This window comes from Xyrauchen texanus, chromosome 15 (genome assembly GCF_025860055.1).
Source record: "Xyrauchen texanus isolate HMW12.3.18 chromosome 15, RBS_HiC_50CHRs, whole genome shotgun sequence".
NCBI lineage: Eukaryota > Metazoa > Chordata > Actinopteri > Cypriniformes > Catostomidae > Xyrauchen > Xyrauchen texanus.
The window spans coordinates 39,289,486-39,433,664 of NC_068290.1; the positions used below are offsets into that span (position 1 = coordinate 39,289,486).

Sequence of the window (144,179 nt, forward strand, 5' to 3'; positions counted from 1 at the left end):
TATCACAGAGCATTGAAAATTCAAAATATACTAAATATACAAAGATATATTTAGTGTAAACTAATATTTCTGTGTTTTTTCATCTATGCAGTCTGCTCTGTCATTATAAAGAGCTCATTATTTTACATTACAAGCTATTATGATGTCATCTTACCATAAGTTCTGAGATCAAGCAAAAAAAGGTTTACAATTTCCCTTTTTTAAATATCAATGTAGTGTTTGCTGCATAAAATACATATAAAAAATGATTGAGAAAATAATATTTTATTCCTATTTATTTGATGTGTTGAATTGAACTGTGATACATTTTAATCAATATTTATAGACCAAGCAGAGGATGTTGTCATGGCCAAACTCTCAAACATTTGGTATCTCTGAAAAGCCCAGTGAGTCCTCTGATAATACTCAAAGATTTACCACTGTAGCATGTATAGGGTAAGACAAACTTCAATAATAAATATCCTATACAAATTGAATTGCTGGGCCTCAGGAGGATGATGACCTTTAAAGCACAATTTATAAAAAATTATACATAAAAAAAAAAAGTGCATTTTTCTTTTTAAAGATTTCATTTTATATTTTGTCTAATGCTACTAAAAACAGTTTAATGTAAAAACATTATAATTTTCTGACAGTTGCTTTACAGGGTTAAACTTTTGTAATTAGCTACTGGCTTTAAATTAAGCATTTTTTTAAATACATTACTTGGGAAACATATTCCTAAAAATATATTATTCATTTACAATACATTTAAAACATTATATTCATACTGTATGTATGTCTGTTTGCATTTGTTACAGCTGAAGGGACAGCAACAATGAACAAGGAGGAAACACAGAAATCATTTTAACTAGAAAAACAAAAATGTATCTGTGAAAATTGTACCAGAATGTAATTTAAAAAAAATAAACAAAATAGTAATGTGATTACTTTTCCATGAAGTAATCTGGTTAGTAATATGATTACAATTTCAGATAAGTAGCTATTCATTTGTAGTGGATACATTTTTTGAGTAACTTATCCAACACTGGAAGCAAAGTTTATTTTCAATAGAATTGCTCACCCAAAAAGGAAAACTCTGCTATTATTTACTCACCCGAATATTACTTCCAACCTTTATGACATTCATTCTATGATAGAACAAGTAAATGTTTAAAGTCTACACAGGGTTTATTTGGCATGTAATGAAAGAGAATACAGACTCCAGTCTGTCATGCTTGAAAACAGACAAACAACAACAACAAATGCTATAAAACCACAGTAAAAGTAATCAAGATGACCATGCACATCTGAAGACATTCAACCACTTTGTGTGATAAAAATAACAAAAGCCACTAAGCCATTATTTACTCTTAAATCAAATAAATGTATTAATAAACTATGGTGGCTTTGTTGGTAGCATTACAACTTATTTTAATGTGTTGCAAACCTTCTAAACTATTTTTATCTAACCATTGTGTGGATTGTGTGGATTTAACTAGAAAAGGGTCTTGTGAAGTACCAAGATGGCATCCGGCAGATAAATAGGGGAGACGGCAGTTGGTAGAAACCAGCAATTCTCACACAGCCTGTACGTGTGTGACATCATCCGTTTGCAGAGCATTTATCTGTAGAATGTTGAGTCTTAATCAATCTGAACCCAATTCCAGATTGACAGTCTCCAGAGCTTTCTGCTGCCTGAATCTCACTCCTAAATAAAGAACCACATACTCATGGCTAATGAGTTTGGCGTGATTCCAGAGCTCAAGGGTCAATGGAGAATATACAGTATCAAAGAATCAGAATGTAGTCTGTGTGCTCAAGAAGGGCAGGAGTTTTCACTCTGTTTGTGAATGTGAGTTTAAAAAAAAGTCTGTTTATGTTTGAAGGAGTTGTTTCAGATTTGAAATCATTTGGATTCGGGAAAGTTAACTAAAAATACAAAATCGGTCATTTACTCAACCTCATGTCATTTGAAACCCATCTGTTTGTCCCCCGTCTGTGGCATATATAATGATATATTTCAAATGAGGTCAAAGCTGCTCTTTTCCATACAATAAAAATGCAGGGTGAACACTGGCATTCAAGTTAAGCTGCAATTTAGCTTGGGTAAATGATGTAAATGGTTTCAGTCTTAAAACTCTACATGCCACAAGCTGATAGGTCCTTCGAACATGTAATCTGTAACCCTCCCTTTGTCTAACACAGTGGTTCAAATAAAAAAACAAAAGCAAAACTCAATATATTTATTTTTTGCTTAATTTGCTTGATGCAACTTTGATGCATTGCATAATTTTAACATTTTGTTAATAAATTCAGCAGGCTTACCCATCATGCATAGTGTTATTAAATTGGCACAACATCTCGTTACGACAGGAACAGAAATGACTTTGTCAGTTTGAACCAGTCTGGCCATTCTCTGTTGACCTCTCTCATCAACAAGGCGTATTCTGTCCACAGAACTGCCGCTCACTGGATGTTTTTTGTTTTTGGCACCATTCTGAGTAAATTCTAGAGACTGTTGTGTGTGAAAATCCCAGGAGATCAGCAGTTACAGAAATACTCAAACCAGCCCATCTGGCCCCAACAATCATCCATGTGATTATCTAATCAGCCAATCATGTGGCAGCAGTGCAGTCCATAAAATCACGCAGATACGGGTCAGGAGCTTCGGTTAATGTTCACATCAACCATCAGAATAGGGACAAATGTGATCTCAGTGATTTGGACCGTGGCATGATTGTTGGTGCCAGATGGGCTGGTTTGAGTATTTCTGTAACTGCTGATCTCTATTATCTATTCTGATCAACTATTTTATCTATTCTGTGCTATACTACAGTCTACTGTTGGGAAAAGCAATAAAAGTCACTGAAATAACACTATTGCAAAGAGAGCGTGGGTGTATATGGTGGGTCTGAGTAAGGGGCATGACACGTACTTTGTAAGTAGAAGCACAAAAGAAATTTCATCAGTCCATCTGAGTTGTGTTCACAAGGTTTTGCATTTAGACAATGAGGCAAAATAATTATCATTTGTCCAAGTTTGCTAGGTTAGTGACGTCAAAGATATAAAGATATTCAGAGTTTCGTTTGAAGCATGTAGCAGAAAAAAAAGGATTTCCCTGAGCAGAGCTGCTTATTCTGCTTTGTTTACTTATTTATGTCTGTGAAATTCTCTATAATGTGATTTTCTGAATCTGTACACATTTTCCACTATTTTCCTGTGCATTTTCTGTGCAATCGTTCGTGGAGACTTGCGTGCCATTGTCTGTCTTTTATTATGGTATGATTTATACATACTCATTTGCCAGATGATAACCACAACGTGAACACATTTGCCCAATACAAATGTGCAGTATTCTATGCCCAAGCAATAAAGAGTGAATGGATTTGGAAGACTGAGAGGGCACCAAGGTAAGCAGGACTGCTACTGATTGTTATTGACGTCAAACCTGAATATGTGTAAATAAGATTTGACAGCTGTGGCAGAGGGGAAGATTTACAAAGGAATTGTATGACTCCAGAAGGAATTTGGAATAGCGTGCACAAGGCTACTTGTTTTGGAGCTTGACATCCACTGGTCACTATCTGCTTGCTTTGGGTGGAAATGAGCAGTTTGGATATTCTGCAAAACATTTCCTTCTCCATGTTTCACTGAAGAACGAAAGTCACATATTTGAAACAACATAGAGGTGAGGAAATTATGAATTTTCATTCATGGGTGAACTATTCCTTTGAATTTTTATGTGTAAAATTTGACAGGGATGTATTTCCGTGGCTGAGCCAGCGTCTGTTTTAGGTTCTGTAGCCCTTCACTGAGCAGGGACCACACTGTCTTTATTTGTCTTTATTTATGTGAACGTTGCCCAGAAATATACTGTATTTGCACAGGCCTCTATCGTACAACAGTAACAGTAATCAGCATCTACTGAACTATTTTAACTATAGTTTTAGAAGCATAACAGTAGCTGAATTCAAAACAGTGTCACTTTTACAGTAACAAATGTCTTTGTCCAAAGAGTTGTGGTTTAGTGTGATTAAACACTTTTAGTTTGTATATCACATTGCACAGACAGCTTTACACACACACACACACACACACACACACACACACACACACATATATATATATATATATATACAGTGCATCCGGAAAGTATTCACAGCGCTTCACTTTTTCCACATTTTGTTATGTTACAGCCTTATTCCTAAATTGATTCAATTCGTTATTTTCCTCAAAATTCTACAAATAATACCCCATAATGACAAAGTGAAAGAAGTTTGTTTGAAATCTTTGCAAATTTATTGAAAATGTAAAATAAAAAAAGAAAATCACACGTACATAAGTATTCACAGCCTTTGCCATGACACTCAAAATTGAGCTCAGGTGCATCCTGTTTCCACTGATCATCCTTGAGAAGTTTCTGTAACTTGACTGGAGTCCACCTGTGGTAAATTCAGTTGATTGGACATGATTTGGAAAGGCACACACCTGTCTATATAAGGTCCCACAGTTAACAGTGCATGACAACATGTCAGTGTCATGAAGTCCAAGAATTGTCTGTAGACCTCCGAGACAGGATTGTATCGAGGCACAGATCTGGGGAAGGGTACAGAAAAATTCTGCAGCATTGAAGGTCCCAATGAGCACAATGGCCTCCTTCAATTGTAAATGGAAGAAGTTTGGAACCACCAGGACTCTTCCTTGAACTGGACGCCCCGCCAAACTGAGCGATTGGAGGAGAAGGGCCTTAGTCAGGGAGGTGACCAAGAAGCCGATGGTCACTCTGACAGAGCTCCAGCGTTTCTCTGTGGAGAGAGGAAAACCTTCCAGAAGAACAACCATCTCTGCAGCACTCTATCAATCAGGCCTGTATGGTAGAGTGGCAAGACAGAAGCAACTCAGTAAAAGGCACATGACAGCCCACCTGGAGTTTGCCAAAAGGCACCTGAAGGACTCTCAGACCATGAGAAACAAAATTCTCTGGTCTGATGAAACAAAGATTGAACTCATTGGCCTGAATGGCAAGCATCATGTCTGGAGGAAACCAGGCACCACTCATCACCTGGCCAATACCATCCCTACAGTGAAGCATGGTGGTGGCAGCATCACGCTGTGGGGATGTTTTTCAGCGGCAGAATCTTGGAGACTAGTCAGGATCGAGGGAAAGATGAATGCAGCAATGTACAGAGACATGCTCTGGACCTGACTGGGGCGAAGGATCATCTTCCAACAGGACAACGACCCTAAGCACACAGCCAAGATAACAAAGGGGTGGCTACGGGACAACTCTGTGAATGTTCTTGAGTGGCCCAGACTTGAACCCGATTGAACATCTCTGGAGAGATCTGAAAATGGCTGTGCACCGACACTCCCCATCCAACCTGATGGAGCTTGAGAGGACCTGCAAAGAAGAATGGGAGAAACTGCCCAAAAATGTGCCAAGCTTGTAGCATCATACACAAAAAGACTTGAGGCTGTAATTGGTGCCAAAGCTGCTTTAACAAAGTATTGAGCAAAGGCTGTGAACTTATGTACATGTGATTTTTTTTTTTTTTTCGTTTTTTATTTTTAATACATTTGCAAAGATTTCAAACAAACTTCTTTCATGTTGTCATTATGGGGAATTGTTTGTAGAATTTTGAGGAAAATAATGAATTTAATCAATTTAGGAATAAGGCTGTAACATAACAAAATGTGGAAAAAGTGAAGCGCTGTGAATACTTTCCGGGTGCACTGTATGTGTATATATATATATATGTAATGGTGTGGGGGATGTTTTCTTGGCACACTTTAGGCCCCTTAGTGCCAATTGGGCATCGTTTAAATGTCACGGCCTACCTGAGCATTGTTTCTGACCATGTCCATCCCTTTATGGCCACCATGTACCCATCCTCTGATGGCTACTTCCAGCAGGATAATGCACCATGTCACAAAGCTCGAATCATTTCAAATTGGTTTCTTGAACATGACAATGAGTTCACTGTACTAAAATGGCCCCCACAGTCACCAGATCTCAACCCAATAGAGCATCTTTGGGATGTGGTGGAACGGGAGCTTCTTGCCCTGGATGTGCATCCCACAAATCTCCATCAACTGCATATATCAATATGGGCCAACATTTCTAAAGAATGTTTTCAGCACCTTGTTGAATCAATGCCACGTAGAATTAAGGCAGTTCTGAAGGCGAAAGGGGGTCAAACACAGTATTAGTATGGTGTTCCTAATAATCCTTTAGGTGAGTGTATATATATATATATATATATATATATATATTACTTGGTTACTCGCCAATACTGGGTCTGATACCGTTTTTTTTTTTTCTTTTTCTTTTTTTCATACCAACAGATTATTTAAATATTATCATCAAAATGGTGTTTGTAAGAAATTAAAGTATAACAATTCATTGTCAACATAATTTTGTATTATTTTTTTTTATCAAATTAATTGCTTATATACAGAACCTCAAAGCACAATCCAAAATACAACATTGGAGTTTTATTTTGACAAATAAAGTGCTCCATGAGCATCACAGGTGTGAGATATTGCTTAAATATAATTCAATTACCATATTATCATTAATAGTAGTAGAATTACTGATGCTACTATGAATATTATGTAACTTTACAACAGTGATATATTTCTGTCATAATTTTTCCATTTCAATTGAGTTTATATTTTGACTGAGCTTTTATTTTGAAGTTTTTCTGTGCTGTTTTGACCAAGGAGCTCTAAAGTTTAATAGCAGTTCAGTCCGAAAATGCCGGTCGCTACCTGACTCTAAGAGGGGTTATATAATGCCATTTAATGAAATAAGAATGTGCCTCAAGCTACAAAGTCAAAGTGTATTCCCTGTGTGAGCCAAGGAGCTTTAAAAGGTATGTGCGGTGCAGCCGGTGTCAACACAACACTGTCTCCACACATTCACTAGTGCTCCGCTCACATTTCAAACATACTGCACTTGGAAAGTAAATAAAAGTTCTCAACTTATCATTCAAAAGAAAGCAAACACACACATGCCTTACTTGTCACTTAAATAATTTATTTGCCACTAGAGCACCACAACAGTAATGTGTTATAATACATCGTAGTGGGTCAACAATATCGACATCATCATCATCATCATCATCATAGACAACAATAAAGAGCTCTAGTGTGACAATGCTGGTGTCTCATTCCGCTTCCTGTGTCTCCAGGAAGTCCACTGGCGCTATTACCCTAAAATAAATGTCACCTAAAAGTCCTGGGCATAGGTAAAGGTTGCCATTTTAAACTGATCTAAGACCAGTTTTACCTCTTAAACTAGTTTAGAAAAGGACTAGTTAAAGGGAAACCTCCACCTGGACGCCTCTCATATCATCAGCTCATGTTATGTGGGTGAAGCTTTAACTACAAATAAAAAACAAACAAAATTTACAAATAAACAAAAAAAAGTAGAAATAAAAGAGTCAGTGCAATTCTTCATAACAAAGGATCTCTTTTCCTCCAAGAGAAAACAATGCAAAAAACTTTTTCTTAACAAGTGTTCTGGGTTCAAGTTAAGCTCAAATGTGATCTTGTTTAGCATAATGTTGATTAGCGCAAAACATTTTTTTTAATGATATTAATTGTTAATTAAAAAGGGTTACAGAGAGGCACTTAAAATGGAAGTGAAAGAGTCCATAAACATTTAAATACTCACTGTTTCAAAAGTATAGCCACAAGATGTAAACATTATATGTGTTAACATGATTTAAGTGTTAAAAAATCACTTGCTAACCTTATCTATGTAAAGTAATATCCAAATTGACAACTGCGTTGTCATGATGGTGTAACACCCATAAACCCTGTAATGTGGTAAATGGCGTAACACCAGTAAATCCCTGATTTTATCACAGTAAAATCATGTTAACAAGGATAATGTGTATGTCTTGTGTCTATACTTTTGAAACAATGTGTATTTGAAGTACGGAGTGGTGGTGGCGTAGTGGACTAAAGCACATAACTGGTAATCAGAAGGTCACTGGTTTGATCCCCACAGCCACCACCATTGTGTCCTTGAGCAAGACACTTAACTCCAGGTTGCTCCGGGGGGATTGTCCCTGTAATAATTGCTCTGTAAGTCGCTTTGGATAAAAAGCGTCTGCCAAATGCATAAATGTAAATGTAAAATGTAAATGTATTTCAGTGTTAATGACTGGCCCCATTCACTTCCATTGTAAGTGCCTTAATGTAACCTTGATTATTTTGCTTGCTCTTAAATAAATGAGGGAGAATTCAAAATATATATTTTTTGGTAACCAACATATGCCACAAATGTTGTCCATTGAGCTTAACATGACTGAACCTGAAACATTAATTTAATCAGTATTTTCTGTCTTGTTTTACCAGTAAAATATCTAAACATCCTTCAACTAAGATACATTTACATGAGAAGCAAAACTGTAAAATAATCAGACCTTTTTAGAGAATTCAGTTTTCTTTTTTTAAGAACAAATATTCTTGTTTTAAGCATGAACTCCACACATTTTTTTATTGAATGCATCATCTAGTTTTGTTTTTGCTTATCTTGTTTTAATGATGTTTAGATATTTTTACTAGACACACAAAAAAAAAAACTGATTAAGAATTGTTTTTATTGCAGTGAATATCACAAATTCAGGAAGGCAGTTTGAGATGTGTTACAGAAAGTTTCTCAATGATAAACATACAGCATTTGAAGCTGCTGCAGTGCATTTGTGAATCTGGCCTCATGTTAAACACACAACACACAGGGTTTTACTCGTCCTTCACTTACGCTACCTGTCCATTATATTTTCATTCTTCAAAATCTTCCATTATTATAGTCTATGACCTTAATGACACTTTAGCCCTCTCTCTTCTCATGTCACCTGTCATCACCTCGGTCTCTGTAGCAGCATGATGACATCACTTCATTCTGCTATAGAGCGCAACAGTGACACTTTTTCAGCTGCTTTATATTCAAAAGTATTTTTCTCATTCATTTTCTCCATAGGCATTTCAAGAAACTTTTTCAGTAAAGCGTTCTAATCAATGAATCAAACAAACTAACTCAGAGATCATGAATCGCAACATTACAACATTTGATAAGAAGCAGAATCGTATTTGAAAATAGGAGAAAAAGACAAAGGTATAAGTCTGTGTACGCATCTCATGAAGCACAGCGAATGGCGTAATCGAATAAAAAAATGACAGTACAATACAAAACTATTGTCTTAAAGTCATTGACTGTAAATATAAACATATTTTAAGTTTACTGCAAAATATTCAGATGCATACAAATATACACTGATGAGCAATAACATTATGACCACCTGCCAAATATGCTATCGGTCCTCCACGTGCCGCCAAAACAGCGCCGACCTACTGAGGCATGGCCTCTACAAGACCCCTGAAGTTGTCCTGTGGTATCTGTTACCAAGACATTAGCAGCAGATCCTTCAAGTCTTGTAAGTTGTGAGGTGGAGCTGCTGTGGATTGGACTTGTTGGTCCAGTACATCCCACAGATGCTCAATCGGATTGAGATCTGGGGAATTTGGAGGCCAGGGCAACACCTTGAACTCTTCATCTTGTTCCTCAAATTATTATTATTCTGCTGAAAGAGGCCACTGCCTTCAGAGAATACCATTGCCATGAAGGGGTATACCTGGTCTGCAACAATGTTTGGGTAGGTGGTAAGTGTCAAATTGACGTCTACTTGAATGGCCTGACCCAGGGTTTCCCAGCAGAACATTGCCCAGAGCATCACACTCCCTTCATCAGCTGGTCGTCTTCCCACAGTGCATCCTGGTGCCATCACTTCCCCAGGTAGCAGCGCACGCATACACAACCTTCCACGTGATGTAAAAGAAAATGGGACTTATCAGGCAAGATTTTTTCCACTGCTCCAAGGTCCATTTCTGTCGCTTGTGTGCCCGTTGTAGGTGCTTTAGATGGTGGACAGGGGTCATCATAGGCACTCAGACCAGTCTGCGGCTACACAGCAACATACACAGCAGGAAGTGATGCACAGGGTGTTGAGACACATTCCTCCTGTAACCATCATTAACATTTTCTGTGACTTGTGCCACAGTAGACCAGATGGGATATCCTTCGTTGCCTTCATGCATCGATGAGTCTTGGGCGCCCAACACCCTGTAGCTGGTTTGTGGTATTTCCCTCCTCAGACCACTGTCGGTAGGTACTCAGCACTGCTGACCGGGAGCACCCCATAATCCTTGCTATTTCAGAGATGTTCTGACCCAGTCGTCTGGCGCTAACAATTTGGCCTTCTAATCTATCTAATCTAATTGTTCGCCTTCTAATCTACTCAGACCTTGTTAGGAGATGATCAATGTTATTCACTTCACCTGTGAGTGGTCATAATGTTTCGGTCCATCGGTGTATATGAATTTTGAGAGTGTTGGGAGGCTGACTCGATTACGTCATCAGCGATTCACTCACTGAGGTGGTTGTTACGGAGTTGTTTTGGTGTAGTTCTTGTTTCCATGGAAACAGCAATTTCTCTGATTGCCGAATCTCTCTTATGTACTATGGGTAGTGTAGTTCTTTAACACAGCACCTTTCTTCAGGTCTGTCTGAAAAGGTTTTTACGTTATTGTTATATCAAGTATTTTGTCTATGAAGAAAATGAATGGGAAAATGAAAATGAATATTCCCTGACCGTTGTGTTAAATCCCTGCTAGCACTTTCTCTGTCAGGTCGATACGGGACCCTGATGATCAAATCAAATTCAAGTCAAGAGAACTGTTTGTCAGCGTCTTCTGAACTAACTTTCAGGTATGTGTGCTATCATAACCAGTGCTTCTTCTTGGAACATGCTGGTATTTTTGTGACTGTTTACGAAGTATTTGTGTAAAGAATGAAATAAGCAAATTAAACTCTTCACTCAGACTTCAGAATAAAGCCCAAAGTATACTTCGGTCAGGCGTGAACTCTCAGCATCTGCGAACTGGACACATGACACAAATCTTGTCATCAGCAGAGTGCTCTAGCACTGAACGCAAACAGCCCTATTCTTCTAACCACGCATCTTTGAACGCACAGAATGTGCATGCACCTGAACTTATTTGCACGAATTAGTGAGTCCACAATGCATAACACTCACATTTGAGCCATTGCTGTCACAAAGAAGCGCTAAAAGATGTAATCACCAGTAAACATCAGGACATGAAGTTAAAAACAACAACAGTGGATGTGCAAGTCAAGAGCGCATGTGTGAGAAGGTCTGGAGATACCTGCATTTGCATATTCTTGAGTCTGAACGAAGAGACATCATTATGGGTCTAAACTCATGCAGATAAACAGTCCAGTGTCTCATAGCAGTCGTAGCGCGCATGGAGTATACTTTGACAGGCTTGCGTTCAACTGTAAGAAGACGCTGAGCGTTCGCGTCAAAATCGAAGTACACTTTGGGCTTCAGGCCTGAAACAACATGAACAACATGACTTGCTGGTCTTGAACCTTTTCACTTTACATAAGGTGGCTAGTTCTAGTGTTTCTGAGGCTTGCGTTATCTCCAACACAGCTCCACGATTTTCCATCTTTCTGTTGTGATCTGTCACCTGGGAAGCTGGTCATTACCTCCAGTAATCAATTAATGGGTTAATAACATTAACAAATAGTCAAACATAGAAGATCTGTAGTCTTGAGAGAAACGAAATCAACAACAACAATAACTACAAAAGAACAGAAAGAAGATTTTGTTTTAAATAAATGTTGGAACGAGGGATCTTCTCTTCCGCTTGCTTCACAAATAGACACCTATCACATACTTCCAGTGTTTGCCAAACTCACATCCATAGAGTGATGATCGGGTGATATGACGCATGATGACAGGGCCCGTTTTCCAGCAAATGTACACCCATCCACACACAATCTAGATGGGTGTGTGTTTGCAAGGGTGTGTACTTAAAGGAACTGGCATTAACTCTATTGTACCTTGACGCAAGTTAGTGTGTGTTTGTTTGTGTGAATGCATATTGGTAAACAGGGAGCTGATCAGTTCTAGCTGCACTTGCAGGACTTGACAATCATGTTGGAGAGCTGCTCAATCTTGGGCGTTTTGCCGATGTAGTAGAGTATTGTGAGGGGCTCCAGATCCTGAGACACACAGCATGGAGATGCAGAAGCTTCTGGATTAATAGTGTTATAGAGGCCGAGGATCTGAAAGAGGAGAGAAAATTCAGTCATTAAACTAAAACCATTCAAGACCCTTACAATTTGTTGTTTAAGTTCTGCTGCATATTTTCCATTCATTATTTTGACATGCAAATGAGAAGTTTTCACCTCTTCAACGGTAGTGTTAAACCTGGAGCAATCCTTTGGTGACAATGAAGAGTTTGCAGCAAATTTGAAAGAACTCTAGATTTTTTTAAGGGGATTCATTTGTTGAACTAAATGCTGTAGGCTTTTTCTTTACTTAAAGAAATAGCTCACCCAAAAATGGGTGAAATAAAAGAGTAAACAATGACATCATTTTCATTTATGGGTGAGCTGTTTCTTCCAATGTCTTGCTGTTATATATCACATGTCTTTTATCAACCCTCATTTTTTTCATGTTTTCTACAGGACTTTTCCTAACCTCTATTCCACGAACTAGCAAAAACAACATTTTACAGAAACAATCTTTTTCTCACATTGCTGTGCTGGGTGTCAGCGCTCCACAGATATGGACAGGCTCCTGCGCAAAAGTTCGCGTTATAGCCTTTGGGTTCATGGATCCACCTCCAGCCCAGATCTTTCTTAAAGTCGATGTAGAGAGAGCGTAAACAGCAGTTGTCCTGCACATTCCTGTTGGATGAAGGGAGAAAACGTGGTTTCAACAAATTTTCAACTCAATGGCTTGAAAGCCAGATTGAAAAAAAAAAGAAATCTAGGGATGTTCAACGATTCAAATTTGTAATTGAATTAATGACATGGTATGCTGATTAATTAATCGAGTTAATCGCAATTAATCGCATACATAAATATTTGCAAAGAAAGCCCCTCGTATAACAATAATTCAATATATAATGATTAAATAATTATAAGTAGTTATATTTAAATAATTATGAATACAATTTACATATAAAATAACAATACAAATAATTAAAATGAATTACATTATTTTGGCAAACAAGTGAAGCATTAAAAAATATAATACAAAAAGTGTCTTTAGAATGCAATATATTGTTTATTTCCATATTACTGAACATAAGCCAATCATTGGCCTAAAGTTCACAGCAATCTATTGTGCAATATAATTGAATTCATCAGTAAGTCCAATATTTATTATTAGGGCTTGTCTAAGGACACGTCAATGTACACCTGCGTCAGACTGATGCTTTTGGACTGTCATGGTTGCATTGTGTCATAAACATACCGTTTTTAGGTTGCTGTGTCAAGTTAAAGGGAGTTTGAAACTCACATGTCTTGAGATCCCTGTTTTTGGATTTGTGCTCTGTCAAGCTGTGTTTGTACGCAAGAATGTGTTCTCATCTTATTTTGTCTGCACACTGTAAGTGTGGTTTGTTATCTGTATGAGCTGCACATTGCCTATACAGCAAGATTTGCTTACTGCCCCTGGAGGAAACAGGTGGTACTCCATGCTTGAATTGCTCTAATGGAAGGAATATTCCTTATTACAGTCTATCTATGAATAAGTTCACATTAATAGATCAGATCACTAATGTTGAATGCAACAGTAGGCAACATTTTTATTTGTCCTATTAGTTTCTCATAAGGACACAAGCACACAAGTTAATTTGTAGCAAATGTACAATGTTGTTCCTGCATACAGGGGTGGACTGGCCATAGGGAGAACTGGGACTTAACCTGGTGGGCTGGCCGTGAAAAGTGGCTAAGATGGTAGCCCCTCTACCACTAATTTGATTCTTGGCCCACATGACTCCAGATGCCGAAGTGTCCTTGGGCAAGACACTGAACCCCAAGTTGCTACCAATGGCAGGCTAGCGCCTTGCATGGCAGCTCTGCCACCATTGGTGTATGAATGTGTGTGTGAATGGGTGAATGAATCACAGTGTAAAGCGCTTTGAAAACCGTTAAGTGCAGACCATTTACCATCCAAATTTGTGCTTTTTTTTTTTAAAGAAATGCAGGGACGAGTCGAAATTGTTTTTTGTGGTAATCAACGTTATGCAAAAAATGCAGTCGATTGAGCTTAACTCAGAATGTTCCTTTAATTTAAGAGAAAAATGTAAATTGCAGAAATCACTGTGAAGAACTACACTACCCATAATCCTGAAGAGAGATCCACCAATCAGAGATGTTGCTGTTATGATGGAAACAAAAACCTTGGCAAAAAATCTTAGCCATGACTGCTTATTTCCATAAAGAATTGCAGTTGCTTAACTCTTTATTGAAGAATTGTTTTAAATGCCTTTGGGGAAAATTAATAGAAAATAATCCTCCATAATCATGTCAGCTGACAAAATGGGTGTCACTGTTACGATCTAAATCTCAGGAAGTATGAAATTTGCTAGAATGCGAGTAAGAATGTGATTATGACGGGAATGGCCTGAAGTGGAGAGAATACAGCTTCTTTTTATTAGAAGAAACTTGTGTCACATTAAGTTTTAATTCAACAGTGATAGAGTTCCAGTTCATTGATTAAGTTCAGTCTGCTTTGATATGCGGCCCACCAATTACATAATCCTTTATTAAACTCTGTCTGATTGTAAGGAATGACTGTTGTATATCTATAGAGAGCGCAGAAACGCTGGGTTGTATTAAAGGGGTCGTGACATGAGAAATTGTATTTTCCTTGATATTTTGACATGTACATTGTACTATACAAACCTACTGTATGTTTCAGAACTCAAAACGTCCTCCTCACAGCAAAAAAGAGCATTTGTTGAAACCAAGCTGCCAAAATGACTCGTTCTCTACTTCCTTCAAATGTGATGTCACACAGTGGTTGACATTTGCATCTGACCGCCTCCACAACAACAATAAGGGAACTGCTTTCCCTTATCACTTCCGTAGCCCACCAAGCAGCAATGAGCAGTGAGATGGCAAGGAGAGAGTGCAGATCATTAAAAAGAAAAGAGCCAATCATAACAGTGGGCGTTTACGGTCAAGTCTTAAAGGAAAAGCAGCATCAAAACCAAGCGTTTCCAACAGAGGGTCAGAATGAGGGTGAAAAATTATCATGTTTTACAAATATACGTCTAATATTATAAGTGAACCTTAAGGAACATATTTAAATAATAAAGAAAGGCATGTCATGACCCCGTGATTTTTTACCACGTATCCGGCCCCCCTCAAGCCCAGGCCTGGGACAAAAGGCCCTGTTTCATCTGACTTTGTTTGTTTTATATGTAAGGATTTTAATTGTTATGAACCACGTAATGTCATTTTGTGGAAATGTCGCCACCGTTATGTAATTTTTATACGAGCTCAGGATGCAAATTCCAATTCAGGAAAACACAGAAAAGAGCCAATTCTTAATTTCGGAATGTTGCCCAACCCTCGTGGAAGAAGTCAGTTTAACTGTTAGTGTATGGCTTGTACCTGGAGCAGTAGGCTGCATCCAGTGCTCGTTTCTGTCTGTGGCTCTTGTGCTGGGACTCCAGACGGAACGATGGAAGCAGCATCAACAGCAGATGTGGAGACTGGCCACTGTGTCTGCGCTTCTTAAAAATCTTCAGATCCCCACCATGCACAAAGCTGTCATCTATACCTGTGAACCCCGAAATCAGCCAATAAGAGGATGCAAATGAGAGCACTCCTATGACACCTTCAAGTATTTCTTTATCCAAAGCATAAAGTCAGTTATCACAGAAAATCATATAAACTTGTTCCTCACTTTTGCTTAAATGCTTGAAATTAATGTTGTAGACTAACACAAATTGTACCTATGTATGAATTGATTAACGGCACGTATATAAAGCATTTATCACAGATGGGTCTACAAAATGCCCAGAAAGTGTAAAATTTTCTGAGCATTTTCAAGACAATTCGAGAATAATAGATCATATATTTATTTTGTTATATTTTAATGTTTTATTTTTCAAAATGATAGAGCTAATTTGTTACTTCTAAGCAGAAATTTTATGAGACACAACTGGCTGTCACGTATTTATTTGTATGAATATAGTACTTATTTGTCTTGTAATAAAGCAATTGATATGCTGTGATAATTTATAACAATATAAATATGATTTATGACAGCACAAATATATTTTGTGGCACTATTACATGTCTTGGGTCACTAACGACCCTATACACTTTTGATAATGAAGCAATTAGAAAACTGTATTTTTTCTTTATTGTTACACTATTCCTAAAAAAAGGAGGTGGAATGAGTTCCTTGGTCACTAAAGACACTAGGAAGGCATTTAAAGGTTAAACAGCATCCCAGGACGCACCTCTTGAAGTTGGTTGAGTGAATGGCTACTTCGAAGAAGCTCAAATAATAGACAGTTTTGATTTGTTAAACATTTTCTGGTCATGACATAATTCCCATACTTGCATTTGTATTATTTCACAAATGCAGTTTGACAGTTATGACTTTAATTATGACTTCACTATTATTCTTAAATGTGGAAAATAGTAATAATAAAGAATGAGTAGGCACGTCCAAACTATTGATTGGTAGTGTACTTTTCAAGAACTCCCTAGACTTTCTTTGGATTTCATTTGCAGGGATTCAAGTATTAATTAGATAACATTTATCCTGACAAAAGTAAATATATGAATCAATAAACTCTGAGGAACTTTATGAAGAAACATATTTCCCCCTTTTCTCATACACACACACTCAGAGAAACACCCAAACACACAAACTCACTCGCACCCCCACCCAAAGCCACCTGCAAAGCGTGTCTCCAGCTCTTCACTCTTGTTGGGGATGATGTAATTATTTGATGGCACAAATGTGCAGCAGGGACAGTGCAGACTGATCTTGAATCCATTGTTTCTGTCTGGTGGGAGAAAAACAGTGAGAAATAAGTGCACAACGTAAGGATAGATAATTTCCAGCAGATAAATGAGCTCATTTCTGGAGCTGGCTCGTGATATGACTTAGTTCGACTCAGATAGCCCACTCCCATAGTCCCTCAAGAGTCACACACATAGTCTCCGCTGTCTCTCCAGCATTCATCATATTCTCACTAGTAATGCTCAATATCTCCTGTGCTGATCTCTCTCTCCGGTTGGAGACCTGCTGGACTGGACCTGTAATGAGCTCATGAGCTATGCAGTGCTGTGGATGCTACTATGAAATTGTCCTAGAAGAAAACTGTAAGAGTATATAGCAAATAAATGAATTTGGATAGAAGATCTCAGCTAATTTGGTCTTGGAAGATTCATATTGAGATCTCTGACTTTTGATTGCAGATGTTGGCATCTTAGCAAATCTGAGGACAGTTTGAGACATTGTTGAGATCTCTTCTGAACTCTAGAGGAGACACGTGAGATTACTGGAATCTTTTTCTCTGGAAAATCATCTGAGAAGCAGGAGACTTAATTACAGCTTCATGCCCTGTGACCCAAATTTGGTTTTCGACTACTGAAATGGGTACAATGAAACAAATTTTGTTGTTGCATGCAGCCACATAGAGAAACCCATATCTCTAGGACTCTCTGGGAACCATTTTTTTTTTTGGACACCATTGGCATATCTCCTACAAGGGGATTTGAAGTCAACTGATTTTAGTAATATACCTACCTATCTCTGTGTAAAAAAATATGTTGACACCTTTCTAAGGTTACTTATTTGATTTATTTTACCAGTAGATTTGCTCCAAAATCATAGGTGAAAATGGTCATTAAAAAATTATAGATTACTATTGCCATTACGTGCCATTAAACATTCACAGTGCTGTGGAAAAAGTAATGGATTTAACTGATCGATCCTCCTTTAGCAGTAATAACCTCAACCGAGTGTTTCTGGTAGCTTTGGATTAGACCTGCTCAACATTCAGAAGGAATTTTGGAACATTCTTCCTTACAAAACTGCTTCAGCTCAGCCTTATTCTTAGGATGTCTGTTGTGAATGGCTCTATCGACATCATTCCACAGCATCTCTATTGGGTTAAGATCTGGGCTCTGACTGGGTCACTCCAAAAGCTGGATTTTCTCATTTTTAAGCCATTCTGTAATGGATTTACTTTGATCCTGCTGCATCACCCAACTTCTACTGATTGTCAGCTGGTACACAGCCACCCTGACGTTATCCTGAAGGATATCTTCTTTTTTTTTTTTATTTTCTCACCAATTTGGAATGCCCAATTCTCAATGCGCTCTATGTCCTGATGGCATAGTGACTCACCTCAATACGGGTGGCGGAGGACGAATCTCAGTTGCCTCCGTATCTGAGACCTTCAATCCATGCATTTTATCACTTGGCTTGTTGAGCGCATTACCGCAGAGACATATCGCGTGTGGAGGCTTCACGCCATCCACGAACAGTTCACCACCGAGAGCGAACCACATAGCAACCACGAGGAGGATGCCCCATGTGACTCTACCCTAGCATCCGGGCCAGTTTGGTTGCTTAGGAGTGGACTGGAGTCACTCCAGTCGAATTTGTGAATTCCAGGGGTGGTAATCAGTGTCTTTACTCACTGAGCTACTCAGGACCCCATCCTGAAGGATATCTTGAAAAACTTGGGAATTCATTTTTCTTGAAACCTTAATGTTTTTTCCATGATGGCAAGTGGACCAGGCCCAGAAGAAGCAAAGCAGCCTCAAATCATGATGCTCCCTCCACCATGCTTCACCGTAGGGATGATGTTTTCATGTTGGCATGTGGTGCCCTTTTTATTCCATATGTAGTTATGCGTGTTCATCCCAAACAATTCAACCAAAGTTTCATTAGCTGTCACTCTAGGGTTCTTTTTTTACCACATTGAGCATTCTGTGGTGTGCCCTTTGAGTCATCTTGGCTGGACAGCCACTTTTAGGTATTCACAGTACTAAATCATCTCCATTTATAGACTGTGTAACTGTGGACAGATGAATGTCTAAGCTCTTCGAAATAACTTTGTAACCCTTTCCAGCTTAATGCAAATCAACAATTTCTGATCGTAAGTCTTATGAGATCTCTTTTTTTAACAGGCATGGTCCACGTCAGCAGATGCTTCTTGTGAATAGCAAACTAAAAATGTTTAATGCTTTTTATAAGTCAAAGTAGCTCTAACCCACACTTCCAATCTCGTTTCATTAATTGGATGTCAGATGTGCCAACTCCTGACACTAATTAGCTCTTGTTGACATCATTAGCCTTGGGGTTCACATACTTTTTCCAACCTACACTGTGAAAGTTTGAATGATGTACAAAAAGAATACAATAATTTTTGTGTCATTAGTTAAAGCAGATTGAATTAGTTCATAATTGTAATTAAATTACAAGGGTTTGCAAAAGTTTTCTTGCCACTGTATGGGCTATCCACTTTTCAAATGGCTGAAAATTCCTTTGCTTGTGATGAGTGATGGTGGTATTGTCCAATCAGTCCATTTTATTTACTTCTTTCCAATTGAGCCCTAAAGCCACTGGATTACGATAATTGTTTGCAACAATATTTTTAAGAATGTAATATATTAGTATTTAGCCCTACCAGCTGGAACAAGGTCTTCTAGGTCAAAGTTCTACTAGCTGGTAGCCTACCAGATAAACCATCTACAGGGTGATTGACTGAATCAATGAATGAATTTCCATGACTTTTCCCATAAACTTTCCATTCATTTGTTACTACTGGTTGAGAATAGAAATAAAGAATATAAATTAAATCTTACAACATTTTCCTTGAATTAAGTTTATTTATCTTTGGTTTTGCTTGTTTTAGACATAGAACTATATTTAGTTAGTTTTGTTCGACTTCTCTGAAAACAAGTACAACAAATGTATCTTGCTTCTAAAGTAAATATTGTTTTGTAAATCCTTTTTTGAAGATGTTTAGATATTTTTACTGTAAAACAACTAAAATACTGTGTAAGATAATGACTTTCTGCGGTGTGTATTTTCAGGTCATCACTTTGCATAAGTTTCCAGGCCTGGAAATCTCAATTTGACAATTTCCTGATAATTTGAGGATGTCCATAAGTGTGGGAACTTGATCTTGATAATAATACATTAAATGACCAGCTTGGATGAGCTCTAAAGCAGCAACCACCTGGTTTTAGCAGGAGTTTCCAGCAAAGCTTACACAGAAAAACATGCAAAACACACAAAAACGTTTTCACAAAGTCTGTCTTTCATTCCCACTGCTTTACCTCTGTGTAGCAGCCACTCACTGACGGCCTCCGTCACATCGAAGGACAGCCACTCCCCCTCAGTACTGGTGCGCACCACCTTGCTGTCAATGTAGCGCTGTGTGGGTGACGTGAGGTCTTTATGAACTAAAATCTAAAGAAACAGGAAACACATCAGCACTGGTCACCCACAGACCACAAACACTTTCCTTAATAGAGTGCAATGTTTTTGTTTAGGAGTAATGTTCATTTATTTAAAACTCTCATTCGTTTTCTCCATAGAGAAATAGATTTTTAGCAATAACATATACATCTTTCAACACAGACCTAACACTGAGCGATGAGATTGTTAAGAGATGATATATGCTTCAGTAGTAGCCACAACTCAACGTGATTTCAACGTAATTTTCATTCATCGTGAAAAATTTTATAAAATCCTGATGAGAGATGCACCAATCAGAGAAGTCGCTGTTAATATGGAAACTGAATATGCAACAAAAGTGTTCAGCAGTGGCAGTCCACTCACATGAAGCATTGCAGATTATGTACTGGATTTGGTCTATATATGTATATATTCAAATATTTTGTATATGAAAAATATTAAACGTGGTTTTTGTCCTTATAATTCTTATAATATTATGTCAATAGTTTTATTTTGCCCATGACACATGGACTATTTTTTGTTAGGCTTTTTGAGGTCAGCTTCCCAACCCAACCCCACCGGGACCTGAAGAAATGTCAGATTTTGGGCCAGGTTCAGGTCAGGTTTTTCTAAGTACAAGTTTGGTTCATGTTCATAAGTATTGAAAATTGTTATAGTTATTAATAGTTCAACAACAAGTGGTGAGCCATGTGTGGGAGAGATACGGGCAAGCTGCCGTATAGATTTATATCTGTATGTAGAGTCTAATAACGCATCGCCAATGTACACTTCAGTTTCTCTTGCCTATAAAGCTTGATATAAACTGAATCCGCCCATTTGATGCATGTTTTTTATGGTATGTATACATAAAGTTGTTTCAAAGATTTATACCTGTAAAAATGATGACTAACCAATAATTTTCCTTTTTTGATTTTCTCCCCTTTTCTCCCCAGTTTGGCATGCAGAATTCGCAATGTGCTCTAAGTCCTCGTGGTGGCGTAGTGACTCGCCTTAATCCGGGTGGTGCAGGATGAATCTCAGTTGAGACCATCTCAGACGAATCTCCGCGTCTGAGACCATCAATCTGCGCATCTCATCACGTGGCTTGTTGAGCATGTTAGCGCGTGTGGAGGCTCACACTATTCGTCCCGCGCTCCACCGAGAGCGAACCACATTATAGCAACCACACAGAGGTTAAACCAACTCTACCCACCCTAGCAACTGGGCCAATTGGTTGCTTAGGAAGCATGGCTGAGTCACTCTCCGCACACCAGTCTCTGTAGCACAACAATGGAAATATAACCCAGATTGGTACAGAACGGCATACATCATCTACAGTAACCATTTGGGGCAATGGTAGAAAAGAGGCTATCAAATTGAAGATTTATTAGGTATCCATATGGAGAAAGTGATAGAGAAAATACCTCTGGAACCAATAGCCGATTACTGTTGCACTTTACTGTATATGCCTGCCCCCATTCACCCTGCTTAAAATGGTACCCTCTCTCGTGCCTCAAATAGCAGTTCAAATGATGAGCTCCTCTGCTCTACTACCCCCATCCCTTTCTCCCATTGGAGGCTTCCTGATTGATTAGCCAGGGCTGAGAAATGCTTGGAGAGGCTGTGGTGGCGGAAACAGATGCTGGACAGGGTGCACTGTTATTCCTCTGTCCTTCAGGGCTGTGTGTTTACATTGGACTGTACACCTCTTAATGTATAAAACACTGCTTCAGCTGCAACACTCCAATGGCTCTGCTTCTCTCCACCAGGCCATGGGACGGAGAGGTATAGACAGAGGCCAAGATGAAGATACTAATTGTAAGATTCTTCGAATGGAGCTACAGGGGTCGCTTAACCAGTGAAGGGGCTTTTGGGGTATTTGGTACAAATAAACACAACACAACAAAAAACAGAACTGTTGATATGGAGATAAATCTTACTGCTGAACTGCAATAACACTTGATTGGTTTAACAGCAGAGCTGAATTATAGATATAAACTAAAACAGTGTTAACAAATGTGATAACTTCACCGGGCTGAATTATGGACTGGGAAAGTGGGGCCTTGGACTGCCAGGTGTCTCTAAAGCCTCTTTTGGGGTTCAGCTTCCTTTGCCAAAGTAATGATGGCCCTTAGTATATTCGACTGTTTTCAGCTTTAACTGGTTTTACAATGAGATTTTACTGTTCCAGGCAAAATAGTACTGTGACTAAGCAATAAGGCTCTGTTCCATCTGTTCCGGTTACATATGTTCATTTCCTGTTTGCATTTGAACAATAATTGCTGGTCTGTGTGATAAGAGTGTTCAAAATGATATAGAGAAGCAGATTGAAGTACTATGATTTATTAATGACAACCAAACATTACAAGGTAACATTTCCATTTTTGTTGCTGTTGGTTTTTACGTATGTAAATTATATTAATATCAGATAAAGAACCCAGAAATTCAAAATCATGTCTGGGATGTATTTTGCCATATTCATATTCAGCGGTGAACACTTACCCAATCATTCCACTCAAATTGGGAGTCTATAATCCAAAAATGTAAAACATTTAAAACAGTGGTTCCCAAATGATCAAAGTCTGTGGTGAAAAGATTCTAGTAAAGTTAGTCTTCAAAACATACATGGAGATTATATGAATAGTAAGGTCACATGAGCAATGCAAACATCAGGCAATCATTGTTTATTCTGCACAATCTTTATTAACAAATGTATGTTTTTGTGGTTGTAAAGGGATCAATGGAAAGGAGGAGGCGAGAACCGGCTTTACAATATAAATAATAGTTTTAATGATCAACTTAAACGACAACATAAACACACACGACGGACATGTCTGTAAACGATCTCTCTCTCCCGCATGAACCTCTGCAGTCGACCTTTAACTCTCACGGAGGCATAATTAGCCTAATACGGGACCGGATGCGTAGGATCACTACCCGGCCCCGCCCTCCGCCCTGCCACAGTGATGTATGGCACTGTCATGCTTTTATATTATAGAAGCGTGCACGTTCTTACACTGATTATGCTTAATAAGTCAACAACATCATGTAAACGCATTAAACTGTGTTCCTTTATTTGTGAAAGGTCATAAACGGTGTAAGAATAAACTGATCGACACAGGTAGATTTTTGCCCATTGCCACGATTTCGTGATGCATGTAAACATCTTTAAGGCAGGGGCCTGTGTAGCTCAGCGATTATTGACGGCCGGTTGCTAGGGAGGGTAGAGTCACAAGGGGAAACATCCTAGTGGTCACGATTAGTGGCTCAATGGGGCACGTGGCAAGGATTGCGGAGAGTAGCTTGAGCCTCCACATGCTGCGAGTCTCCGGTGTGTCATGCACAACAGGCCACATGATAAGATGTGCAGATTGACGGTCTCAGAAGCGGAGGCAACTAAGATATGTCCTCCGCCACCTGGATTTGAGGTGAGAAACCGCACCACCACGAGGACCTACTAAAGTAGTGGGAATTGGGCGTTCCAAATTGGGGAGAAAAGGGGATAAAAAGTCATAATAAAAAAACACCTTTAACGCCATTCTTACTGGCTTATCCAATGTGTGCAAGTGTTGTGCATTTGACTCTTCATGGTATGACGTCAAAAGCAGAGAATAGCACCATTTTTTCAAATCTCATGTAAACATGGGTTCCTTAGTTTGTCTGATTTTTTAAATAAGCAGAGTTTTGGAAGTTATCGCCGTATTGGAGTGCATGTAAATGGGCTAATTGTTTGTGTTGTACTTTTTAGACTTTAAGGCAGTTTATATAGAAACTGACTTTAAAAAATAAACCTAACCTAAGAAATAGTCACTGGCAACTATAGCACTGGATTCAATTACATTATAATACAAATTACATTATGTAACCAAAGCTACAAATGGTCAAACTAAAAAATGATCTCTCTTTGTGTTCTCAGTTACATTGCAGTTAGCAAGCTAACTCATTAGCCTGCTAAACTATGCAAGATACTACTTGTATTATTACAAACAATCATAGAATTTTAGGCTCTCATCTAAGCCCTGTTCTCCCTTATATACATATTACATTATTTAACCAAAGCTACAAATGGTCAAATAAAAAATGTCTCTCATTATGTTCTCAGTTACATTGCAGTTAGCCAGCTAACTTATTAGCATGCTAAGCTACGCAAGATACTACTTGTAATTATAGCAAACTTTCAGGCTCTCAGTATAATATATCTTATTGAACAACATCAGTGGCAATTCTGGCTTACTTGGTGCCCTAGGCGAGATTGTTCATAATGTAAGAAAACATTCATAATCATTTAGAGCCTTTAAGGCTGAGTAGCCTGCCGGAGCGCCTTTCTCCTATCGCAATCTTGCAAGCTCTGTGCGGGGTGCTGCCCCATAGAGCGTTGCCACCCTAAGTGTCTGCCTATATCGCCTATGCCAGGATCCGCTACTGAACAACATTGAATAATAGTGTATTATACACTATTTCCTAACATCACAAAAACCTATGAATCATTTAATGTTGTTCAGTTGTCAAAGGGTATACGTTGATTATTTTAGTCATCATTACAGATTTACATATACTAAAGTATATAGTATGTTATAATATTCAGACTAATATCCATATAATAATTAAATTTATTATATTATACTATATTTAGGGGCTCAAGCACCAAACGTGCTGGAACCCTATTGTATTTGTAGTTCTTTTCTTGTTCTGCCCTAAAAGTGTCTGGGCATCAAATTCTTGAAGACACCAAATATAGCAGGATTTGAGTTTTCTGAAAAAACAACTTTTTCAAAGTCCTCCTAGACAGTTGGTCGGATTTGCACAAAATGTTGCATGTATCATTTAGAGACTCTCATGACAAAAAGTAATGAAATATATGTTGAATAAACATATTGTAAAGAAGATATAGCTTGATAAGAGAATTTGGGCCACAACCTAATGTATACATTAACTGGCTGATATCTTTTAAATTATTTGACAAATCAAAATTCCTTTGAAATTTTTGTCATGAGGGTTTCTAGATGATACATGCAAAATTGTGAACAAATTGGACCAACAGTCAAGGGGAAGTCTGAAAAAGTCAAATTGGCAGACATAAATGAAACCAGATATACATGTTGTGTTTTGCTAATCCTTGTAGGTCTGTAAATACCATGTCTACAAAGTAACTAGAGTACAAAGTAATTAAATTACTTTTCCCCTGACAGATCTGTTCTTTTAAATTTGGCAATAATGATTTTTTTCTCCACTTTTCCAAACTGCTTTTTCCCCGATATTTGAAGAACTCTTTAATTATGACTGTTTTTATTTGATAAGCTACAAAGTGAATAATAAAAAACTCACTCTTGCTTGCAAACTTCTTTTAAAGTCTCTGTAACACATTCACCATCTCAGTGTTAGTGTGCTCGTGTTTACTGCACCTGTCAGGACAGACCCTGACACATGAACAGAGAGGAGGGGAGTAAGGTTAAATGGAGAGGCAGGTGGGAGCACAGACCCCGACAGCACTGGGATTTTACTCTGCCCTCGAGACCCTCCGAACTCTAAATCACCAAACAGCATTCCACCTTCACTTCTCTCCACACGCACATAAAACCCTCCTGATCGATGTCCCAGAGCCGTATGGCACCACTAAGATAGATATACTGTACGCACATACGAGCAAAGACGAGGAGAAGAGAGATTAAAAAGTGCAATTTCTCACGCTTTCACACTAGATGTTTTGGTGTGGACACTGAGGTCAGAGTTTGGATGGTTTGGTAGGTGTGAAAGCAGTTTTTTTTAACTCATGTGAACTCTAGTATGATTCTCAATTAATGTGAAATCAATCTGGCCAAACTTGTGGAAGTGAAGCACTGTTGATGACGTTTAATTTGCCTCTTTGCATGCTCCGGGTCACAAGCAAGATTCGGCTGTAGGCACAAATTTTAGGAAAAATAAGTTAATATTGAGTTACTTCAATTTTAGGGGGTATTTACACTTGGTCAATTCATGCATTTTTACTGATCGGATTGCAATCCCATTACACTCAAAAAAACGATCTTTGATGCTTGTTCAGTTTACATAAAGTGAAATAAGCAACACAATTCTAGAATATTCAGTCCCAACTTGATTTCACTGCATTCTATCCATTTCAATTGTTGGACTACATAAATACATTTTGTGGCGTGATGAAGCTGGACAGGGGATTTCCTTTCCCAGCATGCTCTGCATGGGAATCAATAGGGAGAGAAAATTTTAATTTTTGTGTAATTTTATGTGTTTATATGCAAGATGAATATAAAAGGGGACACTTGTTCATGTTTAAAGTTTTGTTATGCTGAGATTTAGAAGAGTTGCTGTTATGTTGGAGTTTTGGGGATTATCATTATTGTGAAGAGTGGAGCTTGAGCTAATGATGAGGACAGGTTGATATTGCACATGAAATTGATCGCTCGCTTCGTTGAGCAAATCTTGTGCAAACCATAGCATAATTACTCAACTACACTGTATAGTGCTTTCAACCAGCATGTGTTTAGCATGCTAACATTCACTTTCACTAGTTAGTACATAAAGAGATAAAAGAGATTTATTTGAGTTACATTGACAAGTCTAATTTTGTTGGGTTTAGCCAATTGAACTACGTTGGTAAGTTTTTGTGTTGAGATTACATAGTAATTTTAAGTTAAGAAAACTCATTTCAAACATTTGGAACCACTGTCCATGATTGAATCAATTCAGCCAAAAAACTATTTTTTAGAGTGTAGGTCTGCATATCACATGTACACTTGGCCACCTAAATGTGTCTTTGCAACCCTGTAAGGACTCATTGGAGAAAGAATTGCCTGTGACTAGACATTTTAGTGTTTACTCATCAGACAAGACATGTAAGTGTAATGCAGCTATTACAAATTGAAAGAAATATACAGTATAGGGTTGCTCCGATAGCCACATTTTGACTTCGGTACGATGCCAGCCCTGGTACCTCAGTATCGATACTAAATCAATACTATAATCAACAAATAAAAAGCCTCAGATTTTTTATGAAATAACACAAATTTAAAATCTATAAAAAATATAGAAATATAAAAAAATTACTAATTTATAAGAACTGCATAAAGTCTTACAGATACAAATGATGTGTTTTCTGTTTTAATTTTTAAATGATTCATGTTAACTGTTTAATTAAATGTCATGTTTAATCAAATTGATATATACAGCTTTGATAAAAAAAAAAAATTGAGTTAAGGTATATCAAGCTTCCCATTAGTGCTGGGATAATCCCATCGTGACTCTCGAGCTGAAATATCCGAGCTGCACCGGAGAAGTTCATTTAAGTGTTAACAACCATTTATACTGTAAACACACTGCATGAAAATGAAGCACCAATAGTGCGTGTTGCATTTGTGTGAGTGTATGCGTACACCCGTTTGTGTGTGTGAAGCAGATGAACAAAATGGCACCTCTTGTCATTCTGTAGCGTGCAGCACATGTGACTGTACATTATCTAATTAAATAACATAATTCTGCTGTTAAATGATCACATTTGAACATATCCAGAGGTTTTTATTTTATTTTCAATATGTCATTGATTTAATCTCAAAACTGCCACATCTCATATTGTTTTCCTAATGAAAGCATACTGTCATATGGTACTGAAATTAGCAACAAGATGATATTGCGCCTTTTACATTTTTTTGGTATTGCGATACTTCGTTAGTAAACCACGCAACCCTAATACAGTATGAGTGCTCCTTTAAATATTTACACATTTATTACATATTTTGTTACATATTTGTTGTTTACATGCATAATTTATAGTATTTACAAGTATTTACATTGACTTTACATTGCTATGTAGAACAAGCGATAAAATGGTACTGTCTCTTTAAGAAAAGCCACATTTCAGCGAGTGTCTCACAGAAGTGTTTCGGCTGAGCGGATTCTTTACCGTATCAGGCTTTATGTGCGATTAAAATATATTTTTCTTTTGACTTTTTTAGGAACAACTGAATAAATGAATGAATGAATGAACGTTACATTTGTATAGTGCTTTTCTGACACTACACTCAAAAGCGCTTTACACAGTTAACAAGGGGTTCTCCTCAACCACCAGCAGTGTGCAGCATACACCTGAATGATGCAACGGCAGCCATAGTGTGCCAGTACACTCACCACACACCAGCTATTGGTGGAGAGGAGATAGTAGAGTGACAGAGCTCACTAGTGATGGGACTATTAGGAGGCCATGATTGAGATGGGCCAATGGGGGGAATATAACCAGGACACCTTTTCAAGAAGTGCCATGTAATTTTTAATGACCATAACTGACTAAAAAGAATTTAACAATATATATAAAAATAGTAAAATAATACATTTTGATCTGCCCACAGTAGAACAATAAAATAGTTCCAAAGAAAGCAAAAAAAGGATCAACCACTGCAGAGGAAAGAAAGTCATATAGATCTGAGCAACATGTGGGTTTATAAATAATGACAGAATTTTCATTTGTGAGAGGACTGACCTGGTAAAGCTCAATGCGCTGTTCAGACACACGAGCCTTTGGGTTCTGCAGTCTGAAAATCCTGAGCTCGGCCTTCACCAGGTTCGAGGCATTCTTCTCCATGGAGCTCACGTCAAACATCAGTCTCCTGAAGTACGGGTTGTAATGGTTTGGAGAGATGACATCTAGAAAACACAGTGGACACCATTACCACCAAGACTGATGTGTGGTGCTCTATGATGGTCCAGCCTGGACAAGCATGGAAATTCATACTGGTCTAAGCTAGTTCTTCCAACAGGGCAAACAACTGAATCACAGGAAAAGACCTGGCCTTGATATAGTGTTAACACTTGTAGTGCTCTTGTAATACAGTCATTAGTTTGGGGTCAAGTAAAACATTCAATACTTGTTGCAGATCCACATTCATAAAAGTGTCTGAAAAAAATGCTTGGCAGTTGTTGAATAAGGGCAAGCCTTTATGTTCTGTTGCAAATCATTTTATGTTTTGTATGTTTAGGGGCACAGAGAGCCTAATGCTGAATGCACAAAAATAATAATAGTACTTTTATTATAATAACAATGTTTTGTCTTGAACAGAATACTTCAGGTTTATTAAAAGTTAAGCTCAATCAACAGCATTTGTGGAATAATGTTTACTAAAAAAAAAAAAAAAAAATGTCTTGTCCCTTTAAAAATCAAGGTTACAGTGAGGCACTTACAATGGAAGTGGATGGGGCCAATTTTTGGAGGATTTAAATGGCAGAAATGTAATGATTATAATTTTATATAAGCATTTACATTAATGCTTCTGTTAAAATGGTCGTATTATTTGAGCTGTAAAATTGTATATAACCGTTTTTATGGTCGTTTTAGGGTATTAGGGATTACTGCATTACATCATTGTGACAACAAAGTTGTGAAACTGGATATAACTTTACACAGAAAAGGTTAGTAAGTGACTTTATCACACTAAAATCATGTTAACATGCATATTGTTTATGTCTTGTGGCAAAACTTATCCAACAGAGAGTATTTTAACAGATTTTGTTTACCGATTGGCCCCATTCACTTCCATTGTATGTGCCACAGCAACCCCGATTTTTGCTTCTTTTTTTTAAAAGAGGAACGAGCCAAATAATTTTTTGTGGTATTCAACTTTATGCCACAAATTCTGTCGATTGAGCTGAACTTGCATTGAACCCGGAATATTCCTTTAAATGCCTTTTTGCTGCTCAAGTTCAATAGGTTTTAAAGATAGTGCTATTACACTCTGAAATACTGAGTGTAACAGCACTGCTTTTAAAAGACGAGATCTGACAGTTCCATGGAGGGAGCGGTCCAAGACATGGAGAAGTGATGTAGTCTCTAAATTGAAAGAGTGATGAAACAACAGAGAGACACCCGTCACGCGAGGGTCAGCTGGGGTCCGATCGTGTTCCATATGGTTCCTGAGTGAGTCCAGTAGCCCAACACTTACAGAGTACTCAAAACCATGTGTGAATGTCATGTGCTTTGACAGGGCCTTGTACACAAACCGTGTGTGCTGAAAACCATGTGCGGAACAGCAAGATGAGAGCGTCACCCCACACAGTAGCTCGACAAATTAACAAAGACAACCAAAGCCAGATGCACAACTGCGTAAGCTAACGTCGGTGGGATATGGTAGCTGGTGGCGTGACACAGCATAAATTACAGCAAAGTGATACCGTTTGACTCATAGCGACATCCTCGGTTTACTCGAAAGCTGTCCACAGTTATGCAGGACTCTGATTAGACAGAACTATTACACACCACAATGCACGTACAACTCCAACCATGTGTAACAAGCGTGCGCTTAGCATGGGCTTCGTATGCTCTATGGTCACGGAGAGAAAACATGTGTGCAGTGGTGTGACAATGTTAGACGTGTATGACGAAGCTTGAAGGACTAAATTGATCGCCTGAGCGCTGCACAGAAGCCGGGGATTAGAGAAGCTTAACATTGTTTAATAAACATATGCAAGCAGGACGTTCCTGAAGAACACATCTAGCAGCTGCAGTGAGTGAAAGAAAGGCTTTGTAGAAGAAATGTTTGTGATAATGACCTGTTTGATTGTGCGTTATCCCTTACGGGTGTGTAGACTAGATGTGAACACAAGTCAAAAGAGCACATGCTTCTATGAATTTCCGGTCCATGTAAGGGTGTTTATTCAACTTCTGCCACTTGTAGCACTGTGAACTTCTAGAAACCAAAGTATGAAACACCACTAAATGTTCCTCATTGAAAAGGGTTCTTTGGTTCAAACATATAACAACCCTCCTTATCAAGCATCATTTTTCACAGCATAGGTTTATTGAGTTGGCTAGAAAATGTAAAGTTTATAGTTGGCTTTAGAGGTATATTCATGAACTTTACAGGACTTTAGCAAAATGTAGTTCAACATTACAGGTTTCGCTGTAGTGAAATGTCTAGCAGGGAGCAGCAAAAGCGTGTGAAATGGTGTCGTAATCAGACAAGGTTTTAAGGTGAATATTAGATGAATGTTTTAACGAGAAAATCGCACTTCCCTAAGGCTAACACTTTAGCCTAAACCTAACCGACAGTGTCCTAAAAGCAAATGAGAGGTAAACAAAACAGACATCCTTACCGTAAAACAATACCTAATCATAACTGATAGTGTTCTAAAAGCATATGCGACATGAAAAGCATTATTTTCTGAAGCAACTATGTCATTTCGTGTCATGATACTTTCGTCTCGGGTGTCAGCTTGCATGCTTGGCTGTGCTCTATTAGGTGAGCTACTTCGTGCATTCTAGGTTTCTGAGTACTTCATAGCGCCAGTGCATAGGCTGGTTTTCAAAACAGCTAAAGAATACAATTCTTTGTCTGACTTTGTAGGTTCTCGCTTTTAAAAGTGTAGAAGAACACGCTAGGCTGTTTAAAAATAACGGTGTCCCATTGTGATGGAAAGTTATCTAAGGGCATCTACACACTGGAGCTAAAATTGGTTGTATTCTTGCTTGATTTCAAATTGGCACATCTCTTTTTCATGCCCTCAAAACACATCATGGACTTTCCAATCCATTAAAAGTTCTATCAGAGCTTTCCTTAGGTTATAGATGCCACAGTGGTTTCCTGTAGATCAATTGGTAAATTGATCTACAGGAACAGCAAAGTCATTCCCAGGGAATAAACACCATATTCTCAAGACACCTTGCAATAATTTGTACGATATGTCAAAATTGTAAGATCTCGTATGACTTGGCTTGTACAAAAAGGTAAGACTTCTATTCCCATAGAGACCAACCAATCAACAAATCTTCCTATTAAAATCACGGTTAGGTTTAACGTTGGGGTTACGCTTAGAAAAACTCGTAAGAACATGATTCATTTGTGTGTTTATATTTTATGGGAGAAAAAGTTTCAAAATTCAATTTTGTACAATTTCACCAACTCATCCCATTATTACGTCTTCCATTGAGACCAGGTTGGAATACACAAAATTAAAACGTTACATCTTGCATGTGTCACCAGTCCTATTCGACGCCGCCAACCCCCCCTCGTGCGGTGATCCCCAGCATTGGAGTCGGATCTGCTAGCAAGGAGGCTGGAAAAATGCCATGGCCTCTAGCTTTGGTCACAAGTGCGTCTCTTAATGAGGAATCACATTTTCCTTGATATTTTGACATATAAGTGGTCATTCTACTATAAAAACATACTGGAAATTCCAGAACTCAAAACGTAATCCCCAATGTAATAAAAGCATTTATTTAAACCATCCTGCCAAAACACCGCATTCTCTACTTCCACAACTTCACTCGTCACTTGGGCCGCTTCCATGGTAGACAGCATCATTGATTATAGTGTCTGGTGTAGACACTGCACAACTATCACATACCATCTGGCTACCGTTCCACTCACCCCTCTAAATCTCACTTCCATCCGGGTCACGGCACCGGTAGTGTCACCAGTCTTACTCATCCCGCCCCCGAGCATGATTCGAACAAGCCATCCCCGCCATGGGAGTCGGACGCGCAAACAAGGAGGCAGTAAAAGTCATGGCCCCTAGCCTCCGTCGCTAGTGCGTCTCTTAAGACCAGAAGAGTGAGGTTTACACACTGCACCGCTATCACGTAACATCTGGCTACCATTACACATGTACTATAAATTGGTTTGGATGAAGGCATCAGCCAAATGCATAAATATAAATGTAATGCTCAATATCTCTGTCTCCAAACGTCAAAAGATGCTAGGCACAGCGTTACGCGCAAAGACCATACACAACGTCTTATCCAATTTTCGTGAAAGTGCTAATTCTAACCGCAATTTTCATGCTAGTGAAAAGCACAAGGGGGCGTAGGTGGGAGTGTTTGCGCTATCTCTGGGTGTTTGAGCACAAACTGTAGGTGTATTGAATGTAGATAAAGTGCAACAAAGTGCTAAATGCCATTTTCCTGAGAAATGGGTTGTTGTACTAAGATGTCTGAGAACCACAGCTATTCTTGGCGCAAAGTCTAAAATCAGTTCCTGCATTTGCAGTTTGGGGATTTCTCCAGCATATGATATCAATGAGCTTTCGATCACTTTTAATACTAGCCATGATGTGTGTTGTAGATCAATATAATTAATAATAATAAAATATGTTTATTTTGTATAGTGCCTTTCCAAAGCTCAAGGACGCTGTACAGAAATTAAACATAAAACATAACAAACACACAAAAAAATATACATTACAAAACGATGAACAATGGGAGAGATGCAAAGCATGTTTCAAGCACCCCATAACACCATCAAGACCGAAGGTGAGACACAAAAGTGCTCACAGGGTGAGAGAAAACTGTCCCAGAGAGACCTATAGAGAACACATGCAATACATACATTGCAGTTCGAAGCAGCACAGCCGACAGCACATGCTCGGTAGTATTTCACCATTAAACACCATAGTACTGGAACGATGGAAGACAAATGCGAGAGAGTTCACACAAAGGACGAACTTATTGTGCAAAAGAAGGTAAGACACAATGGTCCATGTCTATTCGTCTAATGCCCTGCATACAGCTCATTTACAGTGCAAACTTCTTGAATAGGTAGTCTTCATTTATATCAATGTTGCTTGACAGGGAATGGACTTTATAATAGCCGGAGAAAAGCCTCAGAAATAAATTGCACTTGACCCAGCCCATTAGCACTTTGTGCATGCGCCTGCACGAAAATATCAAAACTTCATGGCCATAGCTACTGACTTTGTGTATAGTGCTGTGATAGTCATCTATTTCTCTTTTCTTCCCTCTAGTTCAAGTGTGATCACATTAAAAGAGGAGCACTACCTAAACTAACACTAACACTTGTCTTTATGACCAGCTGTACAGAAGGGCCAAGACTAGCGCACTTCTCTCAATCTTCCTTCATCCATCAACAAAAAAGTTACACTTCCAATGAGTCAGCTTAAAGAGAAGTGTTTGCATGAACTGTCCCTGAGCGTCTTGACTCTATGAATGGCTCTGCTGTGCTGGACACTACACTGGACGCTTTGAGCAGGGTTCACTGAAAACCACACCGTGCTCTTCTGAGTGTACACACAAGAGAAGGCATGCGAGCGAGTGCACACATACAGATAATGATACTTCTAATCTCCACACACCACAGCTTCCTGACACCATTCAATCCGATGGGGAATATGGGCTGACTCAGGAAGCAAACTTTTGATTTACAGAGATTCGGTAGCAGAGACTGCGTAACCGCTGATTTATACAACTTGACATTAAAAATGATTGGCCACATGTGGTGCTGCTGTGGTCTAAACAAACTTCTGCAGCAGAACCAGATAAAACAAAACAGAAATGATGTCACGTGGAGCAGAAAGCAAATGTAACGGGCTAATCGTTGCAGTATGACTACAATATCAAAGCTGTTTATTTAATAATATTTTAATAATCATATTTCATATTATATAACAATAAGTTCCTTGAATCTGATTGGATGAGAGGCGTTACAAGAGTGCTGAATGCTAATGTACTGAGAGAATAAGCCTTCATTCCTGAAACAATTATACACTATTGTACTATTGAGTCACTTAAATAAAATATGTATATATGTTTTGGCACACTTTGACATTCCATGCTGGGAAAAAAATAAATGTCACTTTGTACAACCTTCACATTGCATTACTTCAAAGGGAAAAGGAAGTTTACTCGGAATTGGTGTTCGGCGACGGAACACGAGGACAATTGGTTTTCAGACGTACATGTAGCAGGAGGAGTTTCCGCATGCGCAGTGACACGATTAAGCATTTTCATACGTTTCAGTGTGAACGAGCAACTTTTGGAAACGCTTGAAAATGTTAGTGTGGACTGAGAGCGTTATAAAATGAAAACGCCATTTTCAAATGTATCCGATTAATGTAGACATAGCCTGAGACTGTCAATCCATGCATCTTATCACATGGCTTGTTGAGCACGTGGAGACCTAGCGCGTGTGGAGGCTTCACGCTATTCTCTGCGGCATACACACACCCCACTGAGAGAGAGAACCACATTATAGCGACCACGAGGATGTTAACCAAACTTGACTCTACCCACCCTAGCAACCGGGCCAATTTGGTTGATTAGGAAGCCTGACTGGAGTCACTCTGGATTCGAATTCGTGACTCCAGGTGTGGTAGTCAGAGTTTTTACTCGCTGAGCTACCCAGGCCCCTGCTGCTGCATAGATCTTAAAATAATCTTGGAGAAAATGCGAGGCTACCTCAGATATCTTTTTTTAAAGCTGTTGTGGTTACTTTTTTGGAGCGGTGCGCGTCAGGCTATGGCGTGTTCGGCGCAGAAGTTTAAGTCAGCCTTTAAGCTGCCTTTTCGCCCCCTTGTGGAAGTTGTGATGAACTTTATTATTCACAATTATTTAATAGTCATTTTTTAATCATTTTTAATTTATTAAGAATTTTTATTGTTGTAATTGTTACTAATTTCGCCCCCGTTTTTATAATTACAATGATAATTAACAGCAACAACAGCACCGACAACATCAATAATAATTCAGCAAATATAACTACATATTCATAGAAACCATTTATATATGAAGGTTTTGCATGTGTAGAAATAAATGACTAATGTTCACATTTAATCACACGTTTAATTACAAAAGCCAGTCTGCCAAAATACCAGGAGTTTCGAATAAAGTTTAAAACAAATATCATAAATATTTCTGATCATAACATTGAATGAATACATCACATCCAAACGTGTGTCCGCATGCAGTCTAGTTGCACAAGTTGAAATATTTTTTGCATCCAAAGCTCAAATTGGATCTGAAATTAGATTCTGCATATGCAAAAAAACAACAACTCTCTGTTAGAAATGAATGACTTCTGGTCTATTGTCTCTCACTTGCTGGATGCAGTGAAAAAGTAGCTTTAGAGCATGACTATGAATAACTTTACCCTTTATAAAATGTTTGTAGCTATGTTCTATCTACACAAAAACGTGCCACTTATTAAAAGCTATAATTCTCTCATCATCTACTCACCCTTATGCTGTATCAAGAACTGAAATTTTGTCTGTTTTTCACCGAAAGCAATTGCATGGCTTCAGAAGACATGGATTAAGCCACTCGACTCATATGGATCACTTTTAAGCTGCCTTTATGTCCTTTTTGGAGCTTGAAACAACAAATGGGCTGTATATGAAAAGGAACTATTTTGGATTCTAAATATCTCTTGAATTTCCATTGCTCTCTGCTACCAATAATTTGCTACAAAAAACATAATGTGGTCAGCACAATGTTTATATTCACAGCAAGTGAACCCATAATTGAATGTAGTCTGGCTTGTACTGTAGCAGTAGCAAAATGAAAAAGAATTGGTTTGTGTCTCCTCCATATTAAATGGTGATTTTGTTTATCCAACTATACTATCAGAAGAGACTTGAGGCCCATTTTGGGGTTACGATCCACCAGTTGAAATCCACTGCTGAATGAGAAAGAGTATAAGGTCATTTGACATAAGATTGTGACTATTTTTGCAGAATTAGCACGTACAGCTTGTCGTGGCACATATGACCCGCTAAAATACGACTTTATAGGCAGTTTAAAAGGCAAAACTCACAATATTTAACATCACGCAAGAATAAAATATTTTGCAAAGGCTTTTAATTCCCATTTAAGGATTAATACATAAGGTCTTTGATAACACCTTGTTACCAATCATGCAAAATTAGAATTTGAACCCAGTTGAACCCGATATAAAGCGCACATCAAAAGTTATAGCTTTGATGAATGATTCACATCTTACACACACACACACACACACACACACACACACACACACACACACACACACACACACACACACACACACACACACACACACACACACTTAATACACACTAATAATAACAAAGAGCCTGTTTTATGTTATCGTAAATCACTCGTCCGGTTTGCCATTGCAAACACTTGGATATTAAAGTCAGCAAGTCTTCATGAGTGAGGAGCACTTGTGATGTGCCAGAAAAACTGTACAGCAGCCTGATCTCACAAGAGCTTCCTTCCTGAGAGGAAAGACTTCGCTCTCTCTTCCTGTGAGCACATCACAGAGCCTCACTGTGGCGGACGACCGTCGTTTGGTCACTGAAAATGCTTATCTGTCACTTACACACAGTTCCCAACACATACACTGCAAAGCATTTTCTTAATCAGCATATCTATCTTGTTTCCAGTTTGAAATATCTTTTCCTAATCTGTACAATGTGTGTAACAAACCATTTGTATCATTCTGAAAGCACATGATGCATATTAAATGGCAATAAAATGGTGCTAATACATAACATGAATGCTCTCTTTGTTAAGGGTTTATAAAGGGACTCATAAATGGCTAATAATTCATTTACAAATGCATTATAAATAATTAATATGCAGTTATAACAACATAAAAAGAGTGACTCGTGTAGTACTTGGCGAACAGTGACCTCACATGTAATAAATGCTTAATAACACTTGTTAAACATTAATAACCTATGAAAATGTACCATAATGCAAAGTGGACACACATGGAGAATGTATTAAGTTGTTGTCAGCATTAGAATGCTATGTACATAAAGTTCAGTGTTGTTTAATGGTCATCAGGCTTTATTAAATGATATATGCTGTGAATGAGCATGAAGACATGAAAAGTGTTTTTGTAGAAGACTTTAGGTGACTAGGACTAGGTCAGACTGTCAATACACGTGTCAAGAAGACAATACAGTAATGAATGTACTGTATTTATTAAGCATTTATATCAAGTTAAAATGCTAACTATTTTGCAGGAATAGCATGGCTTTTATTCATGTTTTTGATTTATAATACATTTGTAAATAGCTTATTAGTCATGAATTTACCCCTTTACATTAATATTTCCTTTGTTAAAGGTTTATAAAGTGTTCCCAAAATGGTTAATAATAAAGGGCTGACTTTGAAAATAACCAATAAAAGGTTTTTACTTTGGCGTACATTTTATAGTATTTTTCTGGCAATGTGCACTGTGTGAAATGCTGCACATTTTTGCTCTGGAGAACTGCTTTTAGAGCATTTTTCACCCATCATAAAATATGATTCACATTTGCTCAGTGAGTCAACTTCATTGTAAAATATTTAGAGTCATATAAATTATTTGTATGTTATGAGGAATTGCTAAATTGTGTTTGTTGCCTAGAAGTAACTGTGCAGCAGTGGAATTACTGTGGATATTGTGGATATGAATGCAATGATTGCAGCCACTATAGAGAATATAGCAGTTATCGTATGTCATAGTATGGTTTTCATTTAGATTTTTTTGTATTTACTCTGTAAATGAAGTGAACCTAGAAGCCAATTCTATTATTTCTGTTATTTAACTGTTAGTTTTATTCTGACATTAGCAAAGTATTTCATTAACTTTCCATTGTTGCTTAAAGTTAACCTATTATGCAAAATTCACATTTAAATGGTGATTGTACATAAATGTGAGTCGGCAGTGTGTGTACACAACCACCCTACAATGTTAAAAGTCCACCCACTTATCTTTCTTATATTTCTATTCATCAAAAACAGTGTTTCAAAATGAATGGTTTTCGTTTCTGCTCTAATCTGACGTCACGTTAGAGCAAGCCTCGCCCACGACTGGTGACGGACTCCACCCTATTATCATAGATCCTCCCCTGAGTGATCTACATGCAGTCCGCCATTTTTGTCCACGCTGGAGCAGATACAGTGAGAAGAATAATGTCTCAGCATCATAAGTGTTGTGTTGTTGGCTGTAAAAGTGAACATAAGAGTCTTCATGTACTCCCGGCATCAGAGCCACTGAAGACGCAGTGGAAAAGCTGGACAGGTAATCTGGTTTATTGTTAATTTTCCTGGTGGGCTGATGCATTTTGGGGCTGATCAGGGTCGTACTGGCCATCGGGAGAACCGATCAGGCTGGTGGTTCGGCCACGCAGAAAAGGACAGCGAACGCCCCACCCCCCCCGCTCAACTTTTGGGCCAGCTGCCATTTAAAATCCCGGGGTGATTTCTTTTCGCAGTCCAGCCCTGCCTGAACTCCGGTATTTATGCTTACAGTCATATAGGTTCTGATTTGTTGTTGCTGTAGTAACCGAAGCACAAGCTGTAAAGGCAGAGCCCTCTTCCGGAAAGGGGGCGGGGAGCGGCAGCTCAGTTGCATTTAAAGACACACACACAAAATCAGCATGTTTTTGTGACTGTATAGTTACAGTTTAGTTGCTCTAATACCACAGTTCGAAATATTTTCAAAAGTATCACAAAGTGAAATATGATTTTTGTAAGTCATCAAATACAAATACGTACATCTAATAACTGCTGCTGTAAGACACACATTTCTGAAAACTGATTTTACCTTAAAGGGTTCTCTAATAATTAATCATCGTTTACTTGTCTGTGAGCTTATGTGAATATCTTATGTGATAATGTTATATCTTAGATGTTCAGAACAAAATATGCTACCCAGAAGGAAAAGCATGCAAAACATATCATCAGAAAATAAGTTTGACTATTAATGATCACAATATTAATAATTAATGAATTTATCATCGTAAAGGGGAGGATCTCAGCTTTCTATTGACACCTAGATTGAGCTTCTATTACACTCAGAGGCTAAGATATTCAATGAAACAACAAGGGTGGTGCTTGAACTGAAAATTAGACTGAATGTCTATGGACGAGCACGTCTGTGAGGGTTAAAATGTGTTAGAGCACCACCTACATTTCAGATCTGTGTACTGTGATGGAATGTGATAAAGAAAAACTTATTTTTTTGTTATCACATAGTGGAATAAAATTAGACTTTTCAAAGTGTGGTAGAGTGTGCTGAACCAGAATTACATGTTTACAAAGTTAGGACAACTAAAAAGTGCACAATTTTTTTTTTTTTATCATAAGATTAAAAAAATAACACAATATTAGTCTTTTTTGAGCCTTTTTTTCTTTTATTTGGATTGTTCTCTGAAAAATTAGACCAATTTTTGGCATTTAGTCCACAGTATGTGCACATTTGAGAGTGAACAATTGAGGGCGGCAGCCAAAAAATGCTCCAGATTTTAAGGGGTTTAAAATATACATGTTTGAAAGAAGAAATACTGGTTGCAGAACAATGCAGAACAATTTTATTATTTCTTAAACAAAAACTGTAAAACAATTTTGTTTAAATTATGGTTAATATTTTAAAAACTTTTGTCCACCAAATCAAAGTCAAGTGGTGTAACCAACATGTACAGGTCTCCGTTCTGTTGTCATGTGACAAAAAAATACAATCAAAGAAAAACAGAGAAGACCCTTTTTAGACCCTTCAAGAGTTAATTTATTTATTTTTTTGACATTTTTATAAAACATATTGTTCAGTCCAAAAGGTCAAAACGATTTATGATTTAAGGTAATGTATCTTGTTTTAATGAGGTTTAGATATTTTACAGGAAAACAAGACAAAAATACTGATTAAGAAAATGATAATCTACAGTGTATGATCCAAACCTCAGCTGAACCCTCTCAAATGTGTGCACTCACACGCACATCTGTGAAGACATGACATCATGTTTGTTTTAAAACAGTGTATAAGCTGTTTATCCTATTCAGAATATACATCTTGAAGGCATTAAGTAGTTAAACTGAATCTGGATGCCAGTTCCCGATCTGAATGCGCAGTGTCCTCCGCTCTTCCACTGACCCCAGTCCTACTTCCTGTGTACTGGACTCGGTCCAGGCATTATTGAAACAGATAGATGAGTGTGTCAGTCAGCTCAATAACACGGCTGTCTGTCCTTCAGCCTGGAAATAACTGCTGTTGCTGACCGGATCATCCGGCGCTCCGGCAATCAGACTCAAAACACTGACACATGTGTGTTTGACCGGGAGAGCTATTGTTGTATCAGAATACATATTAACCATGTTCGAAAAAAGAACCATGTATGGGTTTGGAACGACATCATGGTGAGTAAATATGACAGAAGTTTCATTTTTGGGTGAATTTCTTTTTTAATCTGCCGAGTAGGCAAAAGTGGGCTCTCTCGCATTAATATCAAAATACACCCACACGCCTGCTCACAAACACACAGACACTAAGAGTTGCTGTTTATATTATTTTCAAATGTATACGTTTAGTTACCATGGAGACCTATGGCATGACATGTGGCTTCAATAAAATTATGACATTAAGGGGCTTATTTATGAGTATATATTCATTTTCTCAACTTTTACAAGCAGTGAATTACGAGGAAAATATCCAAACGTTTGTTCACATTCAAAAGACTTAATCCTGATTTATGAGTTTGAAAAAAATGGCTAGATGCAACCGTTTGCTACCTCACAGTCAATTTTACCATTTGAAAATGGAAAGTGAGACCAAAGACTGGTAGCAGTGTGCTCACACTCCAGGAAACTATTTGACCTACTTTTGAGCAATTCTCAATTCTGTACGACATGCTCTCGGATTCCCCCGTTTCCTCAGAGGGACGTGGATCTGTCCAGTGAGGGTCAGAGAGAGAGAGAGAGAGAAATTGGGCGAGTGAACGGTGACCAGAGGTGGTGAAGAGGATATTGAACTGTAAGCTGCTGCCACTAAGCAGTAAGAAACTAACTAAGAAACTAATAGTATTTACACTGCCATCTATTCACTAACTAAAGGGATAGTTCACTTACTCAATATCATTTCATTTACCTTAAATTACCTTAAATCCACCCAAGGCAGAATATTAGCCTGTTATCATTCACTAAATGGAAATGTTGGTAATGTTCCATTTTGGGTGCAATGTTCCTTTCACTACATTTTTAAGTATCGTGATTGAAGTAGGTTTTCTGGTACAAGCCCCTTTATTCCAGTAATTAGTTGGCAAAGGCTACTCTCTTTAAAAAAAATAGGCATTTGAAGTCAGATTCATTTTAGCCAATTGGTTCTTTTAGACAAGTGATTTGGCATGACAAAAGCAAATCAATCCCATGATAATCAATGAAGCTGTCTACACTGATAGCGTCGCATCGATGGATGCACATGTTGTCGCAAATCCTGCCAACAAGTCAAATACATGGTTTAGAACGTTTGCTTCGAAATGTCCAGTGTAGCAGCCTCTAACATTACATTACTCTAATAGTAGGTATAAAAAAAGAACTGCTTCAGCTCAGCCTTATTCTTAGGATGTCTGTTGTGAATGATTCTCTTGACGTCATTCCACAGCACTCTATTGGGTTAAGATCTGGGCTCTGACTGGGCCACTCCAAAAGGTGGATTTTCTTGTTTTGAAGCCATTCTGTTGTGGATTTAATTAGATGTTTAAGGTAATTGTCCTGCTGTATCACCCAACATCTACTGAGCTTCAGCTGGCACACAGCCACCCTGATATTATCCTGTATGATATCTTGATAAACTTGGGGATTCATTTTTCCATCAATGATGACAAGCAGTCCAGGCCCCGAAGCAGCAAAGCAGCCCCAAATCATCATGCTCCCTCTACCGTACTTCACCGTTGGGATGATGATTTCACATTGTATGCAGTGCTTTATTTACACTATACATAGTGCTGTATGTTCTTCCCAAGCAATTCCACCTTAGATTCATCAGCCCACAAAACATTTTCCCAGTAGCATTGTGGAGTGTCAAGAAGGTCTTTGGCAAACTTCAAGCGTGTAGCAATGTTTTTTTGTAAAGCAGCGGTTTCCTTTGCAGTGTCCAGCCATGGACACCATGCCTGTTTAATGGTTTCCATATAGTACACTCATGAACACAGATTTTAACCAGTTCCAATGATTCCTTCTTTAGCTGTCACTTTTGGGTCTTTTTTTACCTCATTGAGCATTCTGTGGTGTGCCCTTTGAGTCATCTTTGCTGGACAGCCACTTCTAGGGAGAGTATCCACAGTACTAAATCATCTCCATTTATAGACAATTTGTCTAACTGTAGACAGATGAATGTCTAAGCTCTTCAAGATGACTTTTTAACCCTTTCCAGCTTGATGCAAATCAACAATTCTTGATCGTAAGTCTTCTGAGGTCTCTTTTTTGCGAGACCATACATCAGCAGATGCTTCTTGTGAATAGCAAACTCAAAATGTTTGAGTGCTTTTTATAATTCAAAGTAGCTCTAACCCACACCTCCGATCTCATTTCATTAATTGGATGCCAGGTTTGCCAACTCCTGACTCTAATTAGCTCTTGTTTGCATCAATAGCCTAATGGTTCACATACTTTTTCCAACCTACACTGACTGTTTGAATAATGTATTCAATATGTACAAGAACAAAGGAATAGCATGGTATTCTATTCTATAGGTGGTATTTAGTGTATATTAACTGTTAAATTAGCAGTCACACAATTGACAGCCTCGTTGTTTTTATGCCAGATAACTACTGCTCTGATTGCTAACAAAAACAAAAACAAAACCTATTTTATAATTTGATAGTTGATAGTATATATAAAAATATATTAGATAGATTGAATATTACTGATCCCAACACACATACATTTTATTAGTAGGTAGTGGTGTAGCTACCTATACCCTTTCTACCTACATTTACTACCTACTACCTATTTATTTTCTGTGCAGCACAAAAGGTACCATTTTGAACTTGGTTTTAAAGGTGTGTTTTAATCATGTTAACACAGAGTAGTTTGACAAACATGAGAGATATCTTGTTAAATTTGCCTCAACCATTTGTCTCATGCTACAAACATTTCAGGTTCTTTCTAATCATGTTTATTTTTTCTTTTAAGTTAATATCAATTTATGAATTTGCTAAATGCTCCTTAATATAGCTTATATTTATTTTCTTGAAAAAACAAATTACGCATTCAGTCTTAATCCATTTAGTCCCTTTCTTGAAATCACATCAGGGAAAATAGTTTTAATGTCAAATGAACTCAATGCATTTACTATTTAAAAATGTGTTTTTATAATATTTTACGGAATACCTTTTCTTTAGCAGTTGTAATATAGGCTGTTCACAAAACTGAAATATTTTCAATATCTTCTCCAAATCACATTTTGACATTTTGTTTTTGAAAGAAATGTATGCTTTTGTTCACCAAGGATTACAATAGACATTTATAATGTAACAATAACTATTTGTATTTAAACTAGATTTTAAAAGGTTGTAGACAAATTTTAGGTTGGCTTGAAAAAGTCTGGTCTGAAAGTTTAAGACAGGCAGACAGACAGGTAGAGATAGATGAATGGATGGATGTATGGATGGATGTATGGATGGATGAATGGATAGATGCATGGATGGATGATGGATGCATGGATGCATGGATGGATGCATGGAGGGATGGATGGATGGATGGATGCATGGATGGATAATGGATGCACGATGCATGGATGGATGGATGCATGGATGGATGATGGATGCACGGATGAATGGATGGGTGCATGGAGGGATGGATAGATGCATGGATGGACGATGGATGCACGGATGCATGGATGGGTGCATGGAGGGATGGATGGATGGATGCATGGATGGATGGATAGATGCATGGATGGATAATGGATGCACGATGCATGGATGGATGCATGGAGGGATGGATGGATGGATGGATGGATGGATGGATGCATGGATGGATGCATGGATGGATGGATGCATGGATTGATGGATAGATGCATGGATGGATGGATGCATGGATTGATGGATAGATAGATGCATGGATGGATGCATGGAGGGATGGATGGATGGATGGATGATGGATAGATGCATGGAGGGATGCATGGATGGATGGATGGATAGATGCATGGATCAATGATGGATGCACAGATGCATGGATGGAGGGATGGATGGATGGATGAATGGATGGATGCATGGATTGATGGATAGATGCATGGATGGATGGATGCATGGATTGATGGATAGATAGATGCATGGATGGATGCATGGAGGGATGGATGGAGGGATGGATGGATGGATGGATGATGGATAGATGCATGGAGGGATGGATGGATGGATGCATGGATGGATGCATGGATGGATGAATGGATGGATTAGTGAATTGTGAATTATTTATTCAGTAGCAATAATTGTATTTAAGTAAAGACTTTCAATACTCTTTCCACCACTGGTTATATGTTCTCCTAAACAGATGATGTTTTAAGGTTAATGCTCTATCGAGCATTAGATTAATAAAACCTACCTCCATAACCTAAACGATCATTTCAGAAAAAGCTGATGTATGGTGAAAAATGAGAGATCTGAATCAACCATGTCCTTTTGTGGTGCTTATATGACACTTTCTGCTCACGTGTTGACTCGTGTGCTCTTCAGGACTCGTACCCTGCACCTCTGCATCACAAATTGGAATGCTCTATCAGTAGAGCTACAGCGGAATTTGTTCACACTCAAATAAGCTTGTAAATGTAGTTGGTTATGTAATGCAAACATAAAATAAGTCATGCACTATAGTAAAAGTGTTTACATATCATAAAATAACATTGTGTGCAGAACAGGGTGAAAAGTAAGTGTTTATGAACTGATAATCTGCCATTTTACTTGTGATTTGTGAAAGTGAATAAAAGTAATTGTTGTTGTAGCACCTCTAGTGTTCCTTTCAGCGAGCAAACTGCTGTGATACGTACAACGAGCCACATAAACATACTGTTGTGAAAATCTAGGTGTAGTAACGCAATTCTGTGAGACTATGACATCATTTCTCATTTTTGGGTGAACTATCTTTTTAAATTTTGAGTTGCTTGTATCTTCCTGAGCAACAGTTTCAAATTAGCTTTATAAACACTGGCGCTGAGAGTGCTGAAGCCTTGAGAGGCCGAACGGAAGCCAGATTGAGCAGTGAGGGCAGAAGAGTGGGAGTGAGAACTCTGGGAAACAAATGAAGGTCTAGAGGAGAAGGAGAGAGAGAGGAGAGAGAGAGAGAGAGAGAGAGAGAGAGAGAGAGAGAGAGAGAGTGTGTGCGTGGGGGGGGGGCTCAGGAAATTGAGAGAGAAACAGTTGAGGACTGTGAGGAAAAACGGAGAGAAAAAGAGGGAATGTGAGATGGAAGAGTGCGCTCCCCTCCGCCCATCTGCTCACCTGCCAATTGCAAATTGAAAACAACTCCACTCATAATCCCTGGGAACTAAAAATACCCCTCACTTTAAAGAGCCTTCCATGAGGCCCTGACAGTATCCACAGGACTCCTTCTGAACAACCATCCAACACAAACAGAATAATGAGATGGGAGAAATGGAGATGTCTGTCCTGATAGATGACAGGCTGCTATTCAGGTGAGACTGACACTTTCATTTTGAATTCACAATGTAAAATGAAATACAAGATTTTTACATTTTCCAAAGAAAATGTTAATGGTGCTCGCCCATGCAAAGCTCACATGATGCTAGTGTGCTCTGAGTGAGGGGTTCTCAATCTTTTTGATGTCAAAGACCCAAAGACCCAAATTCCCTTGCGGGGGCCACCCATTCCTAAAATATAAAGGCAACTACAAATTGTCATTGAGAAAGACCTATTTATACTGTAAGAGAAAAACAACATGTGTAACATAAAAATGTTGTTTGCTAAATTAATTAAGTTGCTTCTATATACTAAAGCCAAAAGAAATTAGAAATAAATATTATCTGGAACATTTTTCTTTTGCATGAAGTGGACAGCATATATTTTTTTCCCTACACAATATTAGAGTAATGTTAGATTGTTAGATCGTCATTTTTGGTGGAATTTCTGCTCCAAATGCCCTTAATTTCTGACCCTGGCTCACACCGAATGCGCTCTTCTATCCATCTGCACTATAAAAGTGCACTAGAAAGACATCTTTGATTGTTGCACCACATCTAGTGTTGGGCAAGCTACTCAAAATATGTAGCTAGCTAAGCTACCAACAACTCACCATAAAAATCAGTTAAGCTACGCTAAAAGCTACACTTCAGAGAAAGTAGCTAGTTACACTACAAACTACATGGCAAAAAAGTAGCTTTCTAAATTTTTTCAACCGCAGATGCACGAAGCATACTGTCATAGACAAAGCACCTAAAAGATGTATTCACATGATGTTTATCAAAGCCATGGTACATGGAGAGAGAGAGAGAGAGAGAGAGAGAGAGAGAGCACATCTGGGCAGTAACAATGTGATTTCTGATGGTATCAGATGGTAATACCATGGTACAGTACTTTGATATACATTCTGTAGTTGCATAGTGATTGAAAGTACTTCAAAGGATACCATGTTACTACCATGGTAAATTGATATATGATTAGCATATTCATATACTATTGTATTTACATGGTGCTTCAAGGTAATTCAAAAAATACCATGGTACTTCGCTATATTACCATATTCATATACCATTGTATTAACATGGTCATGTCCGGAAATCACGGTAATGTCATTGTATTTTTTTAAGTGTTTTCATGTAAGCTAATAAGTGTTTTGATACTTTTGGTTGGAAAATGTCTTTACACTCAGAAGTAGTGCAGAAACTTAATAAAGACTTTGTTCATCACTGGCAAACGATAGGACGCATTTACAGGTTTGGTTTCCATTGAATGTAGATCCACTGTAACCAGCGTTATCTTTATTTTCCGTGTTTTAACATATTCGGTGAGCGTGTTGGCGAGTGAGAGCGCACGCACAAGTCATTCAGATTGAATCACGATCCGATTCAGACCACTTTACTATCACTTGTGTCCAATTCATTGTAAAGGGCCGACTTAAATCAGCGTTTCATTTGTGAGTCGGACATCTTTAGTTCTGATTCAAAACTGGCTATATTAAACACCGGGTACAAGGCATGATGTAGCTTTTGTCCACGCTACGCCGCTACCTAATCAAAAATATAGCTTCACTCCAAAAGGCTACTTGATTTAAAAAACTAGCAAATCTACCGTCTCGCTATTCAGAAATGTAGTCAAGCTAATAGCTTTGCTAATAGCCCGCTATTTGTAGCGAAGCTCCTGCCCATCACTGACCACATCCCACTCTTTTTTAACATCTTGCACAGGAGCGCCATTATTTTCAGATGTTGTGTCAGGTGAAAGAATTTCAACTTTAAAAACGAGTTGCGTGACACCTGCGTTCTGTTCTATTGTATGTGTTGCGCAGAATCTAACTTTTTTCAGTGCAAGAATGTGTCTGGTCTGAATGGCCCCTAATACTGTCAAAATTGATTAATGCAACTTTTGTGACCTTTTATTTTCCTCTGAAATGGTCCACGTAACCCCAAACCTTGACCCAAGATGTCCCCGGACACCAGTTTGAAAACCCCTACTCTGGTTGGTTCTAAGGGTGCTTTCACACTTGGTTTGATTGCTTGGACTGAACCCGAGCAAATGATATGTCATCACAAGCGGTTCACTTCCGCGATTGTGTACGATTGCATTCAAATCAACAGCGAACCGTAATTGATTTCACATGAACCACACCCCAGACCACCTTTTCAAGCAGATGAGTTTGGAAAACAGCGTTCACATTATCCAAACAAGCTGAACTTTGATGTCATTCAACCCCAGGTGCACACCAGAAGTTCTAGTGTGAAAGCACCCTTGCTGGCCCAAGTCAAAAGAGCCCAAATCTAACCCCCAAGTCTCTATGATATTCTGGTCTCTAGATAAGACTCAGGTACTTCCTCAAATGCTAGTCTTTAAAAATCAAAAGTCTGACTGTTTAGAAAAGTAATAGCTTAGTTTAATACTTAGGGTTAGAGGTTTGTTAAAATCACTAACCCCATGCACAGTATGAGCAATAATTATAATGATGTTTGCCTTACGGTCATTCCGTGTCAAATCCACCAGAGGTCCATAGTTAAATATTTTGTTTTTGATAATTTTTTACTAGTGATGATGAAAGCCAAAATATGAAATACCATAGATCAGTATTACTGTTTAATCCATTACTTGGTTTGGATGCCAAAATTCTAATTTTCACCTATGATTTTGGAGCAAAACTGTTGTTCCAAAAAACATTAGAAAGGTCTCAGCATCATTATTTTACTTTTACACAGAGATAGGTAGGTCTATTACTTAAATCAGTTGACTTCAGCACCCCTTGTTGCATTATATGCCAATTATGGGAGTACAAAAATTCGTTTTTTTACTAAAGTTGGAGGGCCCATAACTCCAGAAGTATAAAATATATCTTAACTTCCAGTTTAGATTTTTTCATTTTTGTATCTTAATTTTTAAAGCCCTATATGGTTAATTCCCAGAGATATGGGTCTCTCCATGTGGGTCTATCCAAAAATGTTTACATTTTCCCAATTATTAATGGTCGAAAACCAACTGTTGGTCACATGGTTTGAAGCTAGTTTTTCTTGTCCAAATTTTATGTAAAAATAATGTTGAAACTAAAGAAGTACCTTTATTTTCGCACATAAAAAGTCCAAAATAAGTCCCAAAATACACTATTATTAGGAATAAGCGACACATTTGGTTCTTTAGTTAGTGTAATATCTGTTGTTTTTTTTGGGGGGGGGGGGTAAGAAATGTACATCTGTAAAACTCTGGCATACATCATTAGGGATCCAAGAACCAAAGATGTTGAAACTCCGTATTTGTACCGATTTCCTTATTATGCTTTTTCTGCCCTAAATCTGTCCTGAGGTCAGATACAATAAATCGTAGAGATCCCAAACTTGGTGGGATGGTCTCAAATCCCATTGTCATTTTGAAACTTTGAAAACTTGGTGTAAATGTAATTTCTACAGTAAGACCATCTATTCTCTTCTCTCTAACCTCTCAGAGCATCTTAGACACATAGATGGGCCCCAGATTTCATTCCCACACTGCAGTGTGCTCATGTTAGAGTGTTATATTACATGGGACCTGTGCTCTCCCTGTAAACAGTATAAAAGCGCTGGAAGAGCAGTTGTTTTTCTTTCCCAATCTCGCTCTCTCATCCTTAACTCAACTCTCTTTTTCCCTCCACTCTTTGCATGTTACGCAATCCAGTTTGGCCGTCAAATACTCCCCAGTACAAGCACAAGAGTGTCCAGGTCTTGCGTAAGTACTGAGCCCAATTTTTCGACAATAACCCCACTGAGGCGATCGCAAGAATCTCACAGAGCAAGAGAGAGAGAGAGAGATTCTAGCTGGACCAAAACCAAATATCTCAAGGCAGCTATGAGGAAACCGAAGGCTTTGTGATCAGGATGTTCTGTATAAACACACAGGCGGTAAATCTGCACGCAGACGACTGCTAACGATCAGATCCAACTCAGGAAATTTCTCCCATAGCCTTTAGATTATCAAAAACAACTCACAACACCAACAGCAAGAACTCACATGAACTGATAGAAATATGCATACAAAGGATGCACACATAATTTACTCACCCTCATGCCGTCGTGAACCCGTATGACTTTCTTTCTTCTGTGTTATTTTTCAGCTATCTAACAGTATTTGGACACTTAAAGGAATAGTTCACTCCAAAATAAAATGTCCCTTTTACCCTTATGTCATTTTAAACTCGTATGACTTTCTTTCTGCTGCGGAACACAACCAAAGATTTACTGAAGGAAATATGAGGTGTTTTTGTCCACACAACGTAAGTCAATGGGGTCCAAAACCTTTCAGCTCCAAAAAGGACATAAATGCAGCATCAAATTAATCCATATGACTGGAGTGGTTTAATCCATGTCTTCTGAAGCAAACCAATTGCTTTAAGTGAGAAACAAAGCAACCATAAGGTCTACCTTTATTCACCAAAAAGCTTGACTTCCACCATAGTCTCTTTCAAAGTACCGCACCTTTCAACTTTAAAAGACCAAAATCTCAGTTGGTCAAGATTACGTTCAAAAAACTAATTTCAAATCAGCAGTAAATGCTGATAACAATGGTGTCCTAAATGAATAAAAAAAAATTTTTTGCTTAGATCATGCTAAAAAAACTATATTTTTCAGGCTGGTCCAGCTAATGCGCATGAGTGGCTTCGGGTTGACTGACAGACAATGTATGTCTCTAAAAGGTCAAAGGCTCTTTTACCTGAAAGGCGGGACATCCCTTTCTACATCCGCCATATAGAGCCATTCGCCATTGTTTTTTAAGTATTTAATTCCATATGGTTTCAAAATTCACGTTTGAGGTATGAATGTGTTTAATTTATGTTGTAGAACAAAACGACCACGTATCATCAAGTAATGTTTACCACAGACCTTATTTTACAGAGAAGTTAAAAAACCCCATTATAAACACCCATAGGAAATTACTGAGGTGAATTATCTTCCGGATTTGGGAATACAAGCTAAAAAACTCTATTAGGCGTTCCAATTTCTCCCATTAATTTTAATACAAGTGATCCATCTCAGACTAAACAGTCTCTGCTTCCACCCAGTGAAAATATTTGGTGAATAAGGACACATTTTTTGTTTGTTTCTCACCCAGAGCGATTGTTTCACTGCAGAAGACATGGATTAAACCACTCCAGTCATATGGATTTCTTTTTTGCTGCCTTTATGTCCTTTTTGTAGCTTAAAAGTTTTGGACCCCATTGACTAACGTTGTGTGGACAAAAACACCTCATACTTCCTTCAGAAAATCTTCGTTGTGTTCTGCAGCAGAAAGAAAGTAATACGAGTTTAAAATGACATAAGGGTAAATGATGAAAGAAAGATTTATTTTGGAGTGAACTATTCCTTTAAGTGTCCAAATACTGTTAGATAGCTGAAAAATAACACATTCTGAATGGCTGGCTACATGCTAAGCCTCAACTTTTACAGGCCTGGGTAAATAAAACATTATTGAATGCACAATTTCTCCTTGCAGGTTGCTCAAGATCAAACTTCATTCGTTTCCACTGATATCACCCAGATTGGCTTGAAACTGGGCCTTGCACGCCCCAGTAGAGCTGACGTGAGTAACTGTGACAGGCCCGTGCTGTGGGGGTACGAGCGCCCACCCTTGGCCCGCTCTCTCTGGTGTGTTGGCTTGTTTTGGGAGAGCCTCTCCACACGCCTGTGTTTATTTACAAAGAGAGGCGCAGTGGGAGAGATCGCTCAGTGTCACTAAGCACAATCCGTCATACGCACACACAAGCCTCTTCTGGAACATACACAAGCACTGACACACTTATTAAACGGATGCACAACACACTCAAGATACTTCAACTCTCTAAAAGAGAAGATGGTGTTCAAGTTTTAAATGCTAAAACAATGGATTTACTGTTCAAAATAAAGGAAAAAGTATTTGTACATTTGGTTTGTCAAACATTAGTGTAACATGTCTACTGTATAGTAGCGCTGTCAGAAATCGCATACGATAAATTAATGCATTTACCATTAATACGGCATAAACACTTGTTGGAAGGGTGGAAACTTTGTAATGTGTCTGCCCGGCGTCATTACACTGGAGCTGTGTCTGTTTGTGGCGTGTGTGTCAGAGACCTTCTACCAAGATGAGCCTACAAGCTTAGCATAAAATAGCATAAAGTGGCGGTCCCATAGACATTCTATGGGTGGTACTGTCGTAACACGCTAGCTGACTATTATGCTCTCTCCTATGATAGAGGCTGTTATCGCAGTAAATAAAATAATCTCTTCCCCATCGGTGATAATATTACGGAGAAACCAGTTCTTAGTGCAATTTAATGTACTAAACAAGCCCAGATGGTACTTGCAAGATGCATTTTAATTACCCCATAAGCAAGTTAAGTCTTAACTATCACCAAAACACAGAAAGAGACATTTTTGTCTAGAAGCACTTTTCATGGTGAGTACAAAGCTTGGCTCTGATGCGAATCATGAACGCAGCTTCACGATTGCTGTAGGAAAGCGAATAGCCACATTCTACTGATTTAATCTGAGCAGTCATTCCTAGTTTTGATTTATGTTTGGGTTTGTGTATGTAAATGAATAATGTGTACATACAGTATACTCAATGATATGACTAAACTATACATAACCACACTGTTACAGGTATGCTGCTATAGTTCCAGCTCACTAAACTGACCCCTGTAAAGCTAAATTTGTCTGGAAGATAAAATAAACACATATCAACCACTGTACAAACTCCTGTAATGATTAATGTTCTGCAATAAATCATATGAATTTGTTTATATGAGAACTGGAAATCCATGTTGGATCACCATGTTGAACAGTTAATAAAGGGTTCAATATCTAAAAAAAAATTATTTATTTAATTGCAGGTACTGAAAACAAACCAAAACACTAATCAAGTGAAATATGGACTCTAGGGCTAATTGGTGACTTTTAAATCTAAAATGATTGATGACCATTTAGATGTGTCTGTGTACGTTTTGATAGTTTGATTTTCAAATGTCAGAAATAAAGAAAAACAATTTTTTTTTCCATTTTGTTTAAGAAAAAGAAAAACAAGTGTTAAGCTCAATTTTTCATTGTTATCTTCACAAGCAAGAAATGAGTTTACAGTCAATCAATATTTGATTAACACATGTGGGCTTCCCTGAAATGCCCCTTTCTTATTGGTCAACCAGCACCACTGTCGTTTCTTCCTCAATGCCGCGTGACACAATAACAGTTTACCGCCGTTTGATAGATGCCATTAAAGTTGTACAGATGAATTTATCTCCATTAATATTCTTCAAAATATATGACATGGCTGGGAACAAATATAGATTTTTTTTTTCAGATTAATCGCAATCTTCATTTAAACAACACTGATATCGATTTTTAAAGACTGAAAATAAACTTACTTAAACTTACTTTTTTTATCTTACTTTTACTTTTCCAGTTTAGTATCTGTTAAATAAATCTAAGGGCTGTCAACAGATTACAATGTTTAATCAAATTAATTACATAATATGTAAATACATGGATTAATACATATATTTAATCATTTATAAATTCATATATAAATATTTGCGGAGAAAGCCCCTCAAAAAACAACAGTTTAATATATAATGATGAAATAATTATAATTAGTTTAATTTAAATAATACAAAATACAAAATACAAAACATTCTGAAAATTAAAATTCATAACATTATTGTGGCAGATGTGTAAAGCAAAATGTGGTACAAATGTGGCTTTTGAATCCAATAAACTGTTTATTTCAATATAATTGAACATGGGTCAATAATTGACCTACAGTTCACTGAAATCCATTTTTCAATTTAATTCGTCAATCAGTCCGAGATAAATTTAATATGAGGGCTTTTCTAAGGTTGCGTCAATGTACACCTGCATCAAAGGGACGCTTTTGGAGCATCTAAATTTGGTTGCGTTGTGTCATAAACATATAGTTTTTAGGTTGCTGTGTCAAGTTAAATGTAGTTTGAAACTTAGAAAAACACTTATTGAGATCCCTGTATTTGGATTTGTGTTCCATCAAGTATTTTAACACAAGAACGTGTCGATCCTCATCTTGTGCTGGCTGATGTCAGTGAGTGAGGTTTGTTCTCTGTATAAGCTGTGCATTGCCTATACAGCTGGAGTTTCACTTACTGCCCCCTGGAGGAAACAGTTGATACTTCAAGCTTGAATTTCTCAGACAGTAGGAATTTTTTATAGAATTAATCGCTCTGAATTAACGCATTAAATCAACAGCCCTAATAAATAGCAACTAAACCGCATAGTTTGGGCCCTTTTGTCAAATGTTTTTTTATTAATATTTTCTAGATCTGTCAGAATAAAACCGTTAACATATGCGATTAATTAAAAAAGTTCATTTTTAATCACGATTAACACATTCCCCGTTAATAAACCAGCATAAACACTTGTTTGAAGGGCGGAACCTTTGTAATGTGTCCGCCCGGAGAGTTAACAGCCGTTTATACTCTAAACACATTGCATGAAAATGAAGCACCAGTAGTGTGTGTTGCGTTTGTGTGAGTGTGTCATTTTATTTAAAAATTGTCATTGATTTAATCTCAAAACTGTCACATCTCATATAATTTAGCTAATGACAGCATACTGTAATATGGTACCGAAATTAGCAAAAACATGATATCATACCATTAAAATATTTCTGGTATTGCGATACTTCATTAGTACCGGTAAACCGCGCAACCCTAAAATAGAATGTCTATTACTAGCAAACTAGTTTACAAGTCACACAAATAACTATTAAATGTTCCGGACTTGATACATTATAAATAATGGAGTGTTAGAAGAAAGGGCATGACGCTTCTGCAAGAAAGAATTTGAGGCTAGCATTCCTTTTGTAGCATTTGTCTTATGAAACTTCTAAAATCTAAAGAATCTTTTAGGCCAATGCCACAATTAAGAGTCTTATTTTAATTGATTGATGGAGATAACACTATTAAATTTAACAGCCCCAACTAGCTGTTTTTCCTCAAAAACTCCCAGTCTTTTTTAGCAGGTTAGTGTTAGTGGCAAAAATACGGTGCTGATATCCAGTGCAAACAGAGAGCATACATCAGCAACCACTCAAAGCACATATACCAAGTCATATACTCTTGAACAGCATAAACCACACAAAGCCATAAAACGCTGCAACGTAAACCATGTCCTAGAGCCTCTTCCCCGTGCACACAGGCAGCCTTGTGTTCTTCTGTGCGGAGTCACAAGGGAGCTCTGTACTGGGCTCCAAGAGACTTGCATTAACAAACACACCGGTGGGGCCATGGTATGTTAGCATTTATGCATGCATGGACATTTAATACCACAGCAAAAACATACTGTTGAGCTGTATGGACATTTGATTTAATGGACGCCATTGTAGGAGGAAAGATATTTGAACGGGTTGGTTTGTTTCTTAAATTCATTGCACAATAATCCATATATCAAGAGAGTGGTTGTAAATAAAACTCTTAAAAATAAACGTTTCCAATTAGAACCATAAAGATTTTACAACCTTTTCAAGTTTCACGACGAACTTTTAAATCTAGTTCTCCGAAACTTTGTGTTGATGCTTCGTTATTTACACCCAGAGATCAATTTGCTGATATCAAGTACTTTTCAAAGAACCAAACAACCAACTCTAGAACCCTATCAAAAATGGCTCTTGAGAAGGATTGGTAAATGAGAAGGCAAGGAAGAAGAGTTTTACATTTATCATCTTTAGATTTGAACTTCAACATAAATAGAATTGTTCAGTGTCATATATTTATTAATACAAATATTTAATGCAAACAAATTGCTGAACGCTTTGCATTGAATTTGAGTTTTAAAACATTTTAAATGGTAAAAAATTCAAATTTTAGAGCTATTCTTCTCAGAACTGACATACCACATGGTCAGACTAGTGGCGACACCTTGAAAAGGACAAGGATGCAAATATAATGCTTCAAATACAATACTAATGCTAAGATGAGGATGGACACGTTCTTGCATTATATAAATTTTTTTACTTTTAAAACAACAACAGCTTCACAAATTTTCAAACAAGCCCACAAGTTAACACTTTACAGGAATGATCCCATTGTTAAAGGTTTATAAAGGAGCTCACTAATGAATAATCATTTACAAATGCATTATAAATCATTTATATGCAGTTATAGTTACAAGCATAACAATGTAAACTTTCATCCAATATTTGCCATAAAGTTAGCATTTTAACTAGTTATAACATGTTATAAATGCTTAATTAATACACTTATTCATACTTATATTAATCGAAAACATAACATACCCTAGCAAAATAGACTACTGCAGTAAGATTAAAAGGAGGGATTATGTCATTTTGCAACAGTCTGCTTTATGTTAATTACTACACTTTCTTTGTCACATTCAGCGTTAGGTAAATTACTCAAAAAGTAATCCACTACAAATTACTTAAAAATTGTAATCAGATTACTTTACGGATTACTTTATTGAAAAGTCATAACATGACTAATTACTTTACTTTTAAGTTACTTTCTAAAACAATTTCCATTCAACAAATTCAAAATAATGTCTATTTCCTCCTTGTTCATTCTTGCACAAAAGTCATGAGCCCCTTTCCCACATAGTTCCTGTACATACCCCTTGAACTTTCTAGGTGAGATCTATTAAGAGGAAAGGCACACTAAAAAGATTTTTCCCTCTCTTGCATTCGCACACACAAAGGAACCGCTGTAGGGACATAATCTAATGTCGACCATTTTTCTTCTGATGTTGTTTGTATATGCGATTCAATAGCAACATCAACACCGATGGAGGATGCCTGGATCAGAGCAACAATTAAGCACTTATAACGAGAGATTTTGTCAACTATTGCATTAAAATCATCCTTTTTATGCATGTTGTTATAACCGCATATTAATGATATATAATGCATTTGTAAATTAATTATTAATCATTAATGAACCCCTTTATAATCCCTTACAGGTTCAATTCAAGTTAAGCTCAATCAACAGAATTTATGGCATAATGTTGATTACCACAAAAAAGTGATTTCAACTCCTCCCTCCTTTTCTTTAAAAAAGTAAAGATCCAGGTTACAGTGCAGCACTTACGATGGAAGTTCAAATTCCCCATGCAACTTTTTATTAGTTCTGGTGCTTCAAAAGAACCAATATGCTAATCTGAGGAACTTATACTGTAACAAAAACACTATATTCTTGATCTTGATATGAAGAGAGTTCTTTGCTAAAGCTACGGTGCTGCAAAGAGCCATTGAAGAGCCTTTATTTTTAAGAGCATGTGAGATTGTGTGGAGGTGGGGAGTGAGTGGGCTGTATGGGGGGAGAGGGGAAACCTCTCCAGTGACTCGAGCTCTCCACACCCCAACAACAGTGGGTCTCAGCGTGGAATTTTCCATGGAGCATGTGGCACGGTGCGGACTATATGCACACTGCTCTCTAGTTTAAATACTGCTGTGTGGGCTCTGCCAGCGCTATGTCCCTCTGAGCCCCACTCTCTCGCTTGCATTCTTGTGTGGCTTCCAGTGCTGTTGTGCCCTGCAGTGCTGCTTGTGAGGACTTCCAGTCACCCAACCAAATGTGTGTGTGTGTGTGTGTGTGTGTGTGTGTGTGTGTGTGTGTGTGTGTGTGTGTGTGTGTGTGTGCATTAGCAAACACATTATTCTGACATGGGACACCAAATTTAAAGTTCATTTTCCTGAAAAATTTTAACACGTCCTATATAGTCTTTCTTTTCTATTTGCTTATTATTTTTTTCCACACATTAAATGGAACTTTTTAAGCGACTGATTTGAAACACTCTACTGTACATTGGCAACAACTCTGTGCAGAACATAAATAACACATGAAGCACACAGGAGACTCCACTGCCAATTGATTTCAATAGAGTTTGTCATTAGCATGTTGCTAAGCTAACAGTGCCATACTCAAAAAACAGTATGCAAAAATACTGGGTTAAATAGCACCTTGTTGGCGTTTGGTTGATTTGTTTGACACTTTTTGCAGATTTGTTTCCTGGTCTCATAAAAATTCTCTGTGCAGAACATAAATAGCGTATCACACATGAAGCACACAGGAGACTCCACTGCCAATTGATTTCAATAGAGTTTGTCGTTAGCATGTTGCTAAGCTAACAGTGCCATACTCAAAAAACCTGTCAAATAATAAAGTCAGGCACTATGGTAAAAGTGTTTAGATGTTGTAAGATAGCATTGCGTAAGGAACAGAGCGAGAAGTACGTTTTCTTGAACTTATAATCTACCGTTTTACAGGGAATGGTAATAAAAGTAATTGTTGTTGTAGTACCTCTAGTGTTCGTTTCACCAGGAATATCCCATAATACATACAACGTGCCATGTAAAAATATTTAGCAAAATGTAGATATAGTAATGTGTTCCTATGGGACCAGGTCGAAATGTAGGTATTGAATGAAACATAAGTATATTTATGACACACACACACACATATACATATATATTATAATACATAATCTCCACATATCATCCACACATATTGCTGCCTACATTTTGGAACAGCCTTTGCCAAGGTTACATTTAAAAATAATCTGTGCCGTTTCTCTGAACGTTGACACTGGATTATTTATGCCTCATAAATGCTTTGCTGACTGGGGCTGGCACTGTGCCATCTCTATTCATATTTGGATTGTTTATACAATGGGCATAGCCAAGAAAAACATTTAATGGAAGACATACCTCTGGGCTTAAAAAAAATCTCCTAATTAATTTTTTGTTCATGCCCTATACTCACATTTGATCTGGGAACTGAAAATGATTACATAATTAACGGCACAATACGGGCATTTAAAAGCATTAATTTGCTTATACAGGCCTGACTTTGAAGACACAGTGGGGCAGTATTGAGGCACACTGACATGCATTATTCAAACGTGGAGTGTGAATGTGATTTTATTGAGAGGGAGGAATAAGGATTGCAACCTAGAAGTTCCTGAATCAACGCTTTGCTGTGATGTTTATAAAAAAATTGGCTGTAAGTACTCTGCTTCTCAGAAAACTGTAATTCAGCAAACTCAAGTAAATGCACTAGAGATGGTGCACAAGGGTTGAAGGTCCTCACAACAGACGGCTGTAAAAATATCGACACTGGGAGAACACACTACACCCTATGATGTGGTGTCTCTGTCTTAGTGATTAAATCTGTGCTGTAACTGAAAGGTTGTGGGTTCAAACCCACCCACGGGGTGACCACGAGTCATCACGATTGTGCCCTTGATACTGACGCATAACCTCCAGAGTTACTCCAAAGGGGATTGAACCTGAAATAAGTGCATTGTGAGTCACTTCGGTTAAAAGCGTCACCTTAATTACAAATTATCAATATTATTTGGTAATTAAGAATGCACGTCAAGAAAATGGCAATAACGTCAAAGCACTTGGATAGCAAAGAGAAACTGTCCCACCTCACATCTCACATGAGGTTCCCATTAGACAACAATTGGATAACTGTGCGCTCGAGGCCATCAACATTGGGCAGCTTTTTTGAACACAAACTCAAGAATAAATGACATTTCACTGCAAGAACTTAATAAAGAAAAACAATCTTTTAGAAGAGGGTGCAGCCACAATATCTTTAAACAGGCAAGCCAGGATTGCTGACAAAATGCCAAACTTCACTGTCCTACACTCAATGAGCACTTTATTAGGAACACCTGTATGCCTACATATTCATGCTATTATCTAAACAGCCAATCGTGTGACAGCAGTGCAGTGCATAAAACCATGGAGATACAGGTCAGGAGCTTCAGTTAATGTTCACATCAACCATCAGAATGGAGAAAAAATAATTGATCTCAGGGATTTGGACCGTGGCATGATTGTTGGTGCCAGATGGGCTGGTTTGAGTATTTCTGAGTATTTTTTCACACACAAAAGTCTCTAGAGTTTATTCAGAATGGTGCCAAAAACAAAAACATACAGTGAGCGGCAGTTCTGTGGATGGAAATTCCTTGTTGATGAGAGAGGTCTAGAGAGAATGGCCAGACTGGTTTGAACTGACAGAAAGTCTACAGTAACTCAGATAACCACTCTGTACAATTGTAGTGATAGCTTCTCAGAATGAACAACATGTCAAACCTTGAGGCAGATGAGCAAGAAAAACAGCAGAAGAACACATCAGGCACACATCAGGCACTTCATTTGGACAATAAAGTTCCTAATAAAGTTCTCAGTGAGTGAGATCTCGAGCTAATTTTTATTTGCTATCTCATACACTATGCATCTCATTCATGGTGGCCAATTCTTCAAATTCTAAAAAGTCCTTAATTCTGCATAAAACAGTGTGTTTAGCCTTACATGTTATTCTTAAAACATTAAACTATCAAAATGATTGATTTCAAACAATAAATAAAATTATCCGATGCATTTTTGCTACATTTTTGGTCAAAGAAGGACCGACTTGGTATGATACACAGCATAGTATCAATACTGAGTAAATACAAAAATTACAGTGTCACAATTTTATGCATTTTAAGTTCATTCTTGTATGTTATGGGCCCATTGAGTGTTTTGCACTAGGGCCCATAATATGGGGTGTAGTTTGGAGGACGACATATAGGGTTTTTCATTGGCCGATGCTGATATCCAGAGACCAGGGTAATATTAAACTGTGTATTAAATCGGAATTACATTGGCCTAAAGATAGACCAATATAATGCTGATATACATTATTACACAATTTAATATGTAGTAAACTTATAGTTTGTACTTATATTGTTAACTTTTATTTAGCATTCTATTTACTCAAACTTTCACACAACACTTTAACTTTGTAAAAATAAACATAACATGTGCGCATTAGCAACAGATTTTCTCACGAAAACACTGAATCAAACAAATTGTACATACAGTGCATAGCAAATATGACATTTACTTATAGCGCATGTGAAGTGCTTTAACTTTGAAGTTGCTCTATTGCTCTCGTGATGACTCTGCTCGGTTCGCCTGCTTGGACTGTCACGGACTGACCGTCATGTCTGACCAACATTTGTGAATCAGAAAAACAAAGTTTTGATCTAGACTTCAGAGGAAGATATATGAGTGCTCCACATGAAGAAAATGCTGGATTTGCTCAAGTTTTGTTAGCTTTGTGAATTAAATCTGTGTAAACAAGATATCCGCATATTTCAGACGATATATGATTAGGGTTTTATTGATATCTGCCTTTGTATCATAAGACAAGACAGTCAACAGTTACAGGAAAGTGTTGAGAAGAGAGAGAGAATGAAACACCCAATTACTTTAAACATCCTTGCCACGTTCGAATATCCATACTTCCACACTATATAGTATGGCAAAAAAAATTGTATGCCAACGGAGTATACTCAGTATTCGTAAAACAGTAAGCTAGAAATACCCGACTGACATACTATTACTGGCAACATTCTGAAGTGCGGATCAATTGGACACTTTATTATCCCATAATGCCTCGGGAGCTTAGGTGAAGTCACGTTCATTGGATTTAAAGAAATGGCGGTGAATAGTGAGTCGTGCGGCTCTTTTCAACTGTACGTGATGTATATACCAAGAATGTTGTTCCTTGTGCTTGTTTAACAAAACCAGAGTAGATTATTTTCGTGCTTGTTGTAAATAAGTCATATATTCGTGTCACGGACAATACCCACATCCCGGGATGAAGTATGTCCAAAATCTATTACTACTTGCATACACACCTAAAGAATATTTTTATTAACCAGCCGAGAAGTGCGTCCTTCCTCAAATACAGTACATACTGTGACAGTAGAAGATTTTGGACACGGGACATGAGCTCATAAGCGTCACGTCTCTGATTTGCGGGACCATTTATATGAGACTGTGTTGCAAATTAGTCTTTTACATGCCTCAGAATGCTCCATCACATGCAAGCAGGCAATTCTCAGCACTGTCGTGACTTGAGAAACCAATCTGCCAAATGGGAAATAATGCTTATAATTACAAAATTAGGAATATCGACCGATTTATCAGCCTTGGCGATATATCATGCCATAACTAAAGTAGTTACCTCTAGTTATGGGGGGGGGGGGGGGGTTAATATTGGCCGCCGCCTTTCTTGGGTATAACGAAGTAAGGGCTGTAGAAACCCTTCTTCATTTCGGTTGGAAGGACAGGCTCTATCGCGTCTTTGAGTAGAAGAGTAGCGATCTCCGCGCGCAGGGATTGGGCATGTTCGCCGTGCACTGCGGTAAAGCGGACGCCCGCTAAGGGGGGTGGGGACCTGGCAAACTGAATTGCCTAACCGAGTCGGATGGTCCGGGCCAGCCAGTGTGAGGGGTTGGGAAGTGAAAGCCACGCATTCAATCTCTGTGCTAGGAGCACCAAGGGGACGAGTATTTTCGACGTACCCGGCGGGGCTTCGCAGCGGGGCGGAGCAGGTGGGGGGGGGGGGTATTGGGGGCTGTCCTTTTCTGCATATCATTGTGCAGTTTTGCAGCCCATTTCAGCTTATCGCTGCCCCTTCTGCCCCATTTCGTGGCCGGCCCACCAGGAAAAGCCCTGGTTCTCCCTACGGACAATCCGCCCCTGTATCAGAGATACCATTGAGACCAACACTGAACAGAAAATCAGCATTAGTGTTCCCAAGGTTGTCAAACACAACAGTATCAAGATTGCTCCCTCAACTGACAACTGTTATGAATCTGAAGATCCGCTTCAACTACAACACTATGAGAACGAGCAAAATGATTGACATAAACTATCAAAGACCGCGTCCCGGCTTTGTTTATAATGTCTTGAGCTGTCATAGAGACAGTGAGATATCTCCGGACACTTATTTCAGTAATATTTTGACTAGTAACATTTTCTACATACCATTCCATTAAAAGCAATCCCTTACAGCACCTTTAATGAAATAAATAGGCCTAAATATTTTCATTCAATTGTTATACATCTAAATATATTTTCATCTTTAAATAGCTTCAATGTTGCTTTTCTAGAAACTTGTAGTGTAGCTAACTACATTTGACTTTACGAGTAGCTTGGAAAAGTACAGTTTACTGCACTTATTCCAGGTTCAGGTTCATCCTGAGGTGATGATGGATCGAACCTTGTGGAAGTTCAAACCTACAACCTTTGGGTTACCGGTCCAGACCTTTAACCACTACACTACCAACCCCAGAAGCATCTCAAACAGAAAAGAAGTACTCACTTTCGGCAGGGTAGAAGGGCTGCATGTCTATTTTGTGCACTTCTTTGGCGTAGTACTCCTCCTCGCTGCGCTGCCTCTCGCAGGTGGCCGCTCGCTCGTTGGCTTTCTCCTGCAGCAGGTCCCGTGTGCTGTTATAGATGGCGATGATGTCCCGGGACACCTCCTCAGGCTCCGGATAGATCTCCGGAGGACTGCTCAACTTGAGCTTACTGAGGATCTGACCACGGATGGCCTCGATCCGTTTCTTCTTGAACTGATCCATGTCTAGAGTGCTGCATGTGGATAGACTGACGGCCACCGTGGCTAAATCCAAGGTCAGGAGAAGACTCAAGACGAAGTTCATTTTGTGCGTTTGTTTTTCTACCATAGGCGACTTTTAAAACGCTATTTAATGACTTCAGTTAAGCAGAAACCCAATCATCTCAATAAAATAGCTGGAGACTGACTCGCTGGCGAAGCTCAACTCGACTCTTTGCGCTCTTGCGCGCGCTATCATCAATGGCAAACGTCTCTTTTTACTGTACATGCAATGATCAGTCAGATTCGTTATGTGAGGGAGAACAAATAAGATCTTCATTCCAAATCACTTCATTGTGGATGCACATTCATCAACACAAAATCACGGGACACTATAATAGCCATACTAAATGCCCTAAGAAAAGATTGAGGTTCTAAAAAGCACAGAAGCGTCGCCTGCGGGGTTTTTGTGCGCACCTCCGCCGCATCCGAGCGCCGCAAACTCTCTTCAAACCGCCTTTCACTTGCTTGAAGACGAGAAGGTCCGGGGGAAAGCCTCCGCTCACTCTGCACAGCGCATCGCCTTGCGCGTTTGGCACCAGCAGATGCTGAAGAAAAGGAAACGTTACTGATCTGACGCGTCCTAACGCATATGCGCCTCAACAACCAGAAAGAGAACTGGATGATGTGATAAACTTATGTAGCAGAAGGCAAAAGTGTTTTCCCCTTCAGTTTACGCACTCCTCCATTCCTGCTGGTGGAAAACAACGCTCCCTCTGCCAACATACACAAACATCTGAAGGCAGCCGGTTGAAGAAGAGAGAGATTTATATAGGACTGACTTCACCACGTGGTTGTGGTCATTACGGTGGGACCGGGGGATTCGTCAGCGCGAAGGTTTACCGAGCACTTTAGTGTAAACATCTCAGCGTGTCATTTCACTGCAGCGCTGCGGTCAGGTCCTAGCGCCCACTGGGTACTGCCACACAGAACTGACCTCCCTAAATTAGGCTTGAACCCTCCCAAAAGAAAGTCAAAACAAAAGGCTGGAGGGTTTTAGAAGCGTAACTAAACACTTAATTAATAAACTAAACCACAAAATGGGCTTGAGAAAGATTCCACAAACATCCACTGACTGATTGGAGTTATAGTTCTATTACAACTCTGATCCCAAAAACACTGACCTACACATTTTCAAAGGTCGAAGGTGACATGGGCCTTTAAGCCCCGGGGGGCTTTTAAACTGGGGTAAAAGTGTAAAACGCCTTTAAGCGGTGGGCTGGGGTGGGCCTGGGCCCACCCAAATTAGACCAAGGCCCATCCACAAAATTAGAGATAATTTTTTACATCAAATATATATTAATAAAAAAGTTTAAAACTGCAGAAATTCTAATTTATGAAAGTGTGAAAGAACTGTTTGCACGCACCACCTTTCAGTTGTTAAGGAACATTTGGTACAAAAACAAAAACAAATTGGCACATCTTTTTTTATTGAAGCCCACCCAAAAGTAATTCCCTGGCAACGCCCTTGGTGTAGAGATATGGGCAATAGTTATAAGGCAACATTTGTCAACTTGTGTAGATACTTTTGATACAGCAAGATGTTTTTTTGTTTTGTTTTTTTGAGTAACACATTAAATAAACTCTTAAAGAGATAGTTCAACCAAAAATGAATATTCTCTCATCATTTACTCACCCTCATGCCATCCCAGATGTGTATGACTTTCTTTCTTCTGTAGAACACAAACTAAGATTTTTAGAAGAATATCTCAGCCCTGTAGGTCCTTACAATGTAAGTGAATGGTGACCAGAACTTTTATGTTTCCTTTATGTGCTTTTTGGACCTTCACAGTAATCCACACAACTCCAGTTGTTTAATCCATGTATTTAGAAGTGATATGATAGGTGCGGTTTAGAAACAAATCAATATTTAAGTCCTTTTTTTTAAACTACAAATCTCCACTTTCACTTTCACATTCTTCTTCTTTGTTTTTGCCGATTCGCATTCTTCATGCATATAGCCACCTACTGGGCAGGGAGGATAATAACAGTAACTTAGCTAGACTGAGATATTTATCTATTTCTCGCCCACAGCAGTATCACTTATTCAGAATGTTAATTTAAGAAAAGGGTGCACCATTTCATTTTAGTTTCAATCACATTTGGCATTTCATAACAAGTATTATATCAACAAACTAATCTCCGTTGTGATTGGATCAGTCAATATGAGCCTACACATTTTTCATTACAAAATTTTCCTTCCAACTGAAGATAAACAATGCATTTTATTTGGGGGCTTGCCCCCTCCAAATACTATCCCTTACAGCACAAAAAGAAACTACATTTAATCACTCTGAACAAACCTTAAAATGACAAATAAGTATTAAACTCAAAATGAATGTGATAATGTCATGGATTCTCATTAGCTATATGAATCTGTAACATTTTAAAAGTGATTCAGTGTGGGATCAAACTAGCTTAAAATTACATTTTAGTCATTGTACATGATGACTTCATGGATCAGGAACATTTTGCTGTGCATAATGACAAACAGGTGTTTCGGGAAGTGATGTGGTATATTTTGTTGCTATTTACTGTTTTGGAAGAAAATACAATTAAACCCCAGTGGGCCTTTTTTAGATGAACACAAGTTATTTCTCAGATCACTGTGTAATGGGAGACTCGTTTTTTTAACGAAGAAATATGGCAACTCAATGTATAACATTATTTAGAAAAATAGTCAAATATCATATAATTAATATGAGTTAATATGAGCTATAACTACAACATTTTGTTACATAGCCCAATGCTGAAAAAACTTTAACCTAAAATATGTGCTTGATGTGGTGACATCCTCAACAGATTGCACCGTTAAAAAGCTAGAAAAAACATCATATCTCACTATGTTCATGTGGGATCCTCCATGATGAAAATGTTGACTTTTCTGTATTTATATATATATATGCTCTAAATACAATTAAATGAGACAGAGCAGCATTACTTTACAGTAAAAGACCACCCATTCAATCTGTACAAGCTATTTCATTTGATTTAAAATACAGCAAATACATAAATTACACATAGTAGCTTATGATATTACTACTGTTATGACACGGGCAGCTGATAAGGAAGAAGAAAGCAGGCCCAGCTGTTACATCAGTGCATAAAAATCTAGCCGGTAACCCTTGTTGGAAGGTTGTTAAGTCAGTTGATCATTGGGACGAATCATATTCCACCCCACAGCTCTGGAGTCTTTGTGTGGAACATGTTCTCCCTCCATCTCCCTCACTGCACCTGCCTGATTTACTCCATCTCTTGAGCTTCTCCTTAAAAAATAATTTGCCAAAGCCTTTTGTACCTGAACCACACTCCAGTAATCTATCAGAAAGACAGGCCCTCAGAACCCCACCGGCAGCCCTGTCCACTGCTGTAAACCAGATGTTATCATTAAATCAAAACCAACACAGACAGATGCATTCCATAAAATATAGTACCATCGAATACTGTGTTTACAGTATTTAATGAGGTGCACAAAAATCTGATATTAAGTGTTTTGCAAGCTTAAATATGCTTATTTAAAATTAAAAATACATTTTATTCATAATATTATTTCATGTGTAAGCATTTTTCATAAGGAGTATATGCAATTTTACATAAAAATACATAAATTATTTTTAATATATTAAATTAGAACATTTTATAAATATGGTTTAAAATATATTACATGTTATAAACATAAATAAATAATATATATGTAAATTATGTTATCTGTAAATTATTAAAACATTTAATAATTTTAATATTAATAGATCTTCCTTTAACCCTAGATCAATCACACACACATACACACACACGCACACACACACACACACACACACACACATATGAAATCATAAAAAAAATAAACCACAAAAATGTAGTTTAAAAATAATATTTTCAAATTACATTAAATCAATCAGATTTCTATAAAAACATGTTTTTTATATATATATAATTTGCTTCAATTTTTACCCCCATCACACCATTTAGCCTTATTATAAAATATAAATATAAATATCTTTAGCCACCATTTATAAAATATTTGTATATATATATACTTTATTTAAATCATGAAGAGTAAGTGACAAGTTTAAAAGATACCAAGTTGAACCCTCACTAAACATTTATAATTTGTTTATTTCATGCTAAACAGGATTTATTAAGCATAACATATCCACCACGTCTCATAATTCAGACAACATATGACTTGTGTGTGTATGAAAAGGTAAGGTTAAGGATGTACAGGAATAAACCAAATTACACTGAGTGTCGAGAAAACTTTGTAAATGGTCCACCTGATCACTGGACAGCTGTGAAACAATGAGATATAGAGGAGACAGCGAGCTTGACCTGTTCTAGTGTGGTGTGTCAACATGACCTGGAGAGGGCGGGCATTCCTGAGTGGCAGGTCTCAGTGTTGCCGTGACAAATGAGCATTTTACGTCGGCCAAAATGAAGTGTTGTACCCTCTGAGACGCTGGGTAAATATCTCAACTGGGTGTGTACACAGAGCTCGAATGAGAGAGATAGAAAGTCTAGAATCAGCTGCACCTTTAAAGGTCAAAGGCCAACTGTGACAACTCTTGGCAACCTGCCAACGCCGGTATGCAGAGGTCTGCCCTGCACCTATGTTGAAATTGCCCATTATGTCATAATGACATACAATCCTAATGCACCATATGGCCTGCTCGTATCATGATGGTACAAATGCACTGGGTGTTCATGTACCATTTATAGAACGAGCTTCTCCATACAGTTCAGATGTTAACCGACCTGTGGATAATTACACTACTTTGACAGCAGCGCCACCCTGTGCTCAACTCAATAACAGCACTAGGACAGTCGAACTCCTGTAAAGAGCATACATACAGTGGCCACACAACACGACAATGAGTGTGTTTACATTCACGTTCTTGCACCGATTATATTTAATTAGCCGACAACGAGAAGGTCAAACGCCTTAAACAGCTTTCCCATATCGGGGTAAATTCACCCTCAGTAACCCAGCAACCACTCAACGTTCCCCTGTTAGCGGATGGTTACCGTTTTGTTATTTACTGGGAACCAATTCCAAACGGTCTCGTTTCTTTTTTGTAACCATAAACTAACGTTCTTAAAACGTTACATATTAAATCATTTTCCTCATGTCCCCAGTGCTGCACCTCAAATATCTTTGATAAAAATAAATGCGATTCCTATACTCCTCCCCCTCATACAATTAAGAGTTTTGTATAATATTCTCCCACTAACATGTATTCATGTGTGACAAATGTGTCATTTTAACACTGATGGTGGAGAACTGTGAGGCACATTGGAAGTCATTGGGGCCAATCCGTAAATGTTAAAATACTCAGTTACAGAAGTTTAGCCACAAGATGCAAAAAAAAAAAATGTTTTAACATGATTTTAGTGTATACAAATGTCTTACTAACCTTTTAAGTGTAGTTATAGCCAATTTTACAACTTGTTCCATGTTGATAATGTCAACAAACCCTAAAACTCAAATGAACGTAAATAGATGATTTAAACAACTTTACTGCTCAAATAATACTAGAGTTTTAATTGTGTCACACTGTAACTTAGAAAAGGAGGGATGAGGGGCCTGGGTAGCTCAGCGAGTATTGACGCTGACTACCACCCCTGGAGTCGCGAGTTTGAATCCCAGATGTGCAGAGTAATTCCAGCCAGGTCTCCTTAGCAACCAAATTAGCCCAGTTGCTAGGAATGGTAGAGTCACATGGGGTAATGTGTTCGTGATCGCGATTAGTGGTTCTTGTTCTCAGTGGGACACGTGGTAAGTTGTGCATGGATTGCGAAGATTAGCATGAGCCTCCACGTGATACGATGTGCAGATTGACGGTCTCAGAAGCGGAGGCAACTGGGACTTGTCCTGTGCCACCACAGGCACCTACCAAGTAGTGGGAATTGGGCTTTTCAAATTGGGAAAAAAGGGATATGAAAAAGAAAAAAGGAGGGATGGGTCAAAATTATGCCACAAAAACTGCAGATCGAGCTTAATTTTTATTGAACGCAAAACACTCCTTTACCTGGATGGACATCTGAATTATTTTAGTCATTTTGATTGACAAGTATGATTTGTTCCTTTAATAATGAACATAGATACTTGTAAATGCCGAATTGTAAGAATGACCAAGTTAATGTATTGATGTGCATGTAAACGTGCTCACTGAGACCACTAAAGATGATACATGCAGAGATAAATTTGAGTAATGGGCAAAAATCTACCCGTTGATTGGTTGTTGCTTCAACCATTTGAACTTACCCCAATAAACAAACTTTTTGTTTATTCAATTTAAGGCATTTACATGCCTATACAAGTTGTGGATTTGTGGATGTGCAAGATTGGATGTAAATACACTTGTAATGTTTTGAGCACTTTGCAGAGAGTATGAAACCATCAAAATACAAGAGACAAAAAAAAGAACTAATTTTTCCCATTCGGTCTATGTCACTAACATTGCATATTTTTGGGCCTCTGAAGTTCATTGTAATATTAATACATTTCATTTTCAGGTCATTTGTTGAGTTTAGTATGATAAACTATTTTGGCACTGTGTTAGGTTGCCACTGGCTTCAGAAGCAAAATCAGCAGAGAACCAACTAAACGTATATGACCAATTCAAGGCAAAAAATGCATGGCTACAAACATTTCATATAGGGAAAATAATTCACAGTCAAACTGTATTTATGAAATATCCAGCTAATTCATAAAATTATGAAGAAAACAGCTATTCTCAAAATCCTCTATACAGCTTAACAGCAACATAATGTATCGCTATGAAACCCGTCTGATAAAAAAAAATATCATGATACAGAAATGATTTATTATGCAAAACACAATGTGTAAATGACTATTTTCAGAAATGGAACACAGTTTTACATTGCAGCATTTTTCAATACAGATCCTGCTTTACCAGGACACATGGACAGATGATGCTCATAATGTCCAGTTCAAAGCAACATCACAAAACATTGTCTTTCTCAATTCCACAGTCAGCCAAATGATCCAGCCACAGGGATCTCTGGGTCATATAGAGTCTCAGTTCTCGGCACAGTCTGCGTGTATGAGCTGGATGATGCAAACAAGCGATCAGTCTGATTCATTGATGCAGTCCTCATCAGGCACCTGGTCTCCTCCTCCTCCTCCTCCTGCCTCTTCATCACTCTCTTTATCCCAGTCCTTCATGGATGCACCCATCATGAAGTCATCTCTCAGCACACTCCAGGCTGGATTCTCCACCTTCACCTGTACAGTCTGCAGAAATCAACCAGCAAACAAAGAAATAAGTCACATATATTGCACACTGCTATAGACATTGTGAGTCCTTGTGAGCTTTCCAGCAAAGCCAAGTGTGGCAATTATATATTATATTTTGATTATTTTTTAATTCTATTCTAATGGTAGTCAGTTCTTGTTGGAAGTCATGCAAAAACCAACAGAAAAGGATCTGGTTTTATGGTGGAAAGAAAATGTGAAGTGGCACAAGAAACTCTGAATCTTATCAGATCACATTTTATAAAAAAATACCACTTATTTTTCAGAATAATGGCATTGCTGTAGTTTTTAAATCAATAAAATTGAATAGTTTAACAGTGTGCAGATCTACTCAGTTTATTTCTGAATTATAAAGTCAAATAATAAATATTTTATAGCTTTTATGTAGCGTTTTTACATGCCCAATCTTTATTTGATTTTCAAAAGTGATTAAACAAAAAGGCACAGGCAATGTGGAAAGAGAAATAATTAATTTAACCAATAATATTATTGCATAATTTTTATGATCCAATTGAATCCTAAAGGAAGCCCTACATTATTCCGCTTCACTCAGAAATTGCATTGCAAATAGGAGTTGAATTTGTAGCATAATCGACACAATTAACAAAAAGTATATTTCATAGTATAATGAAAAACACGGTTGACAGTGCACTCTGAACAAAAAGTGAGAGTAGCTACAGTAGGTTCAGAATAATACTATATCGCTAGAAGCTTACTACTTATTGAATACTGTGCAGTACACACTATACCTTAAAATAGGCATTATTTCATAAACTTTGTAAACTGTGCACTGCTGTCACATCCCTAGTTGCATGTCAATTTAGAAATTAAAATAATCAAATTATGTGCAAAATGTCTTGATATTTGTCAGTCTGAGCAATAAAAATGTTAAAAAAATTTCGGTTTCTATTCAGGTTATAAGTTAAACTTTGCCAAAACACAGGTCTTAACATTGAACTATCTACCATCCAAAAATATACAACAAAAATACAATCTCAATTGGAATGCAACTACAATGAAATACCTTGAGGTTACCTTAACAAGAGGAATGGACGATCTATATGAGACCAACTATGTTAAAGTGGATAAATCCATTAGAAATGATGTAGAGAGGTGGAATGTCCTTTCTCTGGACTTTAGTTCCCGGATAGAGACTATAAAAATGAGCATTCTCCCTCGACTCCTCTACCTCTTCCAATCACTCCCTATTGAGATACCGGAGAATCAATTTAGAACGTGGGATAAAGTTATCTCTAGGTTCATATGGAATGGTCAAAGGCCAAGAATCAAATATGAAACTTTACAGCTTGGAAAACATGAAGGAGGTATGGCACTCCCAAATCTTAAGGAATATTTTTATGCAGCACAACTTAGACCTTTAGTTTGCTGGTGTGCTAAGGATTACGAGGCTAAATGGAAAAACCTAGAGCAGTATGTACAAGGGAGGGAAATTCAAAGTCTTATTGGGGATGAAGGGGAAGCTAAGGATTTATTTAAACAGATAGATGCTATCACCCAGTTCTCATTAAAATTGTGGTTCAGCATAGTACGAAAATATAAATTAGAGGCAGATCTCCCTCTACTTAGATGGATAGCTTATGACAGACACTTCACCCCGAATACTCTTGACCAGAGATTTCAACAATGGATACTGAATGGAATAACAGCACTGTGTATAGTAACGAAGGACGGGAATTTTATGAGTTTTGAAGAGATGAAACAAAACTTTACATTATACAATCAGGATCATTTCAGGTACTTACAATTAAGGGATTTTTATATGAAGGAAGTAAAACCAAAAATAAATCTGGAGAAAAACGGTATAATTAGAACTATAATAGGAATATACAACTCAAGGAAGTACAGAATAATATCTACATTATACCAGCAACTGAGGGAGAGGAAGGGAAATACAACGTCATATGTTAAGCAGAAGTGGGAAAAAGAGCTAGGTATGAATATATCTGAAGAAGACTGGTTACATATATGGAATACACAACAATCTACCACTTCGTCACGTATATGGAGGGAATTCCGTTTGGAAAAATGTAATACGATTTTTCATTACTCCTAAAATTAAGAGCACATTTTTGTCAATACCACAACCATGTTGGAGACAGTGTGGAGCGGTAAATGTAAACCATTCGCATGTCTTTTGGCTCTGCCCTGTTATTACACAGTTTTGGGAGGATGTCCACTTGGTTATTGTTGAAATCTTGGGTTATGATATACCTAAGTCATGTTCAGTGCTGTATTTTGGTAATATGAAAGGAAACATTGTGTCAAGAGAAGACCGATACCTGTTTAAAATTTTGCTAGCTGCATGTAAAAAAGGCCATTACGAAAAGATGGTATAAGCCGGACCCACCAACACGAGATGAATGGCTGAAACTAGTGTCTGAAATAAGTGTAATGGAATGGTTGACTCATAAGATAAGAGTTCAAGAGGATCAATGCGCAAATAACTGGGGAAAATGGACTGTATTTACATCTCAACGGCAAGAAGAGGTCTGAAGTTGATGTATCTCTTTCACTAAACTGTAATGTTAAGGTAATCCAGATTTTTATTTTTTTTTGGTTTGTTTGTTTTGTTAATTATAATTTTTGTATATATGTGTTGAAACTATAAAAAATAAAGTATAAAAAAAAAAAAAAAATGTTAAAAATTTCGGCTGATATTACTTTATCAAACTGGAAACAGAAGGTTATGTCAAGTGCATTGCATTATGTTATTAAGTTCAATGTGTTCTGTTTTATATTGCACCATACAGGTGCTGAACTTTATAAGACCAAGAGAACATGTAGTAGGAACATAAACAGGGTCAGGTTTTGACTTCATGTTGACAGAAAGCAAGAAAGTTGCCAAATGAAAAGGAAGAGGGAGATCATGGTAAAAAGCCGAGTAACCATACCGCTTTTTTCTCTTTCTTGATGGCAGGCGAGTCTGCTCCTCGCAGAACATCAATAAAGTCTTTCTTAGACACTGAAGACAAAATTTTGGATTTCTTTCTCTCTGAACCGCCAACATCCTTCATCATCTGATCCACACTCTTCTGATGTTTCTTTACCGCGTTGAACAACTGCACTACACCCCTAAACAGAACAACAAGAAAGTCCAGATGAAAAACAAATAATGAATTAAAACACAGGTGGATTGTGGTTCTCCCATATCGGATGTCCAAATAGCCAAATCCCATAGACTTCCATTTCACATTTCTGATCATTTTTCTTAGAGATTTCAAGCTACATCCATCCATCTACCTATCTATAAGGCTTTAACTTTACTCCCCCCATAGAGAAGCACACAAATGACTAATAGTCTAAATTATGTTTCACCTGGTGGCAATTCTCTGTAGATTCCTCTCATGGTCTTTGTCTCGAACCACATCAGGCTTCTCCCGGCACATATTCTCCCACACTCGCTTCTTATCAGTCTGTCAAACAAGATCATCTTAAAATGTGCAATGTCACATGTATCTAGTGGTTGGCCTTTCAAGGCCTCTTGTGAGTTTAATATTGTAAGTTCCAGACAAAAGCAATGTCAAATTGATCAGGTAGCCAAACTATACTCTACCCGTTTCTTTTCTTCAAGACGCTCTTTCTTCTTGTTGTCTTTGATCTTGTCCAGTTCTTTGTTCTTTAGAAGGATGCTGGGTTTGCTTTCTGGTATCTTCTTCCCCAGGATTTTTGCCATGGCTTCAGCCCATCCTGCATTAGGATTGGTGTTTTCCTCTGCTTCTCCATTCTGCTCTTCTTCCTTCACTCCATCGCTGTCCTCATCTGATCCCTCCTGATCACTTCCAGCTCCGCTCTCCTCATGTTCCCCAACACCATCATCAGAATCTCCACAGTCTTCCTCTAAACATCCATAAATAATAACTTATCCAAGTAACTATTTGTAGCACACATTTATCTATACAGTTATGGCATCACTGTCTTTTTTTTAAAAATAAAGCATGTAGGAGGCCTCACAGCTAACATACATGGACATAAAACTACACTTTTTCAGCTGCGTTTCTAATACCAAAATCTTAAGAATATCAACTAGTTGGCATACATAAAGAATAAATTGGTACAAAATTACAGACACTTGCAAATATGGTGTGTACTTACAACGTGGCAAGACAATAAAAATTTTAACACAAACATATATTTATCTTCAATCAGCCATTGAGCTGTAGTGCTGCGATATTGTAGAGTTTACTGCCATACTGAAACAATTAGTGTAATTCAAGTTTATAATTTTTTTTTATCTACATTTCTATTCTGGCAGCTACGCCAGTAACTGAGCACGATTAAAAGCCATTTGATTAACCATCAGTAACACATATACTTTAAAATGACATGCTGTGTCTATTAAAACATAATTTCACAGTGAAATTTCTCACCACTTTCATCTTCAACAGTGACATGTGGCTTATCGAAGAGCGTCGCCATCTTTACTGATATTTACGTGCAACATATAAGTCCGTATGAAAGTAGAGGCACTAAAGAAAGGTTCCGCATCGATTTAATTCCGTATTTCATAATAACAGTTTGTTCCAAAGCAGCTTTAAAAATAGTTTTTTGAGTGCGTTAAATCCCTTAATGAGCAAGCCAAAGTCGGGAAGGCAAAAAAACAAAAAAGAACTCTAAGAAGTATAGATGGGACAAGACGAGGAAGCCTTGGTTGGGATGAACAAAAGACTGCATCCGGCTGGGGGACTCGGATTCTTTTGATTCCGAGTCCTTGTGAATCGAGCACGGAATCGACTCTACGCAGTGGACGTGTCATTTGAACTATTGCTACCCGTCCTGGATTTTCTAAGTTTTTGTTTTTTAAATGGAGTAATCACGATAAATTTTACATAATGCAATATCAAAACAAGCACAAGAGAGAGAGAGAAAGCAATGTCAAATTGAGAGAGAGAGAGAGAGAGAGAGAGAGAGAGAGAGAGAGAGAGAGAGAGAGACAGAGAGAGAGAGAGTGTGTGTGTGAGTGAGTGAGTGAGTGAGTGAGTGAGAGAAACCAACAACAGAACAAATTATAACAGGTATGCGATAATCACATAAATAGCGTAAAAGTGTCACATAGAGTCCTAATGTGATTTAAAAATCCAAGAAGTAACTCAACATAATTTTCCATTTCTGTTTTAAATATCAAAATATTTGGGTTTCCTTTAGCCCATTTCTTTTTTTTGTATTTTTTTTTTTTTTTGTATGGTATTTTCCCATAATTAAACAGAACTATATTTGGTTGTAATCATTGTCCATTAAATAAAATCACACACACACACAGGTGGCCAAAAGTATGGAATAATGTTCAGATTTTGCTGTTTCGTAAGGAAATTACTTTAATTCACCAAAGTGTCATTCAACTGATCACAAAGTATAGTCAGGACATTACTGATGTAAAAAACACCATCACTATTTAAAAAAGTCATTTTTGATCAAATCTAGACAGGCCCCATTTCCAGCAGCCATCACTCCAACAACTTATCCTTGAGTAATCATGCTAAATTTCTAATTTGGTACTAGAAAATCACTTATCATTATATCAAACACAGTTCAAAGCTATTTGGTTCATTAAATGAAGCTTAACATTGTCTTTGTGTTTTGTGTCCAAATTGCCAAAGAACTGAAGATTTCATACAAAGGTGTACACTTCAGTCTTCAAAGACAAAGGACAACTGGCTCTAACAAGGACAGAAAGAGATGTGGAAGGCCCAGATACAACTAAACAAGAGGATGAGTTCATCAGAGTCTCTAGTTTGAGAAATAGACGCCTCACATCAGACATGGGGACTTGTGACTTGGTGACTTGGACTCGAGTCGACTTGAGTCGCTATTTTTATGACTTGTGACTTGACTTGACAAAAAATAAAATACTTGAGACTTGACTCGGACTTGGAAGTTAAAGACTCGGGACTTGACTTGAGACACGAAGACTTGAATGACTTGAGTGTTAATGACATCATGTTTTCAATTTGAATATAAAATATGTAAATTATTTTAAAAAATAAAGTTGATCCAGCTGGAGCGCAGGCTGAGAATACTCACGACACTATAGGCTATCATCAGCCATGCCCTCTCGTACCTTACGCACACCACGCCCACTTAGATCAGATAACACATCAACATGTCAGCCGAGGGGTAACGTTACCGAGGGTCATCGCTTTCGGCTTCAAAAATTATTATCAAGATGGCAAAAGGCGAACAGCGCTTTGCAAGACATGCAACGTTAAGATCGCGGACAGCCAGACGACAACCTCCAATTTCGTCCGCCATTTGAAGAGCCATTCTGCCCAGTAAGTGCTTATCAATTTGTTAATTTTATCTGGTTAGTTGGTAGTTAGCTAATGTAATAATAGCAGGGTTCCCACGGGTCCTTGAAATCCTTGAAAGTTTGTGAATCTGAAAAATAAAATTCAAGGCCCTGGAAAGTTCTTGAAAATAAACATACGTAGATACAGGTCCTTGAAAGTGCTTGAATTTATTTTGTGCAAGAAGTTTTCTGGAAAAAAAAAATCTGTCCATTAATTTTTTATTTCGCCAACACTTCGTGGCTTATGCTGCATACTAGCCTGCTTGATTTACCTTAGTTACGCGCATTTACGTTAAGTGTTTCCCGCGTGAGGTACTTTGTTTTGTACGTTGCCATGACGTTCACGCGCGCTGGTACCTCAAGGTGCAATACCTTTTAAAAGAGGTAATGACTAATGGATATACTCTGAGTGTGTGTGTGTGTGTGTGTGTGTGTGTGTGAGTGAGTGAGTGTGGGTGTGGGAGTGTGAGAGCGCGAGAGACGAGAGTGAGTGTGTGTGTGTGTGTGTGTGTGTGAGCGCGAGAGTGAGTAAGTGTGGGTGTGGGAGTGTGGGAGAGAGAGTGAGTGTGGGTGTGAGAGTGAGTGTGTGAGAGAGAGTGTGTGTGTGAGAGAGAGAGAGAGTGTGTGTGTGAGAGAGGGAGTGTGTGTGAGAGAAAGAGGAGAAATGTAACAAAGTTTAATGTATGTAACTGTGTTTGAGAGAGAGAGAGGGAGGTGTTCTGAGAGGAGTCTGTTGGATGTTAAGCTGTTATTTGTTTTATGGACTCAATGTTGAAAATTTAAAACATTTCAAACACTGTTGGCAGAAGTGAAAAATAAATAATTTTATGAAGTTACAATTTTGTTTGATTCCATGATGTATTTTACTGAACATGAGTATTGTAATTTACTGACAGTTACTTATATCTTGTCTTTTCACTTTATTATGATCAGATTCTGCAGGTAAAATTACAATAATAAGGTGACTTGACTTGGACTTGACTTGACATAGCCTGTGACTTGACTTGACATAGCCTGTGACTTGACTTGACTTGACTTGCCCAAGAAAAAAATACTTGGGACTTACTTGAGACTTGAAGGTTAAGACTTGAGACTTACTTGAGACTTGCACATGTGTGACTTGGTCCCATCTCTGCCTCACATGTCCAAAGAAATTGCAAAGAAAAAGACACTTTTGAAGCAGAAAAACAAAAATAAAAGGTTAAAGTGGACATAGAAACACATGTATTGGACAACAGATAATTGGAAAAGAGTGTTATGGATCTTAACCTCATTGAGCTTTTGTGGGATCAGCTAGACTGTAAGGTAGCCACATCTATGGCAAGTGCAATATGGCCCAACATCAGCACTACTATGATTCGGCCGAGTGCCGTAGGTAATCACAGCAGTGCTGATTTAGGGCCATAGAGCAAGTTTGCCTAACTGAACAAATGACATGCAGCTCCTCCTCTCGTTCAGTCGAACAGCAGATCCTCATTCATGGTGACCAGTTTTGAGAACGAGTGTATCAGTACATTCAGTTTGTTGATGAACGAGATGAGTACTTGGAGGCACCCGGAGGTTGAACTCTCCCCGGCCAAGCTTGTTCCCCTCCTGGGATCTCTCAGTGGTCCTCTCGGGCCTCCAGAGACCCCCCTTCCTGCCACTAAAATCAGTCGCGCTCAAGGCCCTCTCCCTCAAGATGGCCCTCCTGATCGCGCTCACTTCCATCAAGAGGGTTGGGGACCTGCAAGCGCTGCCCCACGAGGAGGCAGACCCAGCCCTTTCGTTGCTGTGTCCAGTACATGCCCTGCGTACTTATGTGGACCGCACACAGAGCTTTAGAGGTTCTGAGCAGCTCTTTGTCTGCTTTGGTGGACAGTGGAAAGGGAACGCTGTCTCCAAACAGAGGCTGTCACACTGCGTTGTTGACTCCATAGCATTGGCCTATCACACCCCCTTGCGGGTTTGAGCACACTCGACGAGAAGTGTGGTATCCTTGTGGGCACTGGCCAACGGCACCTCCCTAGCAGACATATGCAGGGCAGCGGGCTGGGCAACATCCAGTACCTTTACGAGATTTTACAATCTCAGGGTTGAGTCGGTTTCATCCCATGTTCTCTCAGGTCTGAGCCAGTAGATCTCGGTAACGCAGAAACAACTGACCAGGTGTACCGCTTGCATCTAGCGCCTTTCCCCTCCACTGAGGTGATCACGCGTGCTCTTATCCCAGGAGACCCCATTAACTCGGCTCCCTGGATGACTCCTCCTTAGCCCTCTGGTCCTCTAATTCAGTGGAGGAATTCCCCGACCAGACCCACTAACGGGTACTGAAACTACTCTGTACTGGAATAGGTGCTCCACAGGTCAGGCACTGTGTGGACACGTGTCTCCTTTGGGCAGTCCCCGCTGCCCCCTGGTTGCCGTGTTGTAGCAACTCCTACCTCTCAGCAGGTAGGATCTACCACTGTGCCATTTTCCACATGTGGCCTGAAAACCCATGTGATAGCGTTAAGATGGCCCCAGCCACTTTAACTCTATACGAGAAACATAGAGAGAGAAAAGGCGGACCTGCACTGCTTGCTCCCATGCTTGGCACGTCGCCTTGTTGCCCCCTTCAGGGTGCTGGGAACCAGAAGGTTATGATGATTTTTATGGGGTGTTGGGGAAGGGTACATGCAGTCTGATGCGGCCTGTCGCTTTGGCACGCAACTGCCTGCGTGATTAAATATGGACCCCTAGTGTCACTAGTTTCCCTATCAACAGACAGGGGATGTCTATGTTACTATTGTAATCTCTGTTCCCTGATGGAGGGAACGAGACTTTGTGTCCTCCTGGCCACGACGCTAAACCGAGCCACTTTTATGGCCGAACCTCATTTTCGGATCCTCAGGGCAAAAACCTGAATTGACAGACGCATTTCCCTCCCTTTATACCCGTATGTCTGGGGGCGGGACATACTAATTCTGTCTGCCAATTTCTCATTGGCCTTTTCTCAAGTTCAGAGATGCGCGAGGCTCTCAAAGAGACCATTAGTGTCGCTTCTTCGACACAACGTCTTGTTCCCTCCATCAGGGAATGGAGGTTACAATAGTAACCTAGACGTTTCTGTTGGTTTTGTTTGTAAAATTATTTGAGGCAATTGAATTATGTTGATACAAGGACTTTACAGAGTAGCACACTATCTGTTACTGACTGCCTATCGCTGATCAAAGGTCTAAGGGACATTAATGTACAGTTTTGAGAAATGTGAAAAAATATTTAGACAAAGTTTTAAAGTTGACGGATAAACTGATGTAAAATAATTTTCCTCTGGGATTGCACCAGAATGAGAGCTACCACCAAGACTTAAAGAGTCTGTGGTTTTATCTAGTTTAGGCAAATCCACAGCCATAAAAGACAACACTGAAATCAAACAGCTATAGGCTGATATTTTAAACAGACAAATCACTGAACTGTATAGCTGCTTCCAGGAGGACCAATATTGGCTAATGCGTGAATCAGCTGCATGTTTGCCCAGATCTGATCATTTTGATAAAGAAGAGTTACTAAGGATTTCATATGAACACTATGGTGTTTCAGTTGAAGAATCTGAACAATGCATTTTCTTCCAACATTTGCATAGGAAGATGTTCACGGTTTCTTTTCCTTATGGAAGTTTTCGACACCTGCCTGCTGATGTTTTCCCAAACATGAGTAGAGTGTTATCAATGATGATCACACTGCCTATGACTTCATGTAATGTCGAAAGACAACTGCCGGCAGATCTTCCCCACCTTTCTGGAGCCCTGGAAGAGATGATGGGAGGGTAAGGGTAGAGGGAAAGGGCAATGCGGAGCGACACAGAGAGAGAGAGAGAGAGAGAGAGAGAGAGAGAGAGAAACTTGTTCGCAGGTTCCTGGACATGCTGTTGCCTGGTTCTCTACTTCTCCTCTGGATGACAGCTTGCTCTTCCCCGGTGGACAGCAACAAGTCCTCCAGCCCCTGGCAGATGGAACCACTCCTCCCCTTCTTCAGCTGACAACGGCGGTTCCTCTGGCTCTCGGTGGCCGGCAGCGACCCTTCCGTCCCCAGGCAGACATCCGCGGCTGCCCCTTCGGCAGACGGCAGAGGTGAGAACTCAGTGACAGTGCATCCCTCCTCCCTCCCGGGTTTCGGCACCACTGTAACAGTATAAGGATGGGAACGGCTTAACAGTCAACGTATCTTTTAATGTAAAACTCAACATAAAACATACACACATGCAGCACTGCCGCGTGTGTCTCTCACTCCCTCTCGTACTGGTGCCTCCTGCTAGTCTTTATCCCTCTCCTGGCTGATTAGCCCGATTCAGGGCCGTCCGTGTGTCCTCACAGCCTGGTCCCGCCCTACTCCTTGTCACAAATGTGTTGTAGATTGCAGTGGATTGACATATTACACTCACTGAGCACTTTATTAAGAACACCTGAACACCTACATATTCATGCAACTATTTAATCAGCCAATCGTGTGGCAGCAGTGCAAAACATTAAATCATGCAGATACGTTCACATAAACCATCAGAATGGGGAAAACATGTGATCTCAGTGATTTCAACCGTCGGAATGCACAACATGTCGAACCTTGAGACGGATGGTCTGCAACAGCAGAAGACCACATCAGGCACTTTATTAGGACCAAAGTGTTCATATAAAGATGCTCAGTGTGGGTATTGTGAAAAATAGCATGATATAGCTCTGCTCTTACTTCCACCTGGATACTGCAGCCCTGGCCCCTCTGAAATGGCAAGTTCTTTGGGTCTGCAGTTGGACGTATCTCCCCCGATGCAGAGCCCTGTAGCTGCTTGATGGTCTCATTATAAAGCTTTAACATGTTAAACATGTATGCAGTTTTAAGAGGTTTTTGCTGTCTTGCTGTACACGGTTATAATGTTGCAGAAATTCCATGATTAAGATCCAACCCCCATGCAATATGTTTGGTGCATCATCCTCATACAGTTGTGCAAAGAGGCTCTGGTTGGTAGTGAAATTTCATGTTTTGCAACTGTTGCCAAGATGCCAGGGTCTTTGGACAGTTTTTTATGTTCAGGTTTTGCTTATCACGTTGAGTTAGGCGAGGATGCTGACATGCTGTCTTAATAGTATTGCGCATTTAATGGATCTTTGACCACCTCAAAGCGCATGAGCTTCTGCAATAAGCGCAAACCTCGGGTAAGGAACAAATTGATGTAGTGTGATAATCAAACCGCAAGTGCTGTGATCTAATTAAATAAACAGTCTGCACTGTATGCAAGCAGCTCTGTTCTCTGTAATTTAATACACGTGCTCAAAGTACTCAAAGATACATTTACGAATTGGCTAATTGCACATTTGCGTAATTCCAAATGTGCTTGGCCGCTAAAAGTTGTCCAAATTTACAAAGTAACCTCATAAAACCAAGTTTTTGTGGACTGAAGAGTGGATGAGAATTTCCCTGCATTTAAAAGCCATTTCCAACTCAACTACTAACAGAAACATCTTTCAGTGTTTCATCAAATAAGCTTAAGGGTTTAACTGAACTGCATATCAAGGCCACATCCAAGTTAAGAAATTATTACATAAATACTGTACCATTTTATAATATTATTAATAATAATAAGAAGAATTATTAATATAATTTTTATTGTTAAAATTATACAAAATATATTTTACATAATAATTAACTTATTATTGGGTTCCAAAAAATTATGATAAAAGTGGGCAGAGACCCAGTCACAAAGTGGACAAGAATAGGTACACAGTGAATCTGAAAATGCCCGTGTTATGATTTGATGGAGCAGGAGAAGGCAGACGGGAGGTTCGGATCCAAGTGCGGTTTTTATTAGCAAGTAAAGACAAATAAACAAACACAGGAACAAAAGAAAAGTCCACGATGGGAAAAATTAAACTTAAACACAAACTAACACACGGGTGAACACAAGTTAACAAACATCCACGAAGGGCAGGGATACCTCGAACGAACTAACAGCAGGGAACATGAACAGCAGGGTAATCCTCGGACGAACATGAATGGAGATAGCGCACACACTGACATAGGCACGAACATGAAACAATAACGATCGACAATAGAGAGGGGAAACAACAGGGTTTAAATAGACAGACACGAAGCTGACAAAATAACAAACAGGTGCGGACAATAACACAGTGCAGGCAGTGATGAGGGCCGGGAAACATGAGAAGTGTAGTTTTTTACAAGGACAGTGAAACACGGGGCAGACAACAAGGAAAACGTGACATGGAACGTGATCAGTGACGAGTGAAACAGAAAACACGGGGCAGACAACAAGGGATCGTAATAGCCCGGTATGCCAGATTAGCAGTCCAGTCCAGCCCTGGCCTGAACCTTGGATTTAGGATAGACCTCACCGAAATTACAGGATGGTTGAACTACGAAGAACCTCACTGATCTTGACTTGAATGATTGACTACACTCTTAAAACGGAATACACAGTCTATCAATAAATTGCCAACAAAAGCCTTCATCACCCAACTAACAAAGGAGAACTGCCATGACTGCATTTTGATAGAAGTGAAATTAAATAAGTAATGAAAAAAATAACTGATAATTAAATTAGTTAATTTAACCTTAAAGAAAACATAAATTACAAAAAAAGCTTTGTTTTCTTTTTAAACCATAGTCTATACTTATTTTGAAATGTTCCTTTGCTGCTTGCATTATTGCATTATTGCTTCTGAGAATAATTTTACCCAACTCTTTATTTTCTAGCAAATGTGCTTGACAAGGGATGATAAAATCATAGAAAGAAGCAGTTTGCATTTGATTTTCTCGAATTATTTTGAAAAGTCACAACATAAATATTACGTTTTTTTTTCTTTTATTAATATTTTATTTATTCAAACAATGATGAACATTTTGTTAAAAATAAAGATACACAAAATTACACAACTTTGCCTGTTGAAAATCAGAAAATGAAGGAAAAAAACCCTTTAATGAACAATCTGGATCTCCATGGCCTCCATGCGAGTCAACTGTTCCAGCTAATCTTCAAGCTGGATCTCCTCCCTGCACTTTTCCTAATTTCAGATTCCATTATTAAACTTATTTGCATTAATATTGTTATTGTTCTAACTTGGATTTTATGAGGGTCAAACTGTACCTGTATTAATTGACATCTACTGCCCATTTAATGAGAGAAGTGATAGTGACAGGATGATGTACCTCTGATGTTGAGACACTGATCAAGATGTGCACTTTCCTGGTTCTTGATGATGTTCATTATTGAAAATGATGACTCACTGATGAAGGTGCAGCTGGTATCCCCTAAAATTATATACTTGAAGTCTTTGTACTACAAGCATAACACTGTCTGTTTTTGAATGTATGCTTATGGTGTTTTGTCTTAATGTACATTATTGCATATGTATATGTTTAATATATACTGTGCCAGTTATATTCTCTTGGCATTAAAAATAGCAGTGAGGTTCGGCAATTGGTTTGCACTAAGCTTGTAGTAAAATATCCATAAAAGTCTCTTTACATGCAATAATTTACTGTACACAAACAAATTGCAGAACCACACTACTATTTTTATTGCAAGTATAATATAACACAGTATTACAATAATTTAGATAAAGAAAAGACCACGAGCCAGTGTTTTCTAATTATTTGTTATATTATGCATCATTATATATAACGTGCACGTGTATTTGAATCAGTGCATTGTGTTATATTATCCAGGGCCAGACATCAATGTAGACATTATAAAAAAGAGTGGTTGAGTTCATGAGTCCATTTGGAAAATACTCTGCACTACATGTAACTGCATTCTTTACTTATCTCACTCGTATAAAAAACACAAATGATATATTCCTCAGAATGCAACAATAGCATGAAAAGAACATAATGAAACAGTTATGCCATTAGGTAAATAAATGCTTTAACAGTGTTCAATATATGAATCCCTAACAGCAGAATGTGCGTGCAGGAGACTGGTATAAATGTTTGTAGAACTGCAACAGCGCTGCCTACTGTACAGGTGGTGAAAGTGCTTTTAATTTTTTAAGGACTCTTGAGTGTATAGAACCTTCAATTAAATTTTGTCTCATAAAATCGTTGTAGATTTGGTGTCAACAGGCCTTTAGCGTGGGCCAAACATTGTCTCCGAAACGGCAGCAAAACTTTGGTGACAATGAAGAGTTTGCGGCAACTCTAGATTTTTCGTAACTGATTAATTTAAGCTGGCGCCACACTAGCTCACTCCAAACAACTCAATTTTGTCTGAAGTGTCACATTGCCAAAATGTTATGGGGTTAAAGAAAATTGCATGTGTGTTTATTTATGTTGTTCAAGTAGGCTATAAGAAATGGTCTGTTGTGAAATGACTGGCTGTTAACTGCGCCCAGTTTTAAAGGGGTCATGACATGAGGAAACAAATTTGCCTTTACATTTTAAAGGTCATTGTACCACAGGCAACGAACCTGTGGGTGCTTGGGTTCTCAATAACTCACGGGAATGGCTGAGCACTCATGGAAAAGCACAAGATATTCCCCATTCATTTTCTCCACAGGTATTTAAAAAAAATTACAAATAAAACATTCTGGAGCCAGAGGAATTATTCTTTGGATTTTACGAGACACTACTGCAGATTGAACTCTTGAATAATTAATTCGTCAAGTGCACTGCTGCACAGAGAAAAAACTTTGGAATTGACACTTTTGTCCATACCGTTTGCAAATATGAGAATGAGGTGTAACTTAACTTCTTCGGTTAGTTTGATAGAAAGGCTTTACAATGGCGAAATAGGGACAAAAACTTCCTGTTCAATACAAAACCAGGGAAGGGCTCTCTCAGGTGGAAATGACCAGTGAGCAAAATGTCTGAGACTGAATGCATAATAATGTGGCAGGACGGGTTATCACCCCTCCCACTTGTCTGAGGTTTGACCAATGGTCTGGCATCTGTTGCGTATAAGAGCACGGGCTACCAGTTCATTGATGTGCGTCATTTTCCGGGGCCGTGACGTCATCCGTGCGCCCTGCTGCTTTCTTTGCTGGAGTGCAGTGTTGAATGTGTTGCTCGTAAAGACCGCTAAAGCTGCTTATCCGCTGAATGTGCTGTCTACCGAGTGTGTACTTCCTGGGAAGTTGAATGTCGACAATCGAGACAGGTAAGGGAAGGGTTGTGTGCGACGGTGCTTTTGGGGTGCTTTGAGTGGGTATCTGACTAATCTGTATGCTTCATGTAGAGTAAGATCTATCTGCGTTTCCTGCCAATGAGCTTTGTCGGAGACATTTGGCTCCATCCGCCGCATAGTTTGGGATAGTGATCCTGGGACAGCATGCTTTGCTGTAAGTATATTGCTCGAGCGTGAAGCCAAGGGTGAATGAATTGCAGTATAACATCTTCTGTTTTGTTTTAGGCACGCGCTAAGGGCAATAGCGGCATTCTGAATGAGTATGTGCTCTGTGCCTCATCATAATGTGCTGATTGCTCCAACGCCCTGTGCTTCAGCATAAAATGCTGTTTGCTTTGTGCTTCATCATAGACTGCTGTTCTGTTTCCACTGGTTATCCCGCGTCTAGCACGGGAATGATACGCTGCCCATGAGCTCTCATGTTGTCTTAAAGTGAATGTTCTGTGCTGGGCTCAGTGATTTAGTGCTTGGGGTTTCTTTTGTGCCTTTCCTGTTTATTTCTTTAATTGATTTCAATGGTCAAGCAAGTTTTGAATTTGTATCTTTGTTTTTAATTTAATTGTGATTAGAGAATTCATGTATTGCTTTCATCAAAACAGTATAAATTTGTAACTCAAATTTGGTTGAGTTACACTGCCGAATCCATTTGACCATTTGTTTAGTGACTCTTTATTTAATTTGAGTTTATACGGTGTCTTTTGCTATTTTTTAGGGTTTTGATTTGTGACGACTGAGTTGGGACCAAATGGTTGGTTCCTTCTTGGGACTGTATTAATTAATTCATTATATAGTTGTATTTTGTTTTCTTTGCATATCCATGCTCTTTCTTAATGTCTTTTTCTTTCGTTTGTTGGCAGGACCTGGGCACCCGGGGGGCAGACGAGTGACCTTTTGGTGGTGTTGTCCTCAGTGGTTAAATTGGCTTTTGTAGGGAGGGGGAGCCCTTATTTACAGTGAATGGTCATCATTCAAAATCCCACCGTAAAATGACTTGAAAATGAAAGGGGATCTTTTTCCAGTATTAATGTGTAAGGTAGGGTTGAGTAGTTATTCAAACAAAGACAAATAATGTACAATTCACTTACTTTATTATTATTTTTACCTTGAAAGTTAACAGGCAGGAAACAGATTTCACCCTCGGAAAATGTATGAAATGAACATGTTTGAAAATATTGGTTGGCAAATATGTAAACATCTTTTTATACAAAAAATTTATGTTGATTTAAAGTGCTCATATTATGCTTTTTGGCTTTTTCCCTTTCCTTTATTGTGTTATATATCTTTTTTGTGCATGTTATAGGTTTACAAAGTCCAGCCCAAAGGGACTTACTATCTCCAACATAAAACACTGTTCGCAAACTGCTCCAAACAGCTCTCTTATAGTCCAGCCTTTACTTCCGTGACCAACGTGAGTCACTTTGTAACACATGTTATAATGCTCATCTAGCATGGCATGCTCTCATACTCTGCAACTGACTAGCTAGCAGTGCTTATCTAGCTACTGAGCATGTGCGACTCCCAACAAAGATGGAACAAAAGTGGGATGCCTCACTCGGTCGCTAAAACAGAGAGCTCAACACACAGGGTGAAAAGAGGAGCTGTAGCAATGTGCAGTACAACAAAAATATGGTGTTTTCTGAAAATTAAACCATGTAAGCCTATTCTGGTACAACCTCTAAATACAATTATGAACCTGAAAATGAGTATAATATGAGCACTTTAAAAGAATCAGGGCCAAATTATTTGGCAGTTTATGTTATGTTTGATTTAATCACACCGACACGGGAGGTAATTACTCAACTCAATGCATTATGAAAGAACCCGAACAATACTTGAGGCACTTGTGTGCAGACATAACAGTTTACACTTTAAATACATCACATTTACTTATTGACATACTACAATTCATGCATTCATCAGCTTCCAAATAGGAGTAAAGGCAGGCTCCTCTGGTTTATGCTGCCTTTGTCTACAGGCAGCATGGTCTGCTGACCTCCTTGTCATCACCCACCTCCTAACAAACTTAGTTGGGTTCCACAACTCTAGTGGTGGACCCACTAACTTTACAAACATCAAAGAGGACACATTGACAATCTTCAGCTGATTTCTCAGTGGTGAAACAATAGTATTCATTGCTGAAAATCCCCTTTCACATTCAGCTGTGCTCACAGCCAATGTACCTACTGTGTGTACTGTGTAATTGCCATGTTTGGGTTTTCCTTGTAGTCCCTGAAACCTTGTTTGACACTACAGTAGTTCATCGCCAGACTATTACACAGCTGCCTCAATTCTTGTTCTCCATACAGCAGTGGAACTGGAGAGGGCCAGGTGTCAGGTGACAACACATTTATTTGATTAAAAAGCTCCAGCTCATGCTCTGGGACCATCCTGGACTGCATGCTACAACTAAGTGCATGAAAAAACTTTTCATGATTGATTTTTATTTGTCTCCCACCAGTTTTCAATGGAACCCCCTTAAAAACACCATCCTGAACAGCCTGACAGGCAATCTGGTAATGAGGGCCTGGTGTCTCCATCATTGCTAAGAAAACATCAGCCAGCCGTTTAACTTTTTTTAACCCTTCTTAAAGATGCATTTCTCAGTTTTGTAATGCCTCAGACAAGTCTTTAAGCTCTTCTAGAGCATCCAACATTAGTCCCAAATTGACAACAAAACCCTCTGAGGATAATTTAGCTGCAAGCCCGTCATACATGCACCTTTCAGCCGAGGTCCTGGATGTATCTTTACCAGCACTAATAAAGTGCTGGTGCAAAGCACCATACATATTCCAGACAGCCTCAACTGTCCTGTAGGAAGAGGCAACTCATCTCACATTTAACACACAGCCTATTTTTCTCAGCTGTGTGCCCACTACTGATGCATCCTCATCCAGTTCCCTCAAATTCTTTGCGGACTGGCTATAAAGACAGTACAGCTTATCCAGGAAACTGGTGAAGTGGTTGGTTTCCACACAGCTCCTTACGGCATCCCCAACTGACAGCTCTAGCCTATGATTAAGGCAGTGCCAGCCAACCACTGCTGGATATCTGGACTTTAGCATTGCATACACCCCTGCCTTTCTACCCAGCATCACCGATGCCCCATCTGAGCAGAAGCCAAGAAAGCACTGCTTCAGAAACTCATCATCTAACCCATTGTCCATGAGACACTTGAGCAATGCATCAGTGATGCCATCTGCAGTAGTCTGTTCTAGCTCAATAACCTCTAAGAAAAAAGTGAGTGGGTCTGAATTTTGGTGATGCGCGAACGTATAAAACTAAACACGATTTTTTTGCTTAGTGTCGTGCTCTCATCTATCAGGATGGACACTTTGGGCTTTGTATTCCTGATGCTGGTCATCAGGGCATGTTTCATTTCTTTTGAGATGAAATGAACAATCTCTGTGCATGTGACATTAGTGTGAAAAACTCTCCCCATATTAAGACCATTCATGCGCTGTAGGTCGATGAGTGAAGGGTGATCTGTGTATGGGCGATTTCTTTTGGCAATGTGATATGCCGTCCTAAACACCTTCTCAGTGGTGCACAGCTGTTCTTGTTGTGCTTTTAGGAAGCTGGCATCTAATGTACTTTCTTCTTTTTTTTTCACAGACCGACTCAGCTAATTTGTGGCTATGCGATGTTACATGCTCGCATATTTTTTTTCGTAACGATCTCATCTGCTTGTCTTTAGTATCCCCATACGGTTTAACTCTGCCAGATTGCCACTCTGATGAAAAAGTGTATTTGTTTGAACCAGATCTTAGCACACCTGGTGACCCTGCATCTCTGCATATTTCACATCCCAGTGCATTATTAGATAGGAATATGAACGAGTATTTGGTTTTGAAGCGTTCATATTGGGCCAGAGTCCAACAAATTGGCAAACTGAGTGCTAAAGCTGGGCTGCTGCTGCTATGACTACTGAGGGCTGACACTGGGCTGCTGCTGCTACCACTGCTGAGGGCTGACACTGGGCTGCTGCTGCTACCACTGCTGAGGGCTGACACTGGGCTGCTGCTGCTACCACTGCTGAGGGCTGACACTGGGCTGCTGCTGCTACCACTGCTGAGGGCTGACACTGGGCTGCTGCTGCTACCACTGCCATTGCTGAGAGCTGGGTAGCTGGTTGTGCCTTTCTTTAGGGCTTTTCTACTAAATGTATAGTTCCATACATCAAAATTACTGATTCTGCACACTTCTGGGCTTACGTCTTCAATCTCTATAATTTTTTTTTATATGGCAATTGCAGCATTAACTTACCTCCCAAAAAAATCTTCCAGGGTCCGCTTCATGTTTATTCAGCATCTGAATGAACATAATCAGCTTATGTTTAATTATTTTAATTTTTTTAACTATCAAAAGAGATAGATTTATAGCATTTTTTAACATTAAAAAATATTTATAAAATCAGTTATCTAAGTTTTTTTTTTAAAAAGGAAGCTTTGTGTTATGTGTAAGGCAGTTAGATGAGTTCACCAGATGTGTTTTGACATGGGTAGGTCAAAAGGTCAAGCCGCATTATAGATTTATAGCATTTTTTAACATTAACACTAGAGCTACCACGGTCATTTTGACTGTTTTTAAATTTTGCAATGTAATAACTTTGTTGAACTAAAACCCATATAACCATAAGACCATGACTTTTCTTAAATGTGTGTATATTTTATTCTAACTTTGTTATTTTATTAAAATTTCAAAACAAAAAAGAGTTCTGAGTATTTCTACCTTGAATGGCCATAACGGTAATTTTGACCGCACGCATTTCAGCGTTTGCTATGTAAAGGAACAAAGGGCGCTGTTCACCACGGAGGTGCTGAGAATGTTACTGAGCTCGCTAACATTAACGTTAGCTCATATAGACATTTCATACATTTCACATAACATTTCTTTCAGCTCAAACTATTTTTTACCTAGTTTTATTGTTTTCCTATCACTTACCGGAGCAATGGAGAGGCACAGAGGTTCAAGACGGCTAAGAACTTAACCAAATCTTCAGTGGTAATGGCTCAATCGCTCTAGCCGTTAACGGGTTGCCAGGGTAACGTCGCTGTTATGCTTAGAATTGTGACAGTTTTCCCTTGATGGCTGTGGGCGGGGTGCTGAACCAGCGATTAATGCATTTATGACGTCTGATAATTCCATGTAGCATGGGTGTCTCTGTGTAGTCTTGCTAATTATTCAGTCTCATATGCCATGTATTTGCCAGGAGTCAGGAGATTAAAAATAATTCAAGTGGAATAACAATATTTGGTGCGGAAGGAGACGGAGCTGAGCTCCGGCAGGGTGTGTTGTGGACCTGAGGAGGCGGAGCTGCGCTCCGGTGCGCTCTGGCCCAATTTAACCTCTGGTTGTCCTCACTGTGTGTCGTGGTCTTCTTTGACATGACTTGCTTAGTGTGTGCTAGTGTGAGTGCACTGTGAATAGAGTGATTTTCATGAGGGTGATATCTTGAGACTGCCCCTGTTGGTAAGCCCGGGTTCCTCTGTTGCCAACGATAGAATTTAACAAATAGATGAGAGTGATTGTTGGTCAATGCCTTTTATAACTATTGTGTCTTTTAACAATTAATAAACTTTTTGTACGATTACCCTTGTCTCTGATTCCGTCTATGATTAGGATCTGCGTGTGCCTTTCGGTTAGAGGTTGTTAAATTCTTGGGGTGAAATTCCTCAGGTGGCATAGTCGGAAATAATATCAAGTGGAGTTTTGAGCGTGGGTATAATTTTTGTGAAAAATATAGCAAAAGTGGTGCCAGTTCTGTAGTATAAGATCTAAAAATTCAGCGTCAAAGCCATCTGGCCTCGGAAACTTGACTGTAGGCAAGGCCTTAATTACCTCACCAAACTCCTCCAATGTTATCTCTGAATCAAGAGAATTTTTTTGCTCAGTCGTCAGTTTAGGATGTTGTAATGCTTCCACAAAGTTTCTAATATCCTCATCAGTAGATGAAGACGTGGAACAATAGAGATCAAGATGGAATTCTTTAAAAGCGTTATTAATATCAATGGTCGAGGTCAATATTTCACCACCAGTAGATCTCACTGAGGGAATGGTAGAAAACGATTCTCTAGCTCTGCCTTGTTCCCCGACTCAAAGTATGACTGTCTTGCACTGAATAGCCAAAACTCCACCTTCCATGACAAAATAGTATCATATCTATATTTCAATCGGGTCAATTCTCTGAGGCCATTAGACAACATTCTGTGCTTCAGCTCTGCCTCGGCACTTTTAATATTCCCTTGCAATTCTACAAGTTCTTGTGCTTTGGATTTTTTGGTTAATGAGGCATACTGAATGATCAGACCCCTATGAACTGTCTTAAGTGCCTCCCAAGCCACACCCACAGAGGGTACTGAGGACCAGTTGGTCTCCATATAGACATTTATTTCAGCCTTTAGCATTTGTTGGAATTCAGGATTCAGGATTACACATCCTGTGAAGTATCAATGTTGCTGTAGGGGGCTTGCACACTTTTGCTTCACTATGATCAAGGACTGAGTCCATTAAAGGTTAAAGTCTCCTCCCAATATTATATCATGAGAGGTGCCGGTGGCTTGCAACATCCCTTCAAGATCTATAAAAAGCCCTGATCATCAATGTTAGGTGCATAAATATTAGCCAAAATAAGACTTTGTCCCTTATTGAGAAGTCTGCTGTTTCCAATTAAGCTAAGTGAGAAAACAAGAGAAGTAAGTGCACTCTTTAGGTAGAGAGGTGGTGTTTCTGGTACACAGAATTGATGCAAAAGGATTGCATATGTTAGCAGGAAAAGTAAAGGCTATCCAGGAGACACCCAGACCCAATAATTTTACATTATTGACTACATAGACTGTAAAACTGCTACCATTGGTTCTTACCAAATCTGTCCATGCTGCTGTCCCCCCTTCACGAGCTGTTCATGACCTTTATGAGGAATGATGTCCGATGGAAATGGGAAAATTAATCCTCAAAAGCTTGCTGTTGTTCCAAGCCCTCATGCAGTCTAACTCATTATGCATTATGATGGAAACAATGTGATCATTCTTGCATATGATGCATCCCCATACATAGTAGGAGCTCACATAAGTTACCAGATGGTTCGGAAAGACCAATTGGATTTGTGTCCAGAACACGGAGTGCAGCTGAAAGGAACTAATCTCAACTGGATAGAGGGTCTAGCAGTCATCTTTGCTGTGAGAAAATTCTACAGTTTCCATTATGGTAGACAATTTACCATTGTGACTGATCACAAAATACTCATTTAACTTTTTAAGTCAGTGCTACAAAAGGCCTCTCCCCATATCCAAAGATGGGTCATGATGCTGCATGCTTACACGTATGCAATCGTGTATAATGCAGGGAAAGACTACTGCAGTGCAGATGCTTTCAGCCACCTGCCACTGCTGGAGAAAGAGGAGAAAATGCTGGAGGAGGAGAGATTTCTGTTGATGGAATTTATGGACATGCCTCTGTTGACTGCAAAATAGGTAAAGAAATGGACAGACAAAGATGCTGTTCTTTCCAGAGTAAGAGAATATTTCATGAGAAGGTGGCCTAAGACAGCAGATGACCCTGCCTTCATGCTATATATGCTGAGGCGAGAGGAGTTAAGCACACATGATGGATGTGTGTTATGGGTGTGCAAGATTAGTTAGTTGTTCCTCCCCCAGGCAAAGCAGATGTCTTAAGGCAGCTTCATCATTCTCATCCAGGCATTACAAGAATGCAAGGTCTATCTAGAAGTTATGTGTGGTGGGCCAAATTAGACACTGAGGTGGAAGTAGTAGCAGGGTGGCCGCGGGTCCTTAAAAAGTATTAAAAAGTCTTAAATCACTTTTCCTAAAAATAAGGCCTTAAAAAGTATTAAATTGTCTTAAATTCAGATTGGATAGGTCTTAAATATGTTTGTGTCACGTCACCGCAAAGATGCAGGCAATCGTTCTTCCAGCCGGGTCGAATATTTTTTACAAGGTAACGTAATCTCATTTGCACATGACCCATCCCCTGACCAATCGGCTAACCTAACCTTAACCAATCGAGCTGCTTCATGGGCGGGTCTTGGCGTGGCGGGATTCGTAATTTCGCCACAGGTAATATAGCAATGGTTGATAGCCACTTAGAAATATGGGGAAATGTAAATTCAATTACAAATGGCTTGAAAAAGAAGAGTATTCTTGGTTAAGGTCGGTGCCTGGAAATATTTATGAAGCGAACTGCATTATGTGTCGGAAGACTTTCAAACTTGGGACAATGGGGCTCAGAGCGGTGGAATCGCACGTACAGAGCAAAAAACACAGAGACTATGGTAAAGACACGCCAGCAGCCCGCCATTGCTAGCTTCTGTTCCAACATCTCCACCGCTAGCAACGATGTTAACGCTACAACGCAGGATGTTATTATGGGAAATCCACAGGCAACAATGCCAGCTGACCTCCGCGCAATTTGTGGCTCTACGCCAACACTCCGAGCAGAGGTGATTTGGGTGCTGAAGACTGTTACAAGCCACAATTCATACAGGTCTAATGACGGGGTTGAAGAAGTGTTCAAAGCAATGTTTCCAGATTCCGGGCTTGTACAGTCATTTACCTGTGGAAAAGACAAGAACAGATACGTGGCTAAATTTGGATTGGCCCCATATATAAAAAAAGAGCTCATCACCGAAGTTCAAAAATGCGGTGCGTTTGTAATTATGTTCGACGAGACACTGAACCAGACAACCAAAAGCAAACAAATGGACTTGCATGTGCGTTATTGGTTAAATGACCACGTCCAGTCAAGGTTCTATGGAGCACAGTTCATGGGCCATGCAACTGCCCAGGACCTACTTCAGCATTTCAAAGTAAGTCTGCCATAACTATATTCATTAACTAACCTCTTGTATATTTTGTGTATCATATCATTTAAGCTTTACTAATTTGTCAAGTGAATAACCACTATGGATAGGGCACTACACGTTAATTAGACAAATTAAAATGAAAAATGTAATAAAAACAGGCAAATTGAGTTTTAGAATGGTAGTAGAGTCTGGCGTTAACTTGCCAATATGTAATGAATTTAACATAGGGGTGTCTATACTTATGCCCCCTGTATTTTAAGGAAGAACGTTTTATTTATTCATTTACAGTATTTACATTATTCATTCACAAAAGAAAATTAGTGTCCTTAAAGGTTGGATTTTTCCTTTTTTATTTTTTATTAAGGCATTAAGATCAATTTAGATCACCTCAATAAGAGGTGACAAATGAACTGATTACAGATAAAAGCGGAATGTGTCTTCTGATGATGTGATGGGATGATAAGAACGGCTGTGTGGGGGTGCAGAAATACTGAGGAGTTAGATCTATGCAGGTGCAAACAGGAAATCCAATCAAACACACACACACATCCGCACACACAGCTTTAAGATAGAGAACTGCTGTCTCACACTTGGAGGTGCACTGAACGAGAAAACGGGTGTGTGAGATTCACACTCAAGTGGAAGGACTTTCCGTGTGTTTACCTGTGTCACCATGGTGCCATCACAGCAGAGTAAGACAAAACTTTGTTAACATTGATGTAAAATAACTAACATAAAACTAAGAAATTACTGAAATCTCTGATCAGGCTTTATTACTGTAAGGCATAGTTATGATAGCTTTGGCAGATGCAATGTATCTGTATCATTCATTTTGTGTGTCTTGACCATTGTTCAGTTCTGAATTAGACATTTGGGTTGTTCAATTTCTTTTGGGACATGTCCTGCTGTGTAACATGCTGTACTTTATCTTAAACTATTTTAAACAAAAAGTTATTTTGTTTTATAAATATTATGGCTATGTGTGCAGAGTACAGTGGATACAAAATAGTTTAGTAAAATGAAAGAAGATAATATAACAATACATTGGAAAATCATTGAAATCTGAAGAAGAAGCATATGTTATCACATTCATGCATTAACTACTGCCTGCATGTGGACACAATACACACATAATTATGTTGCATGGCACCTAGAAAAACTGGCTAAACATGCTACCATCATTCGCTTATCTCTGGCAGACATGTTAAAGGCTAGAGTATTTATTCTTAACCAAGTTAAATGGTCCATTTTTTAAATGTAATTTAATTTAATATAATTTACATTCAGTTCCGGTCCTGGTTTCAAGAGTGCTGATATAGTAGAAGTCAAACAGCACTGGGAATCTTTACTGTTTGTATCACTCTGTTAATTGTAAACCAAATTAATTATTGCTGTTTTATAGCTGGAGGTTTTGATTCATCCCTGTGACAATACATATTTATTCCAGTATGTGGCAGCAAATAACAATCTTTATTTGTTATCCGTATGTTTTCATTGAGAGAGTCTCGTTGTCTTTCATTGAGCGGGTTTCATGAAAGCCCAAACATTTGCATTTTTTCTCACTCCATGAAGGCTCGAAGCAAATTAACGACGTCAAAAACAATGAAATAAACACACTTACATACAACTGCAGACTCCTGTAGATAGATCGCTTCTCCTGAATGACTATGTATCTAACAGTTTAAATAGCCTATCTGGCGCTGGCCACGCCTTAATGCTGCTTAGCACAACAAAGCTAGTCACGTGGTCAACCGAAACAGAGGGTTGCGCGAGGTGCCAAGCACGGGAACAAACGCGACTTTTGTACACCGCAAATAAATGATGCTGCACTTTAGCAATAAATAATACTCTAAAACAAGTCAAGCACTGTTTGCGGACACTAAAACGATGATAGTTTTACACACACTGGATAACCAAGCCTAAATCTAACAGCGAATACTATGGGACAGGTCAAAACAAATCAAGCAGTGAATACTACGGGACAAGTCAAAGCAAATCTAGCAGCGAATACTATGGGACAAGTCAAAACAAATATAGCGCACACACACAAACACACATTTAAGCGACCCTTGTTCAAGACAGTAAACAAACAGCACCTGATCTAGCAATGAATACCACTCTAACGATGTTAAAAACAATTAAATAAACACACTTACATACAACTGCAGACACCTGTAGATAGATCTATCACTTCTCCAAGATTACTCTTGTTACTTAGTCTTGTAACTCCAATAACTTAGAAGCAGCCCAAGCTCTTGTTACAAGTTCTTAAGTGATGCTTTTAATCCCATTCACAACAGCAGGTACCCTATCACTTAGTTGATAGACTGTATGTCGCTTAGGGATGTAATGGTTCTGGGTAAAAAAAACACCATACAGTTTGCCACCCACATTTCAATAAGCATTTGCAGAGTGGTTTATCTCAAGTCTATTGATGCAACTGGAGCATATGGTTTGGTGAAGAAAACTGTGTCAAATAGACTGGCACAGTTACAACCTTTGCTAATGCATCTGTATGGCTACGTAGATGGATAAACTCCTCCTGTGTCTTACATGGGTCAACTTTCTACAGAGAGTAGCTGTCCAATTAGCTGTTAGTATGTTAAATCATGTATTGACATCACAGTTATGCATGCATTAGTGTGTCATTGAACATGGCCAGCAGAGAAGATATGCCACTGAGATAAGCCCCTAGTGGCTTTCAAGTCTCCTGTTTGGGACCTTTTTTTACAAAATGATTTGCAGTCATTTACAACAACGATGGTCAAAGATTTTTGGCAAACAGTTAACAGCAACAGCAAATATTGCGAGTGCTGTAAACTCATGGTAATATATCGAATTAACCTTTTTATGCTGACATCTCTCTGGAATAAAGAAGTGCAGGTGAGCCCGAAACAGCACACACTCCCTCTTGTTTTTAAGAAGGAACATGCTAATTTGGACAGACATAACAAAACCTATAGTGCTTGAGGTGTTCATTGCCAAAGATATGTTGCCCTACTTCCTTAATAAATATTTGGAATTCCAGAGTATGATTTAAACACTCGAGCTGTGTTACATTATCCCTTCTTGTAAACTTTTTAATTGCAAGTTTATTCCCTCAGGAGTGATGTAAATTTCCAAATGTTGAATATACAGTATGTTGAGGTGAGTTTGAAATGCACTTAATGTTGATGTACTCTGTGTAGCCTAAAAATCAAGTTACAATTATTTTGTTTCCTTTTTTTATGTTTAATACCCTAACAAAAATTAAACATGGTTTCATTATAGTCGATGAATGCTTATTAATGTATGATCAAACTCACTCAGAATACAGACAATTTCTTACACATCACACTAATTTGATAATGCATCAGTTTTCTTACTAGGAAAATTTACATTTTGGAGAGGAAAGTAATGCTCAATGCATTATATCATTAACAATGAATGATCCTTACTTTCACTGACTTACTGTTAGGTGTTATGGGTAATGGTTTGACAAATGTTTCCTTATTTTTCTTTTAGAGCTTAAGAGCTTGGTGATGAATTCTGCCCTTAGCTTTGTGTTTGGCGCAGTGGCTGGAGGTACACTTGGAGCCACGGAGGTATCAGTGAATCAAGTCGCAGCTGAAATTGTCTCAGGAACCCTACTGAAGCCCATCACAGATGGCATGAAGACCGTTGGGGCTCTGGGACTGGGCACACTTCTAGGAGCTACGGCACTCACTACATCAATGACAGCGGCGGTAATAGGGATCACCATAGCCGCTTCTGTTGGATTGTTGCTATTAAGAACTCCAGCAGCTCTAGGTGGAATTACATGGACTGCAGCAGGACTGACTGCGGCCCTGGCCACAACCTCCAGCGGTGCGGCACTTGGGGCCATCATTGAAAAACTTGTGAGCTACGGAGTAGTCAACCTGCTCTGGGCTTTGGCAATCTTCACAGTGTTGAAACTATTAATGTACATTGTTGTGCAGTTTACGTGCAGGGAAAGAGATTGGTTTGGGATTCAGGGAGTCTGTACTGAGGATAATGAGAGTGAACAAGCGAGACTTGATGCTTTGGAGGTAGAACAAAGACAGCTAGTCACAGGGGAGATTGAACAGAGGATCATCGCTTCTGAGATGGTGAAAATGGGTGAGGAAGGGAACGATTTGGAACTTCGAGCCACTTGGGAGGCCCAACGAAGAGAAAGAGAAGAGGTAGAGAGACAACAAAGGCAGGCCCTTGAAGTAGAAATGAAGCAGAGGACTTCTAGACGGCGCCTGCTCAAAGTGGCGGGAAAAAATTTGGAATTTCTTGTCTTTTCTGGGATTCCGATGACTGTTACTGCTTCTGTGACCGCTGGCTTTGGGATCTTTGGGTTTGGAGATTACAGATTTGTTTTTGTGATCCTCTTAGTTCTGGTGTTGATCATGTCCTTTGGGCTAATGAGGTCGCAGCATTTGGACTTTTGGATGTTTACAGGCTGCATGGCAATGTTTGCCACGTTTGCCATCGCTGTGCTTACTGTTCATGCCGGGCAAGAGGTGGCAGGTATGTCTGTTAAAATGCACAAGGCAGGACAAGCCATAAGCAAGCAGAACATCAGCATTCGTATTATGCACACATCCTCCGTAGAAGCCATATATGCAGGATTCTTTGTGTCCAAAGTATCTCAGGTTGGTTTAGGGGCTACAGTGGGCGGTCCAATGGGCAGAGAGGCAGGAGGAAAGGTGATCGTAGGGGCGTGTGTAACGGCTGTGGCTGTTTTGTCATTAGTCGAAGTGTCATCAAAGATGCTGGGAGTTGGAGGTACAGCAGGGGCTTATTTGGGGGCAGTTGGAGCAGCGGGTGTGGCCATGGGAGGTGCTGCAGCTGTAGCAGTAAAATCATCTTCATGGGGAGGGACATTAGCAACTACTGCTGGAATATTCTTTGGGTTTTTGGTATTTGGAAAATGGGACATTGTCAACATTGGACTTCAGGTGTCTGTGGCATATATGTTTGCCATGACAAATCTTTATTGAAATGCTCTGATGTGATATTACAGCAGAGGTCTTACTGTCATGCCATATCTGATCAGTCAACTTATTTTGAATTGTGATTATAGTAATTTCATTGTATATATACAGTGTATTAGTGTTGATGTATTTTATGTTACAGTAAGTAATATTAAAATTACAATACTCTGTTTAATGAAAAATGTATTCACTCTTTTGTGTGGATTTTACTCAAGCATTGTTCCACTGATTTAAGCCTTTCAAAGAAAACAAAAACAAAACTGTACTAGCATATCTTAACATATTCACTCATGTACCTTTCACGTGAAAAAGTATTTCATATGGAAGCTTAATACATGCTATGTAATCTATTACACAACACCGCCATATTTTAATAGAGATAGAATCAAGATCCAGAGCTGTCCACACAAACCTGAACAACTGGTGCACAAAAAAACGATCACGGTAACAATCAACAAATCTTTTCTTTTTTTATTTTACATGAATGGGTAATTTTGAGCGAAACATTAACTTCAAACATTGCAAAACAAAAAGCTGCCAAATGCAAAAACAACAAAAATTAAAAACATCAACTTGCAAACAGTGAAACCATGCAAGCTCATTAATTATTCAAGCCCTGTGCATGCTGGGAACACAAGTTCAAAAAGGTAAGTACATTTTACTCAAATAAGCAAATAAATAGGTTTTCTACTTTAGGATTGAAACATAATGAAATCATAAATTATGTTTACTTACAAACTAGAGCATGCTAAATCTAACTTAATATTTTCTGCTATATTTACATCAGCACAAAATAATGTGTGTGTCTGTGTGTGTGTGTGTGTGTGTGTGTGTGTGTGTGTGTGTGTGTGTGTGTGTGTGGCGTGTATTTATCACTTTGTGGGGACCAAATGTCCCCATAAGGATAGTAAAACCTGAAATTTTTGACCTTGTGGGGACATTTTGTCGGTCCCCATGAGGAAAACAGCTTATAAATCATACTAAATTATGTTTTTTGAAAATGTAAAAATGCAGAAAGTTTTCTGTGATGATTAGGTTTAGGGGTAGGGTTAGGATTAGGGGATAGAATATAAAGTTTGTACAGTATAAAAACCATTATGTCTATGGAAAGTCCCCATAAAACATGGAACCACAACATGTGTGTGTGTGTGTGTGTGTGTGTGTGTGTGTGTGTGTGTGTGTGTGTGTGTGTGTGTGTGTGTGTAATAAATTGCCGCAACACCTCTCCTACAATTTTCTTGAGGGTTATGCTCAAGTGTCTCCTGAGGGAGTAAACTTAAGTCTAATATACTCAGATTTAAGCCAGTTTTCTGTCCAACACACCACATCAAAACCATGATCTACAATAATTTGATATGCATTTGTGGGTTTGGGAATATAATGTCTCAATATTCAAAGCTCCAAGCTTCAGGTCAGGCTTAGCACACGGGTGTGTTGTGTCTGGGATCATTTCTGTTGAATAAAATTCACAGAAAAAGCATTTCCAAGTTGGCAAGAATTCAAGTTAATCAATCCATTTGTCATTGTTATGTGATATATCTACCCCACTGCACACTGGCTATACTCACAGGATGAGAATTTTGTATTTTGTATTTTGTTTTGCCACTCTATGGAGCCAAATAAATAAAATATTTTTGTTAATTTAAAATGAGTACATTTGGATTTAAGACATACAGCTGCAGAAGAAATTTTTTATTAAATATTCTAACACTCAAAATGCAGAAATTCAGATCTTACAGAAAGTAGGCAAGAGGTCAAGCTTCCGAGTGCTCGATCATGACACAAGTTCTCTAGAGACACAATCTCTATATCCCCTCCTTAGAAATAACAGCTTGTATTCAGGAGTGGTGTCATCACCCTTCACCCCATATAGTCCAAATCGCTCCAAACCAGTGTCTTTAGTTTGTGCTAGTTTGTGCTGTAGAAAGAAACATCAACATGTTTTCCTTTCTTTGAATTTAACAAGATGGCTTTTGGGAGCTTTTTGCTCATGCAGGCTACACCCCATGTCAATCACTTCATCGTTTGTGTTCGCTTTGTGCTGGTTTGTGCCATGTTTGTTATCGTTAAAGCATTTATTATTGGCAAAGACTTAATATTGCACCTTATCAAACTCCAAATGTAACATTGAAAATTGTCTGTGTAATTTTGTCTACTGCAAATTATGGTTTGTTTATATGCTATATGTGAGATTGTTGAACAAAGTACATTATGTTTGTATAGACTGCATATTCAGAAGTTTTTTCGCAAGTAAACAGATGTTTTAGTTTTGCTAGAACCTTGCGTGACTTGTGTCGATGGTGTTTGTATAATTTTATAGGCTTACATGGCAGCAAATTTTTTTTATATTTGTGTGTTGAAGTGCAATGTTTGAAAATTGTTAGGGGCCATTCACAAGTGGGAATGCATTGTTGCACTATACGCAGTGCCACGAAAAGAGCAAAACTTCTAATAGTTTAGTTTTTTTTAACTTGACATGGCATCCAAAAATGCATTGAAACCATCAAAGGTGGCTTCTAGTACACTTTTACCTCGTTTGTGATTTTGTAACTTTTTATTGATTCATACAGTAATCAAAGAAAAGCAAAACATTATATATATATATATATATATATATATATATATATATATATATATATATATATATATATATATACACACACAGAATCAATATATAACCCCCAGTATTACACCTCCCAATCCCCAACCCCACCCTGATCCTCAACAAACATTCCTGTGGTCACACATGTGTAAATACATAATCCCCCCAATTTTTTTTTATAATAATCACACACATTTATAACTATACTTCTCTCTCCACTGCCCCTCTCCGAGAGCCCTCCAAGAACGGCAAATAGTTGCCTCATTTCCCAACAAACAAATCCAAGTTCTCCAGTCTACTAGATGAAACTTCCTCAAAAACCGCCACCCTCCCCATCTCTGTGCGCCACTCCTGAAATGGAGTGCTCATACCTCTCTCTCCACTGCCCCTCATCGAGAGCACTCCAAGAATGCCAAATAGTTGCCCCAATTCCCAACAATCGAATCCAAGTTCCCCAGTCTTCTAGATTAAACTTCCTCAAAAGCCGCCACCCTCCCAATCTCCGTGCTCCACTCCTGAAATGGAGGCGCTCCAGCAGACTTCCATCCCCTTAAAATAATTTGTCTAGTGATCATTACACTGGTTAGCACCCAATTTTTTATATGTTTATTTCCTATATGGATGACCGCCCCATCGCTTAAAATGTAGAGTCAAAATTAAATTTGAGTGCCCAATACGTCATACACAAAACTCTGAACCTTCATTAAAAATTCTTGGATCTTAACACACCACCAAAAACACGAGTTGTGTCACCATGAGTTGTGTCAGGTGTGTCTGTCTTTAAGACCAAACCTATACAATCTAGAGGGGGTCCAATAGAATTGATGTAAAATCTTGAATTGCATAAGGTGCCCCCTTGCATCTCTATATGCAGATTTTTAGAATATCAGGTTTTTTTTAGAATCTTAGTCCACAATCCCTCCTCCAATACCAAGTTTAAATCTTTCTCCCATAATCTCTTGAGAAGCTGAAGCTCCATCCCCCAGACTCTGAATTAGCAGGGAGTAATACACTGATGCCTTATGCAGTGGTTATCACCACTCCCAGAATATCTGCAGCTTTAGGGGGGTGTATGCTACTCCCAAAAATAGTACAGAGCAGGTGGCGCAGCTGTAAATACCTAAAGTGTTAAAAATGTTGAACCAAACTTTCAAAAGGATCTCAACATTCCACTCTCATATAAACTCAGCAAAAAAAGAAACGTCCCATTTTCAGGACACTGTATTTCAAAGATAACTTTGTAAAAATCCAAATAACTTTACAGATCATTATTGTAAAGGGTTTAAACAATTTTTGCATTTTTTTGTTCAATGAACCATTAACAATTAATGAACATGCACCTGTAGAACTGTCATATAAAGGGGATTTTCCACTGTACGATACAACTTGACTCAACTGCTTGCTTTTTTAGAGTTTCCACTGTGGATAGTACCTGGTACTTTTTTTAGTAACACCTCAGTCGAGGTTCCAAGCAAGCTGTGCTAATACTAAATGTGACGTCAAAATCCTGCAGATCAGTGATTGGTCAGAGAGAATCGTCACTACCAGCGTCACTGGATTTGCGACACAGAACTTCAACCCACTAGTTTTAAAGTTGTAACAGCGATAGCAGTAGGGGTAGAGTGGGGTAAAACGACCCCCACTTGTTTTTCACAAAATAACCACTAGAGGGAGCCATGATACATTTTTACTGTTGCTATGCACTACGTTGACAACGGGGATATACAAATCTCCATGCAGAAGCTGACACCAGCGACGTATTTGAAGAGAAGAGGATTACATGGTAAGTGCTATAATTTTCAGATATTAGTAAACAAGTGTTTAAGAGAATATTGTTCTGCAGGATATCACAGTGATGTATGATGGATGAATAGTGAAGTATGTAGTTTGAGAGCATATGTTGTTTATAAAGAATATAATTATATTACATATTTATTTTTTTTATTAAAAAGTCATATCTTGTGGAGTAAAACGCCCCCTACGATGAGGGGTAAAACGCCCCCCAGAAGGCATAGTTTCTCTCTATCATAATTACTATAATAACATATTTCTGTCTATCAAATCCTTTGTTTTACACTTAATGCAGTATAACTAGGTGGTAAAATCAAAATATTTGTAGAAAACATGAAAAAATTACCTCAAGTGAACATAAGCTAGCTAGCTTGCTAGCACAGTTAGCTCACTGATGGAAGGTGGTTAGGTGACCCAATGATAAAACATAGTGGCTTTTAATGCATTTATTGAATATATTTCACTACATATATACTAATTTACAAGTTTAATATTTATTTAGGGTTTTCTGTTTGTCTTGATGATAGTGGTGAACAAATAAATCAATTATCATCCCCATATAGGCGTAGTGTAGAAATTTCAACCTGATATAGCCTATATTTTTTTCTCTCCTTATAGATGCGGACATATAAGAGAAAAAGTATACGTGGTGCCTATACAGAGCAAGCTCTACAAAATGCCCTCAGAACTATTGAAGAGGGAACTGCTTTGAAGGCTGCAGCCCATCAATTTGGAGTCCCCCCAAAGACCTTGAGGCGGCATAGGGATAAAAAGGTTTTGGAACCTGGATCAAAGTGTTTAGGCCGCAAAGCAGTTTTTACATCATCATTTGAGCTCCAGATAACTGAGCACATTCAATCAATGGAGAGGGCATTGTTTGGGCTTTCAACGATGGATGTAAGGAGGCTGGCCTATGACCTGGCAGAGAGGTTAGGCTTGAACCATTATTTTAATTCAGAGCGCAAGATGGCAGGGAAAGACTGGTTCTATAATTTTCTAAGGAGACAAGGAACCCTGTCTGTCAGGACTCCACAGGCGACGAGAATATCTAGGATGGTGGGGCTCAACAGACCGAAGGTGGACCTGTTCTTCCGTATTTATGAGGATGAACTCAATAGGCTTGGTGAAAACGTTGACCCCACGCGTCAGTGGAATATGGATGAGGTGGGTGTCCAGAATGTACAGAAGCCAAACAAAATTGTTGGTACAAAGGGGAAGAGGCAGGTGGCAAGAGTCACAAGCGCGGAAAGAGGCTTTAATGTCACTGCTGCCTGTTCCATGTACACCGCTGGGCAGTTTGTACCACCACTGTTAATTTTTCCAAGAAAGCAAATGAATGAGCGCCTGCTGTATGGTGCCCCAGCAGGATCGATTGGTGGAGTGACTGACTCAGGATGGATGGACAGTACACTGTTTCTCCAGTGGCTGAGACATTTTTGTGACGCCATTGGATGCACTCCTCAGAGGCCTCACATTTTGATATTGGATGGCCACCACTCGCATAAGACCCTCGAGGCCGTGTTGCTTGCGTGGGGTGATAATGATTACCATCCCACCCCACTGCAGCCACAAGATGCAGCCATTAGACCGCACCTTTTTCAAGTCTTTTAAGTTAAAATACAACACAGCTGCAGATAACTGGATAACGCTGATCACTCTGCACAATAATCTAGAAACAATGTGAATCAACACCTCAACAACTGAAGCAGAAAAATTTGCGATACACAAAATGTATGTCACTGCCAGTACTTTTGGCCACAGCTGTAAGCTGGTATGTGGTTTCCACTGCTTGCAAACTCCCACAGTGTGGAGAGTCTCAAAACCCGTGCATCATGCAGGCTTCCAGGCAGGCCTGTGCAAACATTTCAGAAAAGTCTCTTTCCATTGACAATACCTTGAAGGATTATGTAGTGCCAGCCTTTATGGTTGAAATAGTCACTGTGATACTCCTGTCGTGCTATCATGGGTATGTGTGATCCATCAATAGCACCAATACATTGTGGGAGCCCCCACCTGTTCTCAATGTAGGCAGCCATTTTTTTAAAGTTATCAAGAGCTGGAAAACAAATTTGTTCCATTACCAACAACGTCTCTACTGCAGCGCAGAACTCCTGAACACACCGGCACAGAGTTGTTATCCCTACTACGAAAAGATGCTCAGGTTTAAGCGACCAATGAGATAAATGTCAGACCGAATGCATAATAATACATCAAAATCTTGGGTAGGCCTAGCCCACCTTTGTCAATCGACCTATGTAATTTACTGAAATGTAATCTGGGACTTCGCTATGCTAAATAGCTTGAAATAAGAGAGGGGGACATCTATAGGGAGAGACTGTAGCAGGTAGTTGAATTTTGGAATAAAAATTCATTTTAATAAAATTAACCTTCCCAATCATAGATAAATGTAATGAAGCCCACCAGCCCACATCATGTGAAAACATTTTTATTAAAGGGTACAAATTAACTTTAACTGAATCAAACAAATTTGCTGGGAATAAAATACCCAAATACTTAATGCCCTGTTTGGGCCACTGGAAGGCGCCCAGCTGAAAAGCCGGTACTAGGCAGTACGCTGTCAGAGCCAAAGCTTCGGATTTAGACCAATTCACACTGTGTCCTGAGAACTCATAAAAGAAATTAATAATTCTGTGGAGACAAGGCATAACTCTAGTAGGGTCGGAGACGAATAATAAAATATAATCTGCATATGTGCCACACCTCCTGACACCACCCCTGTAAAACCCCCTCCCTTATCGCAGCTGCTAATGGTTCCAGGGCAAGACAAAACAATAATGGGGAAAGAGGGCAACCCTTCTGGGTGCCCCTATCCAGATTAAAATATTTTGAAATTAATCCATCAGTATGTACCGCCACTACCGGGTGTCTATAATCTTATATCCAACCAATAAAAGTATTTCCGAAACCCAAGAGATGTCACAACTTAATCGGTTAGCCAAAATGTTTGACAATATTTTAACGCCTAGCTAGATCAGGGAAATTGGATTGCAACTCTTACACACGCATTAATCTTTATCCTTTTTAAGAAACAGGTTGATCATGGTTGGCAGAAGCTTTCCATTCTTTAATAATTCCATATAAACTTCTTGCTAAAGTGGAGTCAATTCTGTAGCATAAGATCGAAAAAAAACTTGATTACCTTCCAAATCCACGAGATCTCATGCTTTAGATTTTTTGGTGAATGAGGCATACTGTATGATCCAGGCCTTAAGAACCACCTTTAGTGCCTCTCAAGCCACACCCACAGAGGATACTGAGGACCAGTTGGTCTCCATATAAACATAGATTTCAGCCTTTAACATTTGTTGGAATTCAGGATTTTCCAAAAGGTATACATTAAAGCGGCAACTATATGATTTCCCTTTCTCCATATGTGGCAACACCTCTAAACTCACAGGGCATGATCGGAGACTAAAATGTTTCCAACTGAGCAATCAACTACAGATGAAATGAGGGACTTATTGTGAAGCGTCAATGTTGCTCTAGGGGGCTTACACACTTTTTCTTCTCTATAATCGAGTCCATCAAAAGATTAAAGTCTCCTCCAAATATTATATCATGAGGGGTGCCAGCGGCATGCAACATCCCTTCAAGATCTATAAAAAAGCCCTGATCATCAACGTTAGTCCTCAGGAGGACTTCTAAGCTGTCATAGTTTTAGGAGGTACGTTTAGCCTTAAAATGCTTAAATTACTCTTAGATACAAATTTTACGAGTCCTAAAATTAGGAGTTACATCCCCCTAATTTTTAAGTTGCTCCTAAATTTCAACATTAGGAGCTACTTTTAAGCCTTAATTTTGTTTTGTGAATACGGTCTTAGAATTTCTGCATTTTGAATTGTAGAATATTGAATTCTATATAGAATTTAGAATATTGAATTTCTTTTTCTGCTGTAATTTCACAATCTGTATATGTACAGCTAATTGAACCTTTAAAAAATTCAGAACAAAAAATCAGTTTTTAAAAAATACAAATCTATAAAAACAATTGTTAAGTACCACATGTCTAGAATTAAAATTCACAAAATTCAAAGCTATAAAATACGTCATGGAAAATTCAGTTTTGTTAAATGCTACATGTCTAAAATTTAAATTTACAAAATTCAAAATCAAATCTTTTTGTAATTTATCTGGCTCCATATACCTCCAGCATGATTAGTAAATGAAAGAAATGTGAAATATAAAGTGACCACTAGAGAGTGGTACACACCATGATACTTGTGGGTGCCTTTTTGACTTTGCAGACATCTACCTTTGCAGTATTGTTCAGGTCAATCACCAAAAAACAAAACACCAAATTGTGAATGAATGATGAAATAAGATTATAAAACTTTTACATTATAGTAGGGTACAATGGGGCTAAAGCCACCCCTTAATAATTTTTTTATTAATTGTATATATATATATATATATATATATATATATATATATATATATATATATATATATATATATATATATATATATTTTTTTTTTTATAAACAAATGTGTTTTTTACAAAATAGGTGGTGAGGGAGTCTTAAAGGTATAGTTCACCCAAAAATGATTTACTCATGCCATCCTAGATGTGTTGACATTCTTTCTTCTGCTGAACACAAAGATTTTTAGAAGAATATTTCAGCTCTGTAGGTCCATACAATGCAAGTTAATGGGTACCAACATTTTGAAGATCCAAAAAGTATATAAAGGCAGCTTGAAAGTAATCCATACGACTCCAGTGGTTTAATCCATGTCTTCAGAAGCTATGTGATAGGTGTGTGTGAGAAACAGATCAACATTTAAGTCAGATCAGATCTCCTCCCTGCCCAGTAGGTGGTGATATGCACAAATAATGTGAATTGCCAAAAACAAAAGAAGAATGTGAAAGTAGAGATTCCTTTAAGGCCCCCAAACTTGGATTACAAGGCCCCATGTGGTTATATTGATAAAGTGTAAATATAGGGCCAATAGTTATAGGAAAAATATTTGTCTTATTGTCAACTTATGCTAATAATTTTGAGAGAGCAAGATGTTTTTTGAGTAACAAGTTAAGATCATGCTTATTCAAAATAACTACTTCAGAAAAGCATGCACCATTTCTGTTATTTCTAAACACATTTGGCATTTCATTATATCAAGTATTCTATAAACAAATCACTCTCCACTGTGATTAGATCAGTCAATTATAGCACGCTTTGAAGATTCTTTATAACAAATCTATTTCTTTCAATTATGAAAGACTATGTGTATTATGGGGGCCTTTAGTCTTTGCAACAAGGGGGCTTTTTTTTTTTTTTACCTCAAATACTACCCTTTCACTTATTGGACAGTTATTAAAACTTTAATAAAAAATGTAAATTACACATATGTTTTAGCCTTTAGCCCTGTTGTACCCTGAATGCAGTGGTGAGCCATGCAGGTCTGTTCTTACAGTGAAGAGCAGGGAAAAACCATACTGTCCTACTTTATATTAGGTGTTTTTAACTACTATGTACTACTAACATTAACCTTCCTATGGTATTCATTCAATTTTGACTGAAATAATTTTTTTAAATGTTATAAAAGTATTTCCTTTATCTGAGCAGTACCAGACTTGGTGACTTTCCTCCATTTGCCATCTGAACATTAAAAATAAATAAATAAATAAGGGCCTTAATTCAATAAGTCTAAGTGGTCATAAAAAAATGCAACATCTTTGGTAGTTATGGTCAAAACTGAGCAACCACTGAAAATGAATGGGAAAAAAACAAAATACAGTCAATAAATCATCCACAATGCACAAAAAAAACTGACAGAATTTACAGGTTGAGACTCTACAGGTGAAACTCGAAAAATTAGAATATCGTGAAATTATCATTAATTTCAGTAATTCAACTTAAAAGGTGAAACTAATATATTATATAGACTCATTACAAGCAAAGTAAGATATTTCAAGCCTTTATTTGATATAATTTTGATGATTATGGCTTACAGCTTATGACAACCCCAAATTCAGAATCTCAGAAAATTAGAATATTGTGAAAAGGTTCAGTATTGTAGGCTCAAAGTGTCACACTCTAATCAGCTAAACACCTGCAAAGGGTTCCTGAGCCTTTAAATGGTCTCTCAGTCTGGTTCAGTTGAATTCACAATCATGGGGAAGACTGCTGACCTGACAGTTGTGCAGAAAACCATCATTGACACCCTCCACAAGGAGGGAAAGCCTCAAAAGGTAATTGCAAAAGAAGTTGGATGTTCTCAAAGTGCTGTATCAAAGCACATTAATAGAAAGTTAAGTGGAAGGGAAAAGTGTGGAAGAAAAAGGTGCACAAGCAGCAGGGATGACCGTAGCCTGGAGAGGATTGTCAGGAAAAGGCCATTCAAATGTGTGGGGAGCTTCACAAGGAGTGGACTGAGGCTGGAGTTACTGCATCAGGAGCCACCACACACAGACGGGTCCTGGACATGGGCTTCAAATGTCAAACGTCTTACCTGGGCTAAAGAAAAAAGAACTGGTCTGTTGCTCAGTGGTCCAAAGTCCTCTTTTCTGATGAGAGCAAATTTTGCATCTCATTTGGAAACCAAGGTCCCAGAGTCTGGAGGAAGAATGGAGAGGCACACAATCCAAGATGCTTGAAGTCCAGTGTGAAGTTTCCACAGTCTGTGTTGGTTTGGGGAGCCATGTCATCGGCTGGTGTTGGTCCACTGTGCTTTATTAAGTCCAGAGTCAACGCAGCCATCTACCGGGACATTTTAGAGCACTTCATGCTTCCTTCAGCAGACAAGCTTTATGGAGATGCTGACTTCATTTTCCAGCAGGACTTGGCACCTGCCCACACTACCAAAAGTACCAAAACCTGGTTCAATGACCATGGTATTACTGTGCTTGATTGGCCAGCAAACTCGCCTGACCTGAACCCCATAGAGAATCTATGGGGCATTGCTAAGAGAAAGATGAGAGACATGAGATCAAACAATGCAGAAGAGCTGAAGGCCGCTATTGAAGCATCTTGGTCTTCCATAACACCTCAGCAGTGCCACAGGCTGATAGCATCCATGCCACGCCGCATTGAGGCAGTAATTAATGCAAAAGGGGCCCAAACCAAGTACTGAGTACATATGCATGATTATACTTTTCAGAGGGCCGACATTTCTGTATTTAAAATCCTTTTTTTATTGATTTCATGTAATATTCTAATTTTCTGAGATTCTGAATTTGGGGTTTTCATAAGCTGTAAGCCATAATCATCAACATGATATCAAATAAAGGCTTGAAATATCTTACTTTGCTTGTAATGAGTCTATATAATATATTAGTTTCACCTTTTAAGTTGAATTACTGAAATTAATGAACTTTTGCACGATATTCTAATTTTTCGAGTTTCACCTGTAAAACATCCTTAGTTCAAAATATAGACACCCACTCACACACAAACACACTACAAACACAAAAATGAGCTTGTGAGACAATAACACGGAGACTTTTTTTTTTACATTTGTTAAAAAAACCATAAAACAGTCATAATGCTAAACACACACACACTCGGGGTGAGACGATAGCACACTAATACACCCAGAACCAGGGCATCAATAAGTGGAGCTCTACAGCCATTTTTGGTCATTGTTGGCATTACAAGTCATCTGTTGTTTTCCAGCTGATGACAGCAATCTGACACTCTCTCTCACACACACACACACACACACACACACACACACACACACACACACACGCAAAATACATTTTTACTATAAAAAGTTTGAAATTGCAATATGTTTACTCTGATTCTTCTGTTTTATACTCTAATTGAATTTTCAGAATTTTGCAGTTAATTTCTGTTTCTTGATGTAAATTTGAGTTAAATTGTTATGCATTTACTTTGAGTTATTACAATTTTTATGTTTGAAATAAATTATTGGTAGAAATGCTTATTCTGTGTCTTTTCTTTGTAACACCATGGTCAGGTTTGATTGCAAGCATAATGACATTAACTGCAAAAACTGAAACTTCAAATAAATAAAAATGCTATACTTTGACAAATAAAAGTTTGACAATGTGTAAATATATATCCAAATGCACATCTTGTGATAAAATATAAAATTAGCTTACAACAACCCAGCAGACTACACAGTAGGTGGCTACAGCCATCTACTGGCTGTTACTAGCATGACATGGGTTTCATGTCATCATATTTATATTTTGTTCACTAGATGGTACTCTGCCTTCAATTTATGTCACATTCTCAAACATTCTCTTCATGTTTCAACTGAAATAAATACAATTCCAATCCTACACTTCTATATTTTAAACATGTACTTATTTGTATATGCAAATTAATGGTAACATTTAATGAATAGAATGAATGAAATTAATAATTTTATTGTTTTTACTTCAGTGAAGAAGAAATGTTATCATCATCATCATCATAAAAAAGTGTTACACATTTGACCTTTCCTGTCAAAAATATATTCAATACATGTATTTATTGTGTAATTATATCAACAAAGATGCAACAGATGGTTAAATGTGATCAACACAAAGGGGATTTGAGGGGTGGGTGGTCCTTGCTCTCTGGTGATGTATCCAGGCAAAGTGTGCTGTATGGATGACATCATTTTCTCACTGGCCATTAGCCTCTCTGTGTCCACCCATGTCTTTCCCACACACATTGAATGGGTCATCCTGCTTATGACAAGGGTTTGATCTACAGTATGCTACCAGCCGGAATAACCTACATAAGAAAAAAAAATACAAATTCCCAATAGTGTTGTGGAGTGTCAAGGTGGTCTTTGTCAAACTTCAGGCCCCTAACCCCACTGAGCATTCTGTGGTGTGCCCTTTGAGTCATCTTGGCTGGACGGCCACTTCTAGGGAGAGTAGCCACAGTAATAAACCATCTCCATTTATAGGTCGCATCTGTGGACAGATGAATATCTAAGCTCTATCCAGGTCTATGCAAAGCAAAAATTCTTGATCGTAGGTCTTCCAAGATCTCTTTTTTTTTTCGAGGCCTGGTCCATGTCAGCAGATGCATCTTGTGAATAGAAAACTCAAAATGTTTTAATGCTTTTTATAAGTCAGAGTAGCTCTAACCCACACCTCCAATCTCGTTTCATAAACTAGGTGCCAGGTTTGCCAACTTCTGACTATAATTAACTTTTGTTTACTTAATTAGGCAAGTGTTTCACATCCTTTTCCCAACCTGCACAGTGACTGTTTGATGTATTCCATATGTACAAGAACAATACAATAATTGGTGTGTTATTAGTTAAAACAGATTAAATTTGTTCATTATTGTATCAGATGAAGATCAAACCAGATTTTAAGACAAATTTATACATAAATGCAGGTAATTCCAAAGGGTTCACATACCTTTTCTTGCCACTGTAATTCACCCCAAAATTGTAAGTTCTATCATCGTTTACTCACCCTCCTATAGGTCAAAACCGGTTTGACTTTTTTCTGTGGAAGGAGATGTTGGGTAGATTGTCAGTCTATGTCACAATTCACTTTCATTGCATGGAAAAAGATGCAATGAAAGTGAATGTGACTGAGAAATAAAGAATGAAAGTAATAGGGGTTTGTATAACATAAATACAAATATTATGATTATTATTATTATATAGCAGCACTGTCCATACTGTGTCATTCATGCTTGCAGTATATTCCTGCAGTTTCATGCACACAGACTGATGTACACAGATACAGAATTTGCATCCATTTGTAACTGCATCATGCAGTCTGACCTCTATAAGATGATGAAAACATGTTTTTACAGCAGACGCTGCACTGCACGGACATCTTTCCAGTACTGCTTGTTCAACATATGAACCAAGAACAAAGAAGTTAGTATGTAAGGAATAATTAATGACAGGCCATTTAAGTATTCAAAAATAATGCACACCCAAGGTGGTAATGTGGTCACGATGCACAGCGGAGCCTTTGTTGCTAGTTCGAAATTGTCACTTTAGAACTAGCAACGGAGGATGCACTGCTTTACTGGAGCACTTACTGGAGTATTAAGGTGCGCTTATGCATGTGTGTGTAAGTTTGTTTTTGAGGTATGGAAAGAGAGAAGTTCAGAAACTGAGAGAGATCGCCCGTGGGATTACCTTTATTTGTTGCAGCTGTTGTCAGAAGTAACATCGCTTCAAAATCACCAAGATGTAAGTTTAAGCACTTCTCAGCGGCAGCGAGTGTCAACATTTTTGTATATAGCTTCTCCGATGTAAACCTTAACTGTTTTCAACCACACTGAGATGCAGGTGTGCGCTGAACTGATGGCTCTGTTTTTCACTCGCGAATAGGTGTGTGCGTAATGTATGTGTGTCCGCGTGTGTGAGAGAGAACTTAAGAGAGGGGGAGGGGGAGCGTGAGAGTGTTTCCACAGATATTTCAGATAATACATAAAGTCTTGTATTGATCAAGTTGATCTAATTTTGACACAGCTCAAGCCTTCGTTGCTAGTTCGAAAACGTCACTTTAGAACATTTAGCAATGGAGGATGCGCTATTTTAGGCATAGGAGTAACAAGGTAGTGTGTGTGTGCGTGCGAGAAAAGAGAGAAACTGTGAGAGATCGCATGTGGAATTACCGGTGATTAAATCGGCTCTCGTCAGGAATAACATCTCTTTGTGGGGGGTGCAGCTCTATTCGTTGGTCACGACTCAAGTCTCAATGTGTGTGTGTGTGTGTGTGTGTGTGTGTGTGTGTGGGACAAGAGAGAGAGAAAGAGAGGGAGCTCAAGGACGCTTTTCAATCAAAATTGAAATACAGTAAATTCAGGATATTAGACATTTTTTGTCATTCTAACAAATAAATGAGTAAATTCTTACATCTCTGATGTACTTAACCAATGTCTTTGTTTTAATTGGTTATTTTGTTGTGGTAGCCTGTAGGGCTCTTTGAAATAACTGATGTAATTTGGCGAGGTGATATGGAACCGTTATGCGGTCAAGACCTGGAACTACTTCATAGCAGTGCGTTTACTTGAATCAGAATCAAGCATTAAACAAACATGTGGTATAAGAATGTGTAACTGCTGTTATCGGCATTTATAGTAATATTGCCCGGTCCAGACAGACAGTTCAAAGAACAGTGTCTTTCTGTGTTAGAAAAGTATGTGTGTTGGCCACAGCACAAAAGTCTAACAAGACATGACTAATGCCTTATGTTAATAATACGTAATGTATTACAACATTGGTATTGGTCACACTTTTACAGCTCTTTCCACAAGTACAATACATTTAACCCTGTTAACACTAGTAAAGAATTGAAGCATGAAGTAAGAAGAAAGAGCCTCTCCCAGTTCAAGTCCAAAGACTCCATCAAACATGTGCTGCCAGTATGTTTTCAATTCCCACAGTATCTATTCCCATAGGGAAGAACCAACAAGTTGCTTCAACCCCATTCAAAGAAACACTACAGTAACTAACGGAAAAATGATTTTACTTACAACAAGTTCATAATGGCTGTCAAAAGTAGTCCATACAACTTTTCTTCTATATTCCAGGTCTTTTGAAGCCATAAAAAGCTTTCTGTGAGGGACAGACTGAAATTCAAGTTGTTTTTCATTAATAATCTTCTGAAATGACAATTGCATCCATGTAATAGCATGTCAGTTAATGCCAAAACTGCATTGTTATTGCTGAATCTTATGGCAGTTTGAATATGCAGAATTGCAAATACGATCTGAAAGTTGCAGCAAAGGGGAAGTTTTTAAATTAATAATGACTTAAATTTAATTTTGTTCCTTGCAAAGATCTATCAAATAGCTTAAGAACACTTAGTTTATGGTACTTTGCGTTCCTTTTGGAGCCGTGGTCACTATGGCCAGCTATTTTATATGTAAAATAGCTGCAGAAAGATTCTTAAAAAATTCAACTTTTGTGTTTCACAGAGCAAACAGACCACAGATAAATGGAAATCTAATTCAATAAACTGTAGATGATTACATTGTGTTACGTTCCTGTTCGTCTGCCCTGTGTTCTCTGTCACACTATCACGTTTATGTCACGTTTCCTTGTCTGTTCCGTGTTTTCCGTTTCACCCGTCACCATTCACGCTCCATGTCGTGTTTTCCTTGTTGTTCGCCCCGCGTTTCACTGTCTTTGTCCAAACTACATTTCCCACAATTCCCGGCCTCCGTCACTGCCTACACTCATCAGTGTTTTCACCTGTGTCTTGTTCAGTCTCCACTTTGTCTGTGTATTTAAACCCCAGTTCTTTGTTCAGTCCCTGTCGATCGTTGTTTGTATGTTTATGACGTTTCATGTCGGTGCCTGTTTCTACTCGTGTTATTCGTGTTCCCTCGTGGTTACCCTGTTCCCTGTCGGTACCGTCCGAGGTTACCCTGCTGTTCAGCGGATGTTCATTTCTTTAATGTTGTCAGCCTGGTCCGTGTTCCCTACCCGAGTTCTTAGTTATGTTTGAGTTTTGTTTCATCGCGTTTAATCTGTTTCGTGCTGTTTAGTTCCCGTTTTCCCATTGTGGATTTTCCTTTGTGTTTACCTTTTGTTTCTTCTGTGTCAACCTTAATAAAACCGCATTTGGATCCGCACCTCTCGTCTGTCTTGTCCTGTTTCCACACCAGTTATAACAGAACGATCGACCCAACAATGGATCCAGCGGTTCTCCGGGCAAGCTGCCGCCTCCTGGACCTGAAGCAAGGAAGCCGCCCGGTGGAGGATCACATTAGGGACTTCCTGTACCTGGCGGGCGCTACCGACTTTCCTGACTCCTCCCTGGTGGTGTTTTTCCAGGCTAGCCTGACCGGTTCGGTCCAAGAGCGGTTGCCCACGACGACGCGTGGCTGGACGCTCGGCGAGTTCATGGAGGAGACACTTCTGGTATGCGGCTCGCTGCTTACTGTGGGTGTGGTTGAGGATCCTGCCTCTACTCCCACGGCGGTGACACTCCAGTCGTCCTTGGCTCGTCCTCTTCCACCTGCCCCACCGGTCAGCGAGCTCGCCCCCACGCCTGTCGTCATCCATGAGCCAGCACGGTCAACTTTGTCCGCCCAGAGGAAAAGAAGACTGGTTTCCGCCTCCCGGCCCACGCCTGCCCCGGTCTGCGAGCCAGAGCCTACGCCTGCCCCGGTCTGCGAGCCAGAGCCTACGCCTGTCACCGTGAGCGAGCCAGAGCCTACGCCTGTCACCGTGAGCGAGCCAGAGCCTACGCCTGTCACCGTGAGCGAGCCAGAGCCTACGCATGTCACGGTGAGCGAGCCTGCGCCCACGCCAGCCACGGCCAGCGAGCCTGAGGCCACGCTGACCAGGAACAGTGTCCCAGCTTCGCCAGTCGCATCAGCCCGGAGGAAGAGGAGAAGGGGAAAGGTCTCTGCTCTCCAGCCTCCGCCTGCCGCAGCCCCGTGCCCTAAACCCCTCTTGGCTCTGCTCTCAGCGCCCAGCGAACCCAAACTGGCGCATACCATGGTAACCCAGCCAGTGCCTGTCGCCTCAGAGGTCAGTGAGCCAGTGCCTGTCGCCTCAGAGGTCAGTGAGCCAGCACCTGTAGCCTCAAACGTCAATGAGCCAGCGCCTGTAGCCTCGACCGTCCCAGAGCCAGTGCCAGTAGCCGTAACCGTCCAAGAGCCAGTGCCTGAAGCCTCAACCGTCCCAGAGCCAGTGCCTGAAGCCTCGACCGTCCAAGAGCCAGTGCCAGTAGCCATGATCGTCCAAGAGCCAGTGCCAGTAGCCATGATCGTCCAAGAGCCAGTGCCAGTAGCCATGACCGTCCAAGCGCCAGCGCTAGTAGCCGTGACCGTCCAAGAGCCAGTGCCAGTAGCCGTGACCGTCCAAGAGCCAGTGCCAGTGGCCGTGACCGTCCAAGAGCCAGCGCCAGTAGCCAGGACCGTCCTAGAGCCAGTGCCTCTCGAGCCTTCCAGGGCTCCTCCTCCCGAGCTTTCCAGAGCTCCGCCTTCCGAGTTTCCCGAGCTTTCCAGAGCTCCGCCTTCCGAGTTTCCCGAGCTTTCCAGAGCTCCGCCTTCCGAGCTTTCCAGAGCTCCGCCTTCCGAGCATCCTGAGCTTTCCAGAGCTCCGCCCTCCGAGTCTTCCAGGGCTCCGCCTCTCAAGCCTCTCGAGCCTTCCAGGGCTCCGCCTCTCAAGCCTCTCGAGCTTTCCAGGGCTCCGCCTCTCAAGCCTCTCGAGCCTTCCAGGGCTCCGCCTCTCAAGCCTCTCGAGCCTTCCAGGGCTCCGCCTCTCAAGTCTCCCGAGCCTTCCAGGGCTCCGCCTCTCAAGTCTCCCGAGCCTTCCAGGGCTCCGCCTCTCAAGTCTCCCGAGCCTTCCAGGGCTCCGCCTCTCAAGTCTCTCGAGCCTCCTAGGGCTCCGCCTCTCAAGTCTCTCGAGCCTTCCAGGGCTCCTCCTCCCGAGCCTTCCAGGGCTCCGCCTCTCAAGTCTCTCGAGCCTGCCAGGACTCCGCCCCTTAAGCCTTCCAGGGCTCCGCCCCTTGAGCCTCCTACGGCTCCGCCTCCTAGGCCTTCCTCGGCTCCACCTCCAGAGTCTTCCAGGCCTCCGCCTCTAAAGCCTCCTACGGTGCCACCTTCCTCGGCTCCACCTCCTGAGCCTCCCTCGGCTCTGCCTCCAGAGCCTTCTAGGGCCCCGCCTCTGAAACCTCCTACGGCGCCACCTCCCTCGGCTCCGCCTCCAGAGCTTCTTAAGCCTCCTATGGCTCTGCCTCCCGAGCCTCCTATGGCTCTGCCCCCAGAGACTCCAGAGCCTTCCAGGTCTCCACTCCTAAAGCCTCCTACGGCGCCGCCTACCTCGGCTCTGCCTCCTGAGCCTCCTTCAGCTCCGCCTCCTGAGGCCCCAGAGCGTCCCTCAGCTCCGCCTCCTGAACCTCCTGAGCCTCCCTCAGCTTCGTCTCCAGAGCCCCTTGCAGCTCCGCCCCCAGGGTCTCCTGCGGCCTTGCCTGCGCCTCCTTCGGCGCCACCACCCAAGTCTTCGACTGCTCCGTCTCAGAAGTCCTCCTTGGTTCCGCCAGCTCCCCTAGTGGCCACTCTTCCCCCCAGGCCCCTTGAACCAGTCCTAGCCCTATGGCCACCTCCTAGGTCACCTAAGCCTGTCCCTGTCCTGGAGCCACACCCCAGGTCCCCTGAACTGGCCCCTGTTCTGCGGCAATCTCCCAGACCTCCTAGACCAATCCCTGTCCTGAGGCTGCCTCCCAGGCCCCCTGGACCTGCCCCCGTCCGATGGCCACCTCCCAGGCCCCCTAGACCTGTCCCTGTCTTGTGGCCACCTCCCAGGCCTCCTCGAATTGTCCCTGTCCTGTGGCCACCTCCCGGGTCCCCTGAACCGGCCCTTGCCTTATGGCCAGCCCCCGGGCCATCTGAACCTGTCCCTTTGTGCCCCCATGGACTGCCTGATTGCCCCTTGTGCCCCAGTAGACTGCCTAATTGACCCTTGTGCCCCCATGGACTGCCTAATTGCCCCTTGTGCCCCCGTGGCCTGTCTCATTTCCTGTTGTGCCCCCATGGTCTGTCACCGTGTCCCTTGTGCCTTCTTGGTCTGTCTCTGTGCCCCTTGTACTCCCTTTTCTCTGTCTGTGTTCCCCCGGGTCTACCCCCTCACTCCTTGGATCTTTTGTTTTTGTTCTTCTGTGTGGGTTTTCCTTTTTTTGCTTTAGGACCGTCTGGAATCCGGTCCTTTTAGGGGGGGTTCTGTTACGTTCCTGTTCGTCTGCCCTGTGTTCTCTGTCACACTATCACGTTTATGTCACGTTTCCTTGTCTGTTCCGTGTTTTCCGTTTCACCCGTCACCATTCACGCTCCATGTCGTGTTTTCCTTGTTGTTCGCCCCGCGTTTCACTGTCTTTGTCCAAACTACATTTCCCACAATTCCCGGCCTCCGTCACTGCCTACACTCATCAGTGTTTTCACCTGTGTCTTGTTCAGTCTCCACTTTGTCTGTGTATTTAAACCCCAGTTCTTTGTTCAGTCCCTGTCGATCGTTGTTTGTATGTTTATGACGTTTCATGTCGGTGCCTGTTTCTACTCGTGTTATTCGTGTTCCCTCGTGGTTACCCTGTTCCCTGTCGGTACCGTCCGAGGTTACCCTGCTGTTCGCGGATGTTCATTTCTTTAATGTTGTCAGCCTGGTCCGTGTTCCCTACCCGAGTTCTTAGTTATGTTTGAGTTTTGTTTCATCGTGTTTAATCTGTTTCGTGCTGTTTAGTTCCCGTTTTCCCATCGTGGATTTTCCTTTGTGTTTACCTTTTGTTTCTTCTGTGTCAACCTTAATAAAACCGCATTTGGATCCGCACCTCTCATCTGTCTTGTCCTGTTTCCACACCAGTTATAACACATTGTTAGTGTTTCTGTAAATCTTGTCAATGGTTTACTGTGTTTTTCAGTGTGATGTGAAAGTGTGACATGCATGCCTTGTGTTTGTGAATGAGAACTGATCTCCACTCACATTTGTGACATAAAGGGCCTGATTGTCATTGTTTAAAGCCCACTGGAGCTTGGTAATGAATGGCGTTTTGCAAACTCATTGAGGGCATCTGACTTAGTTTGATCCCCAATCACAGCATCATTTATTCAACATGAATTACTGATGTATCTAACAGAGGTTCACTGAAGAGACTATACAGAAAGACAGTCTCCAAATATGAGAATACAGGAAATATGAGAATCGATGAAACCTTTGACCAAGTCCCACACAAACTCATCTAGTTTGTACTTCGCTCACATGGAGTACCAGAGGCGAATGTCCAATGGGTCCAGTTTCTATACCGTGGAGCATGGTCCTATGACCTGTGCGAATATCACCAACATTCAACATCACAGTAGGAGTAAAATACGGCTCTGCCCTATTGCCGCTTCTTTTCATCCTCTGTATGGATACGGCAAAAAATGACATCAAAACTCCGCACACATGGACAATCCTATACGCCGAATATGTCATGCTTGCAGACCCGGCCCAGAGTAGAGAAGAAGACGCAGATCTGGAATGAGCGCCTGACTAATTTTGGGCTTACGAGAATGGATTGTGCGGCCAACACTGATGTAGGGAAGATGCTAGGTGACGCCCCGATCCAGGACAAGATGCCTGAGGCGCCTGCAGTGGTATGGGGACGTCATGCAAAGCAAGGTAGCGTCAGTGGCAAAAATGGTAATGAGGTTAGATCCAGCCGTTCAGCATCCCCGTGGCTGTCCCAAGAAACATTGGATGGACTGTATTAAAGATAACATGCTTGCCATTGAAGTCGACCTGGAAGATGCTCTGTACCGCAGGAAATGGAAAGTGGCTCGCAAAACAGCAGACACTGCACTAACGTGGGAAAAGCACTAGGAAGACATTTTTGTACCACAAAGTCAGATTACTAGTAGGATGAAAATCCTAGCCCCAACCCTCAGAGTTGAGGGGATGTCAACTACAGTATCATTGCAAAAGCAAAATTGGTCTTGATTACATTTATATTGTTTAGCTAGCTTATGAGGCAATAGGCTTGTGCACCCAAACTAAATTTCCTTTCCGTGGCACAATGAGAACAATAAAAAACTAATGTTGCATCCAAAAGCTAAAGCAGCTGTCTTGATGCCTCAGTGCCCAGTCAGTTTAGGATGGCCTTCCAAGGCTCCAGAAAGTCATGTCTAATGATTTAAAACTACTTCTAGTTAGCTTTACATTAAAACATAATATAATATAACACAGAACACCCCAAAGTTCAAAAATAATAAGTAACATAACTATTCCCAAAAAATATAATGAAATGTAATTAGTCACACATGGAATTCTGGGAATGTCCGATTATTTGTTTTACCATAATTTAACAATAATTTACCATAAAAACTACATGTACTCCCTTGTTAAACATAATATAAATTTTTACCGTTATTATATGGAAAAATCATACTTTTTACATCAAATTATTTTAGATTTTTACAATATTTTACAGTAAAACTACATGTATTGTCTTTTTAAATATATTTAAAAAATGTTAATGTATATTTTACAGTAACTACTCGTTAACCAATTTATGTTTTTTTACTGTAGCATTTTACAGACTTTTACTGTTAAAATTACGGATTTTTTTTTGCAAATCTTATGGATTAACTTTATGCTGCTTTTATTTCCTTTGACAGTTTTGGACCCCATCGACTTGCATTGTATGGATATAAATGCCTCATATATATCCTTGAAAATACCTTTGATTGTTTTCCACAGAAGAAATAAATTCATACGAGAGGGTCTAATGGTAATAAATTATGAGAGAATTATAATTTTTGGGTGAACTATTACTTTAAGATCACCTTATTTAATATGTACAGATTTGCTTTAAAACTATTACTCCCCAACTTTTCAGAGTTTTGTGGCACCAGGGGTGAAAATTTCATCAAAATGTTGGGGGGGCCAATAAACATAACAATTCTCAAGAGCAATTTTTGAAGGGGACACCAAGGGGTTTTTTGTTGTTGCCCCGTTTGCATTTGTATCATTTTAATTCTTAAACAATTATTTTAAGAATATATCATTATATTATCTACAATACACATTTTAATGATATTTTAGGGGGGACAACCCTCAGATGGGGGGGGTCCTGACCCCCCCGACCGCCCCGCGATTTCCGCCTATGTGTGGGACATATCTTATGCCAGTTGCTCACCTCAACCCAATACTTGAACTATTACAATTAACCCACTGATGCAAATCCATACAACAAACTGGCACATAGACACTAAGAGTCTGATAATTTCTCTGGTTCTATTACGCAACTAATTGTTTTCCATAATACACAATATGCACAATAACTGACACTGTTCTACATGTAAAGACAAGCCATCTTAAAGGCATTGCATGAGGATTACTAAGTATATATCAAATGTACTTAAAACTCTTTTTTTATTTTTTGTTGTTGTCCATTGTGACAACCACTGACAACATTAAGGTTTAGGTTTGTTCTCTTCATTGTGAATTAATTATCTCTCTGCAGTGCATTGATTTCTAAAGGGGCCACAGTCCAAGTGTCTACATGGGTGGCCACACGTTTACACTGCCTTAATACTGGGATGGCGACGGGCCAGCTTGTCAGCTGCCAGTATGGGTGGATTAAAGTTAATGCCACCTGCTGAAAGTATGTATGCAAGACTTTATTGTTGGCGCTGATGAATTTACAGAAAAAACCCTTACAAGATAACACATACAGGTTTACTCATTGCACAAAGTGCACTCCTTGATAAAGGTTTTCAGGATGTCGATGATCCTGTGTTAATGAGGGCATGATGTCATATTTATTGTAAGTTTGTAGACATCATAGGGTCATTAGTGTGGACTGTGGCCAGATGCAAACAAGGCAAGCTCATCATTTAAAGATTAAGGGGGTATTACTCCAGTAACAACAGGATATACTCACTGACCAAGACAATCGTGTGGCAGCAGTACTATGCATTCAATCATGCAGGTCAGGAGCTTCAGTTAAAAACAAAAAACATCTAGTGAGCGGCAGTTCTGCAGACAGAAAGACCTTATTGATGAGAAAGGGCAATGGAGAATGGCCAGACTGGTTTGAGCTGACAGAAATTCTATGGTAACTCAGATAACCACGCTGTACAATTGTGGTGAGCAGAATAGCATCTCAGAACGCACAACACGTCGAACCTGGATGCGAATGGGCTACAACAGCAGAATACCACGTCAGGTTCCACATCTGTCAGCCAAGCTTCAAAAGCCTGAGATCTACTTTTTCATCATGTTATTGCAGTAGATCTACCATGTATAATAAAGGCTATCCATTATCACAATACCAAACTTTCAGTAGTCGGTAGTGAAATTTGACAAATCTCAATACCAGCTTCAATTCCACAACAAATATCAACACTTAACTAATTTTTTAATTATGAAAGAATGGTTTCAAGACAAGTTATCCAGTCAAGAGCAGTGAATGTTTTCTCATTTTCTTGTTATGGTTTGATTATTATAATGACACACTACACTAGATGGCAGCAGGTCTATTATCTTATATTTATACTTACAATTCCGACATTTTAATACAAATCCACTTTTATTCTCTGCAGTTTAAGTTCACTTTAGGTGTTTCATTGTGAAATGGAATGTGGCACAATAATCGTTTTTTCTTGATTATCTTCATAATTATTGGAACCCAAAATTGTAATTGAAAATAAAATTATATTAATCAACCTGCGCCATCATGTTGCTATGTCCAAATATTCGAGTGTGCCTGTTAACTTTATAGGAAATCCTCTTATTTCAGTGTGTAAACATTAGCCATTCAATCACCGACTTTATATCCGAAATCTGCCTTTACAGCCTTACAACACAAACAATTACTTGTATTGCAAGTTTATTTATTTAGAGTCTGGAATTATTGCGGTATCTTAAAACTTTGAGGGAGTTCTGTTCATCTATAGCAGACAGTAACTAATAGATCAGATTAATGTAAACAGAAATCACAGAGATGAATGTCTTCTGCATTTACACACTGACGCCACATAACTGACCTATCATCAAATTTATGTCAGTGCTGATTAACTATGCAGGAAATATCAAATGCAACAGCCAGCATTATCTGCAGTTCATCTGAAGTGAAGCACATTCTTCTCTTGGCCAACTACAGACACTTGAATAACTTGAGAATCAATGAAAGTAAAATGGTTCACTGGTTGGACAGTGCAGATTCGTTGGCTTTTTACCAGCATGTCAGTTTGCTTAGTAGTGCAGAATTTTATTTGACCAAGAAAACTGCTATGTTTTTGTTGAACATTTATTTGTTGAGGAAGTATCGATTTAGTGTCGATAACAAGGTACCATGGCTGGTATTGTACCGCAGCCAACATTTAAGTATGGGAGCAACCCACATACATTACATCTTGTGCACAGTTTTACCACATCCCTTGGTGAAGTTTGTGCCACACTGATACACAGCACGCTGCTGCAGGTGGTTTCTCTGACATCGCTATCCGCCTTGTCTTCTTCATTGTAATGAATGTTACCCATAACAAGATAATCAAAAGTTAATCATGATAATCACTAGGGGTGAAATGCAACTGTTGTATTCAAAGGTCGGAAATGCTGAAAGTGTTGTCAGTTGTTGAGGATGTGGCTGCTCGAACACTTCCAGTGGCTTCACTTTCTGCTGGCAGTTTACAGTTGCGTCAGCAATCTAGTTCTATATAAGTGACTTGGTCTTATATTTGTCACCACGACTGCCCTTTGGAAGTTAAAATAAGCCTATATTAACTAATACATTTTTAGAAACGAGATGTGTAAACCCATTTTCACCTCAGTCTAAATGATGTGCTAATATAAACCAGCCTTTTTGGTCACCACCTAGCATTTGTTTGTTAACAGTATTTTCATATATAGACAGTAACTATTGTAAGTTATGTAAATGTATATGTAAATGAAAAGTAACATTTTAGTGACTTTTGTCTTGCTCAGTAAACATACAAAGTATGAATAATCACAATTGCTCTTTCCAGAAAGTTCATCAGACAGGTTGGGAATTCCAGTCTTGACTGTGACAGGTCAACTGATGATAAAGCCCATGTCAGGTGGTTTAAAGGTCATTCATTGGTTGAGAAACTGGGGGATTATGGTAGAGAGTGTTATGGAAATAAGATCCACTGCGTCCCAACAGAGTTGCTGTGCCATATTTCAGTCAGGGAAATACTGACGAGGTCATCACTCACAGATCATCAGGACAGTATCTCTCTTCTTTTTACACCTCCTCCCCAACGCATTGCTTCCCGCATCCCGACATAACAGCAGCTGCTGCAAGGTTAATATTTAAAACGAGAATATCAGCTGAAGGTCTGATATGAATATTATGGCTAAGGAGGTCACTGACTGATTTTGTTCAATCCACTGCCACTACTCAGGGTATTTGTACAGGGGAGGCTGCCATGGGACCTTAAAGGTCTAAATCAGTGGTTCTCAGCTGATGTGTCACGACCCCAAAATATCTCACAGGTCTGTTTTAATAGTTTTGCATACAGAAGGGGAAATTATCCAAATAATAGGGGCCTGGGTAGCTCAGCGAGTATTGACGCTGACTACCACCCCTGGAGTTGGGAGTTCGAATCCAGGGCTTGCTGAGTGACTCCAGCCAGGTCTACGAAGCAACCAAATTGACCCGGTTGCTAGGGAGGGTAGAGTCACATGGGGAAACCCCATGTGGTTCTCGCTCTCAATGGGGTGCGTGGTAAGCTGTGTGTGGATCACGGAATGTAGCACCATGAGAACCCACTTAGTAGGGGGAATTGGGCATTCCAAATTGGGAGAAAAGGGGATACATTTTATTTATTTAATTATCCAAAATGCAGGTAACCATATAGAAAGAACTAAATCAACTTTGTTATTCAAAAGGAAAACAATGTGCTAGATTTTGAAATTGCAGCATTCTGAATGAACGAATGCTACATTTATATAGCGCTTTTCTGACACTACACTCAAAGTGCTTTACATACTGAACAAGGGACTCTACTCAACCGCCACCAGTGTGAAGCATACATCTGAATGATGCGACGACATCCATAGTGTGCCAGTACACTCACCACACACCAGCTATTGGTGGAGTGGAGAGAGTAGAGTGATAGATCCAATTAGTGGGTGGGGATTATTAGGAGTCAGTGACTGAGAAAGACCAATGGGGGAATTTGGTCAGTATACTGGTGTCACACCCCAACTCTTTTCAAGAAGTGTCCTGGGATTTTTAATGACTACAGATAGTCAGGACCTCGATTTAATGGTTTAATGTCTCATCCAAAGGATATGTAATGCACACATACACAATAAGGCAGCATAGTTTTCGCAACCAATACTCATGAGTACTATTAAATGAGCTACTCTTTTACTCATACTTGAGTAGTTTTTAGGACAAGTACGTTTACTCTACTCACACAAATGTTTTTGGGAAGTAACAGCATTTTTTTGAGTAGGATTTTTCAGTACTCTTTCCACCCCTGATGACGATGTTTAGTTTTGTACTCTAAACTATTTCAGTACTGTGTTGGGTCACCATTTGATGTTCAAGTTGAAAACCATGTAAATTTGGCACAAACATTTGTGAATGTAAATTTTATTTTTAGATTTCAAACATGACTGTATGTTGCCAACAGGGATGTAGTGGAGGCTAAACGCACTTAAACGCCGTTTACGCACCTCCCAAAATTCGGAAATAGCGTTACCCACCTCCAAAGTGGGTTTATCCACCTCTAAATTGCATTTATCCACCTCTAAATAGATAGTTCCTAAGCCATTTTAAATTAAGCTTATGTCGTTTTAGTTTCATAGGTTGTTAAACCTAAGACGAAGTCTTTCATAATGCGCTGCTGCCAGTGTTTCCCATGCGCGTGCATCGATATTGACTACTACCAGCTATATACAGCGTGCTGACCTAAAAAATCCAGCTGTATTCTAACAATAACTTAGCTCTCCTTATTAGCTAGGCTCCTTGCATGCTGGCTAATAAGTAATAACTGACAGTGCTGTGTTGGACAGATTTATGCAGCGTGTTCCATGACGAGAGCGCGAGAGGTACGGGTGAGAGAGAGAGAGAGAGAGAGACAGAGAGAGGGAGCGAGCGAGAGGTAGCCTAGTGCTGCTGTGAATGCGCTACGGCTCTCTGCAATCAAATACGATTTTAAATAGGCTTAGTAAAAAATACAAAATAAATCGAAAATCAATGTGTGGTTATTTTGTGTTCAAAATGGAACTTATATTGTCTTTCTTCTGTTAATTACAGAAACTGAGTTTTCTTAAAATTAAAATATGTGGCACCAGATTCATTCTTCTGTCGTTAATCTGCACTATTTTACTATCTAAACTATTTTGATAATCAATTAGTCGGGTTGAGTCATTTTTTAAGACAAAAGTAAAAAATTCTTTGATTCCAGCTTGTTAAATGTGAATATGTTCTAGTGTCTTCTCTCCTCTGTGACAGTAAACTGAATATCTTTGAGTTGTGGACAAAACGAGACATTTGAGGACGTCATCCTCCTGGGCTTTTGGGAAACACTGATCCACATTGTTCTGACATATTATAGACCAAACAACTAATTGATTAATCGAGAAAATATTCAACAGATTAATCGACTATGAAAATAATCCCAAATCCCTAATCATTATGTACAAGTGCATTGCATTGGAAGCCCTGGATATAAGCCTCCCTCTCTATCTCTCTTAAATATTTTTGTTCTCTCTGTTTTGTCATTTAGTAAACTTTATAGATTTCAACCATATTATTCCTTCTTGGGTCTCTTTAACAAGAACTTAGATTAATGTATGAATTGAATAGTGATTGTGTGACCTATGATGAGGGAACAACCAGTGATACCCTTGGTAGTACCATCAAATGATAGCCTATAGCGATGTCATCAGGATACACATACCCACCTTACCGGGTGACCACGTCGTGGTCCACCAGAATTTATAGTTTACCCACCTCTTTTTTTACCACTACACCTCTGGTTGCCAACTGACTGTGCTGCAAAATGCTTTTGAATCAAAGCACATGCAGACATGAGAGTGGAATGACTGACAGACACAGTTGTGTTGATGACAGCCATAGACATTGCTCGACTGGCATTGTAACTTTTACGCCGAGACTCTGTCAACACAAACACTTTAACACCTATAAAACTGCACGAGCCAGAGCGAGCACAATCTTATTTGAGCTGTAACCAGATAAGGGTCATTTACTGGGGGTAATATATATATATATATATATATCTGACCACATGCTTTTGGTGAGTCTAAATGATTTGACTCTGAAGGCTCATGTGATGGTTCACAAGTTTATTTAGTCATCCAGGCCTTATTCTGAAAGCTATCAGAATTACATAAAGCAAATGTGAATGTTTATTTATTTATTTTTAAAGTGGTCATGGCATGTCTTTTTTATTATTTTATATGCTCTTTGAGGTTCACTTAAAATCTTAATACATTTTTTCTGCTCAAAAAATAGTCATATATTGGTAAAAAGGGATTATTTTCCACACTAATTCTGACCCTCTGTCAGAATTTAGTGCTGCTTCTCCTTTAAGAATTAACAGTACATGCCCACTGTTATGATTAGCCCTCTGCTCTGGACTGACTCTGTTCTCTCTACTTGCCATCTCACTGCTCACCGATATTTAGTGGGCTACGGAAGTGATCATGTAAATTAGGCATTGATTTGTTTTGGAGGTGGTCAGAAGCAAATGTCTATGATATTATGACATCACAATGTGGAGAAATTAAACAACAAGTTTTTTGGCAACTTGGTTTGGACAAATGCTGTTTTGAGGGAGTCTTAAAGATAAAGGAAAATGTAATCCATCATGTCATGTCCCCTTTAAGGCACATATATTTTAACCAGTCTTTTGCATTTAATCATTTAGCAGAAGCATTTATCCCTTACTGCAGCTGAAATGGTAGAGCATAATGCTTGCAATGCCAATGTCATGGTTTGATTCCAAGGTAACACACATTCTGGTAAAAAAAACAAAATTATAAATATAAATACACATTTTCATTGGGTATTCTACCGATTAATTTTCTCTTGTTAAAATGCTTATTCTTGATATAAGCAATGGAATTACTACCAGTTAAAATGCTAATTTAGATTTCAGTAAATATATTTGAAGTGGTAATAATGGTAATTAATATTATAAAAGTTATTTTATAAAAGTAAAAGTAAACCCATTCTTGATATCCATTCAGGGCCACCACTGGCCAAATTGATACCCTACACAGAGCTCCACAAGGGGTGGTGTGAAAGTGTGAGCGTGAGGCGACAGTCTGTGTTCCACACCTGCTAGTGGGTCCTTGAATAATGTATAATGTGCGAGTAAGGGAAGCCGGTGGAGTTTCTGGTGCACCCAAGGGTAAGATGATGCCCCCCCTAGGGAGTTGGTGCCCTACGCAGGCTGCGTAATATGTTTGTAGGGAGCGGCAGTACTGTATCCGTCCATCTATTTTCTATACCCGCTTGTCCTATGTCGGGTCGCAGGGGGTGCTGGCACCACTCTTGAATTCAAAAATGTAATTTCAACTAGTAAAAAACATAATTACTGATATTTATAACTGCATTTTCATTAGTGGAATTTCCCATTTATCTGTCATCCACTCCTGTTCATAACCAGTTACAGATATCTACAATCAATTCATTTCTGACTAGTTGAAATTCCAATTTAACACATCAGCAATGTACTGCACTACTAGTAAAAATCAATGAATGTAATCAATTATTGCATTATGACTGTACACATATCCATTCCTTAGTTCAACAATTTCTAAATGACAACTATTTGATTTCACTAGTGTTTTAATATAAAAATGAAGAGTGATTAAAGATATATTAAATGCTGCTGCTGCAGAGAAATATGGATATTTGATACTACTAGAACATACACAGACATACTGAGTTAAGCATGTGAACATTCTGTTGCTTCACAATGATAAAAACACAAGACATTCTGCATCTAGCATGTTTGACAGGCTGCTGCAAAATTAGACATAACTACAATCCCCATGTAGCAGATATGACCGATGGAGCTGGGGAGGAGGAGGGTTCCAGTGAAAACTCTTGTTGTGTTCAGCTGTTCTGCCTTGTTTTGCGGCTGGCCCACTGGGAAAAGTCCTGGTTCTTGCTATGGCCAGTCCTCCCCTGCTGACATGCCAAAACTGTATTAAAATTGTGTTTTATAAAATGTGCTTAATTTAGGATGTGGCATTTATTTAATTTGTATTCTCACCTGGTGATATTGTTTAAACCAACATAAGCACAGGCAAATAATATACAAGGCGTATTTGTCATAGGATGAGATTAGAGTCAATTTAGTTGTTTACACTGTACATTTAACACATTAATTAAGATTGTATTAGGTATACATGGCCACATTTATACCTTGCATTAATATGCATTTCATACCTGGATATTATCTGAATATTCTGTAGCTGGATTGCATTTATGCGTTGAAGTCAAATGTCTCCATTGTGATCAGATAGCGAGTGGAGATTTGAGGAAAGAGACATGATAATTATTTACATTTACATTTTATTCATTTAGCAGATGCTTTTATCCAAAGCGACTTACAGTGCACTTATTACAGGGACAATCCCCCCGGAGCAACCTGGAGTTAAGTGCCTTGCTCAAGGACACAATGGTGGTGGCTGTGGGGCTGAAACCAGTGATTATCGGTAATGTGCTTTAGCCCACTACGCCACCACCACTCCTTTACTTAAGTAGTTGTATCTGGATAACAAAAATGTATTTGCATTTACACCTTCTTTGTATGTAGTCAGAATCCATTCCTGACCACCTCCAAATGTGGTTGCAGTGATCCGATCACAATCCAATCACAATGTGTCTTGGGTGCATTTACAACTATCAGTTTATTTGACAAAAGCAACACATCACAACTTGTTTATCAAGGATAGTACAATAAAGTAATAGATTTATTTACCGAATGTTAATGCAAGGTGTAAATTGGGACTTGAGCCTTGTTTTAGCCTTGGCATCTTTTAGTCTTGGTCTCGACTTGGACATGCCCCTCTTTGGTCTCGGCCTGGACTCATACTCAGATGAGTTGGCCCCAACTACAACACTGGTGTCTGGGTTGCAAAGGTGCAGTGATACTGTACAGTCCCAGTAAAGTTTGCCAGATTGCAGTCATTTGCCTCATCCTTTACATGTTAGCGCTCAGAACTGGCCTGCAATGATTGGGAATAGCATTGTGAAATTTGCATTCAGCACACATTTTTAGTGAATCACGTGCTAAGTAATCTGTATCTGTATTTCCAGTTTGTAAATGAACAAATGTGTTGGTTTGTTAACTTTGGAATTTTCCATGTGTGTTTTCCTGTGTACATCTGATAACATGTTGACTGAGAGATGGCCAGTCCAAGTTTAGAGGATAATACAGGAAGAGTAAGACCTAATTAGAAACATTTCAAGGTTGTGTTGTAAGATTTATCACATTACCTTGACCTGGCGCGATATCAGTGTTGTGAAACATTGACCACTTCATGCTTCCAATGTTAGCTTAAAAATATTGATGATGTAACCCACTCAGTGCTGAGCAACAGGCAATTTACGTGTACATCTGGTAACTAAAGTCAGCTCCTCCCATTTCCTCAACAATGGACTGCCACAAGGCTCAGTACAAGCACCAACACTCTTCAACCTGTACATGAGCAACATGCCGACAAAGAAGTTGAGCAAACCAAAGAAAACCGCACTGTCTGTATTCCATCTTGATAAAAAGAGTGCTAACCGCACCCTGAATGTGACAAGACACCTCTCCGACCTTTCTACAGGTAGGAGTACAGCTGGCAAAGACAGCAGTTAACCTAGTCCAGAAATTGGCAGACACAACTCGGAAGCAACAACATCAGTGCTATTAACTCAACGTTGGCACTTGTGTACTCTAGCTGAATACTGTGCACCAGTATGGGCTAAAATCTGCTACACTCGACTTGTCATTGCCCAACTGAACACGTTAATGAAGTGTATCACTGGAACCCCTTAGGTCAATGCCAACACCCTGGCTACCTCTGCTGTCCCACATTGTTCCATCATCCATCAGCGTGAAGATGCAACCTTCTGGTAAGCACACTGAATAGATGGCAATGAACATCTCCCAATCCACCAGAATCTCAATAATGTCCATCAAATATTTCTAAAGTAAAAACAAGCCATTTTGGACCTATGTGAACAACCTGGAAAGCTTAGAAATCTGAATAGATCTAAAAAAGTAACAAACAAACACTTTGTGATTGCCTGACACAGCTGGTAACTGACTCTGGCCTTTCAAGAATCCTATGGACATATCTAAACAATCCGCACAAACCATGGCAGATGCAGATTTTGATGCATAAATGGAGGACGAAAACCTCCCCGGAGTGTAATTTTGGTCACTCAGAACAGGCCATAGAGCACTTAAATAACTACCCAAATGCCCAATTCATAAATACAAAGGAGGCATTATGGAGATACACTCCTCTACCACCAATGCAATCTCCTGACTCAAACATGTTAAAGGTAAGCTATAGTTGCAGCTCTATACTCAGCCATATGAAGAAGAAGACAACAAAGAGCAGTACTACAGTACATGTAAAAATATACTCTCAGAGAAGTCTATTAGGAACACCTGTACACCTACTTATTCAGCCAATCATGTGTCAACAGTGCAATACATAAAGTCATGTGGGTCAGGAGCTTCAGTTAATGTTCACGTCAACATTCAGAATGGTGAAAAATTTGATCACAGTGATTTGGACCATGGCATGATTGTTGGTGGTTGGTGGCTGGTTTGAGTATTTCTGTAACTTCTGATCTCCTGGGATTTTCATGCACAGCAGTCTCTAGATTTTATCACTTAACACTTGCAAGTCAACATTTGGTTCTAAATGTTGTAAAAAAGAAACGCATTTCTCTTGAAACTCAGTCAATTGTTCTTTTGAGAGATGATGGTGATTCAATGTACTACAGTTTTGATTGTTTTCACTTAAGAGAACCGTGAATCACTGATACTGTAAAATTTCTTTAGTAAGAAGTCATTTAACAGATACAAAAGTTTACAGTATCAGTAATGCACAGTCCTCTTAAGAGAAAACAGTGCTCAAAACTGTAGTACATTGAATCAGGTTACTCCAGGAGAATGATCCATAGATCTATACAAAGCAACGTACACTACTCTTATAAAAAGGACCATTCTCCTGGAGTAACCTGAGGTTACATGTCTCTCTCAAAGGTGCAATGATGATAGCTCATGGATTGGGCAATGGAAATTAAAAACTACAGCACACCATCCTCATTGGTTGCGATCCTGAAGAGCAGATGCTATGAGCATTTGTATACTTTTATTTGGTTACTATATTGGCTGAAAAAGAAGAAATCATATCATCCACAGCAGTAGTCAAATCATCCACTGTGTGGTGATTTCATCCTCATTTAAGAGCAAGGATGAATGTCTTGTTTAGTCTTCATATATGATAACACTCTCTTTTAATAGCTAATCTAAAAGAGGTCTAGCCAGGCTTCATGCAGTTTCATATGAATGGAGTTTTAATAAGATCACAAACATATTAATCAGTATCTTCCTCTGAGAAAGTTGATTCATGACTGTCTGCCTAACGATTCACTGAAATGATGTCAGTATTTATTGCCATATGAAATCAGTATCTACGTTATGTCACAAGGATAAATCTGTGCGGTATCACATATGTATAAAGGCATATCAATGTGGGGAGACTGTCGGTTGGCACATTTTTTAAATAAGAAAAGTGTGTTCATTTTCAACCAAAGTAACACAACTCAGCCTGTTTTTATAATTAATGATTTATGTTTTATATGTGATTACTCAGAACCATTCAACAATCTTGTATTATGCTTTTTTTTAATCACTAGGGATTAAAACAACAGTAGTGAGATTTTACACGTCTTTACATGTGTCACATGGCCCTTGTGTGTGTGTGTGTAAGGGTAAATGTTCAGATCTGCAATGAATGATTAATTGTTCTAATGAAAACCAATTTGACAACCATCCCCACTCACACTCTCATAAATTATATTCAATATTTCTCATAAATGTTTCTGTTTTGGGTTAGTTGACATGAAATATTTTTTGAAAAGTTGTCATGTGGTGTGACATGCTGTATGCCACCTAAAACTATTTTAAATACCATTAAACCATTTTTTTATAAGACATAGAGAGCGGAGGAGGGCGGGGCCAGGCTGGACAGACACATGCCCTGTCCCCAATCAGCCTGATGGTGCGTGCAAGGGATAAAAGGTGGCCGGTGACAACAGTTCAAGAGAGAAAGCATTACTGGCAGCTGCCATGTGTGTGTGTGTTTGTGCGTGTCTTTTTATTTAATTAAATATTATTTACATTGTTAAGCCAGTTCTCGACTCCTCCTTGCCCATCTAAACCCCTTTACACTGGTGCCGAAACCCGGGAAGGAGGAGGGATGCCCGTCACAAAGTCCTCGACACTACCGTCTACCCAGGGGAGCATCGCTGCCATTCACCGGGGGACGGAGTAGCCCGAACACCCGGACGCGGTGAAGGACAACCGTCCACTGGGCGAGTGGGGACTGGACTCCCTGATGACCTGGCATAATGGAGCTGCTGCCAGGGGCGGAGGAGTACCCTGCATCCCCCAGATACTTGGAGGGATCAAGAGAAGACCGCTGTCCACGAGGGTAGGAAGAAAGCTACTCCCCGACCGCCTGGAGTGGTAGGGCCGCTGCCAGGGGTGGAGGAGTATCCACACGGGTTGCCGGAAACGCGGAGGAGAGAATTACTGGCAGCTGCCCTGTGTGTGTGTGTGTGTGTGTGTGTGTGTGTGTTTCTTTTTATTTAATGAAATATTATTTATATTGTTAAGCCGGTTCTCACCTCCTCCTTGCCCATCTAAACCCCCTTACATAAGTATTATGCATGCCGATTTTATGAACTCCTATTACAACTGAGAAACTATATGGAATATTTGTACTTTTAAATATTCATTTGTCACACAACAGGACCATTTACATGAACTAATGAAGGCAAAATGTGCAAGAATGGTGAACATTTTTTAGAGGACCTAAAAATACGAATATTCTGTGATACATTCATAAAACTTTTTTATCAACGTCAAGATTTTAGGATCTATGGACAACTACCCTTAGACATTTTGTTTTGGGATACATTTTTTATTGTCCTGATCAAATCATTGATTGTGGATCAAGATGAGAATTTTGAAAGCATCTAATTATGAATCAGAACATACTCATGTGCCAACCAATCCATGTCTCCACTAATTATGTATCCCATAATGTCATCCTAAAATTATTTTCCCACCACATGGGGGAACTATAACTTCAAAATGGCTGGGCATGTTGATCAAGACCCCACAGAAGGGTTGCAAAAGCCTTCATTGGGCCTGTAGTAACATCAATACATCACATACTGTAATGTTTAGATCAAATACGAAAATGAATGGTCAGAAACATTAGATTGAGAAAACAGCTGCATGATTTTGGCCATTTGTTCCATTTGACACTTGTTAGCATTTTTCAAACAAAGACTACATCAGTATGTCCAAATGATCAATTTAGATTGTTTTCTTCATAAGACATGTACCTTATTGTGGATGATTCAGTAGTGAAAATTATTCCAAATAAAATGAATATATATACATATTTTGATATATATTTATATCTAGTGCAAACCATATATAAACATATACAGTTTTGCCCACATGACTTATTACTGCATCTACCTGCAGCAGTCAAAGGGATAGCCCACCAAAATGTTTTAATTATTTCAGAATGATTTATGAAATCACTCATGCCATTCCAGATGTGTATGACTTTCTTTTTTTTCTGTTGAACTCAAACAAAGATTTTTAAGAGAATTTCTCAGCTTTGTTGCTCCATACAATGCAAGTGAATGGTGAACAGAACTTTGATGCTCCAAGAAGTACATAAAGGCTGCAAAACAATAATCCATAAAACTTCAGTGATTTAATCCATGTCCTCATAAGTGATATGATAGGTGTGGGTGGGAAACAGATCAATATTGAAATCCTTTTTTTTTTTTACATTAATGCTGCATATGAAACCGTGTACTGTCACAGTATGTACTGTATTTGATGATTCTGATTTGATCTGCTGGTAATACAGTATGTTTTTTAGGTATGCATGTGAGTAATATGAATAGATTTAGGACATACTTCAAGGGACATGGGTATTATCTTGTAACTCGAATATATGACGTAAGAACAACAACTGCGAAAATTATCCGCTCTGGTTTTGTTCAACAAGCACCAAATATTGCCACCTACTGGGCAGGGAGGAGAATTTAAAGTAAAAAGGACTTAAATATGGATCTGTTGCTGTTGGATCCAACACCTATCATATTGCTTCTGAAGACATGGATTTAACCACTGGAGACATACAGTATGGGTTACTTTTACTTTTTGTACCTTCAAAGTTCTGGTCACATGCACTGTATGGACCTAAATGTCTTCATTTGTATTCAGCAGAAGACAGAAAGTCATACACATCTGGAATGGCATGAGGGTGAGTAAATGATACGATCATTTTAATTTGTGGCTGAACTATCCCTTTAACTGCCGAAGCTAACCTTGCATTTTGGCTGACATCACAAATCCCTCCTACTTTTTCAACCAACCTGATGCCATTCTGGTATGTAACACCCACTGGATTGATCCAATCACTTCCCGATGGATTAAATCAAGTCCTGTCATATATTTTTTCCTCATTGAATATCTTATGCCATTTACAGGTTGTGAACAGCATTTCATGTTGACTCGAAGACATTTAGCCAGGCCCAGATTTCCATCTCACATGACTGCTGAGGACACCTGTTATGGTCACTGGATGTATTTCAATGTGACACTGTCAGGGATGGTGTGTGTGGTCTGACGTGACATTGTGAGGTCTCTGCCAGCTGATTTTAATGGGCACTCTGTAAGTGACAAGCTTGTGTGGGCAGGGGTGGGTGTGTCTCTATGTGTGTGTGGTAAAGTATTAGGAAACACATAGGTCATAGGTTTAAATGAGGACATGTCAAACCTTTGACGTATGTCCTCTGTGTCCACATGGCCCACCTAATTTGTCATGGGCTGGGATTCTTTAGGAAAACATTCTACATTCTACAACATGCACTGTTCAAAAGGGGCCCGGCTACTGTTTTTATTTACAAAACTTACATTCAGATCAAGAATATCAGTTTTTAGAGCACAACAGATGGGTATTGGAAGTCAAAATCCCATTCATTTTGATCATTTAAGTAATAACGACAAGGTAAATGTTGTTGAGGAATGACATGTCCATCTGAAATAGCTGAAAAAGTGTACGGCAACTTTTGTGCTCTATTGGAGCTGCACTTTTGCCAAATAGTTTGGTTAACCAATTTTTTTTGGTGTATAAAACTCCATATAAAGCACAGGGCCCAAATAAGTTGCTGTAACATTAATGTTCCAAAACCAGTCCAGTTCAGGCTCAAGTCATGGGCTCGGTTGAGGTTTCATCAGAAGACTTAATCCGTTGGCAACCACATAACATTCTGTTGAAGGTCAGAAAGGACCATTTTCTGTAATGGCTGATTTTTGAGTTTTTTTCATGCTTTTACAGGAACATTTCAAGCAGAGAGAGTGAGCAAATGTGGTGTTTAAGGTTGCCGAGCATTATAGATGGCAACTTCTCACTCCCCTGTGCTCTGAACAGCACAAATGTGCCTATTCACGTTTTTGCCTTTTCTTGTAATCCACAAAAGCCGCCCACGCATTTGCATGGGACACATTTAGACATAACTAGATGTTACAAAAATAGTGCTGCTCATTTTAAATTGAGAATGAGAGGTAATGAAGTGTAATGAGGAAAATCATACAGACAGAATCCACAGAAAGTACAAGATTGATTCAAATGCTCCTCATCATTTTGTTTTTCCATTTTTAACTTTTAGTTCAATATCTGAAATTTGTAGAGATCTGTGATGTTGACAAATGGACATATACATCGATTTAAGGAGGAATCTGTCAAGATCAAGATTTAAGCTTAAAATGTATATAGTTGTTATAAGGGAAAGTGTATATCTTAGGTCCTGTAACATCTCACCGTTTTCACCACTTTAATCAACCGTTTTATTTCACTAGTTTGTTTAAAAGATCCTACATTGTGTCAAGTACAAATATTCTGCATACTTTAGTCTCTCAGTTAATATGAGCTCATGAAAACTGCAAGCACATTAATTATAATTAAGACTGTGGGTTTTACATGTTAATTCCTTGTGAGTAATTCTATAGAGTAATGCTTTATAAAAATACATAAAATCACACAATTAATCATGCCCCCAGACCAAAATAAGGAATATACCTTCCATTGGAGCAATTCAAGCTTAAAGTACCACTTTCATGTTTTTGTGAGTCCAGGTCAGCAATAGTGGTGGGGATTTTGATTCATCCCAGTGACTTTTGAATCCATTCACCAAAAATATTTTTTCAGATTCGTTCACTACTTCGTTCAGTGACCATTTCTGCTCAAATTACAACTTTGCGGCAATAGATGGCCACAAATGAGCATCTCATTAAAATTTCAGACCATGGCAGAACTTTTGCAAAAATGTACATACTTCATTACATGTTTCGCTGCAGTTTCGCATTGAAATGTCTAGCGAAGGGTGCCAAAAACAAGTGAAATTGTATCGTAATCAGACGAGGCTCTTAAGGTGAATGTTTGATGGAGGTTTTTTATGAGTAAACCTATTTCCCTTACCTAAAACTTTAACCTAACCCTAACCAATAGTGTCCTAAAAGCAAATGCAACATGAAAAGCACATTTTCTGTAATTTTGTGTCACTTCCATAACACTTTTAGCTCACGTGCTAGCTTGTATGCTTGGCTGGGATCGAGCCTTGGTCTTCCAAAGTCCAAAGTCCAACAGTTTATCAGGTGAACTACTAATCATGTTGGAATAAGTGTATAAATGTAGGTGGGTCTGTAATACAAGCGTTAAAAATAGTGCTGTCAGTCTATTCTCATACTCATCATTTGTGAGAAAATGAATAAAACGCACAGTTGTTGTAGGGCCTAGTGTTAATTTCACCTGAAAACTAAAGCGAAATGTTGAAAGTGGCACATGAAACTCTACATTTGGCAAACATTTTGTTATATAGTTACGTTCTATGAGACTAGGTTGCAAAGAAGCATCTGTTACATTTTTAATTAGTGATTGCATTGAATCAAAATTCCAATTATTCTTTTTTAAAATGTATGTGTCTACAACTCTATCTAGAGTGATTAGCCATCATATGCATTTGACCACAACTGACAACAAAGCATATGAATCATATTGGGAACTGCTGAGCATGACTTTGTCAAGTTATACAAAAAAGAACAATACTAGCCTAAAAAATAATTATGAGTTTCAATTACATCCTTATCTCATTGTAATGTGTGGTCATCAGTAACTCATAACATTTGTTCATAATTAATCCAGGTCCTTTTGCTTAATAAACGAGATAGCAGGTAAAGACGATGACTAGTGAATCCAGTCAGGCTTCCTAAGCAACCAATTGGCCCGGTTGCTAGGGTGGGTAGAGTCACGTTGGGTTATCCTCCTCATGGTCGCTATAATGTAGTTCTCGCTCTTGGTGGGGCGCGTGGTGAGTTGTGTGTGGATGCTGCGGAGAATAGCGTAACGTCTCCTCACATGCTAGGTCTCCATGGTAACACACTCAACAAGCCACGTGATAAGATGCACGGATTGAATGTCTCAGGCGCGAAGGCAACTGACATTCATCCTCCACAACGTGGATTAAGGCGAATCACTACACAACCACGAGGACTTAAAGCGCATTGGGAACTGGGCATGCCAAATTGCGGAGAAAAAAAAAACAAGATTGCTGAATTTAATGAACAACATGCCACCTCCTCTAATTCAGCCAGTCAACAGAACGAGACAAGTGTGCCAATACAGTGTTTCCCAACCCTGTTCCTGGAGGCACACGAACACTACACGTTTTGGATGTCTCCCTAATCTGACATGCCCATTTCAGGTGTTTGAGCCTCTACTAATGAGCTGATGAGTCGAATCAGATGTGTAAAATGAGGGAGATATAAAGAATATGCAGTGTTGGGGTGCATCCAGGAACAGGGCAGGGAAACACTGTGCCAATACATTTTTATAATGAACGAGATGTCTCATCTTGTTCAGACTCAAATGATTTACCAACTGAACAAATATGCCCCTTCACTAAACCATTCAAACCAATGATATGCTCCTTCACATCGTCTTTAAAAGCAGGATGAAGCAACACAAATATAATTTGCAAATCTACAAAGACACTTTTGAAAATAGAGTTTTACACCATAACCACTCCAAGACATAGAAAAAGTTCAACAAAAGCCTAAATCTAGTTACACTGTGTACCAAAGCATAACATTTCCATTAGTAATGAATGTCATTTTAGCTGTATGGTTTTTAGTCATTTTTAGGATTCTGTTTTGTGCATACCTACAATATATGCATCTCACCACCTTCTCTCCTTCTTAAACAGGATTGACCCAAACTTTGACTTTGAAGTTTGATTGTGACTCGAATGACTGACTGGTTCAGTGAAGGGTGTATTTGATCAGTGGGTCAAACCAATAATTTGCCCTTTCACTGCCTGCACTCAAATGATTTTGGCTCTAGAGTCAGTCTTTACAGGCATAAAGAGCCACTGAATCAGTCTCACGCTTCAAATTAGAGCTCATTGGCTTTGAAATGGAAAGTGTTCCGGATGAGGAGAAATAAGAGTCAGTGTATGTAAGTGAATGAGAACGTTTCGTTCAAAAAGACAGATTTGCTCACAAACGAAACATCACTAGTCAGCAGGAGGCAGTGGGCGCAAGCACTGCAGCTGTACAGGCAACTGTAACAATGTGATTGTCATGTGACACATGTTGTAGCCGGACATATTTGAGAGCAACGCTTTTGGTGCTAAATCATGTTTAAACATGCACAGACACTGGTTCGTGGCTTGTCTTAGTTATTCATTTATTCACTCTTTGAGATTGAATGAGAGTGAAACATGGTAGCAGCAGTGAGAGTCGCGCAAGTAGGAATATATTGCAGAATGTGACGGAACAACCCGCTCCGCCCTCATCATCATCACCCCGCCTCTGGGGGCTGTCCTTCAGCCAGGCTCACAACGGGAGTAGGCAGGAGAGAGTTGAGGTGCAATTTATATGTGAATATCATAATAAAAATGTGGCAGTCTGTGTGAGTTTGATTTGTGCATAATTAGATTGTTCATCTTATTAATGTTCTGATGCATTGAGCATTGCTGCAGTTCACATAAAACACTCTCCCCTGTAGAATGTGCATTTTTTTTTTTAATCGAAAACCGATTCTTTGTCAAATTAATTTGATATCTTAGTTTTACTAGCCAGATGTCTCATCTATGATCTGATTTTCATGAGATGTGGCCAGATGCAGGGCCGCCGATAAGGGGGGTCAACTGGACATTTGTCCCGGGCCTGGGCTTGACTAGGGCCCTGACTGGAGGAGGGTCTACAGAAAGGCTATTCCATATTATAGAGCGCATCTAAATGCATTCAGGGCTTAACTTTAACACCTGCTCACTTCAAATCGGCAGTGGCGGGTATGTTATGCAGGTAAGTGAGGACCCAAAAGTGATTTCAATCAAAATAGGGTCTTTAATGAAAGTTCAATGCAGCAAAACGAAGAACACAAATCTTCTCCTTGAGAGGTATGGCAAACACAAACTACCCGCAGAGCGGGCGATGATATAACGGAAACTTCCCCAGATAGCTTTCAGAGAGAGTCCTTAGGCATCTGATGAGGGTAACAGAGAAGCGGCGACAGGCTGCTGGTTTCCAAAGGGTTGACTAGGGTTGAGGCGAGAGAGTGTAGAAATCAGATCACTAGCAGCGTACCACGAACTGGACAGAGTGCAAATAGCGAGATGATTAGCAGTGGATAGGTAACGTTGTCAGACGGGTGTCAACAGGACAGGACCGGACAGTGACAAACGAGACAGTGGTTGCATCTTGCGTGTGAAACTCTAGTGAGACTCGGACAAAGAAAGCAGCAAAAGCGGAGAGAGAAGTAGACACCTAATCAGCGGGAAATGGGAACAGGTGAGAAGGGAATAAATGAGGAATTAAGGGAAGATGAGGAACAGCTGGAGGAGAAGAGAAAGGAAAGGAAAATTAGCCAAGAAAGACCAGCGGAGGGCGACAGAGAACAAAAAACAAGACATACCATGACGAGACGAGATAAGACATGACAGGGTAACTATGTCGCTCTTACTAGCCACCTTGGCAGGTAGCCGTAGCCTAAGCATCTCGTCTTCAGCGCTTTAAAAGCAATAAATACACTTCTCACACCTGACACGGGCATCTGTGCGGGGCGAATGAAGCACGGTTTCGCGCATCAGCATGCTCCAGAGATACAGCCAGAGGTCTGAGACAGCCCAAAGCGAAACTTGCGTGATTCAGTCGGGATTTATGCAATATTGTAGCTTATGTGACCAATTTGAATTCTAAAGAGAACGTTAATGGAGTGGTTTTGGCCTTTATCATTACAAATGCAAAAAAAAATGGAAGGACAATGGTATATTTTCATGAAGCCAAGTACAATTTAGAAAAGTTAAAGTGGTTCAAATCTGGACCTCCATGGACAAATGGACAAATTATTGACTGTTTTCCTCCTGTTCTACACTACTTCTGTTCTAACTGGTCATGTTTGCCATCAGATATTCTAAAGGTGACTTAAATGATTAGGTCTGTGTCCTGCTGAACTTTTAATATATAAATAATGACAGATGTTTTATTTTTGGGTGAACTATTCCTTTTAACATCAC

At 39.1% G+C, this 144,179-nt stretch overlaps 2 protein-coding genes across 2 annotated transcripts; both read right to left on the minus strand.

Annotated features, from left to right (window-relative positions):
- Positions 1 to 7,009: 7,009 nt before the first annotated feature.
- LOC127655540 (transforming growth factor beta-2 proprotein-like) lies at positions 7,010 to 64,869 on the minus strand. The gene is made up of 7 exons (XM_052143427.1): positions 63,658 to 64,869; positions 28,804 to 28,967; positions 20,198 to 20,330; positions 16,795 to 16,905; positions 15,494 to 15,662; positions 12,619 to 12,772; positions 7,010 to 12,145 (listed from the first exon to the last, which is right to left on the minus strand). Exons 1-7 carry the CDS (start codon positions 64,022 to 64,024, stop codon positions 11,987 to 11,989), a joined length of 1,257 nt encoding a protein of 418 aa, XP_051999387.1. The 5' UTR covers positions 64,025 to 64,869; the 3' UTR covers positions 7,010 to 11,986.
- A 5,080-nt stretch (positions 64,870 to 69,949) lies between these two features.
- On the minus strand, positions 69,950 to 75,687 carry LOC127655551 (RRP15-like protein). The gene is made up of 5 exons (XM_052143441.1): positions 75,619 to 75,687; positions 74,805 to 75,088; positions 74,567 to 74,664; positions 74,143 to 74,323; positions 69,950 to 71,209 (listed from the first exon to the last, which is right to left on the minus strand). Exons 1-5 carry the CDS (start codon positions 75,665 to 75,667, stop codon positions 71,045 to 71,047), a joined length of 777 nt encoding a protein of 258 aa, XP_051999401.1. The 5' UTR covers positions 75,668 to 75,687; the 3' UTR covers positions 69,950 to 71,044.
- Between the last annotated feature and the right edge of the window lie 68,492 nt (positions 75,688 to 144,179).

What these genes read in the sequence shown, in the direction of transcription:
- LOC127655540 (XM_052143427.1), bottom strand. Translation starts at nt 64,024, where the DNA reads ATGGTAGAAAAACAAACGCACAAAATGAACTTCGTCTTGAGTCTTCTC. An exon ending in AGCGCATTGAGCTTTACCAG is followed by an intron (nt 20,331 to 28,803) that starts GTCAGTCCTCTC and finishes CTGTTTCTTTAG; the next exon opens with ATTTTAGTTCATAAAGACCT. An exon ending in GATGCAGCCTACTGCTCCAG is followed by an intron (nt 12,773 to 15,493) that starts GTACAAGCCATA and finishes TTCATCCAACAG; the next exon opens with GAATGTGCAGGACAACTGCT.
- LOC127655551 (XM_052143441.1), bottom strand. Translation starts at nt 75,667, where the DNA reads ATGGCGACGCTCTTCGATAAGCCACATGTCACTGTTGAAGATGAAAGT. An exon ending in GTCTTGAAGAAAAGAAACGG is followed by an intron (nt 74,665 to 74,804) that starts GTAGAGTATAGT and finishes CTTGTTTGACAG; the next exon opens with ACTGATAAGAAGCGAGTGTG. An exon ending in CTACAGAGAATTGCCACCAG is followed by an intron (nt 74,324 to 74,566) that starts GTGAAACATAAT and finishes TGTTCTGTTTAG; the next exon opens with GGGTGTAGTGCAGTTGTTCA.